General features: G+C 42.5%; 5 protein-coding genes and 1 pseudogene across 8 annotated transcripts; 4 read left to right on the top strand and 2 right to left on the bottom strand.

Moving 5' to 3' along the window:
- Positions 1–233: 233 nt before the first annotated feature.
- Positions 234–6,300, bottom strand: apom (apolipoprotein M). The gene is made up of 7 exons (XM_029626307.2): positions 6,012–6,300; positions 5,233–5,372; positions 4,927–4,997; positions 3,806–3,940; positions 3,419–3,520; positions 1,174–1,209; positions 234–1,060 (listed from the first exon to the last, which is right to left on the bottom strand). The coding sequence occupies exons 1-6, from the start codon at positions 6,129–6,131 to the stop codon at positions 1,181–1,183; spliced, it is 597 nt and encodes a 198-aa protein (XP_029482167.1). The 5' UTR covers positions 6,132–6,300; the 3' UTR covers positions 234–1,060; positions 1,174–1,180.
- A 13,384-nt stretch (positions 6,301–19,684) lies between these two features.
- Positions 19,685–34,828, top strand: LOC115104880 (large proline-rich protein BAG6-like). 4 transcript variants are annotated; one of them, XM_029626264.2, is made up of 25 exons: positions 19,685–20,007; positions 22,738–22,831; positions 22,922–23,039; positions 23,551–23,768; positions 23,894–23,965; positions 25,220–25,342; positions 25,572–25,750; positions 27,099–27,228; positions 27,437–27,637; positions 28,328–28,427; positions 28,876–28,932; positions 29,074–29,465; positions 29,681–29,753; positions 29,914–30,230; positions 30,444–30,735; positions 30,919–31,088; positions 31,281–31,334; positions 31,487–31,589; positions 31,691–31,815; positions 32,012–32,149; positions 32,364–32,411; positions 32,525–32,725; positions 33,040–33,147; positions 33,435–33,581; positions 34,178–34,828. In XM_029626264.2, exons 1-25 carry the CDS (start codon positions 19,748–19,750, stop codon positions 34,271–34,273), a joined length of 3,816 nt encoding a protein of 1,271 aa, XP_029482124.2. In that variant the 5' UTR covers positions 19,685–19,747; the 3' UTR covers positions 34,274–34,828. The 4 variants fall into 4 exon arrangements, with proteins under 4 accessions (XP_029482124.2, XP_029482115.2, XP_029482134.1 ...); XM_029626255.2 differs by having other exon boundaries at positions 28,328–28,559; XM_029626274.2 differs by lacking the exon at positions 19,685–20,007 and adding an exon at positions 21,340–21,488 and having other exon boundaries at positions 28,328–28,559.
- A 2,345-nt stretch (positions 34,829–37,173) lies between these two features.
- On the bottom strand, positions 37,174–39,786 carry LOC115104899 (tetraspanin-13-like). Its single transcript, XM_029626295.2, has 6 exons — positions 39,618–39,786; positions 38,766–38,933; positions 38,272–38,352; positions 37,891–38,004; positions 37,670–37,783; positions 37,174–37,371 (listed from the first exon to the last, which is right to left on the bottom strand). The coding sequence occupies exons 1-6, from the start codon at positions 39,741–39,743 to the stop codon at positions 37,297–37,299; spliced, it is 678 nt and encodes a 225-aa protein (XP_029482155.1). The 5' UTR covers positions 39,744–39,786; the 3' UTR covers positions 37,174–37,296.
- Positions 39,787–41,120: 1,334 nt separating this feature from the next.
- Positions 41,121–45,895, top strand: LOC115114671 (ankyrin repeat and MYND domain-containing protein 2-like). The gene is made up of 10 exons (XM_029643106.2): positions 41,121–41,331; positions 41,808–41,872; positions 42,225–42,363; positions 42,491–42,589; positions 42,806–42,966; positions 43,284–43,498; positions 43,818–43,953; positions 44,363–44,491; positions 44,676–44,805; positions 45,053–45,895. Exons 1-10 carry the CDS (start codon positions 41,265–41,267, stop codon positions 45,205–45,207), a joined length of 1,296 nt encoding a protein of 431 aa, XP_029498966.1. The 5' UTR covers positions 41,121–41,264; the 3' UTR covers positions 45,208–45,895.
- A 4,683-nt stretch (positions 45,896–50,578) lies between these two features.
- On the top strand, positions 50,579–53,041 carry LOC115114666 (sclerostin domain-containing protein 1-like). The gene is made up of 2 exons (XM_029643093.2): positions 50,579–50,917; positions 52,012–53,041. The coding sequence occupies exons 1-2, from the start codon at positions 50,710–50,712 to the stop codon at positions 52,458–52,460; spliced, it is 657 nt and encodes a 218-aa protein (XP_029498953.2). The 5' UTR covers positions 50,579–50,709; the 3' UTR covers positions 52,461–53,041.
- Positions 53,042–55,493: 2,452 nt separating this feature from the next.
- LOC115114178 (D-ribitol-5-phosphate cytidylyltransferase-like) lies at positions 55,494–98,953 on the top strand (annotated as a pseudogene).
- Positions 98,954–120,704: the final 21,751 nt, after the last annotated feature.

Raw genomic sequence — 120,704 nt, 5'->3', positions numbered from 1 at the left:
AGAGCTACAGTATAGGATTCAAAATGTTACATAAGCATAAGGACACTGTTGTTTGGCCTTTCCTTGAGGCTACAGGTAAAAACCCACATAACCTGATAATGTCAAGTACTGGACATTGTGCTTTGTCACTGATGCCAGTGCAGATGAAAGTCGGGCTATTTTACATCAATCAATGGCTTTGACATCATTTTTTTAGAAACAGAAACTATTATCAAAGAATTCTCAATTTCCTCTTGTATTTTTATTTTACCTTTATTTAACGAGGCAAGTCAGTTAAGAACCAATTCTTATTTACAATGACGGCCTAGGAACAGTGGGTTAATGAAGCAAATGAAGAGGAGAACTGTTGATGACCACTCTAGTTGTGAAAACTGTGTGCTCTGAGCTTCTGCTCTGTCAGCAGCATCATGGGAATTTCCCCTGCACTGTCAGTGTAACTACGTGGGTGGCTCCTCCCCCATAAACTAGCCCTGGATTATTATCTTAGTATATCAATGGTATTTGGATGGAGGTCAGTGGAGGCTGCTGAGGGGAGGACTGCTCATAATAATGGCTGGAATGGAGTCAATGGAATGGTATCAACCACATGGAAACCAAGTGTTTGATACCATTCCATTGACTCCATTCCAGACATTATTATGAGCCATCCTCCACTCAGCAGCCTCCATTGATGGAGGTAGGCAAAGAGTGGAACAATGCAGTTCAGTGAACCATGACTGAACCATGACAGTTACATGATCCCTCACAAAAAGAGAAATGAGTGAAAGTGAAAAATTTGCCTGGAAATAGACCCTTTTAGAAAGCTTGATAAGAAGTCTAAGCATGGGTCACTAGTGCTATTCTAACCATTCTGAGACTTTGGAACATACTTTGTATAGCTCTTTTTTTCTGTTTATTTGTTTTGCTATTCCACATGGGAAATGAGAAGAGAATTAGTTCCACGTTTCTGAGATAGATCAAAGTTAGAGTGGGCAATACGCTAATATTAAACTATCAAAAGGAAACTCATTTTGATGCATAGCATGATCTTGATTGAAGATTCCAACAAATATCAGGAAGCCTGTAATAGATTGTGGATATGGATATGAGCAAATGTAATTTAATAACCACAAAATGGAAGTAGTGATAAGAAGTGCATAAAGGTAAAGGTGAATTAATCATTTAGATTCTTACCTCAGTGCTACACCTTATTCTCCAATTTACAAAGCTCTGAAAGAAACACATAAATATATATATATATATACACACACACATACATATATATATACATATATATATATATATATATACACATATATACATATATACATATATATATACATATATATATATATACATATATATACATATATATGTATATACACATATATATACACATATATATATATACACACACATATATACATATATATATATACATATATACACACACATATATATACACATATATATACATACATACATACATATATGTATATACACATATATATATATATACATCCATACACACACATATATACACTGCTCAAAAAAATAAAGGGAACACTAAAATAACACATCCTAGATCTGAATGAATGAAATATTCTTATTAAATACTTTTTTCTTTACATAGTTGAATGTGCTGACAACAAAATCACACAAAAATGATCAATGGAAATCAAATGTATCAACCCATGGAGGTCTGGATTTGGAGTGACACTCAAAATGAAAGTGGAAAACCACACTACAGGCTGATCCAACTTTGATGTAATGTCCTTAAAACAAGTCAAAATGAGGCTCAGTAGTGTGTGTGGCCTCCACGTGCCTGTATGACCTCCCTACAACGCCTGGGCATGCTCCTGATGAGGTGGCGGATGGTCTCCTGAGGGATATCCTCCCAGACCTGGACTAAAGCATCCGCCAACTCCTGGACAGTCTGTGGTGCAACGTGGGCTGTGCGGCCCCCCAAAGAAATGACACCCCACACCATGACTGACCCACCGCCAAACCGGTCATGCTGGAGGATGTTGCAGGCAGCAGAACATTCTCCACGGCGTCTCCAGACTGTCACGTCTGTCACATTGGGAACCTGCTTTCATCTGTGAAGAGCACAGGGTGCCAGTGGCGAATTTGCCAATCTTGGTGTTCTCTGGCAAATGCCAAACGTCCTGCACGGTGTTGGGCTGTAAGCACAACCCCCACCTGTGGACGTCGGGCCCTCATACCACCCTCATGGAGTCTGTTTCTGACCGTTTGAGCAGACACATGCACATTTGTGGCCTGCTGGAGGTCATTTTGCAGTGCTCTGGCAGTGCTCCTCCTGCTCCTCCTTGCACAAAGGCGGAGGTAGCGGTCCTGCTGCTGGGTTGTTGCCCTCCTACGGCCTCCTCCACGTCTCCTGATGTACTGGCCTGTCTCCGGGTAGCGCCTCCATGCTCTGGACACTACGCTGACAGACACAGCAAACCTTCTTGCCACAGCTCGCATTGATCTGCCATCCTGGATGAGCTGCACTACCTGAGCCACTTGTGTGGGTTGTAGACTCTGTCTCATGCTACCACTAGAGTGAAAGCACCGCCAGCATTCAAAAGTGACCAAAACATCAGCCAGGAAGCATAGGAACTGAGAAGTGGTCTGTGGTTACCACCTGCAGAACCACTCATTTATTGGGGGTGTCTTGCTAATTGCCTATAATTTCCACCTGTTGTCTATTCCATTTGCACAACAGCATGTGAAATTGTCAATCAGTGTTGCTTCCTAAGTGGACAGTTTGATTTCACAGAAGTGTGATTGACTTGGAGTTACATTGTGTTGTTTAAGTGTTCCCTTTATTTTTTTGAGCAGTGTATATATATATATATATATACTACCATTCAAAAGTTTGGGGTCACTTAGAAATGTCCTTGTTTTTGAAAGAAAAGCAACGTCTGTGTCCATTAAAATAACATCTGTAATCGAACACACAAATGCTGATGCTCCAGATACTCAACTAGTCTAAAGGCCAGTTTTATTTCTTCTTTAAATCAGCAAAACAGTTTTCAGCTGTGCTAACATAATTGCAAAAGGGTTTTCTAATGATCAATTTGCCTTTTAAAATGCTAAACTTGGATTAGCTAACACAACCTGCCATTGGAACACAGGAGTGATGGTTGCTGATAATGGTCCTCTGTACGCCTATGTAGATATTCCATAAAAAAATCTGCTGTTTCCAGCTACAATAGTCATTTATAACATTAACAATGTCTACACTGTATTTCTGATCAAATTGATGTTATTTTAATGGACAAAAAATGTGCTTTTTCTATCAAAAACAAGGACATTTCTAAGTAGAACTATAGAACAAATTAACTTGGACCACCAGAGAAACAAAATATTTTCACTGGAGGTCCAAGTCCATTTGTTCTATAGTGAGGTTAGATTATGTACCAAAACCACAAACCTTTCTCTTGAGGGAGATGGACAAATCTGTCCATGTTTTTACAAGCTGTTTGGGTCTGAAACGCCGTCACCACTTTATTATCCAATAAGGCACTGTCACGAGCTGGTAAAAAGAAAATACACCATTTTCATTGAGGACCACTTACAGTGCAAACATGCAAATATTGTTTGCATCTCTCTAAGCACATTAACCCTTTGGGCATCTATACCATGTCCTTGTTATACAATTTAAAACACATAATATGTAACATGAACATTGTATACGTGTAATATTTAATTAAACAGCAATGTGATGTATTAATAATAGTATGTATCTCAATTCTTAGATTTTCTCAGCTTTGCTTCAATTCCATCACAGTATGGAATCATTGATGACTCCTGGACTGACCGTAAAGCATGAATCTGTTGAGGGTGTCGTGTGTCTCTAGTGGGTCCAAGTGACGCTCTATCTCCTGCAGCAGGATACACTGGGTGCAGTTCAGCCACTCTCCACTCCACACTAGAGTTTGTAGCTCAGGCCTGCCTGTGTCAAACCAACCGGGAATTAATTATTCAATGGGCTAACATAGTTTTGCTCAAGTTTTGTTCACATACAGTGATCTCCAAAAGTATTGGGGCGGTGACACTTTTTGTTGTTGTTTTGGCTCTGTATAAAGTGCAGACTGTCAGCTTTAATTCGAGGGTATTTTGATCCATATCGGGCGAACCATTTAGAAAGTACAACACATTTTGTACATAGTCCACCCATTTTGGGTGACCAAAAGTATTGGGACAAATTCACTTATCTGTAAAAAGTTAAATATTTGGTCCCACATTCAACGCACGCAATGACTATATCAAGCCTGTGACGCCACAAATTTGTTGTACGCATTTGCTGTTTGTGTTAGATTAGTGTCAGATAATTTTGTGCCAAATTTAAATGAATGGTAAATAATGTAGTGTCATTTTGGAGTCACTTTTATTGTAAATAAGAATAGAATATGTTGCATTCATGTGAATGCTACCATGATTACGGATAATGAGTGAGAAAGTTAGAGGCTTAACTATCATACCCCCCCCCCCCCCCCCAAGAAATGCTAACCTCCCTGATATTGTAATGGTGAGCAGTTAGCATGTCTTGGGGGTATGATATTTGTGTGTCTCTAACTTTGGGACCAAATTCTAAACTTTTGGACTACTTTAATTACACATAAGTGAATTTGTCCCAATAGCCTTGGTCCCCTTAAATGGGGGAACTATGTCCAAAAAGTGCTGTCATTTCTAAACGGTTCACCCAATATGGATCAAAATATTCTCAAATTAAAGCTGACAGTGCACTCACTTTAACTTCATAGTCATTGTATCATTTCAAATCATCCAAAGGGCTGGAGTACAGAGCCAAAACAACAACAAAAACATGTCACTGTCCCAATACTTTTTCAATGGGTCAACATACTCATTGGCCCATTGAAAGTCTGAGTTAAGAGAACAAAACTCAAATTAAAGTTAGTGGGAGTAGTTGTAAGTTACCTTCTGATGTCAAATCATCTTTGCCAGACTGAATAGTGTAGGTCCAGTTTTTCATAATGCAATGAACACCCCTAAAATGGGAAAAAAATATGGGTCAGAAACAGACCAAGGATGTGTTCCAAATAATCTCTCTCTTCTTCCGTTTCTCAATACTGTTATAAGAAACTCCCTCTTGCCCATGCATATCCAAATCCAATGCTTTTACATTCCTGGGGAGAAGTGAACAAGTGCACACTTCAGGAAGAAGGAGAGATAATTGGGACATAGCCCAAGTGGGCTTCTCTGCCAGTATGATTGGTCTCTTACACACGCATGGCTCCGGTCAACAGTAGTGCATTTTTAGAGGTCTCATTCAGGTAAAACACAGTGCTGTCCATCTGTCTGAACATCTGCACATCCGACTCCTTCACACCAGCCGCTGCAATGAAGTACCATTTGCCAAGATACTGAGGGAGAGAGATAGAGAGAGATTTGTGAAAGGAGGAAAAGAGAGGGGGAGAATAAAAATGAAAGAAAACATCTATTTTAAGACATTACTGACAAAAAAAACGACCACCACTGTTAGGAAAAAAGTGGGTGGGGAAAGCGTAAGATGACAAGTGAAAGGCCCATGCGAAATCATCTGAAACTGAAACTGTGAAACCATTTGTTGAGGTGCTGTCCATATCAAGACATTACGGAAAAACCACATGAATGTCGATTTTCTGTAAGGTACAACCATATACTGTATGCTGTAGGACTCTAATTACACCATTCTGTCAAACCAAATCACATATGGTGGGATGTCTGTACAGCAAACTGCATTGTGTATGTTGTTTGTGGGGCTCACTTATAACAGTGACTCCCTGTATGTTTTAACTCAATATTGACTCCCTGTATAAATACAGTTGAAATAAAATAAATAAAACGGTTCATTATGGGTCACACATATTTTTTGTAAATATATTAAAAGACCAAAATGCAATAATAATTTGAGAATCATCATGAAGGGCTCATGATATATCAGGGCTGTGTGCATAATAACCTAATTGACAGGTCATAATAGTGGTAAAAACACAGATATTACATCTGCATATCTCTCTTACCTGTTGGGTATTGAGACTGCTTGTAGATAGGAGGACTGGTTGGGAGCAGGGGGAGAAGAGCTGACACAACCACCCATTCACAAAGAGCAAGAACGAATACACTTCCTTGGCCTCTAACATACCTGAACCACCTTAATCAACTTGTGGCCTAAAAGAAACCTGGCAATTGATCTCTCTTTCTGGGCTTGATATTTCTGTGTCCGGATTGAGCTTGGAACATTTTAGGATTGTGGTAATCATTAACCACTTGTTTGTTAGCACAACTTTCCACCATCCCACATAGTCCAAAGGCCCACAAACCAAAAGGTGTTGTTCCATGGTCCATGAAGTGGGACCGATAAATGTCAACATTATTAGTCTTTTTTTGTGTGGGTGGCCTTTAAAGTAAGAAGTGTTTGAGCATTTACCCAATTTTAGGAAATAGGCCTGCTTGTACACCCCCTATTCTCCTCACCCTCCATCAGCCCACATGTTGGTGGATGGGTTTCAATATGACTGTCATTTCTGCAGTCTACACTGGTTATGCACATCCCACAGGTTATTGAGGTTATCTTGTTTTGCAAGACAGTATCACAGCGCTAGAGTATCTACCAAGCGGTGTCAACGTAATGAATTATCCCTGTGCTATGCATTAGGGCCAGGAGTGTTCCTGACTAGGTGAGCCTGAACAGGAAAAACTCCTGGCACACTACCATACACATACTCAACTTTTTGAGTGTTTCATACAGTAGGTAGACCTGAATAGGATGTCCTTGTTTTCTGATTTTCGAACAACTGTATTGTGCATAATCATTTGACTCGTGTCTGGAAGATAACGTTTTGATGAGGACAACAAAGAGAACATTGCTTCCATTTGCTGCAGTCAGATCAACTTTTCAGGGGTTCTTTGTCTCTTAATGGAATACGCCTGACATTATGTCATTCTCTCTCTCTCTATACATACTAACAATGTCACACAACTACCCACTGGGCACAAACTGGTTGAATAAACGTTGTTTCAACGTAATTTGTCTAATGCATCGTGACATGGAATCTGTGTGGAAAATACATTGGATTTGAAAAAAAGTCATCAACGTCAAACGGTTGTTCTGAGGGTGAAATTTCAACAACCGGATGATGTTATCATGGTCACTGTGGTCTTATGCTTTATGTGAAGAATCTGGAGGTGAATGTCCCTTTGGTTGACTAATGAAACAATAAGTAACATAACACAGGAGACTTCACTGGACTTGTTACGACGGATGCACGCGGACCGACTTGCCCAATCACCTTCTATATGACGTCATGAATATACCTGTGCCATGCGCTATAATAAAATAGTTCCAATACAACACATCACCCTTTCTTCTTCTTTTAAGACACGTGTTTCTAAAATGTCAAAACATCACATACTATTTATAGTTCATCACTCTGTAATAAACTTGTCTCAACATATGAATTCATAAACAAACTCGACCCATTTTCTGTCTTTCACATTCGTTAAAACAGTCGTTGTTTCTTCAACACTAACTATATTCTACTCTCAGGTGAGCTGGGTGGACTGCCAGTCACCTTCATAGCTGCAGTGGGGTTCTCCTATCGCATAATGCAGGCTGTGTGTTAATTACTGCACATGCTCTCCGTCTGGTGGTTTGACATCTGTACCGCGAGAAGTCATGTGTACCGGAGTCTGTGGTTCTGTGACAGGAGGTGGGTCGGCATCTGGAATAGGTAAGTGCAACTCCGTGTCAAACTCTGGGTGTTCCTCTCCACCCTTTTGACAAGTCTCTGAAGCACTGTGGAAGGGTTTCAGGTGGTGTGGATTCCTGTGCAGCACTCCCGTATCTGTCTGGACCAAGTATAACCTGGGTGTGTCACATCGTTGAAGCACTGAAGCCGTCTTTGTCCAGCCTTGTTCGTCGCCCGGCTTCATGTCGATGTTCACTCCGTGCTGGAGTTCTGGAATGGGTTCTGATTTTATACCTGTTATACTTTGGCTGTATACTTAGGCCATCCTGTTGTCACATCGTGTTTCACCATCTGCAGCTCTGCATCTTGTTGCGTCTGCTTCTTGACGACATCAAGCTTGGTGGGTGAGATAAGCCGTGGTCTATGAACTGCATCCTCATAGGCCTCGATTTCACTGGTCTGCTCTGCAATATCTCCTGTAACAGCTGCCTGGGGATGTCTGGAAAGGGTGTATGCTATAACAAGCCGTTCCCCCAGCACATACTTGGCTGTAGGGTTATAACGCATCATGCGCATCAACAGTCTCTGACACCTCAAAAGGCACTAAGTCAAGGTCTTTACAGTTTATTAAGAGGTTTGTGATCACTCTGCAGTGTGAATGTATCTAGGCCATACAGATATCTGGTAAACTTCTCATATGCCCAGACTACTGCGAGTCACTCCTTTTCTATCTGTGCATGGCACTTCTCTGCAACTGTGAGAGTCCTGGAGCAATAAGCTACTGGCTTTAACTGTCCACCTTGTTTCAGTAGTAGGTCCCCACCTTACCCATAACTACTGACTATCGTAGGCTTTGTCATATCATAGACAGGATCGAGGGAAAGATGAACGGAGCAAAGTATAGAGAGATCCTTTCTGAAAACCTGCTCCAGAATGCTCAGGACCTCAGCAAAACAAAACAAACAAGCACACGAAACGTGAAGCTATACGAATAGTGCAGACAGGCAACTAAACATAGAACAAGATCTCACAAACACCAAAGGGAAATGGCTACCTAAAAAAGAATCCCCAATCAGAGACAACGATAAACAGCTGTCTCTGATTGGGAACCATATCAGGCCAACATAGAATTACAAAAACACCTAGACCTACAAAACCCTAGACATACAAAAACTCTAGACAATACAAAACTAGCGTACCCACCCTAGTCACACCCTGACCTAATCAAAATATAAAGAAAACAGATATATCTCAGGTCAGGGCGTGACACTTAGGGACAAGTCTCTGAATGTCCTTGAGTGGCCCAGCCAGAGCCCGGACTTGAACCCGATCGAACATCTCTGGAGAGAGATGAAAATAGCTGTGTAGAGACGCTCCCTATCCAACCTGACAGAGCTTGAGAGGATCTACAGAGAATGGGAGAAACTGCCCAAATACAGGTGTGACAAGCTGGTAGCGTCATACCCTAGAAGACTCAAGGCTGTAATCACTACCAAAGTGCTTCAACAAAGGGTCTGAATACTTAAGTGATATTTCACAGTTGTTGTTGTTTTTTTTAAATACATTTGCAAAAATGTCGCAAAATCAGTTTTTGCTTCGTCATTATGGGGTATTGTGTGTAGATTGGCTTTTTTCGTCATCAATTTAATCACTTTTAGAATAAGGCTGTAAGGTAACAAAATGTGGGAAAGTCAAGGGGTCTGAATACTTTCCGAATGTTAGATTCACGTCTCCAAATAAAGGTTATAGAACGGGATTAAGCCAGTGGCTCAAATGGAACTATCCAACCAGTAGATACGTCCTCTTTATATGTTGATATTTGGTTGCATTGTCAACCAAACACAATTCAATATTGCTTTTGTAATACAGTAAATAGCCTAAAGTTAAGGCTATCTTACAAACTAATGTAACATTCAACCTTAAAATGAATAACATCCATGGCCACATTGAGGTTACTGTAACTATAAATGTATTCTTATGTAGGTTAATCATATAAGGCGTTCATGTTCAAGATAGCATGCATAAAATAGCATTCACAATTGCCGTTATAATCAGCGTAACATCTCGAACGGAATTGATCACTAGCCCCATTTCTTTTTAATGTAATCTAAACTGCAATCCAGGTCACTTGGTTCTGCTATTAGACGAAGCACAGTGATAACACAATCTGTTGTATAAATAAACAACATTTCTGACATTGTCTTCTCATTTGAACTTTGCTGTGCTTTTAAAACCTGTTAGATGTTTAGGGGTCCTGCATGGTTCTGGTACCGACCGAAATTTTCGCTTATAAATCGTTCTGTGGATACCGTAGATATAAATGGCTTGCATTGAGCGACAGCCCTGGTTCCCACGGACACCGTAGTATTTCTGAGCCTGTAGGATGTGATATCTGAAACCACCTACCATTTCATTCGCTTTTCGGACTGTCCATCAACTCCTAGCTGAACACCACATCACAGCAACCGAGCCACAGACAAAGCACATGCCTGCAATAGTTACATGCAACCAACGTCCTAAGCGCAGCAGGAGACAGCGATTTCATCACGGTAGCAGATCTATTTATAGCCATTAATGTAAAATAAGTCATATATTTTAAACAAAAAAACAACACTTTTCTGTCATAAATAATGTGTCATGAAAGGCAAGGTTTATTTGCGTGTAGGAATCAGACTGTAAAGGGAAATATGTATCTAACGCCCCCTGCTGGACAATCTAGGGCTAGAATGTTTGCAGATCTGGTTGAGTTTGTGTGGTGGTGATCCCTTTTATTGGCCTACAGTAATGTCATAGTCAACATAGCTAATAGAACTAACGTATTAGTAAACTCACTACAATCATGCAGTACAGTGTACAGTCAGCAAGCAGTTACACCGGCGGGCCCCGGTGGCAATAAATTCGTAAAACCAGAATCTTACCTTGACTTGGAAGAGTTTCAGTGTTGGATAGTCATAGCCAGCTAGAGAACATAGCATCCCTCTGTTTGAGCTGGGTGTTGAGTAGGCTAAACTAGCTAGCTGCATTTCTCTCTCTCTTGCTTCTCCTTCATTTTTGAAGAAATTATTTTGTTCAAAGCTGTTCAACTATTGTCTTTCTCTTTGAGTCAACTACTCACCACGCTTTATGCACTGCATTGCTAGCTAGCTGTAGCTAATGCTTTCAGTACTAGATTCATTCTCTAACGCTTTGATTGGGTGGACAACATGTCAGTTCATGCTGCAAAAGCTCTGATAGCTTCTGGACATCCTCCAACCTGTCATGATTACTTTGTAAGTCTATGGAAGGGGGTGAGAACCATGAGCCTCTTATGTTTTGTATTGAAGTCAATGTACCCAGAGGAGGATGGAAGCTAGCTGTCCTCCAGCTACACCATGGTGCTACCCCACAGAGAGCTGTTGAGGCTACTGTAGACCTTCATTGCAAAACAGTATGTTTTAATCAATTATTTGGTGATGTGAATATATTTAGTATAGTTCTCTAAAAAGGATACATTTTTAAATTTTCACTATTTTTATTTTTGTGAAATTCACTGAGGAGGATGGTTAATCATTCTGATTTATTTATAAAGCCCTTTTTACATCAGCCGATGAAATGCAGATGTAGAAGCACGGTGGCTAGGAAAAACTCCCTAGAAAGGCAGGAACATAGGAAGAAACCTAGAGAGGAACCAGGCTCTGACGGGTGGCCAGCCCTCTTCTGGCTTTGCCGGGTGGAGATTATAACAGTACATGGCCAAGATGTTCAAACGTTCATAGATGACCAGCAGGGTCAAATAATAATAATCACAGTGGTTGTAGAGGGTGCAACAGGTCAGCACCTCAGGAGTAAATGTCAGTTGGGTTTTCATCGCCGATCATTCAGAGTTAGAGAGGGCAGGTTCGGTAGAGAGAGAGAATCGAAAACAGCAGGTCCGGGATAAGGTAGCACGTCTGGTGAACAGGTCAGGGTTCCATAGCCGCAGGCAGAACAGTTGAAACTGGAGCAGCAGCATGACTAGGTGGACTGGGGACAGCAATGAGTCATCAGGCCAGGTAGTACTGAGGCATGGTCCTAGGGCTTAGGTCCTCCGAGAGAAGAGAGAAAAGAGAGAGAGTTAAGGGAGCATACTTCAATTCACGCAGGACACCGGATAAGACAGGAGAAATACTCCAGATATAACAGGCTAATCCTAGCCCCCCGACACATAAACTACTGCAGCATAAATACTGGAGGCTGAGACGGGGGGGGGGTCGGGAGACACTATGGCCCCATCCGACGATACCCCCGGACAGGGCCAACTAGGCAGGATATAACCCCACCCACTTTGCCAAAGCACAGCCCACACACCACTACAGGGATATCTTCAACCACCAACTTACTACCCGGAGACAAGGCAGAGTATAGTCCACGAAGATCTCACCCACGGCACGAACCCGGGGGGGGGGGGGGGGGGGGGGACGACCCGGACAGGAAGATCACGTCAGTGACTCAACCCACTCAGTAACGCACCCCTCCAAGGGACGGCATGGAAGAGCACCAGTAAGCCAGTGACTCAGCCCCGTATTAGGGTTAGAGGCAGAGAATCCCAGTGGAGAGTGGAACCAGCCAGGCAGCGACAGCAAGGGTGGTTCATCGCTCTAGTGCCTTTCCGTTCACCTTCACACCCCTGGGCCAGACTACACTCAATCATAGGACCTACTGAAGAGATGGGTCTTCAATAAAGACTTAAAGGTCGAGACCGAGTTTGCATTTCTCACATGGATAAATAGACCATTCCATAAAAATTGAGCTCTATAGGCGAAAGCCCTGCATCCAGCTGGGGACAATCAGGAGGCCTGCGTCTTGTGACCGTAGCGTACGTGCAGGTATGTACGGCAGGACAAAATCAGAAAGATAGATAGGAGCAAGCCCACGTAATGCTTTGTAGGTTAGCAGTAAAACCTTGAAATCAGCCCTAGCCTTTACAGGAAGCCAGTGTTGAGAGGCTGGCACTGGAGTAATATGATCAGATTTTTTGGTTCTAGTCAAGATTCTAAACTGAAGTTCATTTAGTGCTTTATCTGGGTAGCTGGAAAGTAGGGCATTGCAGTAGTCTAATCTAGAAGTAACAAAAGCATGGATACATTTTTCTGCATCATTTTTGGACAGACAGTTTCTGATTTTTGCAATGTTGCATAGATGGAAAAAAGCTGTCCTTGAAACAGTCTTGATATGTTCGTCAAAAGAGAGATCAGGGTCCAGAGTAACGCACAGGTCCTTCACAGTTTTATTTGAGACAACTATCAAGATTAATTGTCAGATTCAACAGCAGATCTCTTTGTTTCTTGGGATCTAGAACAAGCATCTCTGTTTTGTTCGAGTTTAAAAGTAAAACATTTGCCGCCATCCACTTCCTTATGTCTGAAACACAGGCTTCCAGGGAGTGCAATTTTGGGGCTTCACCATGTTTCACAAAATATACAGCTGTGTATCGCCCGCATAGCAGTGAAAGTTAACATTATGTTTCCGAATGACATCACCAAGAGGTAAAATATATAGTGAAAACAATAGTGGTCCTAAAACGGAACCTTGAGGAACACTGAAATGTACAGTAGATTTGTCAGAGGACAAACCATCCACAGAGACAAACTGATATCTTTCCGACAGTTAAGATCTAAACCAGGCCAGAACTTGTCCGTGTAGACCAATTTGGGTTTCCAATTTCTCCAAAAGAATGTGGAGATCGATGTTATCAAAAGCAGCACTAAGGTCTAGGAGCACAAGGACAGATGCAGAGCCTTGGTCTGACACCATTAAAAGGTCATTTACCACCTTCACAAGTGGAGTCTCAATGCTATGGTGGGGTCTAAAACCAGACCTAAGTGTTTCGTATACATTGTTTGTCTTCAGGAATGCAGTTAGTTGCTGCGCAACTGCTTTTTCAATTTTTTGGGGAGGGGAATGGGAGATTCGATATAGGCCAATAGTTTTTTATATTCTCTGGGTCAAGGTTTGGCTTTTTCAAGAGAGGCTTTATTACTGCCACTTTTAGTGAGTTTGGTACACATCCGGTGGATAGAGAGCCGATTATTATGTTCAACATAGGAGGGCCAAGCACAGGAAGCAGCTCTTTCAGTAGTTTAGTTGGAATAGGGTCCAGTATGCAGCTTGAAGGTTTAGAGGCCATGATTATTTTCATCAATGTGTCAAGAAATATAGTATTAAAAAACTTGAAAGTCTCCCTTGATCCTAGGTCCTGGCAGTGTTGTGCAGACTCAGGACAACTGAGCTTTGGAGAAATACACAGATTTAAAGACGAGTCAGCCAGTACTTTGCTTTTTAATGATCATGATCTTTTCGTTAAAGAAGTTCATTAATTTATCACTGCTGAAGTGAAAGCCATCCGCTCTTGGGGAATGCTGCTTTCTAGTTCGCTTTGCGACAGTATCAAAAATACATTTTGGATTGTTCTTATTCTCCTCAATTAAGTTGGAAAAATAGGATGATCGAGCAGCAGTGAGGGCTCTTTGATACTGCACAGTACGGTATTTCCATGCTAATCGGAAGACTTCCAGTTTGGTGTAGCGCCATTTCCATTCCAATGTTCCGCTTGCTTCAGGGCTCGGGTATTTTCTGTACACCAGGGAGCTAGTTTCTTATGACAAATGTTTTTTGTTTTTAGGGATGCGACTGCATCTAGAGTATTACTCAAGGTTAAATTTAGTTCTTCAGTTAGGTGGTTAATTGATTTTTGTCCTCTGATGTCCTTGGGTAGGTGGAGGGAGTCTGGAAGGGCATCTAGGAATCTTTGGGTTGTCCGAGAATTTATAGCACGGCTTTTGATAATCCTTGGTTGGGGTCTGAGCAGATTATTTGTTGCGATTGCAAGCGTAATAAAATGGTGGTCTGATAGTCCAGGATAACGAGGAAAAACTTTAAGATCCACAATATTTATTCCACAGGACAAAACTAGGTCCAGAGTATGACTGTGGCAGTGAGTAGGTCCGGAGACATGTTGGACAAAACCCACTGAGTCGATGATGGCTCCGAAAGCCTTTTAGAGTGGGTCTGTGGACTTTTCCATGTGAATATTAAAGTCCAGAAATTAGAATATTATCTGCCATGACTACAAGGTCCGATAGGAATTCAGGGAACTGAGTGAGGAACGCTGTATACGGCCCAGGAGGCCTGTAAACAGTAGCTATAAAAAGTGATTGGGTAGGCTGCATAATTTCATTACTAGAAGCTCAAAAGACTAAAATGCATCCTTTTTTAAATGTTTTAATTTGTTATCGTAAATGTTAGCAACACCTTCTCCTTTGCGGGATGCACGGGGGATATGGTCACTAGTGTAACCAGGAGGAGAGGCCTCATTTAACACAGTAAATTCATCAGGCTTAAGCCATGATTCAGTCAAGCCAATCACATCAAGATTATGACCCGTGATTAACTAGTTCATTAACTATAACTGCCTTGGAAGTGAGGGATCTAACATTAAGTAGCCCTATTTTGAGATGTGAGATATCACAATCTCTTTTAATAATGACAGGAATGGAGGTCTTTATTCCAGTGAGATTGCTAGAGCGAACACTGCCATGTTTAGTTTTTCCTAACCTAGATCGAGGCACAGACACGGTCTCAATGGGTATAGCTGAACTGACTATACTGACTGTGCTAATGGCAGACTCCACTAAGCTGGCAGGCTGGCTGGCTGGCTATCTCATTGTGGAGCTAGAGGAGTTAGAGCCCTGTCTATGTTCATAGATAAGATGAGAGCACCCCTCCAGCTAGGATGGAGTCAGTCACTCCCCAGCAGGCCAGGCTTGGTCCTGTTTGTGGGTTAGTCCTGGAAAGAGGGCCAATTATCTACAAATTCTATATTTTGGAAGGGGCAAAAAACAATTTTCAACCAGTGATTGAGTTGAGCTCATCAAATCAAATCAAAGTTTATTTGTCACGTGCGCAAATTAAACAGTGAAATGCTTACTTACAGGCTCTAACCAATAGTGCGAAAAAAAGTTGTGTGTGTGTGTGTGTGTGTGTAGGTAAGTAAAGAAATAAAACAACAGTAAAAAGACATTTGAAAATAACAGTAGCAGGGCTATATACAGACACCAGTTAGTCAGGCTTATTGAGGTAGTATGTACATGTAGGTATGGTTAAAGTGACTATGCATATAGGACGAACAGAGAGTAGCAGTAGCGTAAAAGAGGGGTTGGCGGGTGGTGGAACACAATGCAGATAGCCCGGTTAGCCAATGTGCGGGAGCACTGGTTGGTCGGGCCAATTGAGGTAGTATGTACATGAATGTATAGTTAAAGTGACTATGCATATATGATAAACAGAGCGTAGCAGCAGCGTAAAAGAGGGGTTACATAATGCAAATAGTCCTGTTCAGGTAACCAAAAGATTTGGTTAAAGTGGCTGTTCCACTGGATGTCTTGATGGTTTGGGGTAAAAAAATGTAAATGTTATGGTTTGGGGGTAAAAACTGTTCAGAAGCCTTTTTGTTCTAGACTTGGCACTCCGGTACCGCTTGCCATGTGGTAGTAGAGAGAACAGTCTATGACTGGGGTGGCTGGGGTCTTTGACAATTTTTAGGGCCTTCCTCTGACACCGCCTGGTGTAGAGGTCCTGGATGGCAGGCAGCTTTGCCCCAGTGATGTACTGGGCCGTACGCACTACCCTCTGAAGTGCCTTGCGGTTGGAGGCCGAGCAATTGCTGTACCAGGCAGTGATGCAACTGGTCAGGATGCTCTCGATGTTGCAGCTGCAGAACCTTTAGAGGATCTCAGGACCCATGCCAAATCTTTAGTTTCCTGAGGGGGAATAGGCTTTGTCGTGCCCTCTTCACGACTGTCTTGGTGTGTTTGGACCATTCTAGTTTGTTGTTGATGTGGACACCAAGGAACTTGAAGCTCTCAACCTGCTCCACTACAGCCCCGTCGATGAGAATGGGGGCGTGCTCGGTGCTCCTTTTCCTGTAGTCCACAATCATCTCCTTAGTCTTGGTTACGTTGAGGGATAGGTTGTTATTCTGGCACCACCCGGCCACGTCTCTGACCTCCTCCCTATAGGCTGTCTCGTTGTTGTCGGTGATCAGGCCTGTTGTGTCGTCTGCAAACTTAATGATGGTGTTGGGAGTCGTGCCTGGCCATGCAGTCGTGGGTGAACAGGGAGTACAGGAGGGGACTGAGCACGCACCCCTGGGGAGCTCCAGTGTTGAGGATCTGCATGGCAGATGTGTTGCTACCTACCCTCACCACCTGGGGTCGGCCCATCAGGAAGTCCAGGATCCAGTTGCAGAGGGAGGTGTTTAGCCCCAGGGTCCTTAGCTTAGTGATGAGCCTTGAGGGAACTATGGTGTTGAATGCTGAGCTGCAGTCAATGAATAGCGTTCTCACATAAGTGTTCCTTTTGTCCAGGTGGGAAAGGGCAGTGTGGAGTGCAAAAGAGATTGCATCATCTGTGGATCTGTTTGGGCGGTATGCAAATTGGAGTGGGTCTAGGGTTTCTGGGATAATGTTGTTGATGTGAGCCATTACCAACCTTTCAAAGCACTTCATGGCTACGGACGTGAGTGCTACGGGTCTGTAGTAATTTAGGCAGGTTGCCTTTGTGTTCTTGGGCACAGGGACTATGGTGGTGTGCTTGAAACATGTTGGTATTACAGACTCAATCAGGGACATGTTGAAAATGTCAGTGAAGACACCTCCCAGTTGGTCAGCACATGCCCAGAGCACACATCCTGGTAATCTGTCTGGCCCCGCAGCCTTGTGTGTGTTGACCTGTTTAAAGGTCTTACTCACATCGGCTACGGAGAGCGTGATCACACAGTCATCCGGAACAGCTGATGCTCTCATGCATGCCTCAGTGTTGCTTGCCTCGAAGCGAGCATAGAAGTGATTTAGCTCGTCTGGTAGTCTTGTGTCACTGGGCAGCTCGCGGCTGTGCTTCCCTTTGTAGTCTGTAATAGTTTGCAAGCCCGGCCACATCCGACGAGCATCAGAGCCGGTGTAGTATGATTCAATCTTAGCCCTGTATTGACGCTTTGCCTGTTTGATGTTTCCTCGCAGGGCATAGCGGGATTTCTTGTAAGCTTCCGGGTTAGAGTCCCACACCTTGAAAGCGGCAGTTCTACTCTTTAGCTCAGTGCGAATGTTGCCTGTAATTCATGGCTTCTGGTTGGGGTATGTACGTACAGTCACTGTGGGGACGACGTCCTCGATGCACTTATTGATAAAGCCAGTTACTGATGTGGTGTATTCTTCAATGTCATCGGAAGTATCCCGGAACATGTTCCAGTGTTTGATAGCAAAACAATCTTGTAATTTAGCATCTGCTTCATTCGACCACCTTTTTATAGACCGAGTTCATGGTGCTTTCTGCTTGTAGGCAGGAATCAGGAGGTTAGATTTGTGATCGGATTTACCAAATGGAGGATGAGGGAGAGCTTTGTACGCGTCTCTGTGTGTGGAGTACAGGTGATCTAGAATTTTTTTCCCTCTGGTTGCACATTTAACATGTTGATAGAAATTTGGTAGAACTTATTTAAGTTTCCCTGCATTAAAGTCTCCGGCCACTTGGAGCGCCGCCTCTGTGTGAGTGGTTTCCTGTTTGCTTATTTCCTTATACAGCTGACTGAGTGCGGTCTTAGTGCCAGCATCTGTTTGTGGTGGTATATAAACAGTCACAAAAAGTATAGCTAAAAACTCTCTAGGCAAGTAGTGTGGCCTGCAATTTATCACAATATTACTCTACTTCAGGCGAGCAAAATCTAGAGACTTAGATTTCGTGAACCAGCTGTTGTTTACAAATATGCACAGACCTCCCCCCCTCGTTTTACCGGAGTGTGCTGTTCTATCCTGCCGGTGCAGGGTGTATCCCGCTAGCTGAATATCCATGTCATCATTCAGCCACGATTCCGTGAAACATGGGATAGTACAGTTTTTGATGTCCCGTTGGTAGGATATTCGTGATCGTACCTCGTCTAATTTATTGTCCAATGATTGCACGTTGGCGAGTAATATTGACTGTAACGGCAGCTTTCCTACTAAACCACACAATGGCACAATTGGTTGGGCGCCCGTAAAACTGCTGCCATTTCTTCCGGCGCCATTTTGTGGATTTTCATCACCCACTAACTGGGAGGGGGCCAAAGACAATTACTCAATGCTGACACATCTTTCTGATTTACACACTGAAGCCACGTTGTGCTTGGTGGTCCTCCCCTTTCTCCTCTGAGGAGCCTCCACTGAACCAAAGCAGTGCAAACAAACATACCAACTAGATTACACATGGGCTGTATTCATTACATCAACGGAAACGGTTTACTGTTTAAGAACCAAATGGAACAGGGACCTACCCAAATTTGTCCAATCAAAACTGTTTCAGTTTAGAGTAAACAGTTTATATTGCAAGACATGGTGCATCATCCAGAAATATACAACATATATGTTACACAAAATACGTTTTCATTAGGAATGCAGATAAAGCGTTTGGGAAAACAGATAAAATAATTAAACAAATAATTACTACACGTGCTTATTACGTCACTTCTGTTTTTTCTCCATCAGACAGCAGGGCACCTGGCTCACGCCCCCAACATTCCGCCGGTGTAAAACATGCCTATACGGGTGTACGCGCGAGATTAATCGAACCTCCTCAAACCAGCACCTGCCCAGATTCGTGGCTCCCGTCCCGTTGTTCAATTGTTGTCTAATTCGGGTGGGTTGTTTGATTCCATTGGCTGTTAGCATCTACTACAGTTCCCGCCTCCCAGACAGCGCGGAAGTGTGCCCTCCCCTGACAACGTTTTGGTGTTGTTGTCAACCAGCCACTTTAGTGCAGGTGAAAGGATACAACCCGAAGAAGACCTGAAACTTTTGAGTAGAGATGCACTGTACTCCTTTTCAGGTGCGTTTTCCGCCTGCCTTTCTGAATAATATCAAATTATTTGTAAATGTAAACTAGTTTATGAGTCTGAAGAGGTGGCTATCTGCAAAATGTCTCTTTAATTTTCTTCATAACTATGTAAAGCTAGATATCTAGCAGTTTCCACTTAAATTCAAATCAAAGTTACATGGCTTGCTGAATTCGCACGTGGGAACATGGCAGACAATGACCGCAATTTAGTAAACTTTGATGTCTCGGCGGATGAAGATTTAACAGACACTGGCAGCTACACAGATGATGGAGATTCGTCATCCTGGGAAGAATTTGCAGATTACGTGCGTAGTGGGCCAATCCAGCCATACTTGTTCGAACCAATGGTCGGCGATACATCGCCACCGAGGAGAAGAGATTACGACACCGACGAGACCGAGGAAGAAGAACACGAGGAGCGGGTACCAGTCACCGACCCACCAAGGTAGTTCACCATAGTCTATCCCAGCTTGTTTTGTTTAGGCTATATCTATCTTCTGATCAGTTCACTCTCCAAGTAGACTGGATTCCATGAACCGTTACATCAGATTGGGTTCCTGGCTAGGCTACCAAATCCAGAGGAAAAATAAAGGGTGCATTTCAGTCCAACTTCCAAAGGGACTTCATTCATCTCTTTTCCGATTGCCCTGAGCAGCAGGTGTGTGTTCATTACGTCTTGTAAATTAAACCGTTTACAGTTCAAGAATCCAATGGAAGCAAACGAAACGGGAACTACCAGAATTTGTCAAATAGAAACTCTAGTTTTCGTTTCAAAACGTTTTTTGTTGTTGCAAAACGTTTTGAAACAGTATGTTTAATGAATACACCCCAGGTCTTGACCCTCTGTATGTACTGCCGCTGCCCAGGCTTTTTGTGGCACGCCATGTTTGCAGCTCTGATCTCTGGATGCACAAGAATGTTTTTAAATGTATGGTTCTGCACAGAGCTGGCTTGTGTGGCAGTGTCTATTAGATGCTTACCTGTGCTGTAGGAGCCACTGTTCAAGTCCCAATTTCAGCTCTCCCTCTAAACTAGTTCCTGGTAGTCATCCATCATCTTACATACTAGAAAATACTCTAGTGGTTAGTCTCTTGATTAGAGTTTCTGTTCAATTAGTAAAATAAAAATGTAGGAAAGGAGATAAAGAAGCCAGGATTATTGACATGCACACAGCAATAGACTTTTCTCCCACAAGTGTACCATGCCTGTTTTGCCTTCTGCCAAAACATGCAAACCCAGACAACATTTATTTATCAGCAGATTATATTTTTGTTTGCATAGTATGTTTCTGCTTTTCAACCCCTACTTATCTTGCAGTTATCAAACAACAAACAAGTTTCGAGAAAGGAAAAAAGGAGCACTTTGTTTCCCTTTTATTATACTGTCACCTTCCAGTAATATGAACATAGGGTTGCTGGTTCAAGCCCCACTCGGGGTCTTCTTCCTCTCTCAATCACTACATAACTGTGAATTGATCATCCCAGCGGTCTCAGGCCTTTGTTGGAACTGGAAGCCCTGTTCACTTTGATGGGATTACTTTTAAAGAAAGGAAATCATGTCTCACTTTGTTAATGTGGTCTTGAACCTCTTGGCTCCCCTAATTTTCTACAGGCCTGGTTTTAACAAAAACATCCTCACCTTACCATCATCTGCTACTATAACTGCACTGGAGATATTATCTAGCTGTCTAGCAGATCCATTTAACAGATATAAGCAAAACATGTTGGACTGACTTCATGAGCACATCCCATTTGTTACTGTATGTTTGAAACGTCACAGCTGTTCTGGTAGCTAATCATATGTCACGTTACTTGAACCGCAGTTGCTATCATCATATGAGGAAATAGCTAGCTTTACATTCAACACTGAATAATCGGTGAAGAATTGGCAAATATTCGGGTGAAATCGGAAGATTTAACTTCACAGGTAGGAGCTATCGAGTAAGTTAGTACGTAACTAGCTAGCTAACTTCATACAGCTAATGGGAACGTTAGCTTTTAGCAAGCAGTTCGCGAGCTAGCCCTGAGCTAACGCAGCTGTGAGCTACCTAGCTAACTTACTTGTCGTTTTTTTGTCAATATTCGTGTGAAATTGATTGGACCATCAGTTTTGTAGAGGTTCCATCTACAATTAATATGGATTTCCATCAAGTGAACGCTGACATGAACATGTTTTGTTTGACCATGTTTGCTTCAAGGCATGGATGTTAGCCAGTCAGCTAGTTTAGCTAGATAGCTATGGCAGCTTCCATGAGCGTTAACGTTAGACCACACAGTATCTTTGTTTAGGCAGTAGCTAGCTAACGTTAGAGTTAGCTAGGTAACGACCCAATTTAAATTATATTAGCCACATTATACCATGGATATTGTTGAATACTCGTTTCTGGTTGGCTTCAAGAGAATTTTAGACCGTACATTATTTTCCTATAAGGGTACATCAGCATGGTAGAATTCAATGGCAATTTTATACGTTTGAGCTGATTTTTGATAGCAAAAGTCGAATTGAAAACAGTATTGAAATCGATTTTCCTAATAGCAAGCTAGGACTGATGGCTTGGTTAGCTTAACTAGTAACTCTGTTTGTTTCGTTACCAAGGCAACTACTACAGCAATATAGTTAACTTGCTACTTCAGTGGATGTGGCAAAAGTGTTAAAGGTGCACTATGCAGAAATAACTGTGCCATTTCCTGTTAGCTAACACTCTAATAGTTTGCCTAATTTAAGTTTAATGACGCAACAGTTTCGAGAATCATTGTATCATCTAAATTGCTGTGAAATATATTTTCCATAACCAAACATATTATATTTTCAGCTGTTTGAAGCTGGTGTACTGAAACGAAAGTAAAAGATGAACAAAAAATACTTAAGAACGGAAGCATAGAACTAGCGCACATAGAACATATTTACTGCATATACTTGCTTTCAATGAGAACGACAGATCTATAACTCACTTTTCTATGTGAATTTGGTTAGGTCGCAGCTTTGTTATAGCCATGGTAAAAAAGAGGTAATCAAACTCAGGGCTCTGTGTTCTCAGGAAAATATTGCAACTCTGTGGAAGATTGGTTCCACTCCGCTAGCACGTAGCCCCTCATTGATTATCCCTTACATAATGCTATTCATGACAGCATTGATATGATACTCTATTCTATTGCCCCTGTCACTTTACACACAGGGTGAACGTAACGATGGAGGAACCGGGTGCTGATATAGAGGTGACTGTCAAAACTTTGGACTCCCAGAGCCGAAGTTACACTGTAGGCGGCCAGGTACGTTCTCATTTCCAATGGAGCACTTTAACAGTAGCCTTACATGTACTGGATATAGGCCTAATCTTCACACCAGTGTCTTTTTCTCAGTTGACAGTGAAAGAGTTCAAGGAGCACATTGCCACTTCAGTTGGGATTCCTGTGGACAAACAGAGGCTGATCTACCAGGGCCGAGTCCTGCAGGATGAGAGGACACTGACAGAGTACAGTGAGTAATGCTGTCTATGGAGCGGTCTGGAATCAATACAAAACGGCCACATGCTAATAAACATGAAATTAGTCCCGACAGTTTGATCTGGAGCAGCACACAGCTGCAGCAAAGCATCTGTCAACACAGAACAGAAACGCAGCAAACAGCCAGACATCTTTGTCTCAATCAAATTTATTTATAAAGCCTGTTTTCTTTGTTTTTTTACATCAGCCGATGTCACAAAGTGCTGTACAGAAACCCAGCCTAAAACCCCAAACCGCAAGCAATGCAGATGTAGAAGCACATTGTCTAAATGTGATATATAGAATAACTCTCTTATTCACTTATTCCATGACTTACAAGGCCAGTAATGCACAGATGTAAGCCTATTATACAACTGCACACCATCAGAACTCTTGTGTACCCATCATGTAATTGCTGTTTGGCTGCTATGCACATCACCTGATAGATTGATGGAGCACATGAATAGAGATGATATTCCTTGTTCTCTATTTCCTCTGTGTCTCAGACGTCGGTGGAAAAGTCATCCACCTGGTGGAGCGGGCCCCCCCTCAGCCCTCCCAGCCAGGCTCGGGGTCAGGGGTAGCGGAGGCCGGAGCGACGCCCTCCTCTACCACCTCCCAGGGAACGTCCCAAGTGCCCCCACAGGACCGCAACGCCAACAGCTATGTCATGCTGGGGACCTTCAACCTCCCGGTTAACGTCATGGACCCTCAGCAGATCCAGGTACAGCTTTTGTGTGTGTTTTGGATCAAATTTGTCATTGTTCCATGCTTTATAATGATATCCTGAGCGCCTGGTGTGGCTCAGTACTGATATCTAGCCTATACCGTCTACTACACTCTTCTTAGATGTCAGTCCAGCAAATGATGTCAGGCTTGGGAGAGAATGCAAGGAATGCCAGAGTCAGCACCAGCACCGGGGTAAGAAATCAAATATATGATTTATAACATAGATAAAAATCCATACATGAGGATGCCTACTATCTTTTTCTATACAGTTGAAGTCGGAAGTTTACATACACCTTAGCCAAATACATTTAAACTCAGTTTTTCACAATTCCTGACACTTAATCCTAGTAAAGATTCCCAGTCTTAGGTCAGTTAGGATCACCACTTTATTTTAAGAAAGCACAATGTCAGAATAATAGTAGAGAGAATGATTTATTTCAGATTTTATTTCTTTCATCACATTCCCAGTTGGTCAGTAGTTTACATACACTCAATTAGTATTTGGTAGCATTGCCTTTAAATTGTTTAACGTGAAAAATTTCAGGTAGCCTTCCACAAGCTTCCCACAATAAGTTGGGTGAATTTTGGCCCATTCCTCCTGACAGAGCTGGTGTAACTGAGTCAGGTTTGTAGGCCTTATTGCTCGCACACGCTTTTTCAGTTCTGCCCACAAATTGTCTATAGGATTGAGGTCAGGACTTTGATGGCCACTCCAATACCTTGACTTTAAGCCATTTTGCCACAACTTTGGAAGTATGCTTTGGATCGTTGTCCATTTTGAAGACCCATTTGCGACCAAGCTTTAACTTCCTGACTGATGTCTTGATGTTGCTTCAATATATCCACATATTGTTCCTTCCTCATGATGCCATCTATTATGTGCACTAGTCTCTCTTGCAGCAAAGCACCACCACATCATGATGCTGCCACCCCCGTGCTTCACGGTTGGGATGGTGTTCTTCGGCTTGCAAGCCTCCCCCTTTTTCCTCCAAACATAACGATGGTCATTATTGCCAAACAGTTCTATTTTTGTTCGTCAGACCAGAGGACATTTCTCCAAATAGTACGATCTTTGTCCTCACGTGCAGTTGCAAACCATAGTCTGGCTTTTTTATGGCGGTTTTGAAGCAGTGGCTTCTTCCTTGCTGAGCAGCCTTTCAGGTTGTGTCTATAGGACTCGTTTTACTGTGTATATAGATACTTTTTTACCTGTTTCCTCCAGCATCTTCACAAGGTCCTTTGCTGCTGTTCTGGGATTGATTTGCACTTTTCGCACCAAAGTACGTTCATCTCTAGGAGATCGAACGCGTCTCCATTCCTGAGCGGTATGACGAGTTTTAATGACTCCAACCTAAGTGTATGTAAACTTCCGACTTCAACTGTATATACAAAATGCTGTGAATAAACATGTTGAGTAGCTGTCAACTAATACTCTTGCTGTCACAGAGCAATGGTTCCATGAATGTGCACATTGATATGGACCAATCGGTTCAGAGTGAGCCCAGGCTGAGACTGCTATTGGCTGAGAACTTGCTGAGGGACACCAATGCTCTCATCGAGAGGATGGAGGTGAGGTTTTAAGTTATAAAGATTATAACAACTAGGAATACCCACCGTATAGACCTAGTTTTTAATTAATAAACTGGCTCAAACGTGAAACATAAGTATTTGGACAAAATGTTATTTGAAAATATTCTAGGCAGTCTTAGGAAGCAGGTCTATTTGAGTTCGAAGTCATTCAATTAAGATGACTGCGCAACATCCTCCCCTTACCTGCTACCTTGTCGCTCAATCTCAGGGTCAACCAAGCGGCACCACGGCCCAACCAGATTCTGCTGCTGCAGCACCTCCTCCCTCTTCCTCCTCCACTCCCTCTCCCTCCACCCAGCCCATGGACACGTCTCCACCTCCATCTACTACCCCTCCATCCTTCTCTTCCTCCACTCAAACAGAGGGAGCCGCCCAAGCTGGGCCCAAGTAAGACGTTATTGCTTTCTATCGCTGTCCTGCATGTGTTTGTTTTTTTCTTCTCTATACTGAATTAAAAGGATTCTGGATGAATTACAAATGTATCAAACTTGTTTTGGGCATTTAATGTGAAATAAGAAGAATAGGGCTTAATCCGGAACTTGAGACATGCACGCAAAATGTTTCACACAGAATCTGCCATTGACATCAACACAATGAAAGTTGACTTTAGACATTGGTTGCAGACGACACCATTCTGTATACTTCTGTCCCTTCTTTGGACACTGTTAACAAACCTCATGGCGAGCTTCAATACCATACAACACTCCTTCCGTGGCCTCACCACTGCTCTTAAATGCTAGTAAAACTAAATGCATGCTCTTCAACCGATCGCATTCTGCACCCGCCCGCCCGACTAGCATCACTACTCTGGACAGTTCTGACAAATACCTAGGTGTCTGGTTAGACTGTAAACTCTCCTTCCAGACTCACATTAAGCACCTCCCAATCCAAAATTAAATATAGAATCGGCTTCCTATTTTGCAACAGCCTCCTTAACTCATGCTGCTAAACATACCCTTGTAAAACTGACTATCCTACCAATCCTCGACTTCGGCGATGTCATTTACAAAATAGCCTCCAACACTCTACTCAGCAAACTGGATGTAGTCTATCACCATGCCATGTTTTCTCACCCATGCCCCATACACTACCCACCACTGTGACCTGTATGCTCTCGTTGGCTGGCCCTCGCTTCATATTCGTCGCCAAACCCACTGGCTCCAGGTCATCTATAAGTCTTTGCTAGGTGAAGCCTTATCTCAGCTCACTGGTCACCATAGCAACACCCACCCGTAGCACGCACTCCAGCAGGTATATTTCACTGGTCATCCCCAAAGCCAACTCTTCCTTTGGCCGCCTTTCCTTCCAGTTCTCTGCTGCCAATGACTGGAACGAATTGCAAAAATCACTGAAACTGGAGACTTATATCTCCCTCACTAACTTTAAGCATCAGCTGTCAGAGCAGATCACTGCACCTGTACACAGCCAATCTGTTATTTATTTTTGCACTACAGTATCTCTACTTGCACATCATCATCTGCACATCTATCACTCCAGTGTATAATTTCTCCACTATGGCCTATTTATTGCCTTACCTCCCTAATCCTACTACATTTTCACACACTCTATAGAGTTTTTCTGTTGTGTTATTGACTGTGTGTTTGTTTATCCCATGTGTAACTCGCATTATCTTGGCCAGGTCGCAGTTGTAAATGAGAACTTCTCAACTGGCCTACCTGGTAAAGTAAATGAACCTGTGATGCATGTAAATAAGGACAACTTCTCCCCTTGACAGTCACCCCAGCCCAGCAGAGCTGGTGGAGATGCTTTCAGAGCTGAGGAGGGTGGAGGAGAGACTTCAGCCATTCGTCCAGAGAACACACACTATCCTAGAGTCTGCTACCACCGCAGAATACGCCAACACCGTAAGCTTTTCACCGCTGCATTCCTCATAACTTAGTGCTTTGTGGTTAGGTACAATTCACACAAACGTCATGCGTGTTTGCTGTATTGCCTTGAATTGCAGTCGGACATCTTACAATACTTGTCACTTTCCCCACAAGACTACCTGAATAAAATATCAAAACACACGTTCTCAGGAAATGTCTTAAGCCCTCTTCTTGTCACACACAGGAAAGAGAGGAGGACCAGCGGATTCTCAACCTGGTGGGCGAGGCCCTCCGTCTCCTGGGCAATGCCCTGGTTGCCCTTAGTGACCTGCGCTGCAACCTGCTGAGCCCCACCCCACGCCACCTACACGTGATCCGGCCAATGTCTCACTACACCTCCCCAGTGTCCATGCCTGGAGCCGTGCACCATCACATCCCGCTACATGTTAGTCGGTGTTGTATATCCCATTGTCAAACTTGTTTTGTTGCCACCTAGCAGATACTTACACCTATTACATCATTTCTGTCTTACGTACACTACCAGTCAAACGTTTGGACACACCTACTCATTCAAGGGTTTTTCTTTATTTTTACTTTATTTTTACTATTTTCTACATTGCAGAATAATAGTGAAGACATCAAAACTATGAAATAACACATGGAATTATTTAGTAACCGAAAAAGTGTTAAACAAATCAAAAAATATTTTGTATTTGAGATTCTTCAAAGTAGCCACCCTTTGCTTTGATGACAGCTTTGCACACTTGGCATTCTGCCTTCTTAAAAGTTCATTTGTTGGGACACCTGTTAATTGAAATGCATTCCAGGTGATGACCTCATGAAACTGTCATCAAGGCAAAGGGTGGCTGTTTGAAGAATCTCAAATAAAAAAAAATTTAGATTTTTAACACTTTATTTTGGTTATTTCATGATTCCATATGTTATTTCATTTTGATGTCTTCATGATTATTCTACAATGTAGAAAATAGTCAAAAGAAAAACCCTTGAATGAGTAGGTGTTCTAAAACTTTTGACCGGTAGTGTATTTTAGTTACATTGGCTCGTGTAAACTTCATTTGATATCGTTTGCCAATGGAACACAGTATGTCAATTACATTTTGAATCTCATCTGCAGATGAACCTGGGAGCCACGGTCACGATGGCGTCCAATGGCAGACCAGCTACAGAGGAACAGGCCCAGCCCAGTCAGGCCGCCGGCCAATCGGACCAGCCAGGTCAGGGACAGACCTCCCCTTCACAGCCTCCTCCGTCCAATCAGCAGGCTGGACAGGGACAGCCCGGCCCCCGGGTCATCAGGATCAGCCACCAGACAATGCCGGTGGTCATGATGCAGATGAACACGGACGGTGTGTTGTCCCGTACCCGCCACTGATTGAATGCTTTACCACAACATGTCCATCCGTTTCTCGTCCACAAATGGCCCATTGGAAGTGAATAGCTCTACCGTTGCATTTGTTCCCTATTGCCAAATGGTATTTTCTGAGAGAAAGTTTTCCTTCTTTGACCGATAGTCAAAGTACCGTACAGGTCCCTGTACTGCTCAAATCGATAGGTCTCGTTCAATTTTGGAAGATTGTTTTTCTTTTATGTGCTTGTTAAACCAAAGTCCATTTGTTTCTACACACTGTTTACAGTTCAAACATTGTGTTTGTGTGTTTACAGACTCTGGTGTTCCTCAGGCAGCTGGACAGCCCAACGCTGCAGGAATGGGGCAGCCAGGTGAGTGTTGGTAACACTTCATGATAATGGTTTAGTACCTGTGGTTGTATCTCCGAAAAACTGGGGACTAGAGGAAAGCCCAATATACCTGAATCCAATATTCAAGGCACAAAGAAACCTTTTCTTATCCTTTCTTCCCAGGCTTCCAAATGCCTCCCGGTGTTCAGATGAACCCAGACTTCATGCAGTCCATCATGCAGCAGATTGCCCAGTACACAGAGGCTGTGGCTGCTGCCACCGGGGGCACCATCCCTGGCCAACCCCTCCAGCCTACCCCCCCAGGCTCCACCGCTACCTCTTCCACCACCACCACTGGCCCTAACACCCCCACCACCAACAACACTGGCCCTAACACCCCTGCCACCACCCCCACGGCCCCCCCCCCGCCTTCTCCTGGGGCACCCCAGGCCAGGGTGGTGTTTACTCGGCCCACCTTTGCCCCCAGGGTCCCTCCACCCGCCTTTGGCACGCGGGGGGCCACCATCAACCTTAGAGCTAGCGTGCCCCCCATGATGGGTCAGCAACCAGGACAGGTGAGCATGTTTGTGATAGGGGGTTTGGTGCAGGACTGAGGTTAATGGCTTGTAGATTTCAGTCGGAGACTTTCATGTTTTGCTAATCTTTGTGGGCATTTTCCATCGACAGTACCAATTGTCTTATGCTGTAGTGCTCTGAAAGTCTTAATGGCATAGCCACGTTTGTATTATATGCTTATAGAAACTGTTGACCTATGACCTCTCCCCCACAGCCCTTCCCTCCTGCTGCCCTCAATCAGATGATCAGTGGACTGGTGGGACAACTCCTAATGCCTGGACAGATGGGTATGCTGTCTTTAGAAATACCATATACACCCCACCTCTCTAGACTCCTTTTTTTGGGTGGGTGGTTTTGCTTAGTGAACCATCACACTAAAAGTGAATCCTCTGTTAAGTGTACTATAAGCCCATTGTAATTTCTTTCCTCTCTTCCTTTCCCCCCCAGCTGGTCAAACAGCCGCCACCTCTGCCTCTCATACCTTCTCCTCAGCTTCTCATACCTTCTCCTCATCCTCCTCCAACTCTTCTTCTTCCTCCTCTGGCCCTATCCCCACCCCTGCTCCTGCTCCTAGCACCACTGTTCCCCCAGGCCAGTCCGGAGCCATCCCCACCATGCCCCAGGGAGCTCCCCCTGACCTGGCCCAGCTCCTGGGCTCTCTCCTGGGGACAGCGGGGACAGTTCCTGGGGCCATGGGACCCTCCATCACTGTGACCATGCCTGGAGTGCCTGCCTTCGTCCAGGGAGTGTCTGACTTCATGCAGGTCAGTGTCTGGATCGGAGTTTGTTCCAAGTGTATTTTGTGGATTAGGACACATAGCCGTAGTGCCTGTTAGAACCGAATGGTTGAAACCAAGATGACATCATCCTCCAGTTAACTGACGTGTACCAAAATACCATAATGGTTTCTTAACTACATATCTTTCATATGATACATTTTATTTTCTCGCTGTCCATCATCTCACTCTTTATCTCAGGCCTCCGGACCAGTCTTCCCACCACCCCCCAACGGTGCCCAACAGCCCCTTGCCTCTGGCACCCCCACCCCTCCACCCGGGACCACCCCTAACCCTCCCACGGGGGACGGTGCCGGGGCCCAGGGAGAGGCCCTGAATCCGGAGTTGTTCACTGGGATTGTACAGGGGGTCCTGTCTACCATGATGGGCTCCCTGGGCTCTCCTCAGAGCAACACTGAGAGCATCGCCCAGTTCATCCAGAGGCTCTCCGAGACCAGCAACATCTTCACACCCGGCACAGGGGACGCCATGGGTAAGAGTTCCTGTCTTGTTTGCTAAATTTTTTCTTTCTTCCCTTTTTTTCTCGTTTCCCTCTTTCCCTTTTTCTTGTACCTTGCTCTCTCTTTCTGTCTATGAAGTGTAATCTCTTTCTCCCGTGCTCTCTCTTCCTCAATGTTTTTGTTTCATGTCCACACATTTGTCTCTATTCCCTCAGGTTTCTTTGGAGATCTACTGACCCTAGTGTGTCAGAACTTCTCCATGGTGGACCTGGTCTTGCTGCTCCACGGACAGAACCAGCCCCTGGGCCGCATCCAGACCCAGCTGTCTCAGTTCTTCACCCAGCATTACCTCAACGGGAGCGAGCCCACCGACCACAATGTCGCTGTGAGTGTGCCACCGTCTATATAACCGCCTCTATCTGGGATGTTACTGTCACCTGTCATTACTGTTATGCGTCCATTACGGTCACCTGTCATTAGTTTCACCTGTTATTAGTGTCACTGCACATGGGGCTAGATGAGCTACTTGATGAGTCTCATTCTCTCTCCCGCTTTGGGTCTTTCACTGTGATCATAGGCTGCTGCTGATGGTCTCATCAATGAACTTGAGGAGTACATTACCGAGAGCTTTGTAAGTACCGTAGTTCACTTGGGCTGCCCCTTTTATAGTCAGTGGTCTTCAAATTGCTCAATAATATCAGTCACTTTTTAAATTCTCCCTGTGGCCAGTTGGTCAGAGGTGAATCTATCCCTCATATTTCTCTCTTTGTCTTGGTCCTTCAGTCTTCAGTGGCAGTGTTGGAGGGTGTCAACGTCACTCAGACCAACCTGTCCTTCTTCAGGCGGCAGTTAACGCGTATCGCCACACACATACTCCGCTGCACAGGTAACATTGTCTTTATTGTGCCAAATTGGCGCAATTCATCAGACCTGGCCTATGAATGTCAGTGCTTTTGTCACTTATTCCTGTGTTTTCACCTCCTGCAGACAACACATTTGGGCCGCAGCTGCTGCAGATGTGCAACCAGGGGCTGTTTGAGTGTCTGGCCCTCAACCTGTACTGTCTGAGAGGAGAGCAGAGTGCCCTCACTTCTGTCATCAACCACCGCATAGTCAGTACACACACTCAATGTTCCTTATGACATGATATACAACCTACAACTCAATGTCTATTCTCCTTCCCTCCCGTTTGTCTCTGTCAGATGATTTATAATACTCTTTCTATAGATTAGAAAAAAATAGCTAAATGGATATGACCAGACTGAAATCTGGTCAGTAGGTTGTGATTGACCCCCTCTCCCGTTACAGAGGACGTTGTCGACTGACATGAACCCCAGCCTGGTGAACTGGCTGACCAGTATGATGACCATGAGGCTGCAGGTCATCCTGGAGCACATCCCCGTCACAGAGGACCAGATACTGCATTATGCCGTCCACACACAGCAGGTAATTACACACACACACCATCTCTCAAACAGGTCATAATGTTTTTTTTTTTAAGCACACCGTTAGTGTTCTAGAAGGCTCATTTACTGGACTACTATCTAACAATGCACATGGATACCATCATTTTCTAATCAAGTGTCCGTTACGATAATTGTCATAAATTCCATTACCAGATTCCACTCAAGCAATATATGTTAAATGGTTTCTTTCCAAGGGGGAGGCTTCTAATGCACAGGAGCCTCAACGTGCCCAGATCATAGAGGTGAGTGTTTCAAAATGTATTTGTAAGATTCATTTTGTTGTCCTCAATATACCTTGGTGTGTTTGTCTCTTTTAGTTCCTCACCATAACTCTCTTTTCTCTATCCCACCTTAGATGGAGGACACTCACTCCCCAGCCCCGGCCACCACAGCTGAGGAAGCCATGGCGTCGTCACAGGAGACTAGGGCAGAGCCTAGGGAAACTGGAGCCACCGGAGGGGCTGCGCCATTGGGTGGCGCCATGGCAGCAGCTGAAGCCAGCGGGAGGGAGGAGCCTGGTAGAGAGACCGAGGCCTGGGCTGCTGCCGTCCCTGCTGTAAGATCACTGTTCAGCTCTCTCCCACTACTTGTCCAATTCTTCTCTCGTCCACTTTAGTTGCTTTGCCATTCTCTCCGTTTTACATACAAGCTTCTAGTTGAATTTATACTGAATTTTTTTTGCAAACCTTTCGTTGACTTGTAGTTCGGATTCTTGGGAGAAAGAAAATGATCCAACAATGGAAGTGTAATCGCCTAATCAGAGCTTCATCCAAACCCATTCAAGTCTTAAAATCCAATGTGCAGTTATATGGTTCTCGATAGTGAGTTTAACTGTCTGTCATTCTGATCATGTCTGTCTCTGTGTGATAGGAGTGGGTACCGATCATCAGACATGACCTGATCACCCAGAGGAAGATGAAGGCCCAGCCTCCCATGTCTGACGCCTATTTACATGGGATGCCTGCCAAACGCAGGAAGGTAAATAGATTGCCTGTGCATGAAACTAACTTATGTACAAAAGACAAGCCCTGATCTCACTAGTCTTCCGTTTGTAGGAGGCATCCTGCAAGCTTTGTTGGCAGACTGATTCCTGGCTGTAGCTGTAGTTGACCCTCCATGGCTAAAACATGGGAGCCTTGCTGTATCAGGGCTAACGTAAACTCTGATCACATTGTAGTATCAGCATGCTATGTTCAACATCTGAGTGCGAGGGCTTATTCTTGTACTAAGTTGGATTGGCGTATGACCAGGGTGTGTGTTTTCAGACAGGACAGGGGGACGGCGCTCTACTCTCCCTCTCCGACGCAGTGAGCAGGGCGGCAAGGACGGCCGAAGTCAGGCCAGTCACTTCCCCAGACCACCTGCAGGAGGAGCTTGACAGCCCTGAGCTCCAAGAGGCATATGCAGAGCAGGTACAGACCTCCACTAACACTCACTAACAGAAAAACAAGCTGTTCCATCATTCCATGGCTTCTCCTAATATTACAGATGCCACACATTGACACGATTGTAAATGTTCATTAGGGAGCTGCCACTGACGGTTATATGCCGAGGTGGAAAAAGTACCCATTTTCTAGTCAAGATACCTTAATAGAAAATGACTCGAGTAAAAGTGAATGTCACCCAGTAAAATACTACTCAAGTATCAAAAGTAAATTCGGCAAACCAGATGGCACTGTTTGTTCTTCATTTGTGGATAGCCAGGGGCACTCAGACACCCAGACATAATTTACGAACAAAGCATGTGTTTAGTGAGTCCACCAGATCAGAGGCAATAGAGACGACCAGGGATGTTCTCTTGATAAGTGTGCGAATTGGACAATGTCTGTCCTGCTAAGCACTCAAAGTACATTTTCTTTAGGAATGTAGTGAAGTAAAAGTTAACTATAAATTGTAAAGCAAACTAAAGCATTTTGCACCACTGGTTGTGATTTTCAATATTGAACGATGATGCATTTAATATTGAACGACCCTTTTTGGTAATTGCCACCTTTGTCCTCTGTATCAGGTGAAGAAAGACATAAAGAAGCGAGTGCGAGAGGACCCGGACTTCAGCTCTCAGCAGTTCCCCAACACACACAGAGCTTTTTCATCAGACTCATAACCTAACCACAACTTGTTTTGCAACCTGATGAAATTTTACACATAACCAACCTGTACACATCCTCACCATCCTTTACTTTTGGATTGCTCAGTATCACAACTGAATGCAGTTAAGCCTAAATCTAATTTATTTATAAACTCCCTTCTTACATCAGCTGATATCTCAGTGTTGTACAGAAACCCAGCCTAAAACCCCAAACACCAAGAAATGCAGGTGTAGAAGCACGGTGGCTAGGAAAAACTCCCTAGAAAAAGGCTAGAACCTAGGAAAATCAGGTGCCTACCAATTTTTTTTTGTTGTTGTACCAGACACATATTTTGACTAAATTACTGACTGATTTATTTTTCCAGTGCCTATTTTTTTTGCCCCGCCCTCCTGGTGATGGAACACACCTGATTTGACAAGTTTGTCCTTATTTTATGGATGACTTACATTTGACCTTATATCTGCAATGCTGTTTTGTTTAGTGTTATCATGTTAATATTATCCTGCCTATATATCTTACCTGTTGTGTTTTTCATTAGCTTCCTTGAAAATAAAAATGGCTTATTTCAAGAGTATGCTTTCATGGGATGAAAATGTGTGCTCAATAAATAACTTGGTGTTTAATGGTGCTTATGGAAAAACAAGTACCAGCATTTCAGTTGTCTAGGGCAGTGGTCACCAACCTTTGCAATCAAAAAGCAAGTAGAGCCACCAGACTTTTATTACATTACCTTCATAAAAACAGTTCTGTAAGAATGAGGTTTGTGCAGTAGGCCTAATACATCACAGCATATTGGCTATATTTAACCTTATTTTAACTAGGAAAGTCAGTTAAAAACAATGACTGCCTAGCCCAGCCAACACTCCCCCGACAATATTGTTCTCAGACCAGATAATATTTCATGAGTTTTGAATACAAAACAGAACCAATAGATTGGTGTAGCAATTGGAAGCACAGCTCAGCATAAATTAAAATAACTTGCTTTTATATTTTACTGGGCTAATTGTAATGGTGCTTTCAAGTCGGAGGTTTAGAATTGCCAGTTTGAAATATTTGGGGGTTTCGAGTTGGATGACCGTTCTAAACGATCATTCCCCAGTCGGATCTAGTTTTCTTCCCCTGATTTCCCAATTGTCTTGGACGCACTGAAGTCGGAGATTTAAGTTGTTTTGAACATGGCATTAGTCTCAGCTGAGGGAGAGCACAGCAGCTGGTGCGCCTCACTGTCCCTGCTATCTCCTTCCTTTCCTCCGGTGACACTGACCCGAGAGGGGACACAGTCTTACACCTGATGGCGAAACGCAGTCGCACCACATCTAACTCGTGCACAAATTCGTGTTGTTCCTTTGACCGGAGAAGGTTGAATATTACAAATAGACCTGCTAATAATAAATACAGCGGGAGTGAAAGCTTGGATAAGCGCGTTTTGTTTTGCAAGTGTTGAATAGAGATTGACAGTGCTGAATCAAAAAGGTTACATTAATTCAGTCATAAAACAGCAGCTCTTTGCTGTATTCTTTGACAAGCTCTGTTGTCATGCTTTGAACGTTATGAAATCTTACGTCGGATAGTATGCGGCCGAGGTCTTGGAAGCACCGTGATGTGAGCTATCCGATTGGCCAGCACAGTTTTAGCCCCAGATCTCCCGGTCAGGTAGTTTTTTTTTTCAGACAAATTAAATGGTTCAACATTGGAACACGTTGCCTCCCGGTGCACATGGCTTCTGAATCAAGTGCGCATACCGCCAACAGCGCAACACAAACAAAGGGAACGCAAGCCTTTATCTTTGGCTTTTCTACAGAAATGTTTGAAGATCGACCGGTTGGTGACCTACTGGTCTAAGGGACTGACAACGGTCATTCGCATGGTGAAATATGTTACCACTGCCAGCTAGTGACACTATACACTAGCAACTATCACAGAACAGCTCACATTTGTTCCGCATGTGCTAAGTTGATCATACAAATATAAGAGCCCGTTTGTTTAGCTTTGCTTTAACATTGTGTTAAGATTGATTTACGTATGGTGATGCCTTCATGATCAGGTTGGGCAGTCTATAGAATGAAAGGGACTACACAGTCAGTTCCTGGTTCCTATCCTGTTTGGAAGGTAGGAATGTAGCCTAGGCGTGATTAACAGCACTAAGTTATATTTTCTTAGTAGATCATAAGACTGCATTGAAACTCACTGTGCTCTGGATCTAAAGTAGATCTCAGAGGGGTTTGGCCAAATGAGGCAAGGCAAGTTTCTATGCAAACCCCAATGTTCACTGGAGAACAGTTAAACTAGTGTAAATTGGATGAAGCATTGAAGTCACACTACCCCCTTTCCAGTGAAGAAATCACCTCAGTAAATTATTTTCTTCCTGAATCTCCTTTTGAGAATTGTATTTTTTTGGTTGTGACATTGTCAATGCGAGTGATAATAGCCTAAAGTAGAGGTTTAGAAATGGGTTGTAATATGAACCGATACGAAATCAGTTTGTGTAACGCTTGACGTGTCCAGATCTCAAATGAATAGGATGATATGGCCTAACCATTTAGAAACAAACTAAACTTTAGTAGAGTTGAATCTGAAAAAGAAGCTGAATCTGTTGGCATCTGTATGACATCTAATACACACCCCATACACGCAACAAAGACAGCACTGTGTAGGTACCCAAAGAAAGCCAGGTTTGAAACTGGGAATCCACAGACAGCTTACCAGGAAACATTACACTCTGCCTGTGCTCTGTTTGTATAAGGTGTGCACAGTAGGTTTATGACATTTGATCACTACTCCAATCAGTGACCTCAGTCAAATTTAACCTTAAAGTAACTGCTCTCAATTTCAGTGTCCATCACTCAAGATTCAAATTGATTGGAATTGTTTGTTTTCACCAACTTTGTCAAAAAACAGTCAATAGTATTAGATATATCAACGCATAGTTATTTTATCACAGCAATGGCAATATCTGAATAGGAAACAGTCGTAGATGAGTCACAGGATCTAAATACAAATGCATGACAGTGCAAAGTTGAGTTCATGAACAGGCTAGTTATAGAAATGCACCAGAGTTTGGATGAGAATCCTTCTGATTTCTGTATCTGTGTGTTAGCCACACTCCCAGGATCTGAAATTAGATGGGGGAGAAAAAATGAATGTGATTAAATGTTTTGTACACTCAGTGTAGATATCAATAGATTTGGAATTGTTGAAATCATTTCTGAAGCCAAAAAGTCTAAATCAAAAGTCTAAAATGTAGAGTGTCGATGACATAATATAAAGATGCAGACAGTAAAAGTCCCCACTACAGAGTGTTATGTTTTCAGTTCCAATTTACATAGTAAAAGGCTGTGGGATTCCTATGTTACACAGCAAGTTCTACCCATTGCCAGTGCAATGCTATGAGGCTACAGCAGGTTGCTAACCTCTGTGAAGCTGAAGAAGCATCCAATCCCACCCACAAAGCGTAAAACCTCCTCAGCATGACTTTGGATGATTGGAGCACAAGGGTCACAGGATAATGGGTTGGAGAAACAGTCCTGTAGTGTGAGGAAGCAAGTAGAGAGGAAATCATTTAAGTCATATGTCCATCACTATCTGACAAACATGTTGCTGGTTTACACTGATAACAAGCCAGAGTCTTTACCGCGTCACAGGTGCCATTATAGTTTGGATGGAAGAAGCCACAGCAGTTTAGAGTTCTCTCCACATCCTTCTGAGTGGCCTCCGACTTGTTCCAGCCCACCTCTAGGAGTTCTTTCTACAGTGGGGGAAATGGATGAAGCGGTGCAGGGAGATTTGAATTCTGTGACCAGAGCCTCATTCAGCATGTCATCAATCAGAGTGCTTCTTTGCGATCAACTGGAAATTATTCACACTTTCCATTTATGTTGTGCCTTATCCATTTGTTAAATATCTAATACAGGACACAGAAGGAAAGTATGAATGATTTCCAGTATTTATTTAAGGTGTTCTACAGATTAAGTGGTCATGAATCACATTATACACATAATATATTGTCACGTACCTGCTGCTCTTTACTGATAGCCAGACATGCGGCAGACACTGACAGCTGCACCACGAACACCAGGAACAGAATAATCATGTACTGAGGCCAATTAAGGAAGCTCACATGTGACAACCCTCTGGAAACAAACTAGGCAACGCGAGGCTGTGTATTTGATAGAGAATTGTTCATAAAAATGAGAAAATAGCAGTTATTAAGAGTAGTCAGGGTACGCATTGCAACTAAGGTCCTCTAGTATACAACAGTCCTCGGTTTCAGTAGGCGTTGTAGTTTGTATTCACTTAACCATGTAATGATAGGGGACATGAATAAAACACATTACAACCACACAAAACCAATCATATCACATGAAGGTGATGAAAAGTGAGTGGATCTAGGATCAGCTTCCCTTCCCCAATCCTAATCTTAACCATTAGTTGGGAAAAATGCAAAAAAACCATGACCCAAATTCAGTGTCTAGGGGCAACATCACCCTAGTCCTGATTGAAGGATACAAAGAACAGCAGGATCTGGTGGTGCATCAGGGCTCCACAGAGGCCCACGAAGGCCACAAATAACAGGAAGATGCCCACGCCAATGACTCCAGCCACCACCCGAATACTGGAGACCAGGCCAAACCATTTCCCCCAAGCAGCTACTCCAATCAGCAGCAAGCTCACCATCTGAAGACCAAGCACAATACAAAGTGATGACAGAAGTCCACTAGGAACAGAAAAGCACTTAAAGGACACTTCATTCTGATTTCTTTGATGTGGGCAAAGTCAACACCATCTCATATTTAGGCTACAACCTTCAGGTTGATTAAAGTCTTTAGACAGATGTTACGATGAAATAAATACATACATTTGATACATAATACAATATTTATTGAGACATTGGGAAAGTATCACATTGAGTATTTTGATTATATTACACATTAATTGCATGACGATAATTTATCACTCTATACAGATATGGTTTTTCAGTTACTGTACCACCAACATAAATTTGCACCAACATACATTTGCTCTGCCCCGAGTAACCCTGAAGTAAAATGTACTTATGGGATTACAAGTAGGCTTATGGTATCATGAGGCTTCTTAAATACCCCCAGAGGTCCTAGTACGCCTGGTTGGGAACCAATAATTTAGACTTTGCATTAACTGAGAGACATTGTGTCAACTGTTTGGAATGTAGCCTACTATCATTTTGATAGGTGTCACAACGACTTAATTTGCATGATAGCCCTTCTTGCCCTGGCTATATCATTCTTGACTAGAATCATGTTGGCTTTTGCACTTTCATTAATAGCCTATCATCGAAAAACAATTCGTACCCATATGGAAACATATTTGCGTGGTACTTACAACATAAAGTATGTTCAGAGCGCATAGGGAATTCTTCGTGCAAACAAATCCTCCGCAAACCATCTCGGACAAAGCAATTATCAGACTCAAATGTGTCTGAGTTGGAAAAGTAAGAAGTCTTATCATTGAATGAAAAACACTGACTGTGGCGTTTTTAAGGTGTGTAGGATTCAAAGGAGGGACAAGTCCAGGGAAATAGGTTTTCAATTTACGGGATTGGTCGTCTTGAAATGATGACTTCACATATGCAAATGCAGCTTTAAAAAATGTGTGATGGCTGAGCAAGTAATTACCCAAGTGTTATTTGAATCACCAGATACTGTGTATGTTTATTTATTTATCATTTACTTAACTAGGAAAATCAGTTAAGAACAAATTCTTATTTACAATGACAGTCTAACCTGGTCAACGACGCTGGGCCAATTGTGCGCTGCCCTATGGGACTCACAATCACGACCGGTTGTGATACAGCCTGGAATCGAACCAGGGTATGTAGTGACACCTCTAGCACTGAGACGCAGTGCCTTTTTGACCGCTGCGCCACTCTAGAGGTTTACTAGGACTAGGCTGCACTGTAAGACATTTCACATAAAATATTCCCTTACAAAAAAAGATTGCAATCAGAGTGCAGTAAGCTGCAAATAATATGTCCAAAAAAATTTCATTTTTTTACTACAGTAATTTTGCAGTGTAACTGCAGTTAGAGTGCAGTATAACTGCAGTACACTACAGTTATTATGTAATTACTGCTCCAAAATACCACAGTGGACTGCAGTTACTGCATTTTACTGCAGTTTCAAAACTGCAATCTTTTTGTAGGGTAAACCCTTACAAAAAAAGGGTAAACCCCTACAAAAAAGATTGCAGTTTTGAAACTGCAGTAAAAGTGCAGTAACTGCAGTCCACTGTAGTATTTTGGAGCAGTAATTACAGAATAACTGTAGTGTACTACAGTTACACTTCAAAATTACTGCAGTAAAAAAAATGCTATTTTTGATGAGGAAAAATACTTTTGAAACAATGGGAGCATATAACGACACTAATGTATCTTTAACCTCTATCCTCTAATTTGGACATAAACAACACTATTGCTTTTCAATAAAACACCTTAATATTTGTTATTCCAGTTATGAAAGTGTGCTCGTGCTTAAGAACAAATGTGATGAATTATACCCCACTAAAACATATTGAAGAACACTGACGGCTAGAGGAACAATGTATAAAATACGTACAGTCTAAACGCTTCAACATATCAAGAATGAACTTTCTAAACTTCTGTGGAACTGCTAACAAATGTTGAAAAGGGGGAGGAGAATGGGCTTTGAAAGCGGTTCGTATTATGATAAATCATTACGGTGTTGAAATTTTGTATACTGCAATAATATATATGCATATTATTTACGTTCTGTGTTAATGTCTTCAATGGAAGAGAAAAAGTTGAATGAATTCATATGAATTTCTATGCCCACCCTTGTACTAAACACGTGGTACAGTCTGAAACCACCAGTTTAACCCCAACAGCCAGCTAGCAAGCTTCAGAATGAAAACCAAACAACGTGATAGTTCATAATTTAGTTTCACTCATAATTATCCATATTTGTCTTATGTCATTGACTGATTTTTTTTTAACACACAATTCTAGCCAATATGTCAGCTCCGAAGAAGGGAGATCTATCTCCCACGGAGAGGGAATTATTCGTAGTTATTGCTGCAGGTAAATCCTCTTTACTTTAATGCTAATGCTAGCTAGCTAGACAGTACGCTTGCTACTGTAGTCTAGATAAGATATCTGAGATTGCTGTGCGATTTCACATTTAACTAGTGCGTTATGTAATGGGTTAAATTATGTTTCTAATGATGGTGACTATATGGCTAACTTGATAGCTCAATTCAGCAAGTTGCATTGGAAGGAAACTTGCTAACTACTGTAGCTAGCTAGCCAAGCTAGTACAGATAGTTATACAAATCTCTAATCTGCTAACGTTAGTATTGTACAGTACTACTAGACGTTATGTTAGCTAGCTAGTCAGTTCATGACATTTCTGAAACAGTTTTCTAGACAAGATAACTGTTGGTTGTTTCAAGCCTTGGTTAACTTGTGGCAGTGTTCATAACTTTCAATGCAATACAATTCCTTGAAGGTATAGCATGCTTGTACAAGTAATGATTGACCTTTGATGCTTTTTTCAGGAAATGTTCAAGAAGCCTCAAGATTATTGGGCTGCAAGGATGTCAGAGTCAACTGTTTGGATGAGGTTTGATTTTTCAACGATATTATATTGTAACATTAGTTTTTGATTGATTTATGCTCTTCATAATTTGTCTGCAAACTGGACAGTAAGGAAACCACAGACAGCATGTCTCTTTTTGTTTCATAACATTGCCTATGTCTGCTCCTCAAGAGGCAGGCAGTCCATTCCAGGCACTCCACAGTTTAGCAAAAGCTATTTTCCGCAATCTCATTGTCCTGTATTGTGCATTCTACAATGCTGTACAATGGGAAATATTTTTATGTGGATCTAATTCGGCATCATTTGTCTATAATAGGCTACTTAAATGATGCATATCTACAACATACACTACTCTGACAGTTCTGTTTCTCCTCAGAATGGGATGACACCCCTCATGCACGCTGCATACAAGGGCAAGGCGGACATGTGCAAGCTGCTACTGCAACATGGGGCAGATGTGAACTGTAATGAACACGAGCATGGATACACGGCACTGATGTTCGCCGGGCTATCAGGTAGGCATATTTTCTCACTGTTCATATTGCTGAGAAAGGATATCCCTGTGTAGATCAGGGTGCCCCATGGTGAATTCATTAATTTGACTGTGTGCGGTAACTCTTTTCTCCCCACCTTGCCATCTAGGTAAGACTGATATCACCTGGATGATGTTAGATGCAGGAGCGGAGACAGATGTGGTCAACTCCGTCGGGCGAACAGCATCTCAGATGGCTGCGTTTGTCGGTAAGTACAGTAAGGATATCACACATAACAGGAAGTGTATGTGATGTCTGTGACGCAGAATAAACTTGAATGACTCCATATTGACATTGCCACCCTTTATTCTGATTGTGTTCATTAGGGCACATTCTGTTTGGAGCCTTATGAATGCAACCTCTGTCACAGTGAGACATCAGAACTTGTTTCTCACCCAGGTGTATCTCCTCTCCCTCTCCCCAGGGCAGCACGACTGTGTGACGGTGATCAACAACTTCTTCTCGCGGGCCAAGCTGGAGTATTACACCAAACGCCAGGGGCTAGAGAAGGAGCCCAAGCTGCCCCCCAAACTGGCAGGGCCCCTCCACAAGATCATCATGAGCACCAACCTTAACCCCGTCAAGGTAAATACCACCACCGCTGTCTCTGGGCCACAATATGGAATAGTGGGTTGGAGTGAGATATTAAGTGATGCATATTTGATCAAAGCAATGTGTACACCAGACCACTCAGACCAGCAAGGACTGTTGGAGAACTGTAAAAGGCAAAATACAAAGACAGACCACCACCAATATAACCCTATCCATGCGTTATGTCACCTTTTTATAAAGCATAGCTTTTTGGCGAATAGTGGGTTATGTCCATCCATCCTACATAGGGAGCTGTTATGTCACCCTTTATAGTGTATGAGAACCCCCCCTTCTCTGTCTGCCTCTCTCAGATGGTGCTTCTGGTGAAGGAGAACCCGGTGCTGGCCGAGGTGGAGGCCCTGGAGAAGTGCCGGCGGGTGATGGAGCTGATCTGTGAGAAGTGTGTGAAGCAGCAGGACATGAATGAGGTGCTGGCAATGAAGATGCACTACATTAGCTGTGTGCTGCAGAAGTGTGCCTCCTTCCTCAAGGAGCGTGATGACAAGCTGGAAGGACTCATCAAGAGGTGGGCGAGGGGGTTGGACTGTAGGGGCTGGTTTTCCAGACATGCATAGTGTATACACATATGAACATGTAAATACATATGGGGCTGGTTACCCGGACACTATTATTACTATTTATAGATATTTTTTATTAAACTGGACTGACAGAGGATGTCAATGCAAAAAGTCGGTAAGATAAGGAAGAAATTGCTATGAAATGCATATATCTGGCTGCACTGATGATGTGTAGAAATACTCTGACACACTAAATCTGTTTTTGATTGTTATGTATACTGTATTGCAATGCATACAACCCCAGATGTCATTGCTGTCCCCATTCAGCTTGTTGAAGGGCCGGGACAGTGACGGCTTCCCGCTGTTCCAGGAGAAGTTCATCAGAGAGTGCATCCGCAAGTTCCCCCACCGTGACACCACACTGCTGCAGCAGCTGGTACGAAGTATCGCTCCCGTGGAGATCGTGAGTCAATCAGTCATCAATCAAATTGATTTATGAAGCCTCTTTTCCCATCAATATTTGTCACAAAGTGCTTTTACAGTCATGCTCTCTCTCGTGATGTCTGTCTGTGTATTTAATATAGACTCATTTTGCAACGTCAGTTTGAGTGAAGCACCACTTGTAATAGTTTCATGTTATGGGCTTAATAACCATTTCAACGTTTATACTGTTAGGCCCGGTTTCCCAGACAATGATTAAGCTTAGTCATGGACTAAAAAGTATGCTCAATGAGGAATTTCCTTTAAAATAGCTTTTTAGTTCATGACTAGGCTTAATCTTTGACCATTAGTGTAATTTTCAATTGTTTGTACTGTATATCTTGTGTATATTTACAATTTTCTCTACCATTTCCCCTTTCTGTCCTGGTCAGGGTAACGATCCTACAGCCATCTCAGTTTTGATCCAGGCTATAACAGGACAGGTGGGCTTCATGGATGCAGAGTTCTGTACCACCTGTGGGGAGAAGGGAGCAGAGAAGAGATGCTCCATCTGTAAAATGGTAGGCACAATGCGCTTTTCTACAGTAACTCATATCAATACAGTCAAATGCTATATTCATATATCCATTGTCATCATTCATAGAACTGCAATAGCAATGGTCATTCTGTCATTATGTATCCTTGCATCCGATGCATGGGCCTCTCTTCTTACCCAACACATGCAACGTTTTTGTATTCCTATAGGTGATTTACTGTGCCCCAGCCTGCCAGAAAATGCACTGGTTCACCCATAAGAAGGTCTGCAAGCAGCTTCAGGAGCAGAGAGAAAAGCACGAGGCAGAGTCAGCCAAGCTGATGGAGCGACAGAGGAAAGGTATTGGAGAAATATTCTTCAGCCGTACATTTTCATGTCACCTCTTGTTTAATTTGTATATGTCTCATTGTAATTTGAAGTGACCAAGGATAACATGAAACACCTACTGTACATTGGTTACAAAACGATAGTTGGTTTTGAATAGGATGCTTCAGCTTCAAAAGTGGTTAGTTAGGTTAAATCGTCTTTCCATTGCGCCGTGTTACAAGGCATCATGTTAACAGTGGGCCACTTATGTGTTTCTCAGAGCAGAGCCAGGCGGTAGAGTCGGCGACAGGCTCCATGCAGGACCTCTCAGTAGGACCCAATGAAGACTCTCCGTCTTCCCCGTTAAACTCTGACAACCAAGCAGACCCCCCTCCCCCCAGCCCTGTCTCCACCACTCCAGCCACAGAGAACTGAAGGAGGTCTGTAAGGGACGTCCAACACAGGTGCACAATGCCTATACACCCTGCTGTCTCCCCTACGACAGGTCTACACTGTTGTCCTAGAAGGTCTAAGGGAGGCCTGCCATGTAAGGCCCAACAGTTAACCTGGGGATGAAGTACGCAGGAGCTTCACGCAAGCTTAAGGCCTGAACCCATGGGAAAGGATCCCTTATTTATTGATGATCTGACATTGTTTTCCACCAAAGCAACGCAACACTATTGCACACGATGGAAGAAGGGTTAGGGTCACGAGTGTCTATGCTTTAAAAAAATATATATATATTATTCCATGTTTTTTTTCATCATTCATGTCCAATGTTAAATTGTACACTAATATAATTATGTCAGTTTTTTTTTCAAGAATAATGCAAAGTGCTTCAGGGAGTGTTATGTAAAGAAGTAGTCGTAGGTTTAATTGCTTTTCTGTTTGTTCATGTCCTTAATTTCCCTAGTTAATAGATAAAGGACATTGTTTCCAAACATACAGTAAATTGGCTTGAATTGGCCAAGAACAAAATCATTTTTAAGTTACTGTAACCTCCTGAAAAAGCAATTTGGCAAATCCCTCTAACAATGTGGCTTTTTTGTTGTTGAATACTGATGTTTCGAAGATGTCAAATGACTGTGATTTGCAATACAACAGAATAAACATCACTACTGTCTCTGTGCTTTTGATTATATGACAGATTACTCATTTGAGTGTCAGCCTGTTTGTATCAGTCATGCCAAACCTTGCCACTCCTTGTCATGCCAAACAATGTTTTGTATGACACCGCTTTGACATGATAGCACAAACAGATCTGGGATCAGGCTAAGACTAGACTCCACTCACATGGGAAATGTGCTTAACGTAGACCAGTGAGGATTCAGACTCCCAAAGTTCTTCCTCCAGTTCATCCTGTACTGTGTAACATTGAACTGGGGTGTCTGTTTGTTGTGTAGTGGTAATGAGAACTGATTCTATTGACTGGTATAATTCAGCTAGAGCTCCCTCTACAGGCTCATACAGCATGACACCACAGTGGTATGACCTCCAGGTGAGAATTTCAATTGTATTTCCTCACATCCTCCTCTTCTCAAAGCATATTAGAGAAGATCTGATGTTCCTCCCCTGGGATCTTCTCCAATGCATTTTGAGAAGAAGCCAAGGAGAGAGGACATGAAGAATCGGTTAAATACAATTGAGATTCACCCCTCTTGTTTCTGGTGCAGTTATCTGAACATGACAGTGAGGATGTTGGCCCCTGGCTGGTTCCATTCCCCAGCAGTGGAAATTGCCTTCCAGTCCACAGTGGAGAACTGCATGATGGATCTCTGCATGGCTCTGTGCACACTGGGATATGCTATCTCACCGAATGGGCTCCTGGGCAGAGATAAGCATCACAGAGAAGCACATATAAATAGACATTGAGAACATTCACTACTTTAGGATTCATACGTTCAATTGTAACATTGCAGAATTTGTATGAAGAGATAATCACCCATATCCCTTATTTGTGACTTACTTTAAATGTTGTATTGATCCATAGTGAACTGCAAGTTGGATGAAAATTATCAAATTGATTGCATATTTTCTCAATTTTTGAATTCAATAGATTAAAAAAGCTGGTGAATTGCAATATAGGGCAAATGCTCTTCTCCTTTGGTACAGTACAGTATTTTACCTTGAGCAAGGTGTCATCCCTCCCCATAGATGCCAGTCTCTACTGGCAGGAGTCTGCCCGGCTGCCAACTGGGGGACACAATGGTGTTCTATACTAAACGGCTGTAATGAACTGTTCCTCTCCTGCTTCACCTCTGTCAACCGGGAATCACTTTAGGTTCAACAAGCATCCCAGACTTGACACAGCAATGTATTGTAACAGTTTCACGAGTTAGTTGCCTATTTTCCCATTTTTGGAATATGATTTCAATATTTGTTGACATACCTCTTCTATCCAATAGCCTCACTGAAGGCACGCTATGGACCACATATTGACGATATCCGGTCTGTTGTGAGTAGTGATTCAGGGATAAAAGCTGCAAAAGCAATTGTCAAACAAGTTTTCATCTACAATACTGTGTCAAATCTAAAGGAGGTTGGTGGGGGTGGAGCTATTGGAGGATGAAATGGCTGGAATGGAATTAATGGAATGGTATCAAACATATGGAAACCACGTTTGAGTCCGTTCCATTTGTTCCATTCCAACCATTAAAATGAGCCTGTCTTCTTTTCCTCCACCCACCAGCCTCCACTGGTCATATCTGTTGTTCCTCACATAACCATGTCAAATGTGAGGGCCTTAGACTGTACAGTATCAGTGGAATCCCTATTCACTCACTGACAGTGTGGAGATGCTACAAGTTCCTCAACTCAGTCACGCAGTCCTCCAGCCTCTTCATCTGGTGTTTGTGCAGAAGAAGAACCCAATGAAAGGTCAGGTGTCCCAGGGCGTCTAGGAATGGAAAACATACAGTAAGGACTTGTAGCCTGGGTGCCAGCCTGTTTCTGCTCTCTTAACAGCTCCATGTGACATTGTCGTGCCAAACTTGGCTTGACAATGACAGCAATGGACTTGACAAGAGCACAAACAGATCTGGGAACAGTCTATAAACAGGACAGGCATGTGTGCACTTGAGGATGGAAAACACAGATCCACATCAAGACAAACTCACACAGAGAACATGCAATGCAATGTTATAGCATATGCTTAGGAAAATAAAGATGGCAATATTTACCTGAAATATATGTTATTTTATCATTTTGGAGGTAATTTTCTGTCATGCAACAGTTGAGGGAATGGTAGGATAGTTCGGTAATTTGAAACATTTACAGAACATTATGAATTGGAAATGGGAAAATTATATTTTTCCTTTCTTGGCTATTCTGATATGACATGCCTAGTGTTTGATTGTCACACATTCCCACATTTAATATAACTGTATGCAGTATCATTATCTGTTTGTGATGTTGGCTACAGTACCTTGTTGAGTATCTCAGCATGGAGAATATTGAAAAGTCTTGAATATTGATGAGTCCTCTATAATCAAATTATGTTCATTTGCATTCTGTGCATTTTATATAACATAATACTGGCATATACTGACATGATTGGTATTTTCCAACAAATTATAATTTACAGGTCACATCACGTCCACAGCCTTGCAATGAATAGGGCCTCATTTGAAATACTTAAGTTATAGATTCCATAGAAGTTATGAGAAGACTACTTTTTGGCAAGGTAAAGTTGACAGACATCAATGTCCCTCATGATTCCATACTTCTGGAGAGCATCATGAAGCCCCTGTAGGAATATGCAGTGAAATTCTAAATATCATTACATCTTCAAAATACTTGATCAATCTTTTAGGTAAAATAAATGAAGTATAGTAATTCAGACATGTCTATCACCTATATGAAGGACAAATCAAACCAACCACCCTACTAGATCTACCTGGAGCCAGGAAACCCCTGTTTTATATTCTTTGTCAAAACAAAGAATTCTGTTTTCTTGCCTCATCTTCAGATTGCACAGGTTTTTTTTTGGGGGGGGGGGGGGGCAGGAGGCAATAATTGATAGATTTTGGTGTAATGTGAGGCTAAATGATAACAATCATGATATTGTTTTATTTATTATTATTATTATTTTAAAGTTCATGATATGACATTATTACTCGTGCTGCAATTGTGTTCCTTCAACAATGGCAACGACTGGTCAGTAGATGGCATACTATCTCTACCTAGTGTATTGACTGCAGGGTGACAAAGGTTTCCCTGAATTGCATGCACTTATTTAATTACATTATCGTGGGCCTATTACTGAATTGTAGCCCAAGTTCACAATTCTATTCTTCACAGTAAACTGGGATGTTTCACAATTTTGACATAATACTTCATATCAATTATAATATACAATTGGGAAAATGAAATCAGTACCTTGAATCTGGTGGCTAAAGGCAAACTGGGAACAGCTCTCTCTAGCATAAGACACAAATCCACTGTCTGCATTTACACAGTGGGATTCCTTGGGGATTCATAGTGAATTCTACACACCCATGAACCTTTTCTCTTGGCTTTGTTCCCATGTTGTCCCTCTCTAGTCCCCCCCCCCCACCCCCTCATATTACCACATGAGGGTCCCTTCCTGCCAATACACACACTCCTGTCATGTTGCTTGTCGATATGTTAATAACTCACTGTGTGTGTGTGCATATTTGTGCGTGCAGGAATGTGTGTGGGATTGTGTGCCTGCCCCTTTACTTCCCACAGGATTCTGTCACCTGATCTACTCCTATATGTCACCGTCTCCATGGTCTGGACACCTACAGATGGTGCTGTCTCAGCTTTCTGCTCCTTTAGATAGGAGAAACATGACAGTGGTATATCGTATGAACTTCTGCACCATTCACCCCATCACCTAAAGGACTGTAGATGGGAAAGCCATCCATGTATTACTAGTCTCCTGGGATAAAATTGTTTGATTGTCTTTATTTTGTGGCGGAAGTGAGGTAGGTGAAATAACTTTTTAGTGAAATATGCCTTGCATTAAAGAAAGAGACAAGGTCGTTAGTTACAAAATCATCAATAGTACAAACAATATATTATGGCTTCACCTTTACATGTATCCAGGCAGATATTATATCACAAGATACAGGCATCTGCTTTGTTTTCAATGCTTTGTGGTATTCTACACAGGAGGAAGGAGGGCCCTATATTTAAGGTTCATATGATAATGACACTGAACAAAAGTGTATCAGATTTCATTCACATAAGCAACAATTAGTGTCTATGTGTGACACTTCTTTTCAAATCTGGAAGACAAGGCTGAAGTGAATGCTCCCACAGAAGTAATTATATCTCTCCTTGCCATGAGTTGCGCACACACAAAGACTCCAGTTAGTCTAGGCACTCCAATCATTAGGTATAAAAATGACAAGGGATTGAGAGGTCGAGAGGAAGAGAATGACAGAGACCGAAAGCAAATTACACAGGCCGTATCAGCTTTCATTTTTGAATTAAGAAGAATAGGTGAGATTGCATGTCAGAACATGGAAGATGATTAAATGAGGGAATATATATTTAAAAATATAAAAAACATTTAACAGAAGAAGAACACATTACTGCAGAGACCAAAAGTGGAGGGTTCTTCTATTATTTTGAATAGATTAAATGTGATGAATAGATTGCGATCAAGAAGCACAAATTACGCAATAGCACCAAATCCCATCAATTGGAGAGACAGGAACAGGATCACTCCAGATGTTTTAGACGCACTGGCTCTCTAGCGCACAGACACATGGGCGTGGTTATCCAGTTACGCCCAGCCTTCAGTCAAGAGATCCCATGATGTGCACCTGAGCGGTTGCCAAAACTAGACTCGGGCAGGCCTATATAAAACAAGCTCAGAACGTAGTATCTCTGCCGCAGACATCAGAGGCACAGAATCAATTTACCTGACACGGGATCTGCTTATTCCCTAAATCCCCAGAAGCAAATATGCACTTAAGCGCATGCAAGTCGTGCCACCTTGTATTCTTGTTTTCTATTCTTGTGAGGAGTTGCCAGGCGTTCAATAATGATGCTACGGAGATCCTATACTCGCACGTGGATACTCCTGTGCAGGATGCCCGGAGCAATGTCTCTTTAAATCGGGCAAGAAACGGCGGGAGAGGCGCGGGAAATACTGCTGGGAACGATAGAGTTGGTGAGTATTGTTCAGTATTCTTTCTCAAAACATTGAGAAATTGTGCTTTGTTTTTAACTGATTTACTTTTAAATGTTTTTATTATTTCTCAAGACAAGTGCATAGACATATTTTTTTCCAGCGCAAGCAGGTTTATAGAGGCTTCTACAATTAGGTTGTTGAGATGGTGTTCTCTAAATTATATTTGAAATTAATATACTACATTCTTAATGTAACTGCTAAAATTACATATGATCAGCTCTGGTCAGTAGCTAAGTAGTGACACTCTCCAGAGACAGTATCAGATGCCCCCACTGAGTGAGACCAGACAAAGCTTGGCACAATGATCTTCCACACACGCACACACACACACACACACACACACACACACACACACACACACACACACACACACACACACACACACACACACACACACACACACACACACACACACACACACACACACACTCCTGGCAAGTGTCCAAGCAGGGCAGCAGAGATGAGTCACCCAGGGCAGCCAGGCTAGCGCTTGGGGAGTGATCGTGTGTCAGCGCCACTGAATGGATGTGTGTTCCTATACACAGGAAGTCTGTGATTGTGGCGGTGTTTGACTTGAGCTCTCTCAGGACCCCGAGCATGAAGGAGAGAAAGGGAGCCTCTCCTCTCTTCATTCATCAAACTCTGTCATAGAGAAGGGGGCACATTGTCACAGAGGTGTATGGCAGTCTGTGAATGGGGCCCTGGCTTGGATTACAGGGAGAGTGAGGAACTGTAGCCTGGAGCAGAACAGTGCTGATAGTCCTACCAGTTGCCTGCTGATAATCCTACAAGAAAGCCATAGCTCAGAACACTAAAGCCCTTCCTCTCATGCAAGTGCAATGCACCATTTCCTCCCTACAAGCCAGTAACCAGTATAGGCTTACAGTCTGTGCCAAAAACCTCCAAATGAACCAAATAGATGGCTGTGTTTGTAAGGTTTTCTGATCGAAAACCCTTTATGTTACCTGCAGTAGGATTCAAAGTGAAACCAAATTGTTTGTGGCCACAAAAGGACATTTTTAATCTTCAAAGTGGTTTGATTCTCATCGTTTTTCTGTTTCTCTCTTTCACAGACCAGAGAAGCCAAGTTGGCTGTAGAGAGCTGAGGTCCACCAAGTACATCTCTGATGGCCAATGCACAAGCATCAACCCCATAAAGGAGCTAGTATGTGCTGGTGAGTGCCTCCCCGCTCAGATGCTTCCCAACTGGATCGGCGGCGGCTACGGCAGAAAGTTCTGGAGCCGGAGGAACAGTCAGGACTGGCGCTGCGTCAACGACAAGACGCGCACCCAACGCATCCAGCTGCAGTGCCAGGACGGCAGCACAAGAACGTACAAAATCACCGTGGTCACCTCGTGCAAGTGTAAGAGGTACTCCCGGCAACACAACGAGTCGAGCCATATGAAGTTTGAGGAGCCTGCCTTGTCTCGGCCCCAGCTTCTCCACAAACACAAAGCCAAAGCCAAAAGGAGGCTAGGGAAGATTAAGCTAAATGAGAATTGGCATGAAGCAGAGCCCTAAGGCAGGACTGCAGAATGCCTCTGTGACTGTGGTCTTGGATTATCTCTTTATTGGGACTGGCTTGTTGTGAGGAGGACCACTGAAAGTGACTTTGTAAAAGCGAATGACATTGGTTGCTTGCTACATCTGAGGGCCAATGGGCACCATTGAGTCATTAGCTAATAAAATGAAATTAACCTAAATGGGGTCATCATGACCAATAGAACTGTCTGGAACCTTAAGATAACTCTCATCATTTAAGTTCTTGTATGACAATGTAAACCTGCTCATAACTCCATTATACAAACAGTTTTACAGCCAATATAATGTAATAAAATAAGCTCTGCATGAAAATGGATTCCCAACACAAAAGCACCACAAATACACAACACAATGTAAATATGTGTACATATATAATATGATATCACATGTCCTCTGAAGTATGATAACATATGTATAAACGTTTTCGATAAGATGTATATGATGTAATATATATGTTGTATTGCTATTCATTTGCTAAACCTTTTAATATGCATCACACATATTTTGCAAAAATCTGTCATTGCTCATGCTTTCATTTTAATAAAACATGTTAACCCAAATTTCCCCTTATTGTATGTTGATTCTTAATTTACCACTTTTAAAATGGACTATTACCCACTATTATTTTTTGCATACTTTATTGATGTTCCCCCTGCAATTATTTTATGTCCTGGGGCCATTTTCAAGTTCTTGTTTCATTGATGTAAGTCCATGTCCTGTGGCAGGCTACTTACACATAGTAATTTAGTTTTAAACATATCTTGGGTGGCAGCGCATGTCGACCACCTACAAATATGTAGGCCTACCCCAAATTGTTCTATGGAACACTAGATGGCATTTCAATGTTGAAGCATGTACAGTTGAAGTCGAAGTTTACATACACCTTAGCCAAATACATTTAAACTAATTTTTTCACAATTCCTGACATTTAATCCCAGTAAAAATTCCCTGTCTTAGATAAGTTATTATCCCCACTTTATTTTAAGAATGAAATGTCAATAATAGTTGAGAGTGATTTATTTCAGCTTTTATTTCTTTCATCACATTCCCAGTGGGTCAGAAGTTTACATACACTCAATTAGTATTTTGTAGCATTGCCTTTAAATTGTTTCACTTGGGTTAAACTTTTTCGGGTAGCCTTCCACAAGCTTCCCACAATAAGTTGGGTGAATTTCGGCCCATTCCTCCTGACAGAGCTGGTGTAACTGAGTCAGGTTTGTAGGCCTCCTTGCTTGCAGACGCTTTTTCAGTTTGTCCCACAAATGTTCTATAGGATTGAGGTGAGGGCTTTGTGATGGCCATTCCAATACGCTTACTTTGTCTTGAAGCCATTTTGCCACAACTTTGGAAGTATGCTTGGGGTCATTGTCCATTTGGAAGACCCATTTGCGACCAAGCTTTAACTTCCTGACTGATGTCTTGAGATGTTGCTTCAATATATCCACATCACTTTTCTTCTTCATGGCGCCATCTATTTTGTGAAGTGCACCAGTCCCTCCTGCAGCAAAGCACCCCCACAACATGATGCTGCCACTCCCATGCTTCACAGTTGGGATGGTATTCTTCGGCTTGCAAGCCTCCCTCTTTTTCCTCCAAACATAACGATGGTCATTATGGCCAAACAGTTCTATTTTTGTTTCATCAGACCAGAGGACATTTCTCCAAAAAGTACAATCTTTGTCCCCATGTGCAGTTGCAATCCGTAGTCTAGCTTTTTTTATGGGGGTTTGGAGCAGTGGCTTCTTCCTTGCTGAGCTGCTTTTCAGGTTATGTCGATATAGGACTCGTTTTACTGTGGATATAGATACTTTTGTACCTGTTTTCTTCAGCATCTTCTCAAGGTCCTTTGCTTTGTTCTGGGATTGATTTGCACTTTTCGTACCAGAGTGCGTTCATCTCTAGGAGACAGAACGCGTCTCCTTCCTGAGCGGTAAGATGACTGCGTGGTCCCCATGATGTTTATACTTGCGTACTATTGTTTGTAGAGATGAATGTGGTACCTTCAGGCATTTGGAAATTGCTCCCAAGGATGAACCAGACTTGTGGACGTCTACAATTTTTTTCTGAGGTCTTGGCTGATTTATTTGGATTTTCCCATGATGTCAAGCAAAGAGGCACTGAGTTTGAAGGTAGGCCTTGAAATACATCCACAGGTACACCTCCAATTGATTCAAATGATGTCAAATAGCCTATCAGAATCTTCTAAATCCATGACATCATTTTCTGGAATTTTCCAAGCTGTTTAAATGCACAGTCAACTTAGTGTATGTAAACTTCTGACCCACTGGAAATGTGATACAGTGAATTATAAGTTGGAAAAATGACTTGTGTCATGCACAAAGTAGATGTCCTAACCGACTTTCCAAAACTATAGTTTGTTAACAAGAAACTGGTGGAGTAGTTGAAATCGAGTTTTAATGACTCCAACCTAAGTGTATGTAAACTTCTGACTTCAACTGTAGGTGAAGTAATCCCATATCGTATAGGCCTACACATACAATTATCATATCCCACTAGTTATACAGTTGCACCAGATCAAGCAATCTTGAATAAATGAATATGCGGCGGGTAGCCTGGGCAGTTAAGAGTGTTGGGCCAGTAACTGAAAGGTTGTTGGTTCAAAACCCTGAGCTGACTAGGTGTAAAATCTCTCAATGTGCCCTTGAGCAAGACAGTTAACCATAATTGCTCATGTAAATCGCTCTGGATAAGAGCATCTACTAAATGACTAAAATGTAAATGTATGCTCAATTGCATCAAGCAGTCAACATTTTAAAAGGCATGAAAGTCATAAATAACCACAAATACATAGTAGATATGATGATATCGAAATCTTGAGAACATCAGCAAAGACCCCACAGATAACATCAGTGACGTGTAGCTCGTATGGGGCTTCCTCGACCGCGCAAATCGAATCAATCACTTGTCTACGCGACTCCGCCCATAAAATAATGAATGGAACGGTACACGGGGATACCGGTAGGATATATTCGTGACATCAATCTTAGTCCGTTTTAACTTCAAATTAATAAATTGTCCTAAAGCATGCAAGAGGAAACGGGCGACATGGCCAGGCCTGTTGATCCAGGGCATTTCTCAACATGCGAAGCCCGGTTGGACAAGCATATTGCGGGACTTCGCAGTGTCGATTTCCCGGTAGCTGTGGTTTTTCCAGCCGGTGGCAGTGGAGAAAGAACGGCGATATTGACACCCAAACAGCTCTGCACGTTTCTCAACAGACTTCTGATAAGCTACACACTTCAAACTTTCGAGAGGTAGCACATGAAGTGTCGAATGTTTGCATGCAAATACATATATGTCCCGTTTGGAATACTGTAGTTTTATGGTCCTGCCCCTTAACCTTGTCACTGCACAAGACAGTGGCCACATGTAAACAAACAATTTCACTGGGGTGCCAACGATGTTATCGTTGAATAAATGTGAGGTTTTGTAATGTCTCAAATTATCCCATTCAAAAGATCTTTACTGAATCCATCAGGTCACACATTACAATTTTGAGTCTTTCTACAACTTCCAAAAACTTTCTACAACGTCCAAAATAGCCTACTTGTTCTTTATACTACCATGTATTTTTGTTTCAATGTGACCATTTCATTTGAATTTGGTTGAAATAATGTATGCAAATAATTTCACCCGAATGTGTTATGTATGGTAATATAACAAGTCATGACACAAGTAATGAAACAAATATACTCAACAAGAATGATATGTCCTAACCGCAGTGCGAAAGCTGTTGACTTATGACTAGACATACTGTTTCTTTGACAGAGTGCCATGGATCCAAAGCATCGTTGTGGTGGTTGCCAAGGAGAGCTTAGATTTGATGATGGACATTATCCACCGCTTCCACCACAGAAATGTCCTAGTGGTACATGGCGGATCTACTCGCCACAGATCTATATTCAATGGGGTCGGGCCCTCAGTGAGTGAGAGGGTGGTATGGCCCGCGTCAAACCAAAGGTGGTCATCATTCATGATGTAGTGCGTCCCTTTGTGGAAGAGGACTTCTTCTTGAAGATAACAATGGCTGCCAAAGAGCAAGGGGTTTGTACATATTCAAAGTCCTCTATCTCTTCCACCGCGACACAGTCAGTGGGGCACAGACGGACCGATTCATTGCTCTCAACTGTAGCCATGTGTACCTACTGTAAGCCATGACAAATGTAAACCACATTGGCTGATATTAGTGGCTAAGGAAGACACTGATATGTTTAGATGGTGATTCATATTTACATTTTATTAGCTGTGACATGATATTGTTGAAGGCTGGTCACAAAAGTGAGAAGTAAGAGCAGGAGCTCTTTGACATTGGGGCTGACTGTGTGTGTGTGTGTGTGTGACTGACTCTCAAAGCCGGCAGTCTGGTCTTCATTAACTTGCCAGTATCCCCGATCATGATTAAATGTCAGTCTCCTCTGAAGAGCATGAGATTAATTTTGATTTTAACAACATGTGTAACACACATAACACATGTTTGCTTTCATTCCATTTGCAAGTCATTTTGCCCCCATTACCTCATTGACCATACTTGTTCTTGGCACAATGGGGATTTTCATCCTCAATCACGTCATGGTCACAAGAAAATAGGATCTCAGGAATGTTGTTTAAAAAGCATTGTATGCACAAGCTGTTGTTTAGCTAGTATTTATTGTTGTTATCCAGCCATGGCTAGAACAATTGTGGTAAGCCTCAAGACACAATAGCATCGGAACCATTTGATACATTATGGATTGATGTGTGTATTTGCCATAAAGAATAAGGAAGAATGACATATTCTGTTCCGTTTATTATTTTGCAGGTTGCTGGGGTTATCCGACCTCTGGTTTCCACAGTGATTGCAACCACATTGGAGGGCTACCTGGACCATTCTCTGGAGAGAACCAAGCCAGTGAGATGCCCCAGGGATTCATCTATGATGTCATCTACTAGGCTTATCAGAGGGTAGGTACTTCTAGGCAGCTCTTGTACACAAAACATTACTTGTAGTCTACCCAAGGTCCAGTTAATAAAAACTGGTAGCCCGATTTTGGGGCTATGTAAAAAATACATAGCCCCGTGAACCCAGCCTGATCTCACGAAAACTCACATTCTGTTTCAATTAAACAGAAAGGGAATGCATCAGTCAGTCTGTTTGACCTGGCTAAAAATTACTATGTTTACCGTGCACATTTGAATTAGGGATGTGACTGATATAACAACCAACTATTGAATGATTTTCTTAAATGGAAATATGCCAACAAGGATGCACCTTGAAACAAAGTCCAAACCAAGCCTTGTACAGTAGTTAGTTTTCACGTTTAGATAATGATTTTGTGAAGTTGTCTCCAGGGGAAATAGAGAACCTTAGGTATCTGCAAAACTTTTTCCAAATCGAGCACTAGTCATGTCCTGCAGGTTTTGAATGTTCCCTCTCAATGTCAAATAATTGCTTTAAAAGGTCCCTTGAATCACATAAAATGACAGTCTGAGAGAGATTTATGCTTAAGAAATAATTAATCCCAGCAATGCGACTAGATGACAAAAGACTTTATGATTCTCATACATCACACCAAGTCTTTACAGTCGTCCATTGTTCACCAGATGTGCTCGAACCTGCAGGGTTTCAAGCTGAAGAGATTGTGGTGTGGGTGCCATCATTTTCACTATGTTCATGGTTATGTCTGGGAAAGAAATGACACATTAATATACTCTGGCACTGTGCAGCCTATCACTCCATCGAACAACAGGAAAAGACCTCTTGGCTTGGCAAAGGTAACTTAAAAATAACATTGAAGTAAAGTGGTTACTACAGGTCTAACTGTCTGTGATTTTTTTTTAATTTACATGTGAGACTATTTGAACATCCAAGAATACTTGTGAAATAATAATGGAAATAATTTCACCGTGGGGTGATATCTCACAAAACTAGAACAAAAAAACAACATGATTTTGGGGATTTTCACAGCATTTAATCATAGAAGGGTCCTTTGGAGGAATGTTTGTTGACATATATTTGACATTTTTTCAAAGTATAATTCATATGAAGCTTTACGTCTTGCTCTGTACTATGAGTAGTATTTTGATTTCAATAACAATTTTCTTACAATAATTTATGAAAATTAAAAAATATAAACATGAACGGTGTTTGGATTTGTTACTTGGAAAACCACTCTATTACATGTAATCTATTACATTCTCTTTATTTGGCTTTTTTTTTACGCCATCCATTCAGCACGAAGCTCCACTATATCCCTATCAGATGAGCGAAGGTGTAGATTTTCCTTTGCTACTTTTTGCCGTAGTTTGGTCGATTTCATTAGTCTTAAATACTTTAGGTCCTTGATGATAAGTAATCCCTTTGATTATATGCCTTTCATTTCAATGCATTATTATGTGTAGGATTTATCTGACATAGTTTGCATTTGTGCCGCGGTCAATTAATGCGCGGGTTATTTGAATCTTGCGATCGGCATTTGAAGTCGGCCTTGTTTTGATTTGATAGCCGGCATTTAATGGCTTTAATATGTAGGCTATGTATTTTTTCGTAAAGCTGACAGAATGTTTTTGGACAATATCCGTTTGATGTGTTAGATTTACCAAGACATCATTTCGTTGTGATAAAAGACACGTTTTTGAATTGCATTCATCAGATTTTGATTGTTTATATGGAAATTGTGTTAGAACATATTCAATATTTATGTTTTATCGTAATGAGTATAAATGTCTCTTTCACACGTATTTGTGGAACAATTCCATATAGGGTGAGTATTGGTTAAATGGGACACAGACAAAAGTAGGACTCTTAAGCTTTGTAATAGATATCTTTAAATATGTACAATGACATAATCAACAATCAATACCCATCAAATACCTAAGTATTTGATGATAAACAATGGGTTCAATGGGTATGACATCATCATTGTGGGTGTGGCATCCCGTGGACTAACAGAGGCATAATGGTAAGTAAAATGACAGTGTTCTGAGGTAAATCATGTTATAAAACATGAAGGAAGGATATTCACTGTCTCATTACAACATATTTTGTAATGGGATGTAATTGAGAAACAAAATTACTGTAAGTGGTTTTTGTACTACAGTACTCTCACCTTTTTAAAATATTACAATTTTGGCAGTTTCCCATTATTTTTACAACAATTATTTTACCAGGTAAGTTGACTGAGAACACATTGTCATTTACAGCATTGACCTGGGGAATAGTTACAGGGTATGAATGAGCCAATTGGAAGCCGGGGATAATTAGGTGGCCATGATGAGGTCCAGATTGGGAATTTAGCCAGAATGCCGAGGGTTAACACCCCTGCTCTTACGATGAGTGCCATGGGATCTTTAGTGACCACAGAGAGTCAGGACACCTGTTTAACGTCCCATCCAAAAGAAGGCACCCATACACAGGGCAATGTCCCCAATCACTGCCCTGGGGCAAGGGATATTTTTTTGTTGTTGACCTGTGTAAAGAGTGCCTTGTACTGGCCCTCCAACAGCGCTTCCAGCATAATCTGGTCTCCCACCCAGGGACCAACCAGGACCAACTCTGTGTATCAGAGGCAAGCCAGCAGTGGGATTCAGGGTGGTATGCTGCTGCCAATTGCCTACTGTCAAACTGGGAGACCCTGTTACTTTAAAACTGACACTCCCCTAGGTCATTTTAATGGAGAAATACCATTTTGAAATAGATGTTTCCTTAACAGATATCCATTTTCTTAATAGGATCAAATGTTCCATTTAATTTTCCTTCATTCTGCTATCGGCTAGCTTGCTAGCGAAAGCTAGCATAGCTTCATTTTACTTGGAAAGATATGACCTCACCAACATTAAAAACCCTAGCTATCTATGTACATAACCATACAAGAATAGTGCCTTCAGAAAGTGTTCACACCCCTTGACCCTTTTCAAATGTTGTTGTGTCACTGGCCAAGACAATACCTCATATTGTCAAAGTGGAATAATGTTTTTTGAATTGTTTACAAATAAATAGAAAATAAAAAGCTGAAATGTCTTTTCAATAAGTATTAAACCCCTTTGTCATGGCAAGCCTAAATAAGTTCATAAGTAAAAATGTGAATAAAACATGGACTCACTCTGTGTGCAATAATAGTGTTTAACAATGTTCTGTAAGGTCCCTCAGTCGAGCAGTGAATTTCAAACACCGATTCAACCACAAAGACCACAGAGGTTTTCCAATGCCTTGCAAAGAAGGGAACCTATTGGAAGATGGGAAATTTTGTTATAAAAAGCAGACATTGAATATCCCTCTGAGCATGGTGAAGTTATTAACTTACGCTTTGGAGGGTGTATCAATACGCCCAGACACGACACAAATACTTCCTAGCTCAAAAACTCCATTTTTAGCCCAGTTTCTGGATAGGAAGGAAACTGCTCGGGATTTCAACATCAGGCCAGTGGTGACTTTAAAACAGTTACATAGTGTAATGGTTGTGATAGGAGAAAACTGAGGATGGATCAACAACATTCTCAATCTCTTCATTCAAAGACCCAATCATGGACACTCTTACTGACAGTTGTGGCTGCTTTGCATGATGTGTTGTCTCTACCCTCTTGCCTTTGTGCTGTTGTCTGTACCCAATAATGTTTGTACCCTGTTTTGTACTGCTACCATGTTGTGCTGCTACCATGTTGTTGTCATGTGGTGTTGCTACCATGCTGTGTTGTCATGTGTTGCTGCCATGCTATGTTGTTGTCTTAGGTCTCTCTTTATGTAGTGTTGTGGTATCTTTTCTTGTTGTGATGTGTGTTTTGTCCTCTATATATATACACTGCTTAAAAAAATAAAGGGAACACTAAAATAACACATCCTAGATCTGAATGAATGAAATATTCTTATTAAATACTTTTTTCTTTACATAGTTGAATGTGCTGACAACAAAATCACACAAAAATTATCAATGGAAATCAAATTTGTCAACCCATGGAGGTCTGGATTTGGAGTCACACTCCAAATTAAAGTGGAAAACCACACTACAGGCTGATCCAACTTGATGTAATGTCCTTAAAACAAGTCAAAATGAGGCTCAGTAGTGTGTGTGGCCTCCACGTGCCTGTATGACCTCCCTACAATGCCCGGGCATGCTCCTGATGAGGTGGCGGATGGTCTCCTGAGGGATCTCCTCCCAGACCTGGACTAAAGCATCCGCCAACTCCTGGACAGTCTGTGGTGCAACGTGGCGTTGGTGGATGGAGCGAGACATGATGTCCCAGATGTGCTCAATTGGATTCAGGTCTGGGGAACGGGTGGGCCAGTCCATAGCATCAATGCCTTCCTCTTGCAGGAACTGCTGACACACTCCAGCCACATGAGGTCTAGCATTGTCTTGCATTAGGAGGAACCCAGGGCCAACCGCACCAGCATATGGTCTCACAAGGGGTCTGAGGATCTCATCTCGGTACCTAATGGCAGTCAGGCTACCTCTGGCGAGCACATGGAGGGCTGTGCGGCCCCCCAAAGAAATGCCACCCCACACCATGACTGACCCACCGCCAAACCGGTCATGCTGGAGGATGTTGCAGGCAGCAGAACGTTCTCCACGGCGTCTCCAGACTCTGTCACGTCTGTCACGTGCTCAGTGTGAACTTGCTTTCATCTGTGAAGAGCACAGGGCGCCAGTGGCGAATTTGCCAATCTTGGTGTTCTCTGGCAAATGCCAAACGTCCTGCACGGTGTTGGGCTGTTAGCACAACCCCCACCTGTGGACGTCGGGCCCTCATACCACCCTCATGGAGTCTGTTTCTGACCGTTTGAGCAGACACATGCACATTTGTGGCCTGCTGGAGGTCATTTTGCAGGGCTCTGGCAGTGCTCCTCCTGCTGCTCCTTGCACAAAGGTGGAGGTAGCGATCCTGCTGCTAGGTTGTTGCCCTCCTACGGCCTCCTCCACGTCTCCTGATGTACTGGCCTGTCTCCTGGCAGCGCCTCCATGCTCTGGACACTACACTGACAGACACAGCAAACCTTCTTGCCACAGCTCGCATTGATGTGCCATTCTGGATGAGCTGCACTACCTGAGCCACTTGTGTGGGTTGTAGACTCCGTCTCATGCTACCACTAGAGTGAAAGAACCGCCAGCATTCAAAAGTGACCAAAACATCAGCCAGGAAGCATAAGAACTGAGAAGTGGTCTGTGGTTACCACCTGCAGAACCACTCCTTTATTGGGGGTGTCTTGCTAATTACCTATAATTTCCACCTGTTGTCTATTCTATTTGCACAACAGCATGTGAAATTTATTGTCAATCAGTGTTGCTTCCTAAGTGGACAGTTTGATTTCACAGAAGTGTGATTGACATTGTGTTGTTTAAGTGTTCCCTTTATTTTTTTGAGCAGTGTATATATATATATATATTTTTTTTTTATTATTATTTTTTTTTATTTTAAAAATATTTTTTATCCCATCCCCACAGGAGGCCTTTTGCCTTTTGGTAGGTAGTCATTGTAAATAAGAATTTGTTTTTAACTGACTTTCCTAGTTAAATAAAGGTTTTTTAAAAATCATTTAAATAATAATTGTAATTACTCCACAATACTAACCTAATTGACAGAGTGAAAATGAGGAAGCCTGTACAGAATAAAACATTTTCCAAAACATGCATCCTGTTTGAAACAAGGCACTAAATTAATGCTGAAAGAAATGTGGCAAAGCAAATCACTTTTTGTCCTGTATACAAAGTGTTATGTTTGGGGAAAATCCAATACAACATATTACTGAGTACCACTTTCTATATTTCCAAGCATAGTGGTGGCTGCATCATGTTATGGGTATGCTTCTAATCTTTAAGGACTGGGGAGTTTTTCAGGTTAAAAAAGAAACGTAATTGAGCTTAGCACAGGCAAAATCCTGGAGGAAAATCTTGTTCCGTATACTTTCCACCAGACACTGGGAGATAAATTCACCTTTCAGCAGGACAGTAACCTAAAACACAAGGCCAAATCTACACTGGAGTTGCTTACCGAGAAGACAGTAAATGTTCTTGAGTGGCCCAGTTACAGTTTTGATTTAAATCTGCTTGAAAATAAATGTCAAGACTTGAAAATGGTTGTCTAGCAATGATCATCAACCAATTTGACAGAGCTTGAAGAATTTTGATAAGAATAATGGGCAAATGTTGCACAACCCATGTGTCGAAAGCTCTTTAGAGACTTAGGCAGAAAGACTCACAGCTGTAAGCTATTCCAAAGGGGATTCTAACGTGTTGACTCATGGGGTTGAGTACTTATCTAATTAAGATATATTAGTGCTTTATTTTTCATAGTATTTCGTGTAGATCATTAATTATTAATGTTCCACAAAAATACCTAGTGTTTTTAATACATTTAATTTATCACGAATATATATTATTCATGTACCCTCTCAATTATCCTTCTTTACAATAAATAATTAAGTGTCCCACTTTGCCAATCAAGGTGGCCCAATTTGCCAGTATTGGATGCGTTACTTGAAAAAGTACTATTATAGTATTACAATATTTGAACACAGTAACTTGTTATATTATTCCATTACTGATACAAGTAATACATTACTGTAATGCGGTACTTTTGTAAAGCATTACCCCCAACACTGAAAATGTTTTGATTTGCTATATTTTTTCATATATTGTTGAACATAATATACTCTGTGGGCATTTCAAAGTTCCAGAGTGGGATCTCTTCTACTGTTAAAGTTATGATCCGATTTGTAAGGATTACAAACAGTGATTGTGAAAATCGATTCAAAACAGTTGCCCTCTGCTGGTGATTTGCAGGATGTGCAATGATACAATTAAAATGAGGGCTGTGATTGGTTACATTGCCTACTATGACAATTTCTCTGTATAAAATTGTCCATAACATCAAAACTAGCAGAGATCCCACTTTGGAACTTTGATATGCCTGTAGAGTATACTATATTCAACAATATATTAAAACATTTGCCATATCGAAAAGGGTATGTTTTCAATATTCATGTTTCTATTTTTAAATATTCATACATTAATGTAAGAAAATCATTATTGAAATCAAAATGTTACTTATATTACAGAGCAAGTGGCAAAGCTTCATATGAAAAACATTTTTCTTTGTAGCACCTACAGATGAAACATTCTAACGTCTTAAAGGAGGCCTGGGTAAGACCATAATGTCACAAATGTTCCAACTTCAATTCATTATTTCTCAATTGTGCTTTATGATACAAATGTCAAATATGTCAATAATCCTTCCTCCAATGGACCCTTCTATGGATTAAATGTTGGGAAAATCTCCCAAATCATATTTTTTTAACCTAGATTCGTCAGGAATCACCCCTTTGACCAAAATCATAAATGTGTGGATTCTTATCTTAAAATGTAGGCTTATAACTTTTACATTGTAAGATTTTCTGTCTATCACAAATCCGTCACTGCAAAAATTCACCATATTTATATTTCAACCAGCCCAGATACTTCAGAGCTCTGCTATTTGAACCTTGGGTCGATTTAGATGATGATGCAGATACCAGTTTTTTGAAGGACGTAGGAAGCCTTGACGGAGAGCCGAAGTACGGTTCCAATTGGAGCCCCATTTGTCTGCAGTTATTTTGGTTCCTGGCACCTACGCATTTTAGATTACCAGGGAGCCCTGTTGGTTTTGGCTTTGACTCTGAAAATGAGAGCACATTCACTATGCAAGTGAAGTGGAGTGTCAAGGCCAGTCAAGTAGCATTTCACTGATAATTAAGACAAATTTGTTGTGATGTAAGTGTATTTGTGAGAACCAGAGACTGGCGCGATGGGGAGTGCCCCACCCCCTCTCCACTTGTGTCCATCGAAGTTGGGGAAGTGTAAGGTGTCTGTCAAGTTAGCACTGTAGGACATATTCTGCATGAGCCTCACATTTGTAGTTTGACATGCATTGAGCCTGGCAGAACTCTGGTCTGAAAAGACAAAGGGGAGACACGCTATCCTTGTCCCCAGTGCACGCCTTTGTACTGGGAGAGAATTCTACAGGTTCGATTACCACAGGACGCAGTCATATTTCTCCTTCAGTTCCAGGGTCCTGAGAAAAAGGCCCTCTCTTTTATAACCCTGATAAAATATTGCCCGCATATTATCTCAGGTAGCATGAGTTAGCCTTTGATTTAGCCTTTGTAGTCCACACACAGTATCTTAAAAGCCATGAGCTCATCGCTTATATCACTTTTTCAATGCAATGTGATCTACAGCGCCGGCAATCTGATTCCAATGTCTTCTCACTGCACTGGGCCAAAGTGTTATGAACTCAACTTTCCTCTGATTTGGTGTGGCAGGTAGCCTAGTGGTTAAGAGCGTTGGGCCAATAACCGAAAAGTCACTGGTTAGAATCCCCGAGCCGACTAGGTGAAAAATCTGTTTAGATGTAACTATGGTTGATGTGAGTTTGTGAGCTATCCTCTTTTGTTTGTCCCCAGAAGACTTTCTCAACTCTGTTTATGAAATAGGAACTAACTCAGTTTGTTATGCATCGTCAACAATCCCACGTCTCTTGTCCTCATAGTGCAGCGAGTCGGACTTTAAGTTTGGCACAGAGTGCCTTCCTCTGGCGCTGCAGTACTGCGGCACCAATGCCAAGCCCATCGAGGGCCCGCCAACCCTGTGGAAGGTGAGCAAGCCTGGGACACTGGAACTCAGTTTGGGACAATACCTTTAAGCCTAAATTAGGCCATTGTCATAGCTCTAGTTGTATTCTTATTACTAGTTTGTTATACAGGGACAAGTACAGATCTGAATTTATACATTGTCTATTGTATTTAATACTACTTGATATGATGACTGAAAGTAAAGTTTTTTAAATGTTTTTTTATAGCATTGAAATAAGCCAGTAATCGGGTAAGGCCTATGAATCTAAATATATTTGCACTAAAATAAACAATGCTTTTTAGAACAGGTTTAATGCTAACATGTTGTTAAACTAAGTTTATTTCTACTGTAGGTGACCTACAAAGGAGATTTGGCTGCAGCAGAGTCCATTGTCAAAGGTATATATCTGTATACATTTTTATACACAACTTTGTCATTGTGCTGTTTTGTTTGTACTTTATCATCACTTTATCATTGTACTGTTTGTAAGTGCAATATTTCCATGATCGTTGTTTATCTCGACAGTAAAACCACGTACTTTATAGACCTAATGTACGTTAGCACTATTTTCTATACCACATAAGTGACGTAAAGGCATTTTGTCCTGTGTGAGACAATGCCAGTTCAGAATGGAATAGAGTGTAGATGAGAAATAGAATAGTCTTTTATTGTTCTCCCAGGAAGATATTCTACCAAGTCTTGTTTTTAAGTTTGTCAGAAAGTAAGGGAGGGTATTTGCAGTCTGTGATGTGAATGCCATCTATACAAGTCAGGGCAGGGTAGAGCCATCATGTTCTCTGCACAGTCAGGGAAACATCCATAAAGTCATCAGTCCTACTCTTTACCTCTGTATGCACCTGGGCCGTCCAACTGGATTATGACATATTGAGCATAGTAATTATACCAAGAGAGCTTTGTGTGTGAATGAATTCATTGTTAGTGTGTGTTGGGAGCATATGCAAGAATACATCTTCATTCATGTGTGTGCGTGTGTCTTTGGCACATCACTTCCCCACGTAAATCAAGTTGAATTGCGAGTGCTGCTGATTTAAATGAATTCTCGCTATGTTTAAAGATGATTATCATTGCTTAGTAATGGAGATTTGCCGCAAAAGTGGTCAAAGTACACTTTCTTTTTCAGAGACTCTCTCCCAGTCGGCCTGTGTTGTCACAGGTGAGTCTGCACAGGCTACAGAGCTGGCCAACGCTCTGCAGAGGCGCATGAGCGCTTTGGACATGGTATGGTGATGATTACAATTACAATATTTGTGAGATTTTACATGCGATCATCACATTGATGTTTCATCCACCCCTCCGACAACACCCCTCTCCCAGACCATGTGAGCTCCGCTTGGGTGGGCCCCGGTTAGACTTGCCATCTGCTGTTAGACCTATAATGGAGCTTGTCTGAAGGCTTCCAAACCCCCCCCCCCCCCCATCCCCCCTCTGCCTCTCCACCACTCCACCTCCCCGGCATGACGGAAAGCAGATGGCAGTCATATAGTTCATGCCATGGGAATGATCTGATTAATTGAGTGTTCAGCGATGACTCTTCACTACAGCCCATCATGTTGAAGGACAACCAGTGTCCCCATACCGTCCCCGTATGACATATCTCCCGTTCATTCTCAGTCAAGGTGAAGGGGTCACAGGTTGCCATATCGTCCCCACAAATCACATTGCACTTCTCCATTCTCATGAATTATATAACAGACATCCCGGCCTCCTACCATACCGTCCCCACATCGCCGTCGAGTCTCTTCCTTCCTGCGTATATCGAAAAGTATATACATCCTCCCTCGGTAGTTGACAACAGAGGGGGGAAATGCATGGTGGATGAAGTGTGTTGGTGAACCAGGGAGAGCACAGACACACAGACAGCTCATCCTCCTGTGAAGCAGTGCCAAGCCCTTCATCAGGCAGTACGCGTCAAACAGGCAGCGGATCTAGCTGTCGTGGTGCTAGGCAGACCCCGGAGACGTATGGGATCCTAGGAACCTAAGGCTTTGGCTCTGATTGGAACCATCGTTCCTTGCACACGGGTGCCCGGTGGGGTCGTGTTGCAGTGCACGCGTCTGGGACCAGATACATCCTTCCCAGGGGTTCGAGGGAGATGAAAGGAGAGGAAACGGAGGAGTTAGCTTTGTGATCAGTGCCATTAATGAATCTAATACAGGGGATAAGGGAGGTAGAGCCTGAGCTGGAGCTTGGAGGCGAGCACACAATGTGGTGTGTGTGCAGGTGGAGGATTTGGCTGCGTGTGTGTTATTGTGGGGAGAATATGATTAGGGGATTCTCATAGCAGGATGAATATGGACGTGATCCCATAATCATAGTGGAAGATACAAAATAAACATGAAATTGTATTAATATGCAATATATTATAAACAATGTTCTTGTTAGCACTTTTATTTCTTGTTCTATACATAATGTTAGTCAAATATTATTATTATTATTTTTTATCACTTGTCCTCTATCAGACATTCCCAGACCGTTCAAACAAACAGCTTTCTTCGCCATTCATCATTTTTGATTTAATAAAGTAAACCTATTAGTGCCACATTTATTTCAGTGTCTTGAGACAAAGGAATTGGAATTTTACCACAAAAACATAATTCTGACATTACAGTAGAGCTGCCACTGAAACATCTGCATGTTTTTTTCATTTTAAATTTAGGCTCTGAGTCCATTTGTGTCGGAGCCCAATCTAATAGACATTAGTGTCATGATAGGAAGGGAGGATCTGATGAAGGGAGAACACCTCCATCCCCTCCTTATCTTTAACATTTTGAGCTTGGTATAAGATAGTATTTCATATTCACTCAAGATTAAGTGCAGTCTTGGAACACATGAATTATATCCCTCCTTTTTCAAAAATATGAACCTTGACCTACTAGATATTTAGTCATGGACACAGCCAGATAGATGAACAGCTAGGTCGGGACAAAGCTCACTGAACTACACTTTGAGCACTATATTCAAATCATGTCTATCCTTTCTCTTTGTCTGAGTTTCTCGGCATTTCGAACAAGCAACTCATAGTTTGAAAAAGTAATAGGTAACGCTTTATTTTATAGCCTGTTTTAATCTGGGACTTGGTATTTCTAAGGTCTTTACTAGGAAACAATGTTGGTAACATCTTTCTGAATTGAAACTCATAGTTTGGGGCAGTTCTCTTTTTTTCCTCTGGCAGCCTGGAACTTGATTTCTGTCTCGGTCACGAAATCTCTGGCGTGTCTTGTACTTGGTCCTTGACCTCCTGTCTCCTTGGCTCTCCCAGACAGACTTCTTGAACAAACATCCCATTCCAGAATTTCATGCCCAACTAACCTTGTTTAAATCATGTCAGAAAATATAATCTCGCAAATCTACATTTCTGACTGATGCTTTTCCCTCAGAACCCACAAGCAACTTATCTTTCTGGATCAAATAACCCTCCACATGTTTCCCGTAACCATTTCATATTTCTAATTGTCGCTGTTATTCTAAACGGTTCAAAGTCAGTGACAAACACAGAGCGTGGATGTTTGTTTCTGTGTTTATTTCCTCTTGTGTATGAAATGTTGGACAGGACCAGGGAAGAATTACTGGGAAAACAGAAGAGATGAACATGAAATGGACACACTGACTGTAGCATGTTGTACAGCTTCATTTCATTTGTATTCAAGGGCTAAATTCGTGGAAAGATACTCAGCTAAAATGTGGTTACAATTACAGTGAACAAAAATGCTTTTACTATTTTGGACTGTGCTGAATTTTGATTCGATTTACAGTGTAATGTCATTTAACTTGGCTCATCTGCAATTCTGTCCCCAGGCTTCTTTGTACGCTTTATCATTCTGCCAGCTCGGAGAGACAAAGAGAACCCAGCAGTGGTTCCTTGTCTCTTTCATTTGTTCTAATGAGCAATCCAGCCATGGAGAGAATTTAGCTTAAGATCAATGGTGTTCAACTCTAGTCCTGGAGCTACGTAATGTATGCTGGTTTTGTCCTTGCTTTCTAATCAGGGACTCATTTATTATTGGGTAACCAGGTGTGTGGACTGAGACTCTCCGGTTGAAATGAATTGATGAAGTGCCAGGGAGAAATTAATTCCTGCATGGAAAACCCTCTTGGACTGTAGTTGAGCTCCCCTGCATTCCAATATAATTTAACAGCACTAACTAACATCACAATTTGGTTTATTTCACATTTTAATAAAGTATTTCTGCAAAATGTTTCTTTGTGTCTTTCTTCGAGGAGGTGGATGTGATCTCAGACTTGATAAGGAGACGATCTCTGTCAAAAGAGTGGAACTTTATTTGAGTTTCTGTAAGTTCACACTTCAGGAGTTTAGGAAAACAGAATATAAGTAAGCCTGTTTAAACACTATGAAAATGCTTTATGTTATTGCCAAAATGTAAATTTTTTGCTGTTCAGATAGCCAACTCAACAATATTCCACTCTTTTCTGACAATTGCTTTTAATTTGTATCCATACGTGAACAGTTCTTGCTTGCCTGAAGTTGGAAAAACGCTGAGTGCGTTGGAGGAGGCAGACCGAGCACTCCTGCATCCAGTGGTCATTAGTTAGGTGAGTTGAGTTCACATGGGGATACATGTGTGAATAGAGCCTCATACTGGTGATTGGGGACACTGCCCTGTGTAGGGTGCCGTCTTTCGGGTGGGACGTTAAACAGGTGTCCTGACTCTCTGAGGTCATTAAAGATCCCATGGCACTTGTCGTAAGAGTAGGGGTGTTAACCCCGGTGTCTTGGCTAAATTCCCAATCTGGCCCTCAAACCATCACGGTCTCCTAATAATCCCCAGTTTACAATTGGTTCATTCATCCCCCTCCTCTCCCCTGTATCTATTCCCTAGGTCCTTGCTGTAAATGAGAACGTGTTCTCAGTCAACTTACCTGGTAAAATAACAGAAAAAAAATATGAATTCACAGTTGCCTTACCAACACTCTTGTTCTGGTACTGGAAATTATACTCTCTTCAGTTCTCTATGCTTGGGGTTCTTTGCCCCTTACTGTTCACTTTGCTTGTTGTGAGTTGGCCCTGTTGCTTTAAGGATGGACTGTAAGCTTGCGAAGGCCATGGAACCCTCTGATGTTTGGGTATCCCAGTAGCAATCGCACACATTCAGAACAAGGTGAGTTAGCAGTGTTAACAGAGAACATTGTGTATATGGGTGTTGTCTGTGCTTAGTGGACTTAGTGGACGTTTATCATGGCTCAATCAGGTTTCCCACACTGTGAATGAACTTGTGTTGGGTGTTTTCTGAAGCACACGTCTGGCCCGGGCAAGCTCTAGTTTCCTCAAGGTACATGTACTACATGGCCAGCCAACCTTTTTCCACTTGTAAAATGTTCACTTTGCAGTCTACCTCTGGTCCCTCCGACGAAACGATGTTGCTGTTTAGAAACCCTATACCCCCCCCCCCCCTGAGAGCACTTCACTCCTTTCACTTACCGTTTGGCTCGGTTCAGATGTCAATATCAACCACAGAGCAACATTAACTCATGACAGCTCAAGTAGAATCCCCCGCGATATAATCTAATTGGAACCCAAAATAAATATTTACGGTATGAAGGTCCTATTGGCTTTTTGTGATTTGACCTTTTCACCCCGGCAACAGCACAACTGCCAAAACAAAGTGAGGGGAAAGAGGTACAGTGGGCTTGAGGAAGTTGCATTCTGTTTTTCTCTAAGCAAGTCTTTACGTCTTCAAAACAACTCAGTTTTAATCATTGCAAATGCCATACAGGATAACTTGATTAAACCGCCTGCCTTGATTTGTGTTGTAAGGCCTTGTTAGGTCTTCAGTAAATCTCTGTGCATGCAAGTACTCATACACACACACACACACACACACACACACACACACACACAAACAGCTCCTCTCCGGTGGTGTGAATTGGCCCTGGTTCCAGGCTGCATTAAGGTGGGAGCATCGCTCTCCACCACACCAAAGTAAATGCATCTGTGTCTGAGTTTTCCCCACAGCTCTTACTGTGGACCAGATGCCCTTTTCCCAGGTAGAGAACCCTAGGACTCCCTAGATCCAGCACCTTATTAAAAATACATTTACTCCCGGCCTAAGTCGATTTCATGGCAGCTTAAGGATGTCCTACATTGAACATCAGCATCATGGGAAGGCTTAAATCCAAACAGAGTTAGCGAGGTGGGAGCTGAATTCAAAACAAGAGTTGCCTCACAGAGCGATCTCAGAATTTCCCTCTCTTAAGTGAGGACGCAAAATCAACAGTGAAGGATATCTGGGTGGCATTAGATGGCACACGTTGTTCTTTCTTGAGGACATAGTCCAGCGTTTCCCAAACTCAGTTCTCGAGAACCCAAGGGTTGCACATTTTGTTTTTTACCCTAACATTAAACAGCTGATTCAAATGATCAAAAGTGGATGATTATTTGATTATTTGAATCAGCTGTGTAGTGCTAGGGCAATAAAACAAAATGTGCACCTCTTGGGGTCCAGAGGACCGAGTCTGGGAAACCCTGGCTTAGTCTGTATTATTAAACAATGACCTAGCAATCAGAGTGGGAGATAATCGAGTTTCACAGACAGAGTGCGTGGCAATCGATTCAGTATGTGCCTGGTAATGATCCCGTCTAGACTTAAGCCAAACTGGCACCTTCTACTGCAGCAAAACAAATCAATAATACCACTTATTTGAATTAAAACAGATGTTGATAGATGACAAGTGACTTACTTTACTTATAGTCACATAATGATGTATAATAGGTTTATAACAGATTAATTAACACATTTGACATTGAGCTTACAACACAAAAATCCAGTATAAGAAGACATAATTGGAGTGAATTCACCCTGTCGAGCGTCAGTCAACAGCCCAATTAGACGTTTAGCAGCAGCAGCAGTGTAGACTCACATGCTTTCCCATCCCATGCATGACACACTAAGTGACTCATCAGTGCTGGTTTATGCTGTCTTAAGGTGGGCCCATCTATCTAAATAAACACAGTGAGGCCTTTCCACCTGAACCAGAGGGATTACTACCCCCAGAGTCCTATCCGACGTGTGTTTACCCCGAACACGACAACACACTCCTTCAACATCCCTCCACAAACGAGGACCTTTAAATAAACATGCTTGTTCAGTCGTAAGCTCGTCTTTCTTAGGAGTGTTTTGAACAATGTGCTTTAATTGATCCAATGGTTTAATCATCCTCTAAGACTCTGTAAGAGATTGTCATTATTGGCAGGAGATGCATGTCTGACTGGGTGTGGTGGGTCTTCTTTTGATAGGTGTATTTGAGCGTGTCGAAGGACGATTCGTCCGCCAGCGAGCCGATGGGAGGAGAGCCGGCGGCCATGATGGAGCCAAGCTCGGAAATATTTTAGTCTATGGTACCCAGCTTTATCACTCAAAGGTATGACCCCTTGTTTTTTTTTTTTATGTGTGTCTGGCCTTACGTTCCCCTGGATTTAGAGTCCCCCTGGAATGCACTTTTCAAAAAACCAAACAAAAGAGAACAAATGAGAACTGTGTAAGTCCTTGTTCCAGAGTCTTGTCTCCTCATGCATTTGGTCTTGAGGCTAATTGTGCTGTCTGTGTTAGATGTTGGATGTGTGTGTGTGCGTGTGTGTGTGTGCGTGTGCTTACATGTGTGGGTGGGTGTGTGGATGATTGGTGGGTGGAATATGACCTTTTAACCTTTCCACCCAGACACGGATGTTCTGTTTTGTTTTTAATAAAAGAAACATGCAGATGATAAAGATGTCCTCCAAGTGTGAAAAAGCCATGTTACACTTACACACACATTGGTTCAAGTGTTTGCCCTACCGCATACATACCTCAGCTGTGTCTCATGGGAAGGCTCTGCTCTGGATGGTGTTTGAGGTTCCCCATTTGGCCTGTCAAAAGTTCACTGCAGTTGTCAGGGTTGATGCGGTTGACGTGAAATGTGTTCCTGTCGGCATTTACATGATTATATGAATGTGAAACCCTCCTAACACTGGATTAGAGATGGCGGGATATGTGTTACTGAAGAGATTGGATTACTGCAGGCTAGTGGCTACGTTGCGCTCACCCACAACAGTAGGTCGCAACAGCTGGAAAGGATACAGAAAAGCCAGATGTTCTCACAATAGAAAAGCCCCCCCCCCCCCCCAAAAAAAACATATAATGGTTGTAATCTTGTTTGTGCAACAATTGATATACATGCCAGTGAGCTTTGTGTTTGGACAAATGACAGCTTCCATTTCTTGGCAGCAATAACACATCACAAACCAATGGCAGTACCTCACTGTTCGTTGCAGATGGAGAGAGGTCTCAACCATCTCTTTTGATTTGAGCCTTGTCAGCATCAGCTAGGAGGAAGTCAACCTGAGTAATGGAGTGAAGATGGATTTCCATTTTTTAGAGTGTCGACGACGTGCGGCCGTCGGTCTTTGACGTCAACGTGTCATCTAATTAAAACAAGGTGCTCTGTATTCTTTACGGGGAAGCGTGTGATGCACCTACTTCACATGTGAGTTTGATTGTGCTATCGGATGTTGGGTCTTTGGTCCGCAATTCCCAGCATGCCAGAGTCTTCCACTGACCTATGGAGAGTGATGCTCTTAATTAGTCATTCCTGTTCCAGTTTTATGAGAAAATGCTTATCCTTGTCAGATAGTGGAATAGCCGACTAAGACCTTGCATAAATCACTGTGATAGGTTTTCTGTTATAATGAGGATAATTCTTCCCAGATGGGCTTATTCATTCTTGTCAAAACTCCCTATTTCAGTCCTCCTGGCCTCCAGATATGTACAAATATATCTATGTTAATGGACAGCCACAACTTAAATTCATTGCATCTGTGTTATTTCATTTTCATATCACCCAAATGGCTGGACAGTATTTAATGAATTGTAATTTAATACAATATCCCAAAGGTACTTAAAAGCCTTGTTCAATCAGACATTGTAACTGGGAAACCTAACCAAGATTGCATGTAGAGTTCCTATACTGTACATGACAAGGCGCAAAGAGCAAACCTTAGGTTACCATTGTGTGAAAACAGATTGAAATGTATCGACCTATGACGGATGTTAGCCAAGCACTCACTGACACACATTGACACTGTAATTATAACAAAAATTGAAAGTCAGTGATTGTTTTTTGTGTGTTTTTCTCTCCAAACGAAATGTTAAATAGCAATATTGTTTTTGGTATGCTAGAATTTCCATGTTGTTTAGAGATGGAATTCTTTAGTTAGTCATGTAGAGGGATTCTTGTTGTTAGAACTTGATAAGGATCAGTAAACCCACTCTGGTAAATACAGTTTCAAATATCGTATTGAAAACAGTTGTTCTTATTGTTGGAGACTCGTCTGATTTCCCCTTTGACATCTGTAAGTATAGATTTTGTCATGTTTCATTACCTCGTATGCCAAGACATTTGGCCATTCTATGGGATTGCTGCAATAATTCCACTGTGGAGAACCTGGGGCGAAATCTCACCCAAGAATCTAATCGAATGTGAGGAGATTTGTTATTTTAAACCTTCACTGACTGGAATGAAACACATTATTTTACTAATGATATACAGTACCGGTCAAAAGTTATAGAACTCCTACTCATTCAAGGTTTTTCCTTTATTTTTACTATTTTCTACATTGTAGAATAATAGTGAAGACATCATAACTATGAAATAACACATATGGAATCATGTAGTAACCAAAGAAGTGTTAAACAAATCAAATTATTTTTTTTTTTTATTTTAGATTCTTCAGATAGCCACCCTTAGCTTTGCACACTCTTGGCATTCTCTCAACCAGTTTCATCTGGAATGCTTTTCCAACAGTCTTGAAGGAGTTCCCACATGGTCAGCACTTGTTGGCTGCTTTTCCTTCACTCTGCGGACCGACTCATCACAAACCATCTCAATTTGGTTGAGGTCGGGTCATCTGATGCAGCACTCCGTCACTCTCCTTCTTGGTAAAATAGCCCTTACACAGCCTGGAGGTGTGTTGGGTCATGTCCTGTTGAAAAACAAATGATAGTCCAAGATGGCGTAGCAGTAAGTCGTCCTGTCGTATCGTCTCTCTGTAAATATCGTCTCTTTTTCGTTTAGTTTTAGATATTTTTCTTCGCACATCTTTAAAAACATTTTGCTAAACCTAAGCTTCCAGATACTCTCCTGCAACCCGCCTCACCCAATGTAGCTACTTTTCCTAAAGTATTTATATTTACTTCGGAACCGGGACCCCTCAACTGAAGCTAACCACCAGCTATGCTAGCGGTCTTCGGCTAACCGGTCATCAGCTAACCTTTAGCTCGGAAAGCTCTCGCCAGTTCGAACAACGCGACGCTAACCAGAGCATAACGGACCTATTTATTTTTTATCCCCGGATTCCCACCGTACACGGAACATTTTTCAGCTGGATCTTCACAACTAGCTATCGAGCTAAACCGCAACCCTGGTCGATTACTCCTGGCTAGCGTTTCCACCCACGTAGCTTGAAGCTAACCCGGCCAGACCTCCTGTGCTCCTAGCATACTCCTGGGCTACAATACCCGGACTCACGACCGGTCTATCGATGTCACTGCATTAAGAGGAATAAACAGACTCACCCTACCGCGACGTCCTCTAAAGGCTAACTCTCTAGCCCTCGCTATCTCCTTGCTTGCTAATTCGGCATGCTAACTGCTAGCTTGTTTAACCCAGGTCCGCTAACTACTACCTTGTTTACCCCGGCCTGCTAATCTGTTAGCTTGTTAGCACAGGCCTGCTTACCGTCTGCATCGCCGCGTCCCAAACACGCAGTGGCCCATATGTACTTTCTATCTCTTCCCGATTTAAAAAAATTTGTTTATACCTTCCGGAAACCTGTGATACGGAATCGCTATTATTTTTAATTTTTAGAACACACTCAAGAATCTCCAGAAGCTAACTAGCTACAAGCTATTTAGTCATTGTTAGTTTCTTAACCTGGATAACACTCGCCAGTCCAGCCCCCCTGCCCCATCCACCGCTGCCCCTGGACTCTGATCACTTGGCTACATAGCTGATGCACGCTGGACTGTCCATTAATCACGGTACTCCATTCTGCTTGTTTGTTTTATCTGTCGGCCCCATTGCCTAGTCAATGCCATTTTACCTGCTGTTGTTATGCTAGCTGATTAGCTGTTGTCTCACCCACTGTTTTAGCTAGCTTTCCGAATTCAACACCTGTGATTACTGTATGCCTCGCTGTATGTCTCTCTCAAATGTCAATATGCCTTGTATACTGTTGCTCAGGTTAGTTATCATTGTTTTAGTTCACAATGGAGCCCCTAGTCCCACTCCTCATACCCCTGATACCTCCTTTGTCCCACCTCTCACATATGCGGTGACCTCACCCATTACAACCAGCATGTCCAGAGATAAAACTTCTCTCATCATCACCCAGTGCCTGGGCTTACCTCCGCCATACCCGCACCCCACCATACCCCTGTCTGCGCATTATGCCCTGAATATATTCTACCATGCCCAGAAACCTGCTCCTCTTATTCTCTGTCCCCAACGCTCTAGGCGACCAGTTTTGATAGCCTTTAGCCGCACCCTCATACTACTCCTTCTCTGTTCCGCGGGTGATGTGGAGGTAAACCCAGGCCCTGCATGTCCCCAGGCACCCTCATTTGTTGACTTCTGTGATCGAAAAAGCCTTGGTTTCATGCATGTCAACATCAGAAGCCTCCTCCCTAAGTTTGTTTTACTCACTGCTTTAGCACACTCTGCTAACCCTGTTGTCCTTGCCGTGTCTGAATCCTGGCTCAGGAAGGCCACCAAAAATTCAGAGATTTCCATACCCAACTATAACATCTTCCGTCCAGATAGAACTGCCAAAGGGGGAGGAGTTGCAGTCTACTGCAGAGATAGCCTGCAAAGTAATGTCATACTTTCCAGGTCCATACCCAAACAGTTCGAACAACTAATTCTGAAAATTACTCTCTCCAGAAATAAGTCTCTCACTGTTGCCGCCTGCTACCGACCCCCCTCAGCTCCCAGCTGTGCCCTGGACACCATTTGTGAACTGATTGCCCCCCATCTAGCTTCAGAGTTTGTTCTGTTAGGTGACCTAAACTGGGATATGCTTAACACCCCGGCAGTCCTACAATCTAAGCTAGATGCCCTCAATCTCACACAAATCATCAAGGAACCCACCAGGTACAACCCTAACTCTGTAAGCAAGGGCACCCTCATAGACGTCATCCTGACCAACTGGCCCTCCAAATACACCTCCGCTGTCTTCAACCAGGATCTCAGCGACCACTGCCTCATTGCCTGTATCCGCTATGGTGCCGCAGTCAAACGACCACCCCTCATCACTGTCAAACGCTCCCTAAAACACTTCTGTGAGCAGGCCTTTCTAATCGACCTGGCCCGGGTATCCTGGAAGGACATTGACCTCATCCCGTCAGTTGAGGATGCCTGGTCATTCTTTAAGAGTAACTTCCTCACCATTTTAGATAAGCATGCTCCGTTCAAAAAATGCAGAACTAAGAACAGATACAGCCCTTGGTTCACTCCAGACCGGACTGCCCTCGACCAGCACAAAAACATCCTGTGGCGGACTGCAATAGCATCGAACAGTCCCCGCGATATGCAACTGTTCAGGGAAGTCAGGAACCAATACACGCAGTCAGTCAGGAAAGCTAAGGCCAGCTTCTTCAGGCAGAAGTTTGCATCCAGTAGCTCCAACTCCAAAAAGTTCTGGGACACTGAAGTCCATGGAGAACAAGAGCACCTCCTCCCAGCTGCCCACTGCACTGAGGCTAGGGAACACAGTCACCACCGACAAATCCATGATTATCGAAAACTTCAACAAGCATTTCTCAACGGCTGGCCATGCCTTCCGCCTGGCTACTCGTACCTCGGCCAACAGCTCCGGCCCCCCCGCAGCTCCTCGCCCAAGCCTCTCCAGGTTCTCCTTTACCCAAATCCAGATAGCAGATGTTCTGAAAGAGCTGCAAAACCTGGACCCGTATAAATCAGCTGGGCTTGACAATCTGGACCCTCTATTTCTGAAACTATCCGCCGCCATTGTCGCTACCCCTATTACCAGCCTGTTCAACCTCTCTTTCATATCGTCTGAGATCCCCAAGGATTGGAAAGCTGCCGCAGTCATCCCCCTCTTCAAAGGGGGAGACACCCTGGACCCAAACTGTTACAGTCCTATATCCATTCTGCCCTGCCTATCTAAGGTCTTCGAAAGCCAGGTCAACAAACAGGTCACTGACCATCTCGAATCCCACCGTACCTTCTCCGCTGTGCAATCTGGTTTCCGAGCCGGTCACGGGTGCACCTCAGCCACACTCAAGGTACTAAACGACATCATAACCGCCATCGATAAAAGACAGTACTGTGCAGCCGTCTTCATCGACCTTGCCAAGGCTTTCGACTCTGTCAATCACCATATTCTTATCGGCAGACTCAGTAGCCTCGGTTTTTCGGATGACCACCTTGCCTGGTTCACCAATTACTTTGCAGACAAGAGTTCAGTGTGTCAAATCGGAGGGCATGCAGTCCGGTCCTCTGGCAGTCTCTATGGGGGTGCCACAGGGTTCAATTCTCGGGCCGACTCTTTTCTCTGTATATATCAATGATGTTGCTCTTGCTGCGGGCGATTCCCTGATCCACCTCTACGCAGACGACACCATTCTATATACTTTCGGCCCGTCATTGGACACTGTGCTATCTAACCTCCAAACGAGCTTCAATGCCATACAACACTCCTTCCGTGGCTTCCAACTGCTCTTAAACGCTAGTAAAACCAAATGCATGCTTTTCAACCGATCGCTGCCTGCACCCGCATGCCCGACTAGCATCACCACACTGGATGGTTCCGACCTTGAATATGTGGACACCTATAAGTACCTAGGTGTCTGGCTAGACTGCAAACTCTCCTTCCAGACCCATATCAAACGTCTCCAATCGAAAATCAAATCAAGAGTCGGCTTTCTATTCCGCAACAAAGCCTCCTTCACTCACGCTGCCAAGCTTACCCTAGTAAAACTGACTATCCTACCGATCCTCGACTTCGGCGATGTCATCTACAAAATTGCTTCCAACACTCTACTCAGCAAACTGGATGCAGTTTATCACAGTGCCATCCGTTTTGTCACTAAAGCACCTTATACTACCCACCACTGCGACTTGTATGCTCTAGTCGGCTGGCCCTCGCTACATATTCGTCGCCAGACCCACTGGCTCCAGGTCATCTACAAGGCCATGCTAGGTAAAGCTCCGCCTTATCTCAGTTCACTGGTCACGATGGCAACACCCATCCGTAGCACGCGCTCCAGCAGGTGTATCTCACTGATCATCCCTAAAGCCAACACCTCATTCGGCCGCCTTTCGTTCCAGTACTCTGCTGCCTGTGACTGGAACAAATTGCAAAAATCGCTGAAGTTGGAGACTTTTATCTCCCTCACCAACTTCAAACGTCTGCTATCTGAGCAGCTAACCGATCGCAGCAGCTGTACATAATCTATTGGTAAACAGCCCACCCATTTTCACCTACCTCATCCCCACAGTTTTTATTTATTTACTTTTCTGCTCTTTTGCACACCAATATCTCTACCTGTACATGATCATCTGATCATTTATCACTCCAGTGTTAATCTGCAATATTGTAATTATTCGCCTACCTCCTCATGCCTTTTGCACACATTGTATATAGACTCCCCTTTTTTTCTACTGTGTTATTGACTTGTTAATTGTTTACTCCATGTGTAACTCTGTGTTGTCTGTTCACACTGCTATGCTTTATCTTGGCCAGGTCGCAGTTGCAAATGAGAACTTGTTCTCAACTAGCCTACCTGGTTAAATAAAGGTGAAATAAAAATAAATTTAAAAAAAGCCCAAACAAGATGGGACAGCGTATCACTGCAGAATGCTGTGGTAGCCATGCTGGTGAAGTGTGCCTTGAATTCTAAATAAATCACAGACAGTATCCCCAGCAAAGCACCCCCACACCATAACACCACCTTCTCCATGCTTTACGGTGGAAAATACACGTGTGAAGATCATCCATTCACCCACATCGAACCAAAAATCTAAAATTTGGACAAATTTCCACCAGTCTAATGTCCATTGCTCGTGTTTCTTGGCCCAAGCAAGTCTCTTCTTCTTATTGGTGTCCTTTAGTAGTGGTTTCTTTGCAGCAATTCAACCACGAAGGCCTGATTCACACAGTCTGCTCTGAACAGTTGATGTTGAAATGTGTATGTTACTTAAACTCTGTGAAGCATTTATTTGGGCTGCAATTTCTGAGGTGCAGTTAACTCTAATGAACGTATTCTCTGCAGCAGAAGTAACTCTGGGTCTTCCATTCCTGTGGCGGTCCTCATGAGAGCCAGTTTCATCATAACGCTTTTGCGACTGCACTTGAAGAAACTTTCTAAGTTCTTGAAATTTTCGATATCGACTGACCTTCATTTCTTAAAGTAATGATGGACTATCGTTTCTCTTTACTTATTTGAGCTACTCTTGGTCTCAAATGCATTGGTCTCAAATGCATTATGAAGGAAAGAAATTCCACAAATTAATTTTTAAGAAGGCACACCTGTTAATTGAATTGCATTCCAGGTGACTACCTCGTGAAGCTTGTTGAGAGAACTCCAAGAGTGTGCAAAGCTGTCATCAAGGCAAATCTGGTAGTGTAGATCCCCTAATGCAGCAAGAGGACGTTGCAAGCAAAATGACCTGTTGGTGTCTGGTGATAGTGGAGTACATTTTCAGTATTGCACCATTGTATACTCGTATACTCTGCAACCTGAATGCAATGTATTATATTTATCAGGACCAGTAATGGACTGGTTTAACTGATATCTTACTGGGAGACAATGTTTTGTTGTATTAGGAGACTATGTCTTTGATATTACATGCGGGCCCCCGCAGGGATCTATTCTTGGCCCGTTGCATTTCTCCATAGTCTCCCCCCCAAACTAAATGTTCTTGTTGTTTCAGGATTATTACTGGTTGGTTGTATTCTCTGTTTTTGCTCAGTATTGACTTGGTCCTTAGAGGGGAAGAAGGAGAAATATAATGTAGTCTATGTTACGGGCTGGGTGGTATACCGTATTTTTTGGCACGGACTGGTTTGGGTTTTTACTTTACCTTCTATAACGGTATTTGAATGTTTGGTTTGTTAAATGTGATACTCTGTGTGTAACGTCCATTTGTATAGTTTACTTCAGTCATCCCACCGCTCTCACTCTTCATGCCGCTTTCCACACAGACCTAGTCCCACCCCGTCACTCAAGGAGCACATTTGTTGTTGCTTGACCACGAGACACTTTCGTTCTGTCTGCATAGTCAATGCAGCACATGCAACAATGATGTTGTTTCCACTTTGATCTTAATATAAATCCACAAGCGGTCTATAATTACAATATTAGTTTGTGTTTCTTACATCTGCCAACAGCTAGTTTGTATTTTCTTAGCAAGTTAAGCTAAATCGTGGTAGCCACTAATGCTAATCGCTAGTTAGGTGGCTAGCTAATAAAAGTACTGAGTCAGAGCAAATGTTGCTAGCTAATAAAAGTACTGAGTCAGAGCAAATGTAGCTAGCTAATACAGTCTGATACCAGTGCTGGTGGAGGCCTAATCAGCATGTTGTTTGTGCAACAGTATCTTCTAAATCAAAGAGGAATAGGCTAAGCATGAATATTCTCTGCCTCTAACCCTATTACAGGGGCTGAGTCACTGGCTTACTGGGGCTCTCTCATGCCGTCCCTGGAAGGGGTGCGTCACCTGAGTGGGTTGATTCACTGATGTGGTCATCCTGTCTGGGTTGGCGCCCCCCCTTGGGTTGTGCCATGGCGGAGATCTTTGTGGGCTATACTCAGCCTTGTCTCAGGATGGTAAGTTGGTGGTTGAAGATATCCCTCTAGTGGTGTGGGAGCTGTGCTTTGGCAAAATGGGTGGGGTTATATCCTTCCTGTTTGGCCCTGTCCGGGGGTGTCCTCGGATGGGGCCACAGTGTCCCCTGACCCCTCCTGTCTCAGCCTCCAGTATTTATGCTGCAGTAGTTTATGTGTCGGGGGGCTAGGGTCAGTTTGTTATATCTGGAGTACTTCTCCTGTCCTATTCTGTGTACTGTGTGAATCTAAGTGTGCGTTCTCTAATTCTCTCCTTCTCTCTTTCTTTCTCTCTCTCGGAGGACCTGAGCCCTAGGACCATGCCCCAGGACTACCTGACATGATGACTCCTTGCTGTCCCAAGTCCACCTGGCCGTGCTGCTGCTCCAGTTTCATCTGTTCTGACTTATTATTATTCGACCATACTGGTCATTTATGAATATTTGAACATCTTGGCCATGTTCTGTTATAATCTCCACCCGGCACAGCCAGAAGAGGACTGGCCACCCCACATAGCCTGGTTCCTCTTTAGGTTTCTTCCTAGGTTTTGGCCTTTCTAGGGAGTTTTTCCTAGCCACCGTGCTTCTACACCTGCATTGCTTGCTGTTTGGGGTTTTAGGCTGGGTTTCTGTACAGCACTTTGAGATATCAGCTGATGTACGAAGGGCTATATATATAAATTGGATTAGATTTCATTTGAATATATTGGGTACATGAATAAAGATTTAATGTAGCCAAAGATTATTGGGTCCCCTAGGAAACACTGAACATCACTTTGGTTCCTACCCTGTCACAATAACTCTTCCGTGGTATTTTCATTTGTTGTCATGTCAAACAACACTGTATTCAAAGTGCACATTATTATTTATTTTCTAACTATAGAATTAGAATAAACATTCTATTTCCATGATTCCAAAAGTTCACCCAAGTATATTGATCTAATTCGCAATTGCAACATTTGGTTAAAAATAAGGCCTAGTATTTTTGCCCATATCGTGGCAGTGTGGAAATGATCTCAAATGAGTGCAGGAAAGGCAGAAATTGATGGAAATGCAGGAAATTATTTGAGGTTGAAGTTGAATTGAACAGTATAAAACAATCAGACTGGAGAAAGACCCTTTGAAATAATGTAGAATATGTGTGTTGCCACCCTAGGATCACACACTACTCTTAAAGCAAATTTAGGACTTTTATTAATCAAAAACGTCAAATACCGTCAAAAATGTGAAAAATACCATGATATGACATTTTGGCCATATCGCCCAGGCCTAGTCTGTGCATGAGTTAATGTGACCCCAAAATGACCTGCTTAACAGCATACAGCTCTTGTTCCTCCTTAAATGTTTTCACTTGGTCACTTGGTGTTAAATGAATGGTTGTTGTCAACCACAGTAAGTAGGGATGAACTTAATGGAGATAATTGAAATGCTTCTGTTATGTATCATACGGGGGAATACAAGACACACCCTGAAGTCTGTACAGGATAATTGTGAACTGAATGTCTGCGGTTTGAGATATATTTATCTACAGTAGAATGGATTGCCACATAAGTACACTTTTGCACATATTAATAGCAACTTTCATAGTATTTTAGCTTTACAGATGAATAAATGCATGCCATTTAAAAAAATTTAAATTAAGAATTTCTTCATCCCCAACTCATTGGCTTTCAGAAAATGTATTTTTGGACCCAAAGTTGATCTACTGAAAGGAGCCATGACTGTGGTTTCATGTTATTCAAGGCAACACCCACAGCTGGAACGCAGCGTTGCAGAACCATTCCTGTTTACCTAAGGTAAAGATTTCTCCCAAGCTGAACAAATGGAGTCATGGACAATGAACTGCCGCCTTTGTGGAAAGATCTGTGATCAAAGCCCCTCCACAGACCTGTTGCGATGGTGTTATTCTACCTGACCAAAGATGCACACCTGACATGTGTGCCATGATGTGTGAACACTGAACACTCAGACCATTTAAGCCGTTGGCTGAAGTTGTCGGTGGTGAGAGTTGGGAGACGCTCTAGTGCAGTAAGCCAATCTTACGGTGTGAAAACTATGATCGTATCCCCTATCAATGGCTGCCGCGGCGATAGGAAGTGTCACCGGATCCCCCCCAGTCCAGGGTCCTGGCAACCTGTCACAGCATGAAAAGAGGGTTGTCACAGTGATATATGGGCGCTCTAATCCCTGCAGTGAGAGCCCTGATGTTTACCCTCCCCGCGTTTCCTTCTCCTCAAAGATCCCAGACCAGGAATACCTGAGAAGAGATTAGCCTCTGGAAAAGAAGAAAAAAAGAAAGAAAAACGAGAGTAAGAAAAAGGGAACGCTTTATAGTTCTATTCTCTTCCCTGTTTAGGTCCACCGTCTGCATGGCAGGCAGGCGAAACTGTACACCCTTCTCATAGTCTTACCTGGACGTGCACCCTCGCCGAGGTCACAGGGGATCATGGGAGAGCAGGGACGACCACCGCCACTGTGGTCTCGGGCACGCTCCCAATCCCTCTCAACCACAGCTCAGCAGTTTTCCTGGGCTAAGATGTCACGTGTATTTGTGTTAACTAAGATGGGTATAGACCTTGAGTAGCGCACCCTTCAAGAGTACTTCCATATGGGGTGGCAGGTAGCCGATCTGATAAGGTGAAAAATCTGTCAATCTGCCCTTGAGCAAGGCACTTAATTGCTTCATACCCAAATTGCTCCAGGGTCGCCGTGAATAATGGCTGAACCCTGGCCGTGACCCCACTCTATGAAGGTGTCTCAGGAGGAGTTGGGATATGCAAAAAAACACATTTCCATTTCAAACCTCACACTGGTACAGGTTACCTACTTGTACATGCAGTGAAACAGGACAAATGTAAGCACTATTTTACCTTTGTTAGAAAAGGACTGGCACGGTGAGAATACAAGGAATGATGTAAACTGGAATTAAAACAGTAATTCAAATACATGTGAATAGTTCGCTCTGTTGATTTGAAATCTGTCATGTACCAGGGTTTGGAAAAAGTGTACTGTATAATTTGAGGCACTGCATAGGAAAAGTGCACGGCTGAACGAACCATAGATAAAGTGAATCAAGTGCTTGCAAAAACTCAACCCCAATGTGAAAGCTGTTTTGCGTCACTCCAATAACATATCCGACAGCGCTGACAGATTTGGCCAGTCTTCTGTAGATCTTCTAATGGTTAGCATCAGATTTATGTTCCAATATGCAGCCATTCATTCGCACAGTATTTTCCCCTGTCATAAGCCTAATTAGTTCTCTTTGTTTTCTCATAATGATGCCTGTTACTGTTATGGTGGAGCCCTGTGGAAACCGAGATAAGAAACACCCTAGATGAGTCTCAAATAGCACCCTTTCCACTATATAGTGCACTACTTTTGAACCAGGGCCCATAGGGCCTTGGGAAGATGTGGACCCAGGCGACTTGCAGGATATCAAGCTTGATCTTTTGTGCCCAGAGTGCACCAGATGTGTGTCGGTATGTGTGAAACTCAACCGCAGGAGTTTGGCTGCGGAGGACTTAGACATACCAAAAGCACTGTTTACTCAGCTTTGATTTGGTCGATTAAAAAGACCAGCAATGGGTTCTCTCACTCTGTGATAAGACTTGACTTAGACTCTACATGTCCCAATCGGGGAAACGGCATTCCAACTACGGGAACTATTACGAACAAAAGGATATTTTCTTATAGTGGATTAATACATTCCAGGTCTCTCTTAATTAGTTTGTAAACATATACTCAGGCAAAGAACTCCAAAGTGTATTCATATGTGAATTTATTTTATCACTTTGTGTACTGTGACCACCCACAGTATTGACCACCCACAGTATTGACCACCCACAGTATACACCACCCACAGTATTGACCACCCACATTATTTGCGGGTAGAGTTAACACGTCTTTATTTTTATTTCACCTTTATTTAACCAGGTAGGCCAGTTGAGAACAAGTTCTCATTTACAACTACGACCTGGCCAAGATAAAGCAAAGTGGTGCAACAAAAACAACAACACCGAGTTACACACAAACGTACAGTCAATAACATCATAGACAAATCTGTATACAGTGTATGCAAATAAAGTAAGGAGTTAAGGCAATAAATAGGCCAATAGCGGCGAAGTAATTACAATTTAGCAAGTTACACTTGAGTGATATATGTGCAGATGATGATGTGCCAGTAGAAATACTGGTGTGCAAAAGAGCAGAAAAACAAATTTGGGGATGAGTTAGGTAGTTGGTTGGATGGATGGGCTATTTACAGATGGGCTGTGTGTAACGGCTGTCGTGGAAAGAAGATGATGACCAAAGCGCAGCAGGGTATGTGCTCATGATGATATTTATTTAAACAAAATAACAAAGAGAAAGAAACGAAACCGAAACAGTTCTGTAAGGTGCAAAAAACACTAGACAGAAAATAAACACCCACGAAACACAAGTGGGAAAAGGCTACTACCTAAGTATGATTCTCAATCAGAGACAACTAACAACACCTGCCTCTGATTGAGAACCAAACCAGGCCAAATGCAAAAACACAACATAGAAAACGGAACATAGACAACCCACCCAACTCACGCCCTGACCATACTAAAACAAAGACATAACAAAGGAACTAAGGTCAGAACGTGACACTGTACAGCTCCAGCGATCGGTAAGCTGCTCTTGACAGCTGACGCTTAAAGTTAGTGAGAGAGATATAAGTCTCCAACTTTAGTGATTTTTGCAATTTGTTCCAGTCATTGGCAGCAGAGAACTGGAAGGAACGGTGGCCAAAGGAGGTGTTGGCTTTGGGGATGACCAGTGAGCTGAGATAAGGCGGTGCTATACCTAGCAAAGACTTATAGATGACCTGGAGCCAGTGGGTTTGGCGACGAGTATGTAGCAAGGACCAGCCAACGAGAGCATACAGGTCGCAGTGGTGGGTAGTATATGGGGCTTTGGTGACAAAACGGATGGCACTGTGATAGACTGCATCCAATTTGCTGAGTAGAGTGTGGGAGGCTAATTTGTAAATGACATCGCAGAAATCAAGGATCGGTAGGATGGTCCGTTTTACGGGGCTAAATTTGGCAGCATGAGTGAATGAGGCTTTGTTGCGAAATAGGAAGCCGATTCTAGATTTAACTTTGGATTGGAGATGCTTAACTTCTTGCGTCGAGCCATCCCGGATCCAGGATCGTGACTACAGCCTCAAGCTATTACCATAACGCAACGTTAACTATTCATGAAAATCGCAAATGAAATTAAATCAATATGCTAGCTCTCAAGCTTATCCTTTTGTTAACCTCTTAAGTCGACCCTTTACTTTTTTGAACATTCTGTTAAAAATCGCGCAACATTTCAGCGCCCTGCTACTCATGCCAGGAATATAGTATATGCATTTGCTTAGTCTGTGTGGATAGAAAACACTCAGACGTTTATAAAACTGGTTAAATCACTGCTGTGGCTTTACCAGAACGGCATTTACATCGAAAAGCACAGGAAAAACTGATCACTGAAAATGGGAAAATATATCCATGCGCTACTTGAACCCATTGATAAAGGTGAACCACAATTAATTGACTGAGGTTTTTTTCGTTTATCACACAGTCTACATATAACGATATCTAGGCTTTATATGGACCGATTTAATCGAAATAAAGACCCAAATAGTGTTTATGGGACATCTAGGAGTGCCAACAAAGAAGATGGTGAAAGGTAATGAATGTTTTCTATTTTATTGTGCGGTTTGTGTAACGCCGAAATGCTAATTATTTTGTTTACGTCCCCTGTGGGTCTTTTTGGGTGTTACATGCTATCAGATAATAGCTTCTCATGCGTTCGCCGAAAAGCATTTTAAAAATCTGACTTGTTGCCTGGATTCACAACGAGTGTAGCTTTAATTCGATACCCTGCATGTGTATTTTAATGAACTTTTGAGTTTTAACTAATACTATTAGCATTTAGCGTAGCGCATTTGCATTTCCAGAGCTCTAGTTGGGACGCAAGCGTCCCGAGTAGAAGCAACAGGTTAACAACACTGTCATCTCAGATTTTCAAAATATGCTTCTCAACCATAGCAAAACAAGCATTTGTGTAACAGTATTGATAGCTAGCGTAGCATTTAGCGTTAGCATTCAGCAGGCAACATTTTCACAAAAACCAGAAAAGCATTCAAATAAAATCATTTACCTTTGAAGAACTTCAGATGTTTTCAATGAGGAGACTCTCAGTTAGATAGCAAATGTTCAGTTTTTCCTGAAAGATTATTTGTTTAGGACAAATCGCTCCGTTTTCTGCGTCACGTTTAGCTACGAAAAAAACCTGTATCCAGGATTGTGTAAATCTATCCGCAAGCTCATTAGCATAACGCAACGTTAACTATTCATGAAAATCGCAAATGAAATGAAATAAATCTATTTGCTCTCAAGCTTAGCCTTTTGTTAACAACACTGTCATCTCAGATTTTCAAAAATATGCTTCTCAACCATAGCAAAACAAGCATTTGTGTAACAGTATTGATAGCCTAGCATAGAATTATGCCTGACATTCAGCATGCAACATTTTCACAAAAACCAGAAAAGCATTCAAATAAAATAATTTACCTTTGAAGAACTTCAGATTTTTTCAATGAGGAGACTCTCAGTTAGATAGCAAATGTTCAGTTTTTACAAAAAGATTATTTGTGTTGACAAATCGCTCCGTTTTCTTCATCACGTTTGGGTAAGAAAAAAAACGAAAATTAAGTCATTAAAACGCTAACTTTTTTCCAAATTAACTCCATAATATCGACAGAAACATGACAAACCGATGTTTAGAATCAATCCTCAAGGTGTTTTTCACATATCTATCGACGATAAATCCTTCGTGGCAGTTGACTTTCTCTTCTGAAGAAATGGAACGCGCATGGACCTAGAGATTACGCAATAATTTTGACACAGGACACCGGGCGGACACCTGGTAAATGTAGTCTCTTTATGGTCAATCTTCCAATGATATGCCTACAAATATGTCACAATGCTGCAGATACCTTGGAGAAACGACACAAAGGGCAGGCTCATTCCTGGCGCATTCACAGCCATATAAGGAGACATTGGAACACAGCGCCTTCAGAATCTGGGGCATTTCCTGTATGAAACTTCATCTTGGTTTCGCCTGTAGCATTAGTTCTGGGGCACTCACAGATAATATCTTTGCAGTTTTGGAAACGTCAGAGTTTTTTCTTTCCAACGCTGTCAATTACATGCATAGTCGAGCATCTTTTCGTGACAAAATATCTTGTTTAAAACGGGAACGTTTTTTATCCAAAACTTAAAAAAGAGTGCCCCCTATCTCGAAGAAGTTAATGTGAGTCTGGAATTAGAGTTTACAGTCTAGTCAGACACCTAGGTACTATAGTTTATAAGAGACATGGCACTGGAAGGATTACGCTTTTGCTTTACAGGCTCTTTTTAAGGCTACTTTGAGTAGTGTTAACCCTTCAGATGTGTGCCTGTGTCTACATTGGGGGGAAAGGCCTCACTGTGATATGGTATTGTGTGTTTTGAGATGTGGAAAATCCTCACAGTAAACCTTGAGTGTGATTACAATGTTAGAACATCATTACCTACAGATATCTTTGAAGGTGATGATAATAGAATCTAATTCCATATGTTTAGATTTGATTTAGATCAGTAATGCGTCTGTCTCAAACACCTATTGGTATTTTTAGTGTTTTTGATATCAATTGCACGGCCCATTGCTTGCCCACTCAGTCTCACGCTCATCGTCTGGTAGGCCGCACGGCCTGCATATCCCCTTGTTGTTTAGTCTGTGAGATGCGGTTGTTTTGACAGAAGTGTAGAAACACATTGTTGCACCGGTGTTTGTATGCCTGGCTTATGGGAGATATGTCTGCGATTACATTCTACCTCCGTGTTTGGAGTGGAAGTGAGGACACTAAGCCGTGACCAGGATGTACTGTGTTTAAGTCCATGTCTGGGTGTGTCATGTCTGGGTGTGTCAGTGAGCAAAATACCAGTACTTGTCTTTGACCTGAGATGTCCTACGATACAGACCGTGTCATGTTTATCTGCAATGTGGGGACTTTCTACTATGATGAGGTGTGTGAGTGAGTGGAGTTTGGTATGTCCCAGTGCGTACATCCTCCCCATGTCTTCATGCCTCTATGACTAAAGAGTCAATGTCCTGGTTACTGTTAGACGTATGTCTGCCGGTGGGCCAAATTCAAGTCATCACTCACTAGAGCTTGTTGAAATAACACAGCATTCATTCTGAAAAGACCCTATGGAAACACAAACTTCCTTTATTTTCTTTGCTTGAAATGCTCTGTGTCCCATTTTGACTGGGTTTGTTGTTTGATTAGTCAAAGGGAAGTCTATACATGCTGTAGTTGTCAGGATATTTTGGAAACTCACTTTGAAAGGGGTTTCTCACTGTACTGTGAGCGGTTTGTGCAACAACAATTGTCGTGTCAATGGGGTCTAAGAAGCAGCTATGTATCAATACAAGTGCGGTTTTCCTTGGCTGGAAAGTCTGAGGAGACTCACAAAAGTTCCACACAAATGGAGGAGGATACACATCGGCACACTTAAGCATGCTCATGCAATACGTGTCATTTTCAAATGAAGTGCGGCAGAATGGGAAGGACAAGGTCATCCCAAATACAGACATTCGGGCAAATTCAGCGCCTCGCCCTAAAATCATTGACCAGCGACCTGTCACATTATCTCACTTCCAGACCCTTTGGCCCGAATCACTAATCTCAAGGGTCCTCCTAACTTAGCATGGCCCAAGCAGTAGCCTTGTAGGCCGTACTTTGGATGAAGTTACCCCAAATGTTGGGTGTTACGTTTGGGCTCATATCAAGTCTCTGAACCGGACATTAACCAGACCTGCTATCCCCCTCTGTGTGTTTAGCCCCTAGCGACCGCCTCCCCCTAGAATGAGAGTGGAGGGGGCCGTAGGTCCTCAATACCCACAAAAGTACATGCTGGCAGAAGGCTGAAACACAATTCTTTTAAACCAGTGGGACTCCCCTCATAGGTCATTTGGGGAGAGCTTCTTATACTGCTTTTTCTTATTTCAGCTTACTATTTTAGACGATAATAAACAAGTCTCTAATTTTCGGCGTTTTTTTTTTTTAGCAAGGAGGGAGCCGCTCATGGAAGAGTTTGAAACTGCCCACAGAAACTGATACTGCCCTCGTGGCTAACGGTACAAGTATAGGAAAACAATTACAGTACGTCCAAAACATTTGTCGTACGGTATGTCTCAATAGGCCGCTTGGCCGACTTCTCCGCTGGGTAGTGTGATTCTAACAGGTCTTTGCAGTGCACTTGGCCCGGCGCTACTGAAAGCTTTTCCATGAGCTGTTTTTACTGAGGACTCCAGCTCCACTGGCAATCCATGAAGGGAACAGAAGTGGGAGCCCTCGGTAGCTAGTCCTCAGGGCTTGAGATCTCAAAATGACAGAGGCGTGCAAATTGTCACTGTTAAAACTCCTAATTGCTAAAAAAAAGCCAAAGCTTCAAAGAGCCCCTTCATGTGTGGCGGTGGACTGCTATACACAGCTCTGCTTCCATGATGGAAAGGTTGATCCCATCTGTGGCATTTTAAAAGTAAAGTTAACTAGTACTCAAAGGATTGCTTATTGTGTGGTCTGCTGATGTTTTCTCCTCTTTGAAAGACATATAGTTTTACTCCTGTCAAAATCCTCCTCTTAAACAGTATGCAAAAATAGACTCCGTAATGATTTGGAGTTCCATTCTGGAAACGTGTGGTTTCAGTTTGGAATAACAAGGCTAGTGTGTGCGTGCGAGAGAGCATTTGTGTTTATCCCATATGTCACTAACTTTTGATACCTATTCTAAGTTAATTTGTCGATGCACTTTGAAGTGAACACGTCTACGTAGGAAGGGCATGTATTAGGTGCTAAAATAGGAGATGTGGATGACTGATTTAGAGGAGTAACTTTTATATGCGTATAACTGTGTGTTCTGCTCTTGGATTTACATATGGCATATGCTGTATGACTTGTGACACTTTTCCCATTAATATGTGCAAGTGATGGACTTTTGTCTGGGAGATTTTCTAGATGAAAGGCCATGATTAAATTATCAAATGGAATGATAAATGGAAAGTGAGGTTACCCCATGTCTAATATTGGTGAAATATATTCCATTATCAAAGTGTTCTGTGGTTTTAGTCTAGTGCTGCATTTGTCAAGCTCATTTGGGTTCATTTCATATTTCCTAGTTAATATGAAATGTCCCAATAATGGACATACCCTTGTTGTGAAAGCACCAGGTCTCAGATACATGTGTAGGGACATTTTTCATTGTATCCCACAACACAGGTGGGCACTATACCTAGTGTGTATACGTATTTATTGGCACACATATTTAGAGCAGGCATTTGACAAGCATTGATTACAATGCAATCATTACATTTATGCCGTTTCAGCCAATCAGCATTCAGAATCCAAACTACCTGTTTTATAATACTTTTACTCCAAGTCAGGTGTTTTTCTATTCCACATGTCTCAGCTCTCCTCTATGCCTCAGAGATACTGTAGGCCTCTTTGTGTGTGGTGTTGCACCACAACCAACTGTTTTCCCCATCCATATTAAACCTCTGGAAGAAATGGTGAGACTGAGAGCCAATGGAAAACCACCTCGGCCCTAGAGGACATGTTATTGGGTCTGACTAGACTACATGCTGCTAGGGACATGGAGAAATGAAAATCCCCCCTCGTTTCAGATTCCCTCTCTCACAGCAAGTGAATCAAATCACATGTTATTCGTCACATGCTTCGTAAACAACAGGTGTCGACTAACAGTGAAATGCTTACTTACAGGCCCTTCGGAATAGAAATAGTGACACGAGGAATAAATACACAGTGAATAGCAATTACGAGTAAAAATAACATGGCTATATACAGGGAGTGGAAAATAACATGGCTATATACAGGGACTACCTGTTGAGTGTGCGTGTGTGACTTGAGTGAATGTGTTCGTAACAATGGGCCAGATAGGGCCTCATTAGGGAGAGGGGTTTATGCATCCTGGAGCGCCAGCAGTGGAAAGAAGAGAAGAAGGGAGCACAGAACAGACAGAGACTCTGCCAATGACAGAAAAGTTTAGTGGGTGAGCTAGGGTCAGGAGAGGTATCCGCCATGTCTGTCAAGCTCATCCAGAGTAATTTGAGTGAGCTGCGGTTCCTTGAGTGAACTGACATTATTTATGCCTCGGTTTCCTCTTTCTGTCATCGGATAGGCCTACATTTCAATTTGCGACCATTTATACAGTGCATTCAGAAAGTATTCAGACCCCTTCACTTTTTCCACATGTTACGTTACAGCCTTATTCTAAAATCGCTGCACAGCTATTTTCAGGATTTTAGATCGGGTTCAAGTCCGGGCTCTTGCTCTGCCACTCAAGGACATTCAGAGACTTGTCCCGAAGCCACTCCTGCGTTGTCTTGGCTGTGTGTTTAGGGTTGTTGTGCTGTTGGAAGGTGAACCTTCGCCCCGTTCTGAGGTCCTGAGCCCTCTGGAGCAGGTTTTCATCAAGGATCTCTCTGTACTTTGCTCCATTCATCTTTCACTCGGGCTAGTCTAGTCTCCCAGTCACTGTTGCTGAAAAACATCCCCACAGCATGATGCTTCCCCCACCATGCTTCACCGTAGGAATGGTGCCAGGTTTCCTCCAGACGTGACGCTTGGCCTTCAGGCCAATCTTGTTTCTCATGGTCTTAGAGTCCTTTAGGTGCAAACTCCAAGCGGGCTGTCGTGCCTTTTACTGAGGAGTGGCTTTCGTCTAGCCATTCTAACATAAAGGCCTGATTGGCGGAGTGCTGCAGAGATGGTTCTCCTCCTGGAAGGTTTTCCCATCTCCACAGAGGAACTCTGGAACTCCGAGTGACCATCGGGCCAGGTTGACCATCGGGTTTCTGGTCACCTCCCTGACCAGGTCCTTGTCCCCCGATTGCTCAAGTTGGCAACAGCCAGCGACAGTTGTGTCCACTCAAAGCTGCAGTGACTTCAAAGGGACTCAATTCTTGCTCATGTACCCAAGAGCGACTAGTTGATTTAATAATGCGTTGTTATGAAGTATGATTCATATTTTAAAGGCATGTATTTTCCAAGTGGAAATAATTCCACGCAAAGGCTTAGACGGGGCTTAAAACGTTGATCCTCCTTGGTGATCTCCAGTCGCTTTCTCTCGATTCCTCTCTTTTGTTATTCCTTTCTTTTTTATTTTCCAGCAGTTAGGCTTGTCATGCTGCGCTCATAACCAAACAGACCTCGTTAAGGGGAGTGATCATTAGCTTGGTGGTTAGAAGGGCTGAGATTGTAGCTGTCTCAAATGAGCCCACGACACGGCCCTATACTCTTAAAGCTTTCCCAGACTTTCTCTTTGACAATGCACTTGGGTGGTAAATAATGGACTAATGAACATGTTCATCACATTTATCATCCTCATAGTTCACTAAATGCCTCAAACACATGGAACATTCTGGAATCGATTCCGTGTGATGAACTGATTGCCATGGCCTTTGTCAATAGGTTATTTTTCTGAATTAGATTGAAGGCAGTTTACGGTGCAAATAATGGGGAAGAGTTGCAATCAGATTTCCTGGAATGCTTTGGTTTCTCGCAAAGCTTTGCCTCCCAGCCTCTGACAAACCAACGTGTATTTCTGTAATGGAGGAATATCCAGTCAACGTTAGGGTAAAAGAGTGCGTTTGCTGCCATATTCTGTTGACTGTTCACAGATGTATTGGCCCCCATCCTCATTGCCCAACCTGGTCTCAGAGCATTTCATATTATTCTGTATGTAATTCTGAGACACTCCATTTAGTTTGCTATGTTATGTTTCGTATGGTATGTATTAATTGGTAGATGTCCATCATCCATTTCGTATGATATGTTATGAATTACAATTCCTATTATATATTACGAATTTTTCTAAATGTACAATAGGGGTGGCAGGATAGCCTAGTGGTTAGAGCGTTGGACTAGTAACCCGAAAGGTTGCAAGTTCATATCCCCGAGCTGACAAGGTACAAATCTGTCGTTCTGCCCCTGAACAGGCAGTTAACCCACTGTTCCTAGGCCGTCATTGAAAATAAGAATTTGTTCTTAACTGACTTGCCTAGTTAAATAAAGGTAAAATAAAAAATTGGTTACGAATTTGCAAAACGTATGATATGTTACGAATTCTAACTAGGTGGCTACTGTAGCTAGCTGGCTAACTTTGGATAGATAGGCTAGGGGTTAGAGTTGGGTTGAGGTTAGGGGAAGGGTTAAAAGGGTTAAGGTTAGGGAAAGAATTAGCTAAAATGGTTAGGGAAAGGGTTAGCTAAAATGGTTAGGGGAAGGGTTAGCTAACATGCTTATTGGTTGCTAGGCATTCGTGTTGTATCTCCCCATCCTCCCTGCTTTTGCCTTAAGTAACCATCTGTCTTATGTAACCTTACCAAACGTAACATATCTTCCGAATTTGAGTCCCACGGAATTACGTTTACTATGTCACATCTAGTCTATGATACCAGGCTGCATTGCCAAGTACTAGTAATTAAAGGGGTACTTCAGGATTTGGGCAATGAAGCCCTTTATCTACTTCCCCAGAGTCAGATCAACTCATGGATACCATTTTTATGTCTGCATAAATTTTGATGGAAGTTGCCAACTAGCGTTAGCGCAATGACTGGTCGTCTATGGTAACTGCTAGCATGCTAGTAGATACCATAGACCTCCAGTCATTGCGCTAACGCTAGTTAGAATTGGCGCGCGAAATTGCCTCCAACTTCCTTCATACTGGAAGCAGAGACATAAAAATGGTGTCCATGAGTTCAAGTGAGTTCAAGTAGATAACGTGCTTAATTGCCAAAATCCCGAAGTATCCCTTTAAGTAAAAGAACAATGACGTTGGTACATCTTAAAGAAAAACAGGAGAGACCATTTTTTCTGATTTCTTAAAACCAGGGCCAAATGTAAATAGAAAAACATAATAGGCAAACACAGGAAAAGCTGAAATGAAATACTCCTGGAGCCTGCTCAAACCTACCATATTTTGACTCCATTATGACTTTGTGCTGCTTTAATCAATAGATTATTGCTGATCCGTCTAGCAGCAGTTGTAGCCTCGGATCCCCTCTTGGTGTGGAAAATGCTTGTCATCTGACTCCCCAACACTGGTTCTGATTAGGGAGTTACTCCAGGAGCTCTGGATCCCAGTGCTCAGTCACATTAACCACGGTCAGGCCTGATTCCACGCTCACTGCTCTGAACGCTCTCACACCTTAGGTCTGGTCACTGATAACGTTTCATCTGAATAATACCCAGGAGGGGCTGAATTAGAAATGTTTTTATTATAATTTTACACAATGAAATCAAGCAGGAAACCAATTACACGTCATTCCACTGGGAGATGAGTGCAGACACTAACTCCTTGTGACTCTGAGGCTGTCCTTATATGGACACCGTAGCAATAGAATAAGCACTGTAGGTTCACGAACAAGTAGTCACTCTAACAATCATTCAAAAAAATTCAAACATGTGGAGAACGTAAGCATTTAATGAAATCTCATTTCATCACAGTTTCCAATGCTTTGTGACTAGGCTGATATTCAAACCCATGAGGTCCAATGTGAAATTGACCAGGCCGAGTATAGAGTAGAGTACATGTCGAGAGATCCCCCCTCAGATCTCAGATCAGTGGTGGAACAGGACGGCAGCGCCATAGTTTTCTAAACACTGCTGTGTCTGAAAGACAGAAACCAGCCCTGTCCCAATGCTGAGGCCTCATCAAGCAAGTACTACCCCAAACCGGGAGTCACTCACTGATGTCAGGAATGGAGAAGGGAGTGAAAGACGATTACAAAAGGCATTCGCAGCCTGGAAAAAACACACAAGGCTCAGAGGAATCACGAAAGCAAACGACCACAACAGTAGAGTCTGCCTTTAAAAGCAGTGGGACCCTAGCCTGTTAGATCAGAGACACACACACACATTCCGTCTGTAGTTGAACGTGTGGTTTGCTGTAGATCTGTCCAATATCATGCACTGTAAACTGTAAAGAATGCCCTCACTCGGGCTTACGAGTGCAACGGGACCTGTGATTCAGAAACGCACATTTGAAAAAAATCATATAGAGGTTTAATTTCGAAGTTCTCCCATTTCAAATTGCTTCCGTCTGTTGATTGAACTCGCTATCGAATCACATGTGGGCAACGATCATTTCCCCACCCACCCTGCAAATGGTAATTCTTAACTAAATTCGATTTAGGAGAATTCAGATGTTTGTTTGGCTGATTTTCTGGACATGCACTAGGCATTACAACACCGGAGAACGTGAGAAGGGCTGCTTTTCCAGGGAGGAATCCTCCTAAGACACAATGGACTCGACATGGGAGGTTCTGTGTAAGACACGGTATCTGTCAATCACAAGGCTTCTGGTGTGATCCCAGCAGGTTGTGTGTGTCTGAACACCGATGGGTATACTTGGTGGATTGTACTGTTTTTGTCTGTTCTGAAGGAGCTCAAAGAGCTGTGTATTGTATTTGAACAGTCAAACGTGTGTGAAGGAGATCCTCCCCACTGTGATTGGTTTGATAGATCAGGATATGCAGCAGCACAGTATGTCTGTCTGTGGATCAGATTATGCAGACGATCCAAACATCATCTCTCAGTGTGTCTGTATGCACTAAGGATGCTAACAGTGTCTCTCTGTATGTATGTGCATGCTGCAGGAAGCTACACTTTGGGGCGGCCAGTGGAGAGGGTGACCCAGATATCATGTGCTCTGATCCGGGACAGAAGCCCCGCCCTTACTGCTCCAGGCGTGAGCCAACCTGGAAGAGCAGACCACTTCGTCCAGCCTCGCCTTGGACCACCCTTATCACTACTACCCACCTACGGCTTTGCCACAAGGTGTGTGTTTGAGAAACACTTTGAGCCTTCAAACTCTGTGTATGACATGAACTGCACGAGAAAAAGGAACCGTGTGATAGGGAAGAGTTTAACATGAGACAGGGGTGTATATGGAGACAGCTTGCTTTGCAAGTGTGTGAGACTGTCTATAGTCCTATGGTCTGAGACTTCAAACAGTACTGCGTTTCATTCACATGGAGAAATACTACAGTTTACTATAGTATACTACAGTATTTACTAAATAATTCTGTAGTAAACTGCAGTATAATATACTACACACTGTAGTATCCCTCGATCATGTGATGTACTTACTATAGAATGCTGTAGAATATTATAGTAAATACTACAGTAATGTCCGCAAAAACACTATACTTTTTTAACTAGACTAAATACTACAGCATTACCCTCCGTCATATCTCAATTTCTGCCACCCATCAATGTGTTCCCCACAAGTTATAGACAGAGCAGAAGCTCTGAACTATCCGTTCAGACCCCAGTCCTACCTACCTACAGGTTATAGACAGAGCAGAAGCTCTGAACTATCCGTTCAGACCCCGGTCCTACCTACCTACAGGTTATAGACAGAGCAGAAGCTCTGAACTATCCATTCAGACCCCAGTCCTACCTACCTAGAGGTTATAGACAGAGCAGAAGCTCTGAACTATCCGTTCAGACCCCAGTCCTACCTACCTAGAGGTTATAGAAAAGAGCAGAAGCTCTGAACTATCTGTTCAGACCCCAGTCCTACCTACCTAGAGGTTATAGACAGAGCAGAAGCTCTGAACTATCCATTCAGACCCCAGTCCTACCTACCTAGAGGTTATAGACAGAGCAGAAGCTCTGAACTATCCGTTCAGACCCCAGTCCTACCTACCTAGAGGTTATAGAAAAGAGCAGAAGCTCTGAACTATCTGTTCAGACCCCGGTCCTACCTACCTACAGGTTATAGACAGAGCAGAAGCTCTGAACTATCCGTTCAGACCCCAGTCCTACCTACCTACAGGTTATAGACAGAACAGAAGCTCTGAACTATCCGTTCAGACCCCAGTCCTACCTACCTACAGGTTATAGACAGAGCAGAAGCTCTGAACTATCCATTCAGACCCCAGTCCTACCTACCTACAGGTTATAGACATAGCAGAAGCTCTGAACTATCCGTTCAGACCCCGGTCCTACCTACCTACAGGTTATAGAAAAGAGCAGAAGCTCTGAACTATCCGTTCAGACCCCAGTCCGACCTACCTACAGGTTATAGACAGAGCAGAAGCTCTGAACTATCCATTCAGACCCCAGTCCTACCTACCTACAGGTTATAGACAGAGCAGAAGCTCTGAACTATCCGTTCAGACCCCAGTCCTACCTACCTACAGGTTATAGACAGAGCAGAAGCTCTGAACTATCTGTTCAGACCCCGGTCCTACCTACCTACAGGTTATAGACAGAACAGAAGCTCTGAACTATCCATTCAGACCCCAGTCCTACCTACAGGTTATAGACAGAACAGAAGCTCTGAACTATCCATTCAGACCCCAGTCCTACCTACCTACAGGTTATAGACAGAACAGAAGCTCTGAACTATCCGTTCAGACCCCGGTCCTACCTACCTACAGGTTATAGACAGAGCAGAAGCTCTGAACTATCCATTCAGACCCCAGTCCTACCTACCTACAGGTTATAGACAGAGCAGAAGCTCTGAACTATCCGTTCAGACCCCAGTCCTACCTACCTACAGGTTATAGACAGAGCAGAAGCTCTGAACTATCCGTTCAGACCCCAGTCCTACCTACCTACAGGTTATAGACAGAACAGAAGCTCTGAACTATCCATTCAGACCCCAGTCCTACCTACCTACAGGTTATAGACAGAGCAGAAGCTCTGAACTATCCGTTCAGACCCCAGTCCTAACTACCTACAGGTTATAGACAGAGCAGAAGCTCTGAACTATCCGTTCAGACCCCGGTCCTACCTACCTACAGGTTATAGACAGAGCAGAAGCTCTGAACTATCCATTCAGACCCCAGTCCTACCTACCTACAGGTTATAGACAGAGCTACCTAACTATCTTCAGACCCCAGTCCTACCTACCTACAGGTTATAGACAGAGCAGAAGCTCTTCAACTATCCTACAGGTTCAGACCCCAGTCCTACCTACCTACAGGTTATAGACAGAGCAGAAGCTCTGAACTATCCGTTCAGACCCTCTGAGTCCTACCTACCTACAGGTTATAGACAGAGCAGAAGCTCTGAACTATCCATTCAGACCCCAGTCCTACCTCAGACCCCAGTCCTACCTACCTACAGGTTATAGACAGAGCAGAAGCTCTGAACTATCCAGTTCAGACCCCAGTCCTACCTACCTACAGGTTATAGACAGAGCAGAAGCTCTGAACTATCCATTCAGACCCCAGTCCTACCTACCTACAGGTTATAGACAGAGCAGAAGCTCTGAACTATCCGTTCAGACCCTACAGGTTATAGACCAGAAGTCCCATAGACCTCCTACCCTAGGTTATAGGTTATAGACAGAGCAGAAGCTCTGAACTATCCGTTCAGACCCCAGTCCTACCTACCTACAGGTTATAGACAGAAGCAGAGACCCCAGTCTCTACCTACAGGTTATAGACAGAGCAGAAGCTATCCGTTCAGACCCCAGTCCTACCTACCTACAGGTTATAGACAGAACAGAAGCTCTGAACTATCCGTTCAGACCCCTCTGAACTCCTACCTACCTACAGGTTATAGACAGAACAGAAGCTCTGAACTATCCGTTCAGACCCCAGTCCTACCTACCTACAGGTTATAGACAGAGCAGAAGCTCTGAACTATCCGTTCAGACCCCAGTCCTACCTACCTAGAGGTTATAGACAGAACAGAAGCTCTGAACTATCCGTTCAGACCCCAGTCCTACCTACCTACAGGTTATAGACAGAGCAGAAGCTCTGAACTATCCGTTCAGACCCCAGTCCTACCTACCTAGAGGTTATAGACAGAACAGAAGCTCTGAACTATCCTTTCAGACCCCAGTCCTACCTACCTACAGGTTATAGACAGAACAGAAGCTCTGAACTATCCTTTCAGACCCCAGTCCTACCTACCTACAGGTTATAGACAGAACAGAAGCTCTGAACTATCCGTTCAGACCCCAGTCCTACCTACCTAGAGGTTATAGACAGAGCAGTTTCCTGAAAGAGAAAGCCTCCACTTCTATGTCAAAGATAATAAAGCAAAAACACCATAGTAAATACTACAGTAATGTCCGCAACAACACTACAGTAAATACTACAGTATACTACAGTTTGCAATAACACAACAGTAAATACTATTGTAAAACGCTACATTAATTACTATAGTATATACTACAGTTTTCTATTACTACAGTATTTATACTATAGTTAACTGTAAATACTACAGATTACAACGGTATACTACAGTACACACTACAGTAAAGTCTGCAAAAACACTACACTTAATAGTATATATACCCTAGTATACTATAGTTTTTTTATGTGGAATGGTCTCTAGATCACTGGATAAAGGTGCTGCTGAATGGAGGAGAGGAGTTGACATTACTGTATACGTGTGATTTTGTACTGCCATGTTTGAGTGGAGGTATAACATGACTGGCACATTGAAATGTTATTCAAATATTGCTTTCAATAAAATGACTTTTCTTTTCGTTTTAGCCATCACATAAATTGCCTTTGTTTTGATTATGCTATGACCGCAACATTGTGGGGTTTGCAGACCACCTCGGACATCTCCCGTTGGTTTCAGTACTGTATTGACCATTTTGTAGAGAATGTTCCTATGGCATTACAATGACACAATCCCGATGGGTGCCTATTCCATTCAAACAGATACAGTAGCACAGACCTTACATCAGTGTTCCTGGTAAATAATACAGATCGTGAAAGGGACAAGTGTAATTGCTTTGTCTGAGACCCCACACATCAGTTGAGCCCATAATGAAGCAGCTTAGTCCTATTGAAGCTCCAGCTTCTTCACAGTAACTGTGAAGCTGCATGGACTAATCATACACAGTGAGAGGGACCCCAAGGCAATAGTCTATCATCCTACTGTAAGTCTTTAAGTGAGGCATAGTACAAAGGTATACAGAGCCCAGGTTAGTAGTGTAACTTTGTTTCCCCCTACTCTCAGTCAGCCATCGCTCACACCTGTGTGTGTGTGTGTGTGTGTGTGTGTGTGTGTGTGTGTGTGTGTGTGTGTGTGTGTGTGTGTGTGTGTGTGTGTGTGTGTGTGTGTGTGTGTGTGTGTGTGTGTGTGTGTGTGTGAACGAACGAGTAGGCTACACATTGGCTACAGTATGTGTGTGTGCTTGTGAGAATGTGTGTTGTAAGTGTGCTTGTGATAACATGTGTGTTTGTGAAAGAGAGAGAATCCCAGAGAGAGAACAAGGATTCCCTCAGGTTAATGTTTTTCTCACAGGAGTGGAAGAAAGTCTCAACATCAAAGGGCTTTTCACTCTTGATCCCGGCACATTCCACAGCAACCGTACCGAGGTGGAGAGCGATTGGTTTTGTTGTTGCTTTGTATATGCCATTTACACTTCCAGGGCGGATCCGATTTCCAACATTTTACATCCTCCAAAATGTAGTGGAATACCGACTGTTGATGGAAGCTGCCTCAGGGAGAGTCAGGATCACGCCACTCTGCATGCTTCTAGACATGAGAGGGAATGTCTTGTTAAAAAAATATGTATTTACCTTGTTTCAGAGGGAAGGTTTTATCATAATAATGATGACTCGTCTTTGTGTTCAAACATTTTCTATATGTGATTTGCTTGTCTTTCAGTTCATTAGTTGATTGTCTGCGGACTAGACACTAATCCGAAAAATTGGTGTACTCAGATTTACATTATCGTTCATCTCTGACAATATAGGGACACCTGGTGGATGATCATGGTACAGCATGAGCTCTTTAGAGTTGTAGTTTGTTCATTCTCCACAAGGGACTCTCATTGAGCTCACTTCCATGGTGGTATTTGCTGTAGCACAGCGCTTCCCAACCCTCGTCCTAGAATACCCCCAACAGAACACATTTTCATTGTAGCCCATGACAAATGCACCTCACTCAACTCATTGAGGCTTGATGATTAGTTGACAAGTTGAATCAGGTGTGCTTGTCCAGGGTTACAATAAAAATGTGTTCTGTTCTCATCGTGCTCTAGTGACTCCTTGTGGCGGGCTGGATGGCTGCAGGCTGACCTCTGTCGTCAGTTAAACGTTGTTTCCTCCGACACATTGGTGCAGCTGGGTTCCGGGCAGGTGTTAAGAAGCACGTCTTGGTGGGTCATGTTTCGGAGGATGCATGACTACATATTCGCCTCTTCTGAGCCTGTAGGTGAGTTGCAGCGATAAGACAAGCTCGTAATCACAAAATTGGGGAGAAAAAAGGGGGTTAAAAATATGTACTGTTGGGGGTACTGGAGGACCAGGGTTGGAAAACACTGCTGTAGCACACCGTGATCTGAAGAGTCACGATACATTTAGCGTAAAACAGTTGTACAGGCAATACACATATTTTTCTTTTGTAAAAGAGGTGTGATCACTGATCTTTATCTCTTTGTTAACAAAATATATTAAGTCTATCAAAAGTGTGCAAGTTTGAACATGTGTTATTTGGAAATTTCTGATCTAGACACCTTGGCTTACCCTCTCCCTCCTTTAGCCTCATGGTTCCAGTCTCAGGGTTGGGGAGTAACGGATTAGGCCTAATGAAATCCATAGGCCTAATGGACTCATGTTCAAACTTGCACACTTTTGATAGACTTAAAGGGGCAATCTGTAGTTTCTACATCTATTTTTGGACTTATACATTATATATACATTACCAGTCAAAAGTTTGGACACACCGTACTAAGTTTGGACACACCCACCTTTTTGCCTTGATGACAGCTTTGCACACTTTTGGCAAAGCATGCCGTTCTATGAGCGCAGCATTTATATTTCAACTCAACTCAATGAGCCAAATCAGTCCTCCGTGACAACAAAATCATAAACAACAGAGTAGGGCTGGCTAATAAGTCCTTCGTTTTGGGGTCATGCTCAAACAATTTGGCTAATCTATACTTCCATATTTCCAAGTCCTATTCTTGAAGATCAAGGGGTATAACATTTATTGCATTGACTGGAATTCTGATAGACTTTGGTTTTTAATGTAAAGATATCATTTAATGGAGTAGAAAGCGATGGGTTAGAAGAAGCCTACATAACCAATCCATAAAGTAAAATGTAGCATCCATATATGGCCAGCTATGTCAACTTTAACATTGATTTATCCTGCAATAGATGTTGTTCAATTGGGAACATACATGTTTGTCTTCTTCTAATGTCTCTTAAGGGGAAGTAATCTAAAAGTAACGGAATGTAATCAGATTACGTTACTGAGTTTGGGTAATCCAAAAGTAATGTTACTGATTGCAATTTTGGACTTGTAATTTGTAACGGATTACATTTAGAAAGTAACCTACGCAACCCTGCTCATGGTCTACCAGAGTGCGTCTGACTGAAATCACTTGTCATAGACATTTGTTATGTCTGAGCAGAGTTTCTCTCTAGCCAGATATGGAGACCATGGCCACCACATCGCAGAGCTAGGCCAATTTTTCACCTTTATTCACTGTTCTACAGAGCTGAATAGGAGAACTAACACAGTTCCAACTAAATGGGGGTCTGTAGATCTGCCAGGCCCAGACAGCCAGTCATCATCACCCTCACCAGACAGGTTTGATTATGGCCTTGGCGCTTCCCTGGAGGCCCTGAGGGGTGTGCTCGCGCGCGCGTGTGTGTGTGTGCGCTTGCGTGTGAGAAAGAGTGTGTGTGAGTGTTAAGAGTTTCCTCTAAACTAGGATCACTACTTGGATCACATAGTTTAGGAACTCTGGGCCAAAGGGTCCCTTAGAACACAAAGCAGCAGAGAATACACCCACAGACCACAAGCAAACCGTTTTTCCTGGATACTGAAAAACAAATATATCAATGGGAATAAGAGCAGTCAAAGCGTAGAGGATACCGTATACAGACGGGATGCACAGGTCAGGGTGTGTAGGAGATGTGGTGCCAAGTACAGCAGTGTTATTTACAGTCAGGAGGGGAGGTATTTAGTGAGCTGAACCCAGGTCAGTTCTTTTGAGTGCCTCTTATGATGTCATTCCAAATCTAGATCGTCACTAAAGCTATTATGAGAGGTACAAAGCATAGCTACGGGAAGTAGGGGTGCTGAGGGTGCTGAAAAATCTGAATTAATAAAATATACTAGTTCTGTATTAGCGAACCAATATAACCATCAAGATACACCACAAATTCAGCAGGGTCAGCAGTTTTGCATGCATCAATACTGCCTTCTAGTGGAGTGAAGTGTGTGAATTATAATCGAGGAGATTGAGGTAGTTCTTTCGATTGGTTATAATTACAGCATTCACCAGCCCTTAGGCCAACCAATGCATAACAGTATCTGTCATCCTTCAGTACCAGTGCATGGTAGGGTCGGTTTATACACACAAGGACCACAGTTATGGGATCAACTATATTGGTGTATAAAAGACTGACATGGAGGGTTACGTTTCCCAGCATACAACACATACATCAAAATCAACCAGATAAAGGAGATGATGATTGAAGTGAGATGAACTGAGTACTGAGGATGTAAATGGTTAACACAAACAGCAGACAGAGTAACACAGTTTACAGTGGGTAAAACACTCCAGTTTTGTCTTATGCTCATTTGCAACTAGAGAGAATATTTTGAGCGTAGATGTAAGACGAGATACAGAGAATTGCGACGTGTGTGAGGGAAGGAGACGCTCACACACACTACATCTGGAATGTAGACATTCACACCCGATTGACCATTACCTTTCACTCATACAGCCATGTGTTTTATAGCTACACACACATCCGGTGTGCTCACCATGCTTTCAGCCCTCTACAAATATTGCACTTAAGCCACTCTTCCTCCAACACCTCCTCAAAACGTTCCTTTCCACTTCTCACTTCTCCAAATTCTGTGGGATTGCTTGCTCTCTAAATAAATGTTGAATAATATTTTTCTTCCGTGATTTTTCTGTCCCTTTCAAAGCATTGTCCTTTCCTTCCTTCCCTCACTCACTCCCTCCTTCCCTCACTCACTCCCCCCTTCCCTCACTCCCTCCATCCCTCACGCTCTCCCTTAAGTCCTATATGGCCTCTGCTTTTCACCACATAAATTCATTCCACATTCTCTCTTGCAGAGCTGTCACTGGTCCACACATGCCGTGAGCTTTATAGATGAGAATCAGCAGGGTATCAGCTCTCTGATGGGCTCCTATGAAACTGGAGGAAACAGAGACTCAGGCAGACAGTGTTGAAGTTCTGTCTGACATCAGCCCCAGTTCTGGCCTGTCCCATTCCCCACTGTGCTCAACACACATGGCCTTGGGTAGGTCCAGGAGTTTTACCTGACCACATGACATGACCAGGAAAGATTCTGGTGGAATGGAATGGTATCAACCACATGGAAACCATTTGTTTGGTGTATTTGATACCATTACACCTACTCCGCTCAGCCGTTACCACGAGCACATCCTCCCCAATTAAGGTGCCACCAACCTCCTGTGCCCTGCCTGCATGTCCCATCTCCCACTGTGTTCAATTCACATGTCCATGTGTGTAAAGCCAGGTGTGAGCTGACAAGGAAAGTTTCGGGACCCCAGTTACAGCCTAAACCAGTGTTTCCCAGACTTCTCCTTGAGTACCCCGTGGCAGTTTCACTTATTTGATTTATTCCAGTAATAACACACCTGATTTAAATAGTAAGCCCATCATTAGCTGAAGTAGGTGTGCTATTGCTGAATTACGTCAAACATGTGGAACTAGCTTGGGGTACTCGAGGAGAGGTTTGGGAAACAAACCTGACCCAAACACATCCAAAAGACTCCATCAGCAGAAACGATGTCCAAATCCAGCCGACATAGCAGCCCTTTGCCGAGATCCCAGGGTGGGCTTGGTTAAGTAGGACAAAGTGGTCTAAATTGGGCTATTTGATTATCCGCCACTACGATTACCTCCGCAGGCCGGCCCAATCGCTCATCATGGCTGATTATTTGTATTTGGAAGGGTAGAAGTGCTCTGTCGTAGGTGGAGAGTGTGAGTCGTGTGTGGAGGGGGATGTGGTGATGAACTTTACAAATGGGGATGTCCCTCTTATGTAAACTAAACAGCTGAGAAACCAAACAGAGGGTAGAGGTCTAGGAGTTAGACTGGGATTAGGATGGAGCTCTACAGTTATTCCACTCTAGTGCGCTGTGTGTCATGGTCTCCAGACTAAACCACTCAGTTACAAATGGTCTTGCAGTAACTGCTATTCATACATATGGGGTAGTAGGAGGGTCTAATTGGACTGAATGTCTGGTAAAGTACATCACTTTGAAACGATTACATTTTTTACTGAATCCCATTTTGATGTGCGGTGTGATCTGTGCAATGATGTGAGTGTGTGTGGGTGTGGGGGGAGACAGAAAGAGAGAGCAGGGACAGAGAGAGAAAGAGAGAGCTGTTAGTTGGAAGCAGCTGTGGACCTGGCACTGGTTTTACCTGTGAGCTTTCTTTCACGGCAGGAACTCCATCGCTCTGACGGCCATGTTGCAATTCTGAATGCAATACAGAGGATGGAATATCAACATATTTCAAGGTATTTTCCCTCCTCCGCCGGAGGAAGCAGTCATATTTGTTTCTTTCCTCCTCAACTCCTTGGATGCCTCTCAATCGAGGACACCTTCAGTGAGTGTCGAGTTGACACACACACCTACGCAAACTCCCAGTCACACTTTTAATTCCCATTTGTACAGAACTGAAAACACTAGAGCAGAACATGCCTCAGGGCCTGAGCATATTCCAATTGTAGTGTTGTGAAAGATTGCAACCATTCCCCAGATGAAACCCTCAAGCCTAAAGCTACGTACTTTGTTATCATAGCATAGCATCATGATTTGAATTGTTTTGGGACGAAATGACTAGTAACACACAGCTTCAGCCATCCACCCAGCCACCACGCTGTGCAGCGGAACGTCTTCGAAGAGCTCCTCTCTCAGTAGTCTACATGGAAAACACTCTCCCTTTGGCAGCTTCCAGCGTCTCCCCGAAATGATTTACGACTCCGAATCAGTCGTACTGTTCACTTCCCCTGAGGGGAGTCTCCAGACGTCGCTCTGACTTTCCTTCTGCTGTCACGTCCCATTTAGATAGACAGCTCTGGGGTGGATGTGTCTCACTGCGTGAATGTTTTGTATCATTTAAACCCACAAGAGTTACCAATGAATCAACTTCAAGCAGTTGAAGATCCATTGATATGTATTATCTTTTCTATCTAGCTTTTGGATATAATGTATTTGAGCAATTTCGAGATATATATTAGAGCCATGACTTCTCAGGTTTGTTCTAGGAGTTTGGCCCCTGCTATATGCAATGTATCATTCCATAATGACTCCATGTTGTTTTTCTTGCTGGGTAGACAACTTCAGATAATTCCAAAACTTGCGCAAGACGAGAGTTCCAGCGGCTGTACTTCAGAGACTTCAGTACGCATCCGGACCGACTGCCTCTTTTCTCCTCTTTCCCTTATTCCTTACGAATGAAGTCTGGGCCTCTGAGTAGCAGCGCCATGCCCGAGTGAAATTTATTGATCTGCAACAGTCCCTGCGCATCTAATTGGCTGTTTTGGAGTTAACCCGGGTAGTGATGGTTCTCTCAGCTGCGGCCCAAATGTCTTCCCGGCCACAGCCTGTGGTGCTTTTGGTCTGGGTGTGCACTTTTCATAGAACCCGGCCGTAAATCTCAATTGCTCTCGCACTTTTAACATCTCCATTACCCTGGCTGTTTTGTCAGCACACCATTGGGTGTAACAGAATCCTGTCTAACCGACATTTAAGTCATTTCCTACCCTTAAGACCAGATATTACGGTGCGGCGGCCAGCGAAGGTAATGTAGCGGGTTGGCAGATTGGAGGATGGAGCCCAGGCAGCAGAATGGCAAAATGGGGACCCGGTTATAATCTAATTAAAGAGAGAGAGAGGGAAAGAGGCCCCAGAGGCACACAGGGCTGGCCAGCGCCAGGAGTGTTCCCCCAAACTGCACCGCAAAATACAATGTGGTAATGTCTCGAGGCCTAATTCTTCCGGAGGAGAGAAAAAAGGACCCTTTCCGGCTGCAGACGCTGACGGCCACATCCCACGCTCTGACATCAGAGAGGGAGAGAGACAGAGCGAGAGAGAGAGAGAGAGAGAGACAGAGCGAGAGAGAGAGAGAGGGAAAGAGAGAGAGAGAAGGAAGAGAGAGAGAGACAGAGCGAGAGACAGAGAGGGAAAGAGAGAGAGAGACAGAGTGAGAGAGAGAGAGAGAGAGAGAGAGAGAGAGAGAGAGAGAGAGAGAGAGAGAGAGAGACAGAGCGAGAGAGAGAGGGAAAGAGAGAGAGAGAAGGAAGAGAGAGAGAGACAGAGCGAGAGAGACAGAGAGGGAAAGAGAGAGAGAGACAGAGTGAGAGAGAGAAGGAGGGAAAGAGAGAGAGAGAGAGAGAGAAGGAAGAGAAACAGAGGGAGAGTCAAATAGGGAGAGAGAAAAAGTACAGAAATAGAGGGAGAGGGACCAGAGATGATTTATGCCCTGCTGTGCAGACACCAAAATAAATCTGGGGACATACACAGACAGGCTGGCCATAAAGAACAGGATCATTTCAGACGTTTTCATTTTTTAAACCCCAAATGAGCTAACTTCTCCTCCGTCGACGTCAAAGCTAAGGGTTTTGTTTTATGTCACTAGAGACATTATATGATATTGTTTCCATTCTGGGGGTGGGGGACTTACTCTATAGTTGGATGATATATGGGGCTCCTTACTCTCCTGGAGCTCATCTGGGGAGCTCCACAGTTAATTATGAGGTCTGCCGTCGTGAGAACTTTGTTAACAGTGTGTGGGCAGGCTTGTTAAAAATCCTACTAATTTGAGGGGTAGAAGTTATCGCATCACGCCTCTCTTTGCCATCAGATTACATTAGCCCGCGGGTTATATGTCAGTCGCCACACACACACGCACATACACACACACACACACGCACACACACACACACGCACGCACGCACGCACGCACACACACACACACACACACACACACACACATTTGCACGTACACACACATGTGTCTACACATGCACGTGTGCAGACATGCTAAGACTCACACACATTTGCATGCAGGTCTGCATACACACACATGGACTTCCAGGTGGCAAAGGGCTATGATACACTTCACTCATTCAGTTCACGCCGAGATCAATTTCACTGTGGCGATTCCACTTGCATGTGTTTGGTGTGCACCTTTTAGAAGGGAGAGGGATCAGTTTCAGTCACTGCTAGAAACGCCAGCTTCCTCCCCTCTCCTTTAAATGAACCTGATGTTGACTGTTAAAAGGACCGTGAACTGTGACCTTTGATAGCTGCAGCGAACACGTGTGCAGACGAGGAACCACTTTACATGGGCACAAAGGACTGGGGTCAATTCCATTTCATGAATTGTGTTTTCTATGTGTATATTGAATTTCAATTCAAGAGGTGAATTGGCTGAATTAGAAATGGAATTGACCCCAACCCTGCATAAATAAGCATAAATGTTCATTGAAAATGAGTCATATTTGTGAAGTAAAGTATCAACACAGCCTTTCAGTACACACAGAGGGTGGCCTATGAGACTCCCTCTCCAGTTGACCCAAACCTTGCCCCCTCCTCACCTTTCCTACATTTCTGATTAATTTCCCCTCATGTGATTAAAGCCACCAGATGCTCTGGCAAAACTTGTAAATGGCCAAACCCATAAACTCACAGCTCTATTTCTCCAACAGCTCTTTCTTGTGGAGAGCGCCAAGAGTGTCAGCCGGCATGTCCCTTCAGCACGGGATGCCACAAGTACGAATTTTGAACAAAGTGTTTACAGTAGAATGCTACACTGATGTGATCTAGATGTACTTCCTGTTTACTCTACCAGCGCTGCTGGAGCATTTGTTAGTCAGAATTCTGATCATATTGATTATCACATGCCACCTCAAAATGGAGCCCACATGTAAACCGCTGGAGCAGTGTGTGTGTGTGTGTGTGTGTGTGTGTGTGTGTGTGTGTGTGTGTGTGTGTGTGTGTGTGTGTGTGTACCAGCCTCTGTGTGAAAACCAAGGTTTGTTTGTGTTCAAGACTGTGTGTTTGCATGTTACGAGTCTGTGTGTGTATTCCAGCCTGTGTGCGTACTGTGTTTGCCTTCTGTGTGTTCTGACTCCAACCCTCTTGTGTAGTGCAATTAGCACGTAGTAATCAGCTCTATCAAATGGCAATCTGGTTTAAGGTAAACAGATGGGGTTGTATGATACAGTCGATTAAGAAAGAAAATGGTGCTTGTTGCAGTGTTTGATCAGCAGGCCCTCAAGCAGAACAGTTATTTACACGACTTACCACAACTATGGCAGTGTCGCTCAGTGTTAGGCATTTTAATACCAGGAGGCAATCTTTTAATAGGGTTTATTTATCGAGGAGAAAGGGAAATGACGTGTTGATTGCTGAACAACAAGACTGGCGTGCGTGAAGATGAGTGATATGTGAGAATGTTCCTGTAAATGCTTGGTGTTCTTTCATCTTGAATTGAGAGATGTGTGTTACCTCAATAACTACACTGGGGGACATTGTACATGTGGGAAAAGTAGTTCCATGTCTGTCAAACGTGTTTAGAGGATGTCAAAGCTCATGCTTTGTAAAATGCCATAAATATACAATGTATACGTTGTATAAATACATATATTCAAATTATGCTGAAGTTGAAGTTAAAGCAGTTACTAGTGACGTTGAGACATTATGTATAAAAGCCTTATAGGCCTAAAGGAGCTAACAAGTGTAGGGGGACAGATATAAACATTACAACCCACAGTCCGTCTTCATACTTGCCAACAGTGATGACTGAATTAGGGGGATTTTTTCCCACTTGATCTGGGACTTCTCTGGCAATGCATGGTGCTTTGGTGCGTCAGTGCGGGTCATTCAATATCAACAACTATAATTAGTAAACATAAACAGCTGGGGGAAGACACTGAGGAAGCACTGAATCAAAACTAGTCGAAGGATAGGAGTTTATTTCTTCAAAGAGGTGTGAGGAATTTGTTAAGACAATGTGTGATTCAGGAACAGTCAGCGACAGGGCCGGCTCTAGGCATTAAGCAACATATGCGATCGCTTAGGGACCCCGGCCACTAGAGGGCCCTTGACTGTTGACAGTTAGAATTGTAGAACACACAAGGTGCAAGTTCGAAATTTGGTTGTGCTTCAGCAGTTTTTCTCCTATTTTTTCAGTCATTAGTCTCAGCGGGGACATCAATAACCGGATGGGGAAATGGAAGAGAGAGCTTGAGTGAGAGTGACTAACAAAATCAATCAATTTATTTTACGCCTGCTACGTCAGGTTAGTCTGTCACTTACAGTCACTCAATTAGCCATGTCAGCTAACAATTTTTAGAATGGTAAGTTAGTCTAGCCAGTTAGTCTAGCATGCAGGGCACGTTTCCAGGGGCACTGACCTCCAGGGGGCCCCACTCTCACTCAGATATCATTAACATGACATACATAAGTCATGGCAAAATGTGTAGAACTGCAGAAAACTTGCTTTAAAATTGCAAAAATGTCTCACTGCCTCCCTGGCAAAATGAGTAGAATTACATGAAATTTGTCAAAACATTATATTATCATTTCTATCCGCACCATGGCAAAATGTGTAGAATTGCATTAAATGTACTTTAAAACGAAAAGTTATCTTGCCGCGTACATAGATAATCACTTAGGGCCTCTAAAAGGCTAGAGCCAACCCTGGTCACATTTATGAACTAAATGTTTTTTATTCATTGCTTACAGTATGAATGATTGATTTACCATTGTTTTCTAATAGCCCCATACAAACAATTAATGGAGAACTAATGTGGGTATTAATTCATAGGTAAACAAACTACGTAGGCTACAATGTTTTTACATTTTGCAGAGGAGAAACACACTTTTGAAAGAATAGTCTCAAATACAATACTGTCCCATCCCACGCTTCTTCCTGAGTGAAGTTGTTCTGTCCTCTCTCCCAGATTGACAACATCCCTATTGTTTCCTATTGGATGACTAATAGCTGCAGCTTTCACGCTACAGGGAGTTTTCAATTCCTTCTTGAGTCTGTCCAACTCCCCCACTCATTTTCTTTAAATCGGCACACCCTATCTTTCTGTTCCAGCTTCTTACTTCCTGCACTCTCCATCTCTCTTTACTTATACTTTTGTTTTCTCTCTCTCTCTCCTTTCTCAGTGTCAATTTTCCATCACAGACTTGCTGTGACATTGGTTCCTTCGCAGGTCTCCCTCAGTGCTTCTGTTTGTGCAGATGGATTATGTGTCACAGGAAGTCCCTCCCCCTCCTTCTTCTCTGTCTTATAATCAAGCCCCAGGGAGGTCTGGAACTCCCTGGAACTGATGCTGTTCTCCTTCCCGTACAAACCTCCTCCTCCCCTTCACTCTTCAGTCCCAACGAGCTATAGCCCGATTCAACCCCCAACCTCCCTCACAGCTCCTGCACACTGCACTGTCACCTGACGACTACAAACAAAAGACAGGATATAGGTCCATGTCTTACTGTACATTTCTCTTCAACAGATGTCATGGGGATGCATTTGATTTTTACATGGTGAATGACATGCCCATGTATTCAATCCCATGTATTTCATGTTCAACTAATACATAAAGAGTAAAACATGTTTGATTTCCAGGGTTAATTAAGCTACTGTATGACCTAAAGGATTCGGATAGACGCAGGACAAGAATGTGTTTTCTCAAACACCAAATCACAAAACAATAAAACATCAGAGTCTTTTACAATCTGAGACTGTGCTGGACGATTTTCAAACAAGCCTCCATAACATCACCTATATGCTCTTTATTAAGCCAGTAGTTCTCAAGCCGCAGCTCGGGGACCCCCTGGCGTATCACAATTCTGTCGCAGCTCTGAACTAGCTCACTTGAATCCCCTATTCAAGGGATTCATGTTTGTTGACAAGTTGAGTCAGGTGTGTTAGCTCCAGAATAGATTAAATACATGGAACGACTGGGGGTCCCCGAGGAGAGGTTTGAGTACCACTGCTCTAAGGCCTCACTATCAGCGTTGGTGTCTGAAATGAAATCGCCCCTCTTACAGTATGTCTCAATATCCTCCTATTGTCCTAGACGGCTGGTCATGCGTCATCTCCACACCGCGCGGACTCAGTAAACGGGTGAAGCCAGCTACTAGATACTCCTGATTGGGAAGACATGGGATTGTTCTGGAGGAAAGAAGGGAAATGCTTGGGAACTCCACTTCCCAGCTTGAGAGGAGACGGAGAGGATAATGGCTCCCCGGGGACCAGCCAATGACCTCACTGAGTGCAAAATATGCGAAGGTCACAGAGTTCCTATTGGGCCGCTGCTAAATCTGACTGACACCGGGCAGCAATAACCCTTGACTTCAGATCTGCTCTGCACACACTAATAATAGATGAATAAATGTCAAGAAAATATGTCTGAACTTTAAAAAATAAATAACTTGGCAACATGGTCTCATCAGATTATGTGAGAATATGGATATTTAACCATTGAAATGATAAGAGCGTCTGCTAAATGACTTAAATGTAAATGTAATGTAAATGTCACTTTCAGCTTCATGAGTGACATACTACAGTATGTCAACATTCTTAAATAATTCTAACGACAATCTGTAGTTGTAGCCATTCTTTTCAAATGTTTTGGAGTCATCAATCTAATGATTGCTGGTAAGGGATGGGTAAAAAAAACTTTGATACGTTCCCATCTGGTACGTTGTACAGTATATGATAATTACCATAAATAAAACTATAATGATGATTGTGATTACCATCTCTGATTGCTATTAGTATCGTGTTCCCCTTAATATGCTTGTGTAATGTAAGTGAGATCAGCATAACCCCATCGGCACCAGAGGTCAAGTATGCGTTAGCATTACTCATAGCTATAGGTCAGTTGGGATCACTTGAAGCATGACTGTAGCTATTCCCCCCTACCCCCTCCCCAACACTTACCAGTAGAGGTCAGCGTTCACATAGCATAGCATAGCATACCTCCCCACCATGAGAGAGTTGAGAGTCCCAGGCCATGGTATTGTTTAAACCACATGGAAACACCTTCACCGATCACTAACAATTCAATGGATTTTGATAGTTGCATTGGACCTGCCACTGACAGTGTGGTATGGTATGGCAACGCCCTGAGAGCAGATCAATGGTGGAGACTGGAGAGCTAGAATAATGTGCTAGGTGGAGCTAATGAGGTTCGACAAACACTTTGACATGTTGAGTGTTAGTCAGAGCTTTGAGTCCGTGACTAGCGGGAGAATCTAGCGCTCTGGGAATATGCCAGAGACCCCCAGGAACCTAAAGAGAGAAGGAAGCCGTTAAATCACAAAACGTTGACCTCACTCTTCTGAATTATTTGTTTTGTTGGAACAGCATGTTGTACTGGACGATCAGAGGGATGCTGAAGTAATGGAAGTGGCCCAATGCTGTTTCCAAGCTGCTGGAGTGAATGAGATTTGTGGGGGTCAGTAACAAATTGTGAGAAAAGCCAAGGGTGAGGCAATCGCAAAAACACTAAGGACTAATAGCACTGAAGGCATCATTCACAGATTGGATTCTGGACCAACTCAATGCCTTCTGGCACCCATTCACATCTGAAGTATGACGCCTTCCAGGGCTCAATAAGTGTGGGGGGCAACATGGTGGAGGGCATTTACAAATGTAGCTAGGAGGAAAGTGGCTTTGCGTTGTAGTAATGCATATGGAACCCGCCAATCTGGGACTTTGGGTGTTGGTGTTTCTTTTTAATTTTTTTTTTCATTTCACCTTTATTTAACCAGGTAGGCCAGTTGAGAACAAGTTATCATTTACAACTGCAACCTGGCCAAGATAAAGCAAAGCAGTTCGACACATACAACAACACAGATTTATACATGCAATAAACAAACATACAGTCAATAATACAGTACAAAAAGTATATTTCTCAGTGTGTGCAAATGAGGTAGGATACTAGGTTGTACTAGGTCCAGATCTAAATGGAGTTTTAGTGGGTGACCCTGAGCTGTTTGAGGTGTGGTCTCCCTGGTGCTAGGCTCTGCTCAGTACCACACGAGTCTGCAGCCGTGCAGCCAGCCAGGCTCTGTCGCCCTGCTCTGAGAACCTAGCAGGACCATCACGCTATCCACAGCTCCAAGCACCACCATAGATGGTGATGTCACCCCTGCTGTCTATAATTGTTCAATCGATAGACAATGGCCACCTCACTATTACCACCTTCATTTCTCTGTAGTACAGGGATATAGACATGAATCAGAATCTGTTAGCTGTATTTTGATTTCCATGCATTTTAGATGTTAATTATAGCTTCTGAAAAACTATATGAATTCAACTAAAACCAGAATCTCTAGCAGACAGAGAGGTAAGCTACAATGAATTTGTATAAAAACAAAAAAACATTGGAAGATTTCTTGGATTTATTAAGCGATCATTATCTTGGTGGCAGGTTTAAAAATCATAGTCATCATAGTTATCATAGTCATCATAGTTATCATAGTTATCATAGTTATCATAGTTATCATAGTCATCATAGTTATCATAGTCATCATAGTTATCATAGTTATCATGGTCATCATAGTTATCATAGTCATCATAGTTATCATAGTTATCATGGTCATCATAGTTATCATAGTCATCATAGTTATCGTAGTCATCCTAGTTATCATAGTCATCATAGTTATCATAGTCATCATAGTTATCATAGTCATCATAGTCATCACAGCTATCATAGTCATCATAGTTATCATAATCATCATAGTCATCATAGTTATCATAGTCATCATGGTTATCATAGTCATCATAGTTATCATAGTCATCATAGTTATCATAGTCATCATAGTCATCCTAGTTATCATAGTCATCATAGTTATCATAGACATCCTAGTTATCAAAGTCATCATAGTTATCATAGTCATCATAGTTATCATAGTCATCATAGTCATCACAGCTATCATAGTCATCATAGTTATCATAATCATCATAGTCATCATAGACATCCTAGTTATCAGTCATCATAGTTATCATAGTCATCATAGTCATCCTAGTTATCAAAGTCATCATAGTTATCATAGTCATCATAGTTATCATAGTCATCCTAGTTATCATAATCATCATAGTTATCATAGTTATCCTAGTTAACAAAGTTATCAAAGTCATCATAGTTATCATAGTCATCATAGTCATCACAGCTATCATAGTCATCATAGTTATCATAATCATCATAGTTATCATAGTTATCCTAGTTAACAAAGTTATCATAGTCATCATAGTCATCATAGTCATCATAGTCATCATAGTTATCATAGTCATCATAGTTATCATAGTCATCATAGTTATCATAGTCATAATCGTCAACATAGTCATCATTCAGTTTCTAACAGGATACATGTCTATTGAATTCCTAACAAGATATGAGATCAAATGTATTTACACAATGCAATCAAAAGTAATAAAACAAAGCTATGTTACATTTCATTACATTTTATCCAGAGCGACCTTCATTCAGTATATTTGGCAGTTCATATTTACAGCATGATAGATATTACCTTAACTATGCAAGGTCATTCAGTAATAAACATTAGCTTTATTGTACAGTACTTACTCAAAAGAGAAAATATACAGCATATTCAAGTGCAACCAACATCCCACAAAATTCAACAAGACCATTGCAATCCTACTCAACATATCAGTGTACACTGAGTGTACAAAACATTAGGAACACTTGCTCTTTCCATGACATATCAGGTGAATCCAGGTGATAGCTAGGATTCCTTATTGACATCACTTGTTAAATCCAATTCAATCAGTGTGGATGAAAGGGAGGAAACAGGTTAAAGAAGTATTTTCAAGCCTCGAGACAACTGAGACATGGATTGTGTATGTGTGTGTGTCATTCAGAGTGTGAATGAGCAAGACAAAAGATTTAAGTGCCTTTGAACGGGGTATGGTAATCGGTGGCAGGCGTACCTGAGTGTGTCAAGAACTGCAACACTGCTGAGTTTTTAACGCTCAACAGTTTCCCATATTTGTCAAGAATGGTCCACCACCCAAAGGACATCCAGACAACTTTACACAACTGTGGGAAGCATTGGAGTCAACATGGGCCAGAATCCCTATGGAACGCTTTCAACACCTTGTAGAGTCCAAGTCCCAATGAATTGAGGCTGTTCTGAGGGCAAAAGGAAAGTGTTCCTAATGTTTTTTACACTCAGTGTGTGCTGAAAACCAACAGCAGCGTCAAAATACTGCATAAATAAGTTCATAAATAAGATAATAATGTAAAAGAAAAGTCTAACTCTATATTTACAAGGCATAGATGACAAGATAGGTTTTGGATAAGTACTTGGTTTGAATGAACTGATACCTCTTTTTATTTGAAAGATATCCACAAAATGCTGAGTGTAAAGAGACAACAGTTAGTGCCTAACAGCACCATATATCAAGTACATCGTTTTCACGTCCGCAGGTATTTTCCTGACAACGGTCATAAATCTAAAGCTGAAATTCAAAGTAAAATAAGCAGTGATTTACATTTCCCTGCCACAGTCACCGGGATTGTCCCCACACAATCATTTCAACAGGACAAGCTTTTAAATGCCAAACTTGATTTTGAGGAATAATATAGGATTTTTTTTTTACGGTCAAGAAAGGAATGCATTTCCTTTGTATTTTAAATGATCTTGTCTTTGGGTTTTAGAAAAATTCTATATATAAAGCATATGTATGGTGTAGCTAAATTATGTTCAAGTAAATATTTTACTACCAGTTGTTTTGTGAAGTAAGATATGAAAAAGCTTGGTGTTTAAACACTACAGTAGAGACCATGTGAAAAACAAGATTTAGATAAGAATTATATGAAGTTGGATTCAATTCATTTTACACACTAAATATTGTATTTTATTGCTGTCGAATAATTTATTAAATTAAGTAATTAACAAACTCATTAATATTCAATTCGCCTATGGACATGAAAGAAACATAATTACATCCATCTAATAATTATGGTTGTGTATAAATTGCAGTCCCTCCTAATCAGTTCTTAAATATGGATGATGTGACAAATCAGGTTTGAAAAATCACAATAAGTGTTTTCTCATTAAAACGTATCCAACTTGCCACGAATGAGAAAACAACTGTCAATATACGCCCTTTATATTTCTCGCCCGATATTTATATTCATGTATTCATTTGACATGTGTTGGATTACTGCTTGTTGTAATTTTAACAAACATACAAGTGTGAGCCTGCTCGTGCTTAATGCTTCATATTCCAAGGTTTAAACCAGATTACATATGTGTATATTTATGCATCCTGATTGAAAGTTTTTATTCTGTATTATCAAAAACTCGATATCTTTCAGAAAAACTCTTTCTGACTAAAGCACTACATTAAAACTCAGCTAAGTAAGAGGCAGGTGATCAAGTGAAAAGAAAGAGCTCATGGTGATAGCCGGGCCTCCGTTACACATTCGATTTTTTCATCTAATGTTAAGAACATTAAGAACAAACGCATAATTATTCTTCATTCAAATACATTTAACTTGAAATATTCAGTTAGTATGGTCAGTTATACCCAAACACTAAATTGCCACATCAATTTGTATGCAAGACAAAACAGACACCAAAAAAACTACAAAAGGATTTGACAAAAGCTTTTTTTTTGTACACT

The sequence above is a fragment of the Oncorhynchus nerka genome, linkage group LG3, assembly GCF_034236695.1.
Source record: "Oncorhynchus nerka isolate Pitt River linkage group LG3, Oner_Uvic_2.0, whole genome shotgun sequence".
NCBI classification, from domain to species: Eukaryota; Metazoa; Chordata; class Actinopteri; order Salmoniformes; family Salmonidae; genus Oncorhynchus; species Oncorhynchus nerka.
This window is presented reverse-complemented; position numbering and strand designations above follow the sequence as displayed.

Coding starts and splice junctions, on each gene's coding strand:
- apom (XM_029626307.2), bottom strand. CDS start 6,131: ATGTTAGAGGCCAAGGAAGTGTATTCGTTCTTGCTCTTTGTGAATGGG. Junction 3,521..3,805: donor CAACAGATTCATGCTTTACG/GTCAGTCCAGGA, acceptor TCTTTTTACCAG/CTCGTGACAGTGCCTTATTG. Junction 1,210..3,418: donor CCATCTCCCTCAAGAGAAAG/GTTTGTGGTTTT, acceptor TGTTTCTTTCAG/AGCTTTGTAAATTGGAGAAT.
- LOC115104880 (XM_029626255.2), top strand. CDS start 19,748: ATGGCAGACAATGACCGCAATTTAGTAAACTTTGATGTCTCGGCGGAT. Junction 32,150..32,363: donor ATGCCGTCCACACACAGCAG/GTAATTACACAC, acceptor TTTCTTTCCAAG/GGGGAGGCTTCTAATGCACA. Junction 33,582..34,177: donor AAGAGGCATATGCAGAGCAG/GTACAGACCTCC, acceptor CCTCTGTATCAG/GTGAAGAAAGACATAAAGAA.
- LOC115104899 (XM_029626295.2), bottom strand. CDS start 39,743: ATGATAAGACTTCTTACTTTTCCAACTCAGACACATTTGAGTCTGATA. Junction 38,353..38,765: donor ACCAGATCCTGCTGTTCTTT/GTATCCTTCAAT, acceptor AATTGGCCTCAG/TACATGATTATTCTGTTCCT. Junction 37,784..37,890: donor ATAATGGCACCTGTGACGCG/GTAAAGACTCTG, acceptor CTCACACTACAG/GACTGTTTCTCCAACCCATT.
- LOC115114671 (XM_029643106.2), top strand. CDS start 41,265: ATGTCAGCTCCGAAGAAGGGAGATCTATCTCCCACGGAGAGGGAATTA. Junction 42,590..42,805: donor TCAGATGGCTGCGTTTGTCG/GTAAGTACAGTA, acceptor CCCTCTCCCCAG/GGCAGCACGACTGTGTGACG. Junction 43,954..44,362: donor GTATCGCTCCCGTGGAGATC/GTGAGTCAATCA, acceptor TGTCCTGGTCAG/GGTAACGATCCTACAGCCAT.
- LOC115114666 (XM_029643093.2), top strand. CDS start 50,710: ATGCACTTAAGCGCATGCAAGTCGTGCCACCTTGTATTCTTGTTTTCT. Junction 50,918..52,011: donor TGCTGGGAACGATAGAGTTG/GTGAGTATTGTT, acceptor TCTCTTTCACAG/ACCAGAGAAGCCAAGTTGGC.